This window comes from Eumetopias jubatus, unplaced genomic scaffold (genome assembly GCF_037043125.1).
Source record: "Eumetopias jubatus isolate StellerSeaLion01/CBP00866 unplaced genomic scaffold, mEumJub1_p1.0 scaffold_15, whole genome shotgun sequence".
In the NCBI taxonomy this organism is placed as follows: Eukaryota; Metazoa; Chordata; class Mammalia; order Carnivora; family Otariidae; genus Eumetopias; species Eumetopias jubatus.
The window spans coordinates 82,450,526-82,556,793 of record NW_028274821.1 but is presented as its reverse complement, the minus strand read 5'-3'; the positions used below and the strand labels follow the sequence as shown (position 1 = coordinate 82,556,793).

The following is a 106,268-nucleotide window of genomic DNA, read 5'->3' as shown; positions in this document are numbered from 1 at the left end:
TGAGATTCTCTCTCTCCCTCTCCCCCTCCCCCCCCCCCGCTCTCTCTCCAGTCTTAAAATGTGATTTGATCCCATCGTATTTATCTTTGATGTCTCTCTCTCCTGCTCCTGGCCAGTCCCTCAACAAATCCTGTCAAAATCCATCTCGAATCCAACCACTTCTCACCACCCCCAACACCACTGTTTTTGTTCAAGCCATTGTCATCTCTCGCCTGGACTCTTGCAGTACCTTCTGATGATCTCCCTGCCTCCACTGGTGCCTCCTTCGAGTCAGTTTTCCACGCGGTCAGCCAAAGCGGCCCTTTTTAAAATCTGAGCATGTCATTCCTGTCTCAGTGGCTTTGCATCACACCTCGAATAAAATCCAGAGACCTACAAGGCCCCGAATGGCCTGTCCCTGACTGCCTGTCTGTCCTTAGGGCCTGCTGTTACTGCCTTTGTTCACTGCTCCAGCCACACTGGCCTTGCTGTTTCTTGAATACGAGGGAGCCCCAACCCCAAGGCCTTTACGTCAGCCGTCCCGCAGAGCCCACTCCCTCATCGGTTCGTGTCTCTGTTCAAACATCAGTGATCAAAGAGCCCCGATCTCCCTTTCTAAAGTCACAGCCCTGTCACTTCCCAATCCTCCCCTTCTTCATTTTCTTAATAGCATCTGCCACTACCCAATTTTAAATACCAATTTATTTTATCTTTTTTTTTTTCATTAGCATGTAAGTTCCACGTGAGCAGGAACTTTTATTCACTGCTCTATGTCCAGCATTTAAAACAATGTGTGGTATATATAATAGATGCTCAATAAATTTTTGCCGGTAAAAAATCAAAAGTATGGTACTTGAGAGCTGAAGGGCCTTGAGAGGCTGACCCGCATGGCCCCTCATGGCCCAGATGGAAAAAAAAATAACCCCAGAGAGATAAAGGGACTTGGCTAGGATCACACAATTAATGGGAGAGCACCAGGTAGAACCCAGGCCAGCAAACACCTCAGTTTGGTGTTTGTTACACGGGCAAAGTAGCATGTCCCTTCTTTTTTGTACAGCCCACAAAGCTAAGAATGGCTTGCACAGGGGCGCTTGGGTGGCTCAGTCATTAAGCATCTGCCTTCAGCTCAGGTCATGATCCCAGGGTCCTGGGATCGAGCCCTGCATCGGGCTCCCGGCTCCGCGGGAAGTCTGCTTTCCCTCTCTCACTCACCTTGTGTTCCCTCTCTCGCTGTCTCTCTCTCTCTCTCTCTGTCAAATAAATAAATAAAATCTTAAAAAGAATGGTTTGCACACTTTTAAACATTGAGGAAAAAGAAGAATACTATTTTGTGACCCATAAAAAAAATGCATGAATTTTGAATTTCGGTGTCTGTAAAAATAAATTTTTCTTGGAACATAGCCACGTCCACTCATGTCTGGCTATTTTCCCACCACAGTGATAGAAGCGGGGGCAGTGAGCATCGTCAGATCCTCATCACACCTTTTGGGATAGAGGAACTGGCTGTCCATGCCTAGTACCATTGCTGCACTGAAAAAAATTATATGGGTACAGAATAGACATCCTCCTTGTATACGTGGGGAAACTTCAGACCCAGAGAGCTTTGGCATCAATTATGCCCTGAGCTAGACTGGTAGCTCCAGCTGGGTGAGCAGGCTAGTCAGGACTCAGTTCAAGCGACAAACACTACTCCAACCCGCCTTATGGTAGAAATTTATTTGGCTCATGTAACCAAAAAGTCCAGGTGTTCAAATGGTACGGTCAGGAATCGATCTCTTGATTGTGTTTTCATCTGGGTTGGTTCATTCTCAGGCAGGGTGGTCTCTGGAGAGAGACTTGGATCCCAGGTATAAAAAACAGATCTGTCAGAATTTATCCCAGGAAGTGGGACTGTATCTTCCTTCTGCATTTGGTCTTACTTGGCTAGGATTACTAATCATACAGAATGGCATTTCATTTTTATTATGTCCCGCAACCTTTGTAAGCTAGAAATAGAATTTAAAATGTAGCCTTTAAAAAAATCAAACAAATTAAGTTTTCCTCTTCTAAAAACAGGTCTCTCCCCATCATGAAGCTTTCTGGTGGGTGATCTCATCAAAAGGAAAGTTATTCATTCTTCAGACATGCGCTGAGCATCTGCCATGTGCCAGGCGTGGAGAGTGTAAGATGGTAAGGCACGGTCCCTATGCACTATCACGTGCCATGATAAAGGCAAGATCTGGGAGCTGGGAGAGGGCAGGAGATGGGCACCTGGCCAAGGTGGAGATGGGTGAGGGCATAGACCATTTCCCGGAGAAAGCAACACCTGAGCTGAGTGCTGCAGAATGTTTAAACACAAGCCAGGCAAAAGGTTTAAGAAAAATGTTGGAGGAAGAGAAACGAAGCCCATTGAAGTGAGAGCTAATCGTGAGAGGAGTTAAGACACTTCTGAACAACGGGGCGCCTGGGTGGCTCAGTCAGTTAAGCAGCTGCCTTCGGTTTAGGTCATGATCCTGGGGTCCTGGGATCAAGCCCCACATCTGGCTCCCTGCTCAGAGGAGAATCTACTTCTCCCTCTGACCCTCCCCCCTGTTGTTCTCTCTCTCTCTCTCTCTCTCTCTCAAATAAATAAATAAATTTTTTTAAGATTTTATTTATTTATTTGAGAGATAGCACGAGAGAGAAGAGGATCAGAGGGAGAAGCAGACTCCCTGCCGAGCAGGGAGCCCGATGCAGGACTCGATCCCAGAACTCCAGGATCATGACCTGAGCCGAAGGCAGTTGCTTAACCAACTGAGCCACCCAGGCGCCCTAAATGAGTAAAATCTTTAAAAAAAAAAAAAAAAAGACACTTCTGAACACCTATACCTATAGGATAAACCAGGTGTATGAGGCCTTCCACAGTCTGTTCCCAAACACATTCTCTCCCTAACCAGACCCAGCTGCTTGAACACCCCAAATGAAATGTCATTGTTCAAGATGGTCCTTCTACCTGGGAAGTCCCTTTTGCACATCCACACCCCACTTGTCAAACGGACATTTTCCTGCCTATCCTCACTGCCCCCGAGGCAGTTAATTGTCTTTCTGCTTCTCAAATGCCTGATTCTGTTTTAGCTTATATCACCATATGTTTTACAGGAATATAAATAATAAAATGTATCTGTTTTTTTTAAATAATTTTAAAGATTATTTAAAATTTTTCTAATTCAAAAATCATTCTCATTGAAAATAAGATTAGCCTCAGGGACAGGTTGCTTTACCCTGAAAACAGAGCAAACAAATCAACTCTCTTCTGTATGTGGAGTTAATCCTCGATGCTGTAAAAATCTCAGCTCCCGAGGCTTCAGCTGCCATGTCTCCACTGATGTCTCTGAGGCTCCTTTCTGCAGCCCTAGGCTGTCTTCCGAACCACAGCCCTAATATCCAGTTCATTCCTGGGCACCTCCACCTGCATACTCCCCCAGCATGTTGAACCCAAACTGAGTTCCTTATTCCCCCTTGCCCCTCCCCAATCACTCCTGTGTTCCATGCCTTGGGGGACAACATCATAAGTAAAAAATTAGAAAACTATGAGTTTTCTTTGACATTTCCCACTCCCCCACTCCTCACATCCTGTCTCCTAAATAACCAACTTTACATATTAGTTACATGTGATATTATATAGACTCATATAATACATATAATAAATGTATTATGTATGTGAGTATTATGTATTATATATACTATGGTTCTACATAACATAGAGCTTCAATGTGTAAATATTATTTAGGAGACTGGGTGTGTTATATATAGTTATAAATATATATAATACGTGATCATATATCACATAAAAAGTGACATATGACAATTCTGTCTTCATCATATTCCTTCTTTCCATCCTTCCTGTCCCTGTGAGTGCTGCCTCACCTCTCCCTTAGATTATTGCAATATCTTCAGGACTCCGTGAAGGACTCAAGCCCTTCAAATCTATCTCAAGCCACTGCTTCAGTCATCCTTCCAAACCCCCAATTTGACCATGTCATCCTCATGCTTAAAAGCCTTTGATGGCCCCTTACAGTTTATATGTTAAAGTTGAGGTTCTTTAGCAGGTCGTACAAGGCTCATCTCAGTGTAGCTCATTTTTCAGCCTTATCTTCCCCTCTGCTGGGAAAAAAAGTTAATAGGAGAGATTTACTTCAAATAGTGTGGCCAAGGGCAGAATCCTGCGAGGAGGGGACATCTATCCCTTTGAGGACTCGCCACTTAATAAGCGCTTTCTATGCCTTTGTGACCCTCACTGGGTGACCACGTGCCTGCTGGATGCCAGGCCGGTGCCAAGTTTTTAACTTGGAGATGTATCTTGGTCTTCCAGGCTCATCGCAGCTCATGTGGGTTCTCTGTTAATGCCTAGTTTATGGTTGAGGAGACCGAGCCTCATAGAGTTTGTCACTTGCCTTAGTTCCCACAACCGGTGTGCAACAGAGTCAGGTGGAGCTCAGGCTACCCGACTCCAAACCCAGCATCCCTAGCCTCCGTGCCACACTGCATCTGCAGAGACAGAGACAGGATGCTGCCTTCTGTACAGTTTGGCTGGAAGACACACAGCTTTCAAGATGAACCCGAACTCCTCGCCCAGGACTCAGCCCTCCGTGGTCTGGCTCCTTGGACCTCCTCAGCCTCATCTAGCAAACCATTCACTGGGCACCCCCTCTCCATCCTGATACTTGAGGTCTAAAATGCCCTTTCAGACTGGTTATTTCATTTACTCCTCTGAGACTGATATCACCCCCATAGGTGAGAAAACGGAAGTTCAGTTAAGCAACTTTTCCAAGTTCGCCCAGCCAGAAAGTGGCTGGGCTGAGACTGACCTAGGGTCTATCTGACTCCAAGGCTAGTGCTCTTTCCATCACTTCCCCAGTGATCTGATTCAAATAACACACACATTGTGCTGACGAGGACACCAAGGCCAGGGGAGCAAATTGCTTGCCCAGGTCACGCGGTCCGGACCCCGTTCCGTGGTCTTCCCCCCACTCAAACAGGAAATGCCCGGGAGGGCCACAAGGTGAGGACTGGGTCCTGAGCTGGGAAAGGGTGGGCTGCCCGTACCTCTTCCCATTGCTCATTTCCCATTTGTCAAACCTGAATGTTTAAATCTTGTATTTAGTATTTACTCTGAAATGGCTTTCATCTAACTTCCCCCCCCCTTGCTCACCAATTTAGCTGTCAGAGTAAATAAATGTGAAGCTGGGTCTCTAGCCTCCCCTGGGCTCACATTACCTTCCTAGAATTACACCCCAGTGGGGTGGAACCGCTGCTGGGGGTGGGGGGTGCTTCCATGAATTATCCAGTTACTACTGAAGCCTCTTTTCAAACCCAAACCTTGGACCTAGCCTCAGGTGGAGAAGGATGGCAAAATTCACCTTGGAGGATGAGATGACCATATCCTGTTTAGTGACCGGGAGAAAGAATGAGGTAAGGACTAGATCACATTGTACCTTCAAGATGCTTATGATGTCATACATGCACGATGCTGATGACATTATATATACAGACTCCGTATGACATTATACATCTAAGGTGTTTATACAGTGCCAGAAACCGAGGCGACACTTTTAAAAATATTAGTTTTTAATATGTGGTTCATTGTCATTACACTCCTGAGAGGTAACTGTTGGTATCCCCATTTACAAGTAAGGAAACTAAGGCTCAGAGACCCTAAGTGACTTGCCCACAGTCTCCTGTAGGAAGAAATCAAGTTCCCAATGGAATGCACTGAGTTTGCTGATTCTGATTTTGCCAAGGTCACTCATATATGGACTGTCTTTCCTGCTGGAGTCAGGAGTTGTTAGAAGAGAGATTTTTTTTCCCAAGTAAGTTCACTCCTGTCCCTTTTGAGGTCAGGCAAGCCTTGGGTTGGAATAAGGGCTCTGCAGCTCCCTTAGGTAAGTTATTCAAAAGAATATTAGATATTTGATTGATTGATGCCCTGCCATCCCCCATTAAAAAAAAAAAAACCTGATGTGGCATCTAATAGAATAACACCTGGAAAATGTAGCCAGTCCATCCTGTAATGATGGGAGCCCTTTGACATGGATCATTTGCTCAATTTTCACAAGGATAAGAAGTGGAGTCTGTTGTCACCCCCACTTCACAGATGAAGAAGCTGAGGCTGAGCCAGGGACTGAATACCTTGTCTGGGGGTTACCAGGTCATAACGGGCAATGCTAAGACGCATCACAGCAGTCTGGCTCCAGAGTCTCTCTCACGATTGAGATGAACACCTCTTATTCCAATTTTGATTTCCTGAGCACCTAATCTGAATTCAGGAACAGAACCGCATAGTAGGTAAGAGTTTGGGTTCTGGAGTCTGAGTGTTACCGCCTGAAATGAGGCTCCTATAAGCTTGTTTCCCCAACTATAAAATAAATATAATAACAATGGTACCTGGCTGGCTCAGTCAGATGAGCATGCAATCCTTGATCTCAGGGTGGTGAATTTGAGCCCCACGTTGGGCATGGAACCTACTTAAAAAAAATAAGTATAATAACATAACCTCCTTGTAGGGTTGCTGCAAGGGTTAAGGAGTATAATATAGTAGCTGAGTGTATTCGGTACAAAGAGATAATTGAGGGGGAGGAGGTTGTTCATCTGTGGTTATGTGGATGTTTAAGGGTGCACGTGTATGTGTGTGCACACGTGTGTATATGCACACATCTCACTAGCTTTCTTATTGTAATCGTTCTCTTCGTATAAAAGATTAGGATTCAGAGAGAAACTTTTCACTCTGAATTTCTGTGTCTGAGAGCAGTAAATGTCTAGGAGGGAGTGGGAGATGCCATTGGCTGGGGCTGGGGCTGGGGCTGATTCTGTGTATCTTGGTGTCTGTAAAGGAACAGTATTTGTATCTTTCAGGGATATAGGTGTGAGTCTTTAGTATGACATTGGTGTGCAGATACCCTTGTCTGCCATTTGTGCCCGTGGGCGTGCATGATTGAGGCTGTAACTATCGGGAATCCTGTGTCTGCAGAGGCGGATATGCTGTCTCCGCCTATAAATGGTTATTTTGCCATCTGTAGGGATGTGTGTGCATATCTGTGGGTGTCTGAGTAGAGGACATGAGGTTTTGCTTGGGTTTGGAGCTCTGTAGTTGTCTGTGTTCTCTTGAGTATGGATGCGAGTACAGGTGGAAAAACAGTTGTGGGGGTGCACATCTGTAAATGAGGGCAGTTAGGGGTTGTGATGATATGCATGATGGCAGGGGTCGGGGGTGTTGTGATGTCGATAAGGTTGGATCTAAGTCTGAGTGTGCATAGGTATTTTTCAAAGATGATGTGTATTTACATGTGTCTCTGTAGGCTCAGTTTGTGTGTGGAGAAGGGGGCTGGAGGCTGTGAGTGTCCACTTGTGTGTGGATATTGTGCAGAGTGTTCATGTGTGTAAGCCTCTACGTTTGAGTCTGAGGGTTTTGTGTGTGTGTGTGTGTGTGTGTGTGTGTGTGTGTGTGTTCAGGGGCTGTGTCTCCTAGCCACATGCCTGGGCTCCCCTGCCTTCCCCACCTCTCTATCAATAGAACTCTACAGAAGGTGAGATGTGCATTAGACTGGATGTCTCAGCAAATCCCAAAGGGAATGGGGATAGCCCAGGCAATCCCTCCCAGGAGAACTGAGGGAAACAAGTGTCCCCCCCACACACACACACCAAGTAACTCCCCCTCCCCCACCCAACCCAATCCCATTCAGCCCTAGGAGCGGGTCCACTCTCTGGTTGGTATGGAGCCGAGACCTTTGTGCAGGTGTGTACGTCCGGATGCCTTGTGTTCCTGTAAATGATGTGAACAGGCAAACATGTGCATCAGTATGTACACAGATGTACCAGGAGCGGGACTGCATCAACAGAGTATAACGTGCGACTTTATATGGACTCCATCTCGGCCCGCAGCGTGACCATGGGTCCCTCTTGTACCTGCGAGCGGGGCTGTGCCTGAGGGCCGGGGGTGCCCCCTGAGGGAGGGGCGGTAGTGAGGGCTGAGTGGAGGTGGGGGGGGCGCTGATGCCTTTGGTATGTCAGCTGTCTGAGTCTCTGTCAGCAGCTCTGAGGTTCTGTGTGTCTATATGTCTGTGTGTGTGTGTGTCTGGGTCGCTGCCTCGCTGTGTGCGTCTCGCTCTGCCTTGGCGGGGAGGGGATTGGTCACGCATGACTCATCTTGAACCGAGCGGGGCTCCAGCGGCAGGGCGGCCGCCGCCGCAGCTGGAGGGGGAGGAGGGCGAGGAGGAGGGCGAGGAGGAGGGAGAGGAGGAGGAGGACTACCAGGAGGGGGAGGCGGAGGAGAAGGAGGGGGCGGGGGCCTCTCCAAGTTTGTCGGGACCTTCTTCCGAGGCAGCGGCGGCAGCAGCCAGGGAGGCCGGGGCTGCGCGCGGGCCGGGGGCGGGGGCTGGGGCCGGGCCGGGGGCGGCGGGGCCGGCGCCTCGGCTCTTCTCCAGCTCCTGCTTCAGCCTCTGCTCCCGCTGCGGCCGTGGCCCCTCGCGGCGCGGCTCTCCGCGCTGCGTGCCCGCCGAGCCCGCCGCTCCCCGGCCCATGTACTGGAAGCATGAGAACGCCGCCCCGGCGCTGCCCGAGGGCTGCCGGCTGCCGGCCGAGGGCGGCCCCGCCACCGACCAGGTGAGCGAGGGAGCGAGTGGGTGAGCGGCCCGGGCCACCGTCATCGGGCAGGGGCCGGGACCCCGCCGGGCCGGGCCGGGTGGCGGGCGGCCGCGGGGAGGAGGGGTTCGGGGGTGCGCCTGCGAGTGTGTGTATGTGAGCGTGTGAGCGCGCGCGAGCGCGGAGGGGGGGTCGCGGAAAGCGGGAACACATTATGCAAATGTTGGAGGAATTTCTCAAAAAGCGATTTAGCAAAGACACAGGCGAATCAAGAGGAGGCGAGGCGGGTATTGTCCGTCTGAATAGGCGCTGATAGCGCCGATGCGCCGGGGGTTGTGCTGGCGCAACGCTGAGAATCCCGACGCGGGGCCGGTCCCGGGCGCGCCGAGGGGCTGGAGGGTGCTTTTTCCTCTTCTTGGACGCCTCTGTTTTCTCTTTTTGGTCCCATTTCCCCCGGACCTCGCCCCCTTTTTGCTCGGGGTTTCCCTCGGACTGGCCCTCGAAAGGCGCCTGAATTCGTGTCACTATCGCTGCATCAATTTCGCAGCGCGCGCTGGGCTGGCGGGCTGATGCTCCCAGCGCTCCGGGTTTTATTTTCCTCAAACGCCCCCCCATCTCCTTTTTATTTTCTTTCTTTCTCTCTTTTCTCCTTTTTGCATTTTGTGTCGAGAGGAGGAGAAGGGAGCGAGGAAAGGGGGGTGGGTGGAGGGAGAAAAAATTCGATTTTTAATTACTACCATTAAAAAATCAAATTTGCAATTCTTTGGGCGGCCTGATGGATCTCACTGATTGACAGTTGGAATTGACACTCTGGCTACCTCTTATCTTGGGCATTCACGACAATTTCTAATTGCAGGTAGTTTGTGTGTGTGCGCGTGTTTTTTTTCCCCCTCAGAGGCTTGGATTGCAAGGGAACTAAGCGATTACTTCAAGAGCCACGGGTTAAGTGCAGGGAGAGGGGGAGAGAGAGGGAAAAAATCCAATCCAAATTCAAATTGCTTCATTAGAGAGACACCGCTTTTGTGGGGAAGGGCTTTAAATGCCCACTACAAAGTTAAGACTCATTGTTCCGCGCCGGTTTATATAACAGGCGCGGGGAGGCGCTGGGCTCAGGCTGCGCGGAGCCAGTTGTGCAGCCGCCGCCGCCTGAGTTCCCTCCCCCTCCCCCAGGTGATGGCCCAGCCAGGGTCCGGCTGCAAAGCGACCACCCGCTGTCTTGAAGGGACCGCGCCGCCCGCCATGGTGAGTTCGTTCGGCCCTGCCTTCGCTCCCCGGTCCGCCGGCTGCCCGGCCCTTGGGGACCTTGACCGGCTTTCCGGCCCCGAACCGCTGCCCATGCGCCGGGGGACTGCGGGAAGGCGCCGCCCCTCTCTGAACCTCGGTTTTCCGGCCGGAAATGTAGACTTTAACCGTCCCCAGCACCCAGGACGCGCGGGTTGAAAGTTGGGGCCGTCCCTTCCTCTACAGTAGGCCCTTCCATTCCTATCCTGTAGCCCGTGGAACGGCGTCTCGGGAGAATTTCGTTGTCAATTGATGCGCTGGGGCCCCCAGATCTCTCTCCGAGGCAGCAGCAACGCTGGGCCTCCGGCTGGGCGCTCAGCTCAGCGCGCGCTTCTCCCTCTCTCCCCGACTGCAGGCTCAGTCGGACGCTGAGGCCCTGGCAGGCGCTCTGGACAAGGACGAGGGCCGGGCCTCCCCCTGTACACCCAGCACGCCGTCCGTCTGCTCACCACCTTCTGCCGCTTCCTCCGTGCCGTCCGCCGGCAAGAACATCTGCTCCAGCTGCGGCCTTGAGATCCTGGACCGGTACCTGCTCAAGGTGAGACGGGGGCGGGCTGTTGCGTGTGTGTCGGCGGGGTGTGGGTTGCATCCCTGAAGACCGCAACGCCCGCGCCAGGTCCACTAAATTCCTAATTCTGGCTCAGCCGCTGCCTGACTGTGCGGCTTTGGGCAGATTTTAGAGTCTCTCTGCACCCCCGGGTTTCCGTCTGAAAAATGGGAAGAGTGTAATTCTACCTGCCTAAGCTTCCTTGTTACAGCAGAAAAGTGGGGAAGTCCTACACACCTTCAGACCTCCAGCTCCGTATCTGCAAATGGGGCCGGGGAGGCTGTGGCCCGGCATGAAAAGAGGCGCGCTCTGAGCCGTCCCCCACCTCCGCCCCCTCCCCAGGTCAACAACCTCATCTGGCACGTGCGGTGCCTCGAGTGCTCCGTGTGTCGCACGTCGCTGAGGCAGCAGAACAGCTGCTACATCAAGAACAAGGAAATCTTCTGCAAGATGGACTACTTCAGGTAGGCTGCGGCCGCTGGGCCAGCAGTGTCGCTGCAGGCAGCCCCCCCTTCCCCCCCACCCCCACCCCCGCGGCGCGCGCGGAGGACGCCTTGGCGGCGCGCGGTCTCTGGCGCCCGAGCCCCGACCCCCACTGCACTCCCGGCGCAGCCGCCCGCTCTCAGCGCCCCGAACGAGGAGCTCCAGGCCGCGCGCCGGTGCCGGCCCAGGTCCCGGCCCGCGACCCGCCTCCGGTTCCTGCGGCCCACTCGGTTTCGGTCGCGTCTCTGGCTCCGTCTCGGGCCTTGCAGAGTGTCTGGCTCCAGTTCCGACCTCAAGCACCTGGGTCGAGCTCTGACATCCTGGGCTCTGGCCCCGACCCGCTCCGATCCCAGCCGCGATCTGGCTTCGCCTCCAGAGCGCTCCAGCTCCGGGGTCCAACCCCACTCGGACTCCAGCCCTGCCGGCGTCTCTCCCCGCCGACCCCGAGCTGGCCTCCAGTCGCCTGCTGCCGCTCTGCCCTGGACTCCTCCGTGGGTCTGGGTCTGGTCAGGCCCCAAGCACTAGCCTCGCAGCTCTCAGATCCCGTCCCATATCCAAACGCTTCGTCTTAAGCCCCAAACTCTCCGGCTCCGCCTCAACTCAGCCCCGGCATCGCTCGAGTGTCGCATTGTGAGTCTGGGGTCCTGCCCGGGTCCCGGGGCGCCTGTTTCCATCTCCGTTCCGTCGTCCTTTCGATACCGGGCTTCAGCCTCTTCCAGGTCCAGGCTCTGACGCTGAGCCCGGCTGGGACAGGAAGGGGGAGAGTCGGGCCCAGCCACCAGGGCCCCCCGAGTAGGGTTACCCTGGGCTGGGCTCTCCGCGCTGCGGAGCCACGGCCCTGCAGCTCTCGACAGCAAGCCAGGCTCACCCTCCCGCCGCGCCGCCGCGTCTCCCGCCACCTGCGAGCGCCTGGCTCCTAATGGCGAGCTCAGGCCTGACCTGGTGACGGGGTCGAGGTCACCGCGAGGTCAGGGGCACAGCGGGCCGCTTGGCCTGATGCTGGCGGGAAGCCTGAACCTGACCTGAGGCCGGGCCACCAGGCCTACAGAGTCGGGGAGAGCAGAGAGGGACCAGTTCTTGGGAGGGATGCTTGTTCCCAAGGGCTTTATCAGGAAGTGGAGAAAACTACTCCCCTATAACCACCGGGTAACCCACAGACATCCTTCCCATCCTTGCCTCTGCAGAGGTCATGGCTTCAGTCTTCCTAGAAAGACCCCTGGCCCTGATAGTCAAGGAAAGTGGTGGCAAGATAATACCTGCCCTCTTACTTCTGGCTTGGAGTCTCCTGGCACTTGGAAAGAGAGGATCTTGACTCTAGGGTGAAGCTTGCAATGTTTGGGGCTGGAGTACTCTGGGGAAACCATAGGAAGGATGGTTTCAGAAGTGGACTCTTCCTTCTTTTGTGTATGGATGTGAAAGATTGTGCACCTGGGGTGTGCATGGGAAGGGGGGGGTCTACCAGGTGGCCTGGGACTCAACATGTAAGGAGTGTCTGTGTGTCTGTGCAGCGGCACTGAAGGAATGTGTCACTGAGCAAGGTCGGGGGTATGAAGACAGTGTGTGTATTCCTTTATGACAAGTATTTGTCTTTTAGTTTATGTGTGAGCGTCAAGAGTGTAGGTCTCCGTGTGAATGTTGGGACTTTGTGTGTGTGTGTGTATGCGTGCCTGTGTGCCAGGTAATGGGGACAAGATTATGTCTGGACAGGGACCCGGAGGTGACAGGGTGGGAATTCTGAAATCCTGTCTTTCCGACCCCACTTCTCCTCTGAGGGGGCATTCCTGCTGAAGGCCTTCCCTCTGGCATTGAGGAGCCACGGGTGTGATGTGAATGTGGATTTGTGGATGTGGACTGGCACATGTGTGCGTCAGAGGGGGTTACCATCGCGTAGTGGGTATGTCTTTCTCCACTGCCCCGTCTGACTACTGGCTGTGGCCAGGGCAGGAAATGGGGGTTAGAGTCCTTGTCTTGCCACCTGCCCTGCTCTATGCCTGCCTCCGTTTGGTTAAAAACAAAACAAAACAAACAAACAAGAGAACCCAAAAAGCAAGCAGCCGCTGTTTTAGGGCTCATTGGGCTCATCAGCCAGCCAGGGACAGGGCTCCAGCCTGAGGAACCCGGGAGGATGGTATGTCGGCCTCCTGCAGAGTAAGGCAGGGCTAGGCCCCTCTCCTGGCCCTCCTGATGACGGTGGAGCTGGCAGCTTCCCCCCTGCTTCTCCAGCCTCAGCTCATGCCCAGGCTGGACGGAGCCTTCTTGGATGCTGTGCTTTACTAGACCTTCAAGGATCAGTCAAAATTGAGATCCTGATCCCACTGTTCGGAGCCTCACTGGCTCTGGGGTCCCCCTTCCCCCGCGGTGGGGTGGAAGATGGGGGGTGTAGCTATTGTGGGGGCGGGCAGTAATTGGGCTCTATCAAGCCAACACTGAATCAGTGTGTGACCTTGGGCAAGTGACTACATCTCTCTGCCCTCAGTGTCCTACTTCCAGGGTTGTCTGTCTGAGCTGCCAAGGAGGCCAGTGTAGGGAGGAAGGCTCAGGAGAGTCTCTCTGAATGGCAGGTGCTACGGATGCCTTGATCGTCACCATTATCCTGCTTGGCAGAGTGGATGCTGGGCACAGTACCTGATGGCATTTCCACTGACAGTTTGAGGAGCAGGGCTTGGCCTGGAGGGATGGGACCAGGCCCTTTCCAGGCGGCAGGTTCTGAGCGCTAATCCTTTTCCAGTGACAAAAGCCCCAAAAGCAAAACTAAAACAGATTTTTGGTTAAGAAAATGGACGGGATAAAAGCTTACATTCCCTAGAATGAGGGAAGAATTGTGGCTGTCCTGATCATTTCTACCCCAGCCAGGTCTCCCTGCAGGCATAACCCATCCCTGGCAGCCCCACCTGTAACAAAAATGATAAAACCCACAAAAAGGGAAAGAAAAAGCCGCGGAGTGCCCGGTGGGGACTATTGTCTGCTCTCAGCATCAGCCCAGGCTCTGGGTGGCTGCTCCAAAGGAGCTTTTCCTGGGGAAAACATGAATGCTGGCATGGGTGACAGAGGTCCCCCCTCAAGAGCTGGGGCTCCTGCAGAGGCCATGCACCGAGTTTCTCTAGCCCTCTGTTTCCTGAAGCCCAAGGTCAAGCATCTGGTGGGATATGGACTGGAGCATTCTGCCCTAGGAGAGGAGAAGATCTCCCAGTGGGGGGGGGGGGGGGTAGGAAGTGGCCAAGACCTCATGGAGGAGGCGGGGGTTGAGGTGGGGGGACTGGGGGGGTGTGGGGGGATCTTCCATAGACCTCTGGCCTCTGGCCTTATCCCTCAGGGAAGGGTTTCTCCTCTGCTCCATCCCTCTTCCTGCCTCTCCTTGACACCGTCCTATAGACCCACAGTCTCCCTTGGCAGAGCCTGGTGGTGGCTCCGGAAGTTAGGAGTTAGGAAGGCCTCCAAACTCACCAGGGAGGGAGGCTTCAGAGGAAGGGGGGGGGGATGCCCTTGGCCAGACTGCTCAGCTTCTCTGCTTCAGTTTCTCCAACTCTCCTTCCAAGGAGGGACCTCACCAGCCCCTGTGGGTTCAACCAGATTCCTGGTAACCCTCACTCCCTGAGTCCTAGCAGACCACCAGGGAAAATATGATATTTCACTTCACTTTTTCGGTTAAGGCCATTTTTCTTTCTATTTTCTTCCAAGAAGTGAAGAAAAGTCCTGGGGGGGAAAATAGTGTTCCTTTCTGGGCCATTCATATCTCCACTGCCCTCAGCAACCACAGCCTCAGACAGCTTCCTCCCACCCACTGACCTGCAGCTGCTGCCCCCCCCACCCCGCCCCTGCCAGTGGGGCATGGACTGATCTGCTGTGCTTCCTTGTTCAACCCCCCCAAGCATCATGCCCATTGTATACTTGGGGAGACTGATGCCCTGGGGGAGAGGAGAGTGGAGCCCAGGGTCACTCGGTGACAGAGTGTAAGAGGGGCTGGGCAGGGGTGAGGGTACCGGGCACCAGAATGGATAGAGCTCTTCTCAAGCCGGGAACTGCGTTAGCTTGTGCATGCTCTATCTCATTGAATCCTCAGGTCCACCCTGTGATTACCATACTGTCATAATCCCCACATTATAGGAGGGGAAACTGAGGTCCTCAGAGGTGAGGTCACACAGCTAGTAAGTAGCAGAGCCTGGGTAAGCCCCATGGCCGTTTGACTCCACCATCCCTGTGTCTAAAACCCTCAGTACTGTTCTTTTATAGGTGAGCTATGTCAGCCGCAGCTCTCTACAAGGTGAGGTCCTGGAATGGCAAAGACCCCTCTCTCCCGGCCCTGAGAGCCCCTGCCCGGTTTCATTGACTTCACACAAGGGGCACCAGCTGTGTGCTCTGGTGTGTGACTCTTCCTGGGTGGGCCCCGGGAGCACTAGGAGAGCAGTGACCTCCTCAGAGGCTGTGACTAGATCAACTTTGCCAGGATCAAGTCACCATGGTCCCTGGCCCTCTTGCCTTCTGCCCATTGGAGTGGGGAGTAAAGGGTTAACTACCGCTCCTGGCATTGATACGGGTGGGGTTCAGAGTGTCCTGGGCTGGGCCACTGGGCAGCCAGCTTAAGTTCCTGTCCTCTGCTTGGCCCATGTGACTTAGGGCAAGCCCTCAGCCTTCTCTGGCCTTCCTCCTAGAGCCCAAGCTCCAACCGCGGGCTCCAGCGGGAGAACCCCACCCCTCCCCCAGAGCGAGGGTCCCCAGGGAGGCTCAGAGCTGGGAAGCGGCCCCCCACCGTGGCAGAGAGCGGCCCAGCGGCCTCCAGCTGTTGGGGGACAGATGTTGGGGGAGCGGAGAGAGGAGTTCTGGGGAGGGGCCTCGGGCCGGGACCTCCGAGGCGCGGGGCGTTTTAACCTCATAATTGCTGGTTCTGTTTTTTTCTGGCTTCTTCTCCTAAGAGTTTGCCTAGAAAGGAAGGAACAGAGGGGGTAGGAAGGGCTCCACCTCCAATCCACCTTGTTGGCCTCCTAGAATCTCTCTAAGGCCATCAAGTGAGTGCTCTGGACGCAAAATACATGAATTCTGGTTTGATTTCCTTAGGGACTCTCCAGCTTCCCATTCAGAGCTTCGGGTATCTTAATAAGGGGGAAAGGAGTCGCAGTGAAAGTCCAAAAGGCTCTTTCGTTGAGGCTCATTCATCTAACAAATAATGACTGAACACCAACTCGGTACCCAGAGGAAGTAGGCCAGGAAAGTGAGCTTGACCTGGTCAAGGGCGCATAGCTCCCTCCGCACAACCACGAGTACCCAGATGTCTCTGTTCCCTACTCAGGGGAGAGAGGGTAAGGAGAGGCACATGGCCACCCCACTCCTTTCAGCAGCTGCCAGGATGCACAGCGTCTGTCAGACACCTCTCCACGCCCAAAGCGTGTCTGTCCTTTGCGCCTTTACCCTACGGCGCGCGCCGGGATCCAGGGAGGGGCGCGCACAAAGCTGGGGGTGGAGGGCGGTAGCCGCGCCCCCTAATCCCTTTGGCGCTCCCTTCGCAGCTCCCGAACACCCCATTCTTGAAGTTTCGTTGTCTCGCCGCCGATTTCGCTGCTTCCGGAATCCGGCGGCTCGGGCCTCGCAGCCCGCCTGGGAAGGAGTCTATCGGTTTGTCAGAGAGCCTCGATCCGTAAGCCTCCTCGTGCCCCCTTGTTTGTGCCACTGACCCCTGCCCTGGGTGGAGGATACGTTTCAGAAGCGGCCCGCAAACGCATCCAAAACTGCATAATGACCCACTCACCCCCATCCAAGAATCCATTGCAAAGGTGATTTCGTTGACTGGGAGGAACCACGGCGAGCGCGGGGAGATCCTACGGCTGGGGACAGCTCTTGTCATTTGGGGTGACACGTGGAGGGTGAGAAAGTTGCTGAGAGACCACTCGCGGGGGCCGCTTGGGAGCAAGGAGTGTACGATGTACAGTGTAGGCGCAGAAGGCGCCGGGGCGTCTCGGGGGCGTGTGGAGCGGGAAGATCAGAGGTGCGCGGGGTGTCTTGGACTCAACTCTGGCAAAGGACAAGGAATCTGGCACAGCCGCGCGCGAGGATCCGGGTCGTGTACTCTGGCGCAGCTCACGGGTCGTGGCGCACCGGAGACCACAGGTTGGAGACGCAGTCGCTCTCACCTGGCCTCTGAAGGCCGGGACCTTCCCTTCCCCAGTTCTCCCCCCTCCCTGGGAACGCACTCCCCGCCTTCCCGAGTCCGCTGGGCCTCAGGCCCTACGCCAGGGACTTTCCGGGACCCGGGGCTGGGAGTCGGGACGCGTCGGGGTCAGACCAGCCGGTTTCCAGTTAATACACCTGAGATCCAGCCCTAATCATCTCCCGCCCAGCTGCTTCCGCAGGTTCTAGGTTCCTTTTGCACTTCAGAGCGGACCTCGACCCCAAGCCCCACGCTCTTTGTGGTCTTGGGCAAGTCACTCGTGCGCTCTGAACCTCCGATTCCACGTGTGCAAAACGCGCGCCAGAGTCTCCACCTCACGCGGTTGCGCGAAGCCAAGGGTGTGCAATGAAGACGTTGCGCCCCGGGACCCTGGATCGCTCTATCTGCTCTGCACTCGACTGGCCGCTCCCTCCTCTCCAAGGCCAGAAAGTGCTCCTAATCCGCGCACTAGCAGTGGGGCAGCGGAACCCCGGGTCCGCCCCTCGGCGAGAGTAGGCAGGGGTGGGCTAAGCGGTTTCCTCTCCCCGTTACTGAGAAGATTGGGAAAGAAACCACCGGCTGTGCTAGGCTGTCCCCTGGGGAAGCCGAGTTTCTGAGGTTCGGAACCGCCTGGGTTTGGGGGGCGGTTGACCCAGCAGAGGCGCGCGCAGCGCAGCCCGACTGAGCAAACCGCGCCGCCAGCGACAGGGTCCCCTTGCGCTCGTGGTCAGAGACCGTGGCGTTGGGGTTACTCTGGAGCCGGGGCGGGCCAAGGCCTCCGCGCTCCCGCACTCGGTTTAAACCAAGACCGTTTACTCAGTTGACAGTTGCTTGCCTTTGCCAAGGCAGGCGAGGCTGTAACCAGAGCGAGCGCCTTTGCTCGACTGGTTTCTGCACACATTCACAGGCATTTCCGAGTGCTCCTCCGGGTGGAAGTGTGCCGGCCCTGGGGACACAGAGGCAGATCTTCTTGGTCCTCTCCCAGGAATACAGGGGGTAGGAGGGAGAGCCGAAGAATCTGACCTTTACAAACCCGCCTGACCAATGCTGCCAGACTGGTGCTGGAACTGGGGGACTCGGCAGGGGGGGCGGTGTGCGGTGAGAGCTGTCTGTGCATAGGCCTGGGCTGGGAAGGTGCTTCAGAGGGGGCCATAGAGACCTGGCACTGACCTTCTCTCCTGGCTGCCTGCGACTCCTGCTTGGGTGTGGGGTGGGGGAAGTTAGGGAGGAGATGAGTGTAAGAGGTTGTGGTCCACCAGGCTTTGTAAATGCCAAAGATCTTGGACCAGATCCCGAGGGTTGAGTGGAGTCACCAAAGGATCTTAAGCACGGCAGGACAGGGTTCACTGCGCATGCTGGAAACTTTGCTGTGGCCACTGTGTGGAGGAATGGTTGTTGGCCGGGGTGGCGCTGGCAACAGGCCAAGCAGGGCAGATTCTGGCCTAGGAGGGCAGCTGTGGCCCTGGGGAGGACAGGGATCCCAAAGATACTTAGGAGAAAGAACCAACAATGCCAGGTGATTGGCTAGATGTGGGGTTGAAGAGAGGGAGGAGTGCACGATTTAGGTTTCTAAGCTTGAGGGGCTGGATGAGTGGTGGCATCATTCCCTGAAATAGAGTGGGCACAAGAGGAAACTGAGGGTTGGGACAGGGTCACCGAATGAGTCATCTACTTAAAGAACAAACCTTCCCTGGTGCTCAGGGGTCGGGCCTTGCGCTGACTTCTGGGACTGGGTAAACCAGACTCTACTGCCTCTTGGACGGCCTCCCAGTGGGCTATGGAGGCAGGCACACCCAAATAGCCAGGCTACAAGGCAGGGGCTGGGTGGGTGGGGGGAGATGGGGAAAAGGCCCAACAAGGAAGGCTTGAAGCGGGAGGGGACATTTGATCTGGGCCTTTTGTTTGTTTGTTTGTCTTTTTAACATTTACTGTTAGAATGTCCTGGGGCTCCGGAGTCTGGGACTGGCTGGGTACTTAATAGCTGCAAAGTACTAAGCAGTAGTCTCTGCTGTTGTCACCTAGCTCAGCTCAGGGCAGGGAAAGTGAGAACGCAGAGGGGTTAAACAATTTGCTCAAGGGCACAAAGCCAGTAAGTACACATCCATCGATGCTTCCAAGAAACCCTGAGCATCTCTACCGCTGGGGTACAGTTTATTCATCTTGGGTTTCTGCCCTTGCAAGCTGTGTGACCTTGTGCAAGTTACTTTAACTCTCTGGTCCCCATTTTCCTCATCTGCCAAATGAAGATTAATTGAGATAATCAACGTAAAACACTTAGAATCTTGCTGGGCATGTGGTAAGTGCTCAAAAACTTGCATGTTATTATGTTATATATTTTCCCTAGCACGATATATTTTAATGAACAGATTAGTTACCTATGAATGTAAGGGATCATTGTAGAAAATTTGGAAAACTCAGAAAAGCACCAAGAAGAAAATAAAAACCACCCGCCAGCTCACCTTCAGAGTGAAGGTGAGCTGGTGTCTGCAGGGCTGTGGAGTACTGGGCGGATCCAGGCAAAGGGAGATTTGTGGATGAACAAAGGCCAGGAGGCAGGGTGCTGGCGGGCCACTGGGATTTGGAGGGGGAAAGTGGAGCCTGTCTGAGCCTCGCCACCCCCCTTTCCTGTCCCGGTGTCCCGCAGCCGATTTGGGACCAAGTGTGCACGGTGCGGTCGACAGATCTATGCCAGCGACTGGGTGCGGCGGGCACGCGGCAATGCCTACCATTTGGCCTGCTTCGCTTGCTTTTCGTGCAAGCGCCAGCTGTCCACGGGCGAGGAGTTTGGCCTGGTCGAGGAGAAGGTGCTGTGCCGCATCCACTACGACACCATGATCGAGAACCTCAAGAGGGCCGCCGAGAACGGTACCCAACCCGCCCCACCCAGCACCCTGCCACACCTCTGTGCCCAGCCCCCTCCCCCCGCCCCCCAGCACCACAGGAACTGACCACACTCCTCTAGGAGGAGGCGCTCCCGCGCACCACCTGGAGACTGCGTAGGTGTGGGGCTGCGCACACGGAGCATGCGCTTTTGGCTCCATCCTTTGCTGGGGAGTAGGAAGTCACAGTCTGTCTCGGCAACTGTTTCCTCATCTGTAAAATGGAGCTAATGATAAGACACCTCTTCAAAGACAGATGAGCTGATGTGTTGTAAGGCCAGGAATGAACCCTAGAGATGATTCTCATAATGGGGCAGCCTACTCCACCTTTGGCCAGCTCTGGTTGGCCTGAGGACTCATGCCCTCCCGCTGCCTGCACCTGGCCATGGGCCAGTCCTGGAGAGATGATTCCCACTCTGTTCTCCCAACTCCTCTGCCAGCAACTCCAAGCCAGAGGTTTGGGGGTGGGGGTTTCATCCTGGAGTGTAAGGAAAAAGGCCTTTGAGTCTGGAGACATGAGCTCCAGTTTTGCTTCTGGGAAACATATGAAGTTTCCTTTCTTCTCTGGGCCTCAGTCTCCCCATCTGTGCAAGATAGACGGTCAATTAGAAAGATCCCTAAATCTCTTCTGGCTCCAATACTGTGTCTCCCCAAGACACAGAGACCAGCAGATAGGGTTCACATCTTCTGGGGACTGTGAGGGCTGAGTCACAGGTGGGTTGGTGGTTAGAAAGGGGTAAGAATGGAGGTTGGGCTGAGGGCAGAGTCAGGGACCCTTTTCCCCATAATTTTCCTGCCTGGGTCTTTGGAAGCTGCTAAATTCTCTGTAATGTGGATTATTTTGTGCAATCCTTACAAAAACCCCAAGAAGTAGCTGGTGTGTCCCCATTTTACAGAGGAGGAAACATGCAGAGGTTATCTGCAGTATGTGATTTGCCAAAGGTTACATACTAGCAGGTTGGCTTGACTCCAAAGCCCAGGCTTTTAACCACCATACCATACCAACCCCTTCCCAAGCTCCAGGGACTCTTAATCAGACCTCATTAAACAAGGGAGGCTGCTGGGATGTGGCCGCCCCTCTAAGTTTCATTTTCCCATTGAAAAAAATGGCACACCAATCCTTGTCCTGCCTGCTCTCCTGGGGGATATTAATACCACAAAGTGTTTTTCCCATCCTCAGGGCCTCTCTGGAGGTATATGGACCACCCTACCTCAATTTCTAGCCTGGGAACTAGTCAGGAATTTCTAGAGTGTTCCAGACCATGGCCACACCAAGGTCATCACTTTCTCCTGCCAGGATCAGGACTAAGTGACCTAGGTGGGAAGCGAGTGAGGCTGAGGTTGTATGAAGTTACCGGCAGTGGTGGCCAAGTCAGCAGTGGTACTGGGATGGAATCCCAGGAATCAAGGCTCACTCTATACCATGGCCCATCAGTGACCCCCTTCCATAGTCTGGACCAATCAGGACCACCCCTAGCCACTGCCTTGCCAGTTATAACTCTCTCTCTCTCGCCTCTAGGCCAACCTCAGACTCCTACCATACAGGGGAGCTTGAAGGCTTGGGGCCTCAGATCTCCTTTAGTGAGCAGCCCTCAGTGTAGGTTACTGTTTTACTCTTATTTTATTTTATTATTTTTTTACAGCATTTTATTTATTTTTTTTAAAGATTTTACTTATTTATTTGACAGAGAGAGACAGTGAGAGGGGGAACACAAGCAGGGGGAGTGGGAGAGGGAGAAGCAGGCTTCCCGCTGAGCAGGGAGTCCGATGCAGGGCTCGATCCCAGGACTCTGGGATCATGACCTAAGCCAAAGGCAGATGCTTAACTGACTGAGCCATGCAGGTGCCCCTTTACTCTTATTTTATGTATGTATGTATGTATGTATGTATGTATGTATGTATGTATGTATGATTTTTTAAATTTTAAGTAGGCTCCATGCCTAATGTGGGGCTTTAACTCAAGACCCTGAGATTAAGAGTCACATGCCCTACCAACTGAGGCAGCCAGGCGCCCCTGCTGTTTTACTTTGAAGCTTAAACACACACCCTTCCATCATAGAAAACTTAGGAAAGATGGTTAAGCAAAAAGAAGAAAATAAAGATCACTCTAAACGTTACCACCTCTCATATCTTCCCAGATTTTTTTCTCTGTATATATGGTGCCATGTTAGTTTGGTCCCCCTCCGCCCCGCCAACATAGAGTTTTTCCTAATTTAAAAAAAAAAAATACAACTAATTGTGAACCGTGGTGGAATTACTGGTGATTTTTATTTTCTTCTTTGTGCTTATCTGAATTTTCTGAGTTTTTGATAAGGAGCATGTATTACCTAGAAAAATGAGGTATTAAAAATAAAATGGGAATGTATTTAGTGTGATTGTAAAAGTAACATAAGTGGAAAGAGAATGGCTAATGTATGCTCCAGTTAACAAAATTAAACCTTAGAGAAATAAAGTGACATATTGCTGTAAAAACCTTAAAAGTTACAGAAATATTGAAAGTAGAGTCTCCATAAGTGCACTCCTTAGAAGTAACCACTGCTAGCACCTTGGTGTATATCCTTTCAACCTTTTTGCTTCCATCCATTTTTACAAAATTAGAATCACAGTTCTGTAACCTGCTTCCATCTCACCTCCACCAGCCTTTGGTTTCCCTGGCTTAGCTAAGAGGGAATCCAGTTTGGGGCGCTAGGGTCAGCCAGCTGTAAGCCACTAGATGAAAAAGGTCCTGGGCAGGGACTTTCTTCTCTTTGAGCCTCAGTTTCTTTCCTCTGCTGTAAAATGGGGCTGTGAGCCAGACACAAAGGACACACCGAAAGAGCAGTGTCTGGTACTGAGCAAACGCTCAGAAATGAGAGCCCCTTTTTCTAAAAGACAGAGCTCAGGGACTAGGACTCTGGGATCCCCGCTCCCAGCCAACTCCACTCCTGACCCTTCCAGGGACCAGCTGCCCCCACCCCCGTCCTTTCCAGGATGCCACTAGAAGAGATGGGGACGCGTGGTCAGCCACTTCTGTCACCCCCAGGGAACGGCCTCACGCTGGAGGGGGCAGTGCCCTCGGAACAGGACAGTCAGCCCAAACCGGCCAAGCGCGCGCGGACATCCTTCACCGCCGAGCAGTTGCAGGTACCCCGGCAAGCTGCGAGTGGCCGGGGGTGTGGGCGGGCCCTGGAGGTAGGCGGGGCCGAGAGGGCCTCTGGCTCCGCCCCTTCTGCCCAGGCCCGCGGGTGGCGGGGAGGGGCCGTAGCTGTCTGGGGCGTGGCCTCCGGGCCGGATCCTCTCTGATTGGGCCGGGGTCTGGGAGACCTCCGTGCGTTCCTGCCTCACTGGCCCGTTTACTCCCCGCAGGTTATGCAGGCGCAGTTCGCGCAGGACAACAACCCCGACGCACAGACGCTGCAGAAGCTTGCGGACATGACGGGCCTCAGCCGGAGGGTCATCCAGGTGGGGCCGAGGGAGGGCGGGGCCTTCGGGTCTGGGGCGGGGCCTAGGGGCCGGGGGCGGGCCCTCCACCGCGTGCGGGGCTCTGGAGCCGCAGGCCCGGGCGCACGTGGCCGCCTTTACGCGGGAGGCAACGAAGCAGTCCCGCTCGGGGGCTCCCGGCGGCGCGTCCAGCCCTTTTCCGCAAGGCTGAGGCTGCTGAGGCTGTCGTTCCAGGTGTGGTTTCAAAACTGCCGGGCGCGTCATAAAAAGCACACACCACAGCATCCCGTGCCGCCCTCCGGGGCGCCACCGTCCCGCCTCCCTTCCGCCCTGTCCGACGACATCCACTACTCCCCGTTCAGCAGCCCCGAGCGGGCGCGCATGGTCACCCTGCACGGCTACATTGAGAGTAAGTGACCTCAACTCCTAGGCCTACCGACGTGCGGGCGAGGGGGGCGCGCAGGAGCGCGCGCGGGAGGCGGCGGCATGGGGAGGCCTTTCGGAGCCTGGTGGGTGAAGACGTGGGGTCTGCAGTCCCTCGGACATAGGGGTTGGGGAGAGGGGCTAAGTTCCCCGTCTCGGCCTTAGTGAGACGGGACCCTTCGTAGAGAAAAGCCATACGGCCATTCAAGAATTACTTTCTAAGTACCCACCGTGAGTGCCAGGGCCCAGGGACTAGGGAGGGAACAGGACGAGTAAAGTCTTTGCGTTTTGGTGGGAGAGAAAACGTGGCACGATAACCAGACAGATGAGAACATGGTTTTAATCGTGATGATTGCTATAGGAAAGGAGCTGGATGCAAGCTTGTGGAGATGCCCCCTTGCAGCAAGCTGAGACTGGAAGGATGGCTAGGAATTAGTGAGACACAAGGAGAGGGGAGGTGGGAGTGCAGGGCAGCAGAGGAGCTGAATGCAGGCAGGCCATAGCCCAGAAAGCATTGTGGCATGGGTGCGTTTGGGGTTGTAGGAGAAGGCCAGAGTATCCACAGCTGGGAGGCTGTGGGCAAATTACCTACCCTCCTTGAATCTCAGTATCCTCATCTGTAAACTGGGACATTAATAATGCCTACTTCACAGGGCTGTGAGAATCCACTAATGTGTACAGTAAATACTCTTTGAGCGTCTTCTGTGCTAAGCACTGGAATGCAATGGAAAACACAACAGACCAAAGTCTGTGTGCTCCTGGGGCTCACATTCCAGAGTGGGACGTGGGTGGAGAGACAACTAATAAAGGAGGGAGGGGATGGCATGTCAGTGGGACTGATTGCCATGGGGATGATGGAATGGGTCGTGGTGGAGTGACCTTTGAGCAGGAACCTGGAGGAGAGAGGGAGGTAGCCTTGTAGGTTTCTGGGGGGAATGAACATTCCGTGAATCTGCTATTGAGCAGGTGCTTTTTACGGATTTTCATTCCCTTTGAGCTTGTTTGTTTCCTCAAAGCTGGGCGTGACCACAACATACCCATAAACATGAATCCTCCCTTCTTGGGCTCCAAGTGAAAGGGAAAGAGAAGGGGGAGGGTCAGAGAGAGCCCTGCTGTTCACTGAGCCCCCGCGATGGGCCAGACACTATACTAAGCATGTGTGTAAACATCAGACATCACTATCTCATTGTACAGATGAGGAAACCAAGGGTCCACAGTAATGGGAGCCAGTATTCCTTAATGGTTGGCTGTGGGCTTTGGGGTGAGACTGTCGGGCTTCTGATCTCAGCCCTGCTGCTTACTAGCTGTGTGACATCGGGCAAGCTTCTTAGCTTCCCTGAAAACCAATTTCCTCATCTGTAAAAATGAGGACAATAAGAATACTTTTCTCAGAGCTGTGTGTGAGCATCAGATGAGATCACTGACATCAAGTCTCCAGCATTCAGTTGATGCTGGAGAAGTATTAGCTGCTCTCGTTATGGTGGTGGTTCTGGCTGGTACAGCTGGGTGTGCGGAATCCTGCTGATTGCACCAGGCAGCCAGTTGGAAACCATGTCTCTTTGCACTGTTTCTTTTCTGAACCGTCTGCTCTGGAGGAGGGACTTTTCTTCCTTTCTTTCCTAAACAATGACTTAACGTTCAGGCCGCACAGAGCCCACTGAATGTCTAGGTCATCTGTTAAAGGCACCAAGGACCAGGGACTCTCTAGGTGCCAGGAGTCTGGGCTGCCAGCTCGCACTTGCTGTGGAGTTGGTAATGGGTCTTGGTGACCCCCTTGGGAGTGGGGCCACGGCCTTCAGAGTCATGCCCCAGGACTCTACCCACAGACTTTGTCGATGAAGCCTAGATGTGTCTTGGATGCTCAGAGAAGGGGCTGAGGATGCCCTTTCCACTTCCCCTTGAGGTGGAACCCAGTGTGGGGCAGGAAGTGTCAAGGGTGTTTGGACCTGCTGCCTCTGGCTGCAGGACTGAAGGACACCTCAGCAGTTTGCTTTGCAGTTAACTAAAGTCACATGATTCTGAGTTTCCTGGGGCCTTAGAGCTTGGAATCTGATAAAAAGCTTTGGAACCAGACCCCAGAAAGATGCACATACACACATAATTTTCAGTGTGAATCCCAGGCTGTTCATAAACTCCTAGAACGCCCCAGGTTAAGAATCCCCAGTCTTATGCAATTGGTTTATTCTACCGATGAGGGAACTGTGGCTCAGAAAGCACAGTGACTTGTCCTAAGTTACATATTAATTGTAAGTCTCTGTAGAGGGCTCTCCCCTGGGACCATGTGACCGGAGAGAAAGAAGGGTAGGGACGAGAGAAGCCACAGACTTCCCCCCTGTGGTGATAAAGCCCTGAAACATGAGAGATTTGGGTCAGATATAAGGGGATGGACTTTCCCCCACAGCTTTATTTAGATGTTGGAATAAGGTACAGAGATTCATGCAACAAGTATTCAAAGAGTACCTGCTAGGTGTCCTGCCTCATTCTAGGTACTGGAAATCCATAAAGATCTAGATCTGGAAAACAGACAAAAATTCCGGCCCTCATTACAGCTTGTGTTCTAGTTGGCAAAGACAGACAATGCCAGGTCAACAGTAAAAATATACAGCAAGTCCAATGACGGTAAGTGCGAAGGAGGAAAACTAAGCTAGGAAGGCGGCCAGGGAGGGTAGGGGTGAGTGTTGGTGTTGGGCTGCAGTTATAAATAGGGTGGCCAGGGACAGGATCATTAAGGTGACATACAAGTGCAGGGTCCTCTAGGAGGTATAGGGTAAAGCCTGAGTGATACCTGGGAGATAAGAAGGTAAAGGGCACCAAGGGAGGATCCTCATAATGGGATAGAGCTTTGGCATATTGGTGTTAAATACGTACTTGTTGAGGAGTGTTTATCAGCGAGCTGGCAGTTATCACATAGCACTTTATAGATTATAAAGATTTTTACATTGGGCATTACAACCAACTCTGTTGAAGTTTGGCCCACGGCCACACACAGCCAGTAAGCGGCCAAGGTCAACCTGGTGCCAGGGCTCCAGCCTGCCGAGCACGGCTCAGACGGGCTCCCGTGTGGAGGCTGTAACACGGGCTCCAAGGTGTCCTCTCCTTCACAGGTCAGGTACAGTGCGGGCAGGTGCACTGCCGACTGCCTTACACCGCACCCCCCGTCCACCTCAAAGCCGATCTGGATGGGCCGCTCTCCAACCGGGGTGAGAAGGTAAGTGGAGCCTGGGGGAGAGCCTTCCTGCCAGGGATGGGTTTCTTCTGGCAGGCACCATGGCGCTCTGTGGCAGACCCTCTCCACCCAGAATCCTCCAGCCCCCACCTTGCCCCAAGGCAGTCGCTTGAGCAGCGTGTTCTGTGGGCACGGCCACTCCACAGGCCTCTTGTAGCCCCCCCCCCCCCGCCACCAATACTTGGCCTTTTTTTTTTTTTTTAGATTTGTGATTTTTAGTTAACTTTGCTCACATTTTGTGGTTCCAGGAAAGGTTTATATCACACACCACCTTGCACCCTACCCTGTCACCTGTTCTCCCTTCCTCCTTTTTATCCCTCTCTGTTGAGTGAGTGCCCCTATCTGGTGGGGCCCCAGGGTAGCAGGGCAGCAGGGGACCTTGGTCAACTGGCAGGGCCTCCTTTGTGGAAGTGGGATCTCTGGTTACATCAAGCATCGGGACTGAACATCCAGGAAGGTGCTTAGACAGCGCCCAGGCCAATGGCCTGAAAGCTTTGTTTCTAAGCACTGGCACCCTTTAAAAAATTTTTTTTCCCAGAACCCATAAAACAGATAAAAGTGGATAGAGCTGCTCCAGGTGAAACCACAGAGTGCGTAGGACCCCCACCTCCCTCTCAGGGCTGAGGCACCTCTCAGTTAGCCTTGCAAGCCTCTGTCCTAGGATGGCCCCTCGTTTTAGGAGCGGAGGAATTGAGGCACAGCTTCCTCCAGGTCCCAGAGCCTGATTGGAAACCTGTGTACTTCCTCGTCTGTTCAGCTGACATTTGCTGTGTACTGACTGTGCTTGGCAGCCCCGAGTCAGTGGCCAGGAACACAGAGATGAGGAGAGCAGAGTTCTTGCTCTGTGGGGGCCACAGTCTGGAGGAGAAGACACAAAAGAATCACAACCCAGGGTGATGAAACTGATGGGGGAACCCAGGGAGCTGGAGAGTCGGGGCACAGCTCAGGAGAAACACAAGGAGGACTCTCTGGAGGAGGGCGGTGTCTGCGCACAGGCCTGAAGGTTGACTCAGAGTTCATCAGAGAGAGGACGAGCCACCTGGCTCTTGGGGAACCCTGAGCAGTTCAACATTGCCGGTGCAGTGGGAGCGGAGGGGGACTGGGAGAGGAGCAGTGGAGGAGGTGGGGGACTCAGGGCTGCCAGGTGGAAGAGTCTGGACTTTGTTCTGGGGCAGCGGGGAGGCCCTGGAGGCCTCTTTTTTAATTGAATTTAATTTATTTATTTTTAAGGATTTTATTTTATTTTTTTTTAAAGATTTTATTTATTTATTCATGAGAGACACAGAGAGAGAGAGAGAGGCAGAGGCAGAGGGAGAAGCAGGCCTCCCGCCAAGCAGGGAGCCCGATGCGGGACTCGATCCCAGGACCCTGGGATCAGGACCTGAGCCGAAGGCAGACGCTTAACCGACTGAGCCACCCAGGCATCCCAAGGATTTTATTTTTTTAAGTCATCTCTACACCCAACATGGGGCTGGAACTCGCAACCCCAAGATCAGAGAGTCTCACGCTTTACCAACTGAGCCAGCCTGGGGCCCCTATTTTATTTTATTTTATTTTTCTAGTTTTATTGAATGGAGGCCTCTTTTGGAAACACTGCTGTAGCAGGCCTCAGGGAAGCAGGTAGCCCCAGGAGTCAGCAGGTGTGGAGGGCCAGGAAGACTGGGCCAGTTCCTCCCAGCTGGAAGGGCCCCCAGGGACCTTCCAGGCCAGCAGAACACAGTCTTGGCATGCCTCAGAATCATCTGGGAAGCTAGTGAAGAGGCAGATTCCCCAGCCTCACCCTTAGTTTGCTGGGGAGGCTTGGGGTGGGGATCCACTCCCGCAGGACACCTCTGCTTATCCTGAATGAGCACCTGCTGTGTGCCTGCCTCCGTGCTGGGCACCGAGGGGCAGGGATATGGTGCAGACAGCCTGGTTGCGCAGACGGATTTCTAAGTAAATGGTAGCGTGCGGTACAAAATGCCGCAGATCATTGGGTGGGTGAGCATGCCCCAGGAGCACCCGCCAAGGTTGTCCTGCTCACAGCAAGAGCTGCTGTTCCTCCAGCAACGCCTCCATTCACAGCAGGTGCTTTCTGTACTTTGATTGGTGTCTGTGGGTTTGGGGGTGGCCATCCTCCTGGTAAAGATAAAGAAACTGAGGCTCAGAGAGATGACATGACCTGTGCAAGGATTCCTCGAGTCTGCTGGGCTCTGAAGTCCATACGGGTCAGCCATAACTTCCTTTTGCCCAGCACTTTACAGTTTACACTGTGCTCTCTCCGACCTCACCCTTCACAGCCTCCCTGGGAGGATGATTTCTGATTGACTCCATGTCACACCTTCTGACACCTGGGCTCAGAGCAGTAGCTCACCAGTGTCACACCGTGAGTGTGGGTAGAGCTGGCCTCCGTCCCAGGACTGCCCACCTCAGAGCTGCCATTCTCCTACGAAAGGGCACTTGTCCCGTCAGACCTGGCACAGGGCCTGCAGAGGCGAGCAGGCACCGTCCCTGTCCTCAAGGAGCATGTGGCTTAGAGCAGGAGGTGAGCAGGGTGACAGAGCAGTTGAGGTGAGGGGTGAACATGGCCTTTGAGGACCCAGAAGAGGGGCTGATGAGCTCTTAGGGAGAAGCAGGGAATGGGAAGAAGGGCGTTCCATGCTAAGAGAAGACCGTGTGCAAAGGTCCAGAGGCATAGAGGAGCCTGGGTCTGAGGGACCACAGGGTGATTGGCATGACTGAGGCCCAAGGAGGTGGCAGGGGTCATACAATGAAGGGCCTGGACTGTGGAGCGAGGGGCTTAGGCTCTATCTGCAGGGCAGAGGGGAGCCTTGGAAATGTTTTGGGCTGGGCTCAGCACTTGGAGCCAAGCCTTATCTCCTGGTTACTCAGCTAAGCTTGTGGTTATGTCTGGTTCAGTCTGAAGGATGAGCCAGTCTCGGGTCTGACAGCTTTTGCTGTAGAAGGTTTCTGACCCCTGGGTTTGGCTGCCTAGCCAGAGTTTTCTCTTGCTGGGCCTCGTCCCCAACTTCACATCTAGCAGCTCTGCAAAAAAAAAAAAAAAAAAAAAAAAGTCTCTCCCTCCTTCATGACCTCCCACCCTCTCACTGTCAGCCCTTCCTGCCAGCTCCTGGGACCTTTTCTGTCCACCTCTTGCCAAAACCACGAGGCCCGGTGGGTTGTGTGTGATCAGTGCAAGACTTATGGACTTTCTCCCAAATCCCCCCAGGCCTGACTGGCCGAGCTGTGAGGAGACTCAGTACCCCCTGGGGAAGGCTCCTGAACCCACCCAAGACCAGCACTGGTCTGGCCAGGATTCGCAGGGAGAACCCCCTGACTCCGCCACATCGTCATTTGGCCACACATGCCTGAGTTTCCAGAACCGCCTTTCTCCTCGGTCATGTCCCCTGATTTCACAGTTTCAGAGCTTGGAAAGCTCTTAGAAATCATGGCCGTACTGTCATTGATCAGACAGAGAGACTGAGGCCCACAGAGTTATCTCTCCTGAGAAATCTTCTCTCAGTAAGAGCCCAAAGCCCGGCATCCCCGCGGTCAGAGAGCATTGCCCAAGGTTGGCTGAGACAGTGCGGTGTGAGCTCTGGAGTCCGGCCATCTCTGAAACCCAGCTCTGTCCCTTTCTCACCGTGAGACCTGGGAACACATCCACTTCTCTGAGCCTCCATGCCCACACCCACAAAATGGGGATAATAACGACTGCCAGCCCCAAGGGTTGTTGCCGAGAGCAAATGCAGTAACGCATGGGAAGCGTTTAGCACAGCGCGTGGTTCACAGAGTGGGCTTGTAGATGTGGGTTATTGTGATCATGCTTATGGAGCTCGTCACCATTGCTTTCCTCCAGGTTCTCCTCACAGTAAACACTCTGGGCAAGGAACATTCCTGATCAGAAAATGGAACAGCCATAAGGCCATGCCCACTGGATGTCCCCAGACCACTTGAAAGGGCCTCCTGACATGTTACTGTGACGAGGCACCTCCCACTGACCAGCCAGCCAGTAGTCCTTGACTTAAACATCAGGGAGTTGGCTGGGGTGGGGCGGGGGGGGGGGGTGCGGTGGTGGCGGCGATGAGAAGCCAGTCCGGTGCTTTAGGAGGAAGAGGGCAAGGGAAAGGGGCTGGCGTTCCTGATCACCCACGGCGTGTCAGGCACCTGGCTGCCTTTCGGCTTTGTGAAAATCGAGTGAAGTGCTTGGCCCATTGCCCAGGGTGTAGCGAGTGTCGGTGACGACTGTCTTGGTGGCTTGCGGAGGCAGAGGGCAATGTGTTACAACAAAGAGAGTGTGGTCTGGGGCCAGGCCTGGGTCCACCTCTTCCTAGCTGTGTGATCCCGGGCTTACTGATTTTCACCTCTCTGGGCCTCAGTGCCCTCCCTGTCAAATGGGCATAATGGCGGGACACCCTCACAGGGCTGAGGCTTCTGTCACATAACGTGAGTAAGGCACTTTACATGGTGCTGGGCACGGGGCACAGGGCCCCGCAGACATGCGCTGCTGCTGTCGGATCTCACTGAAGCCTCCGCATTCTGAGAGAGAGGTTTGGTCATCCCCCCCCGCCCCACCGCTTTACAGATGAGGAAACAGGCTCAGAGAGGTGCAGTGAGCTGCCCAGGGTCTCACAGCAAGTAAGTGGCAGAGCTGGGATTTAAAACCAGATCTGGGCCCTGAGCGACCCTCATTCTCCATGCCTTCCAGGACCTCAGGGCGGGGGCGGGGGGTGCCCGGTGGGGTAGGCCCCCAACTCAGCCACCTCCCTCGCCCTCCTCTTGCAGGTCATCCTTTTTCAGTACTAATGCTGCCGGCCCTGGTGCATCTGTCCACGGGCACCCCCCAACTGCCCCGCAGCCGCTGAAAGCCGGTGTCCGAGCCCCACTTCCAGGGATCCACCCGCTCCGCATCCACCCCTCACCCGCCGTCCTGACTGCCACCAGCCGGGCCCCCGGGGCCTGGCCTTCCCTTCTGCTGACAACTAGACCCTGCCGAGAGCACTGCGGGGTCCTCCTCTCAGAAGGCAGAGCTCCCTGAAATTTGGAATCTGGGTGAAAACAACGGCCTGTTTTTCCATTTAGACAGGAGTCATCTTCAACTTAAGCTGATTACAATAGCAAAAGGCCAAATTGAATCGTGCAACGCCAACAGCCTTCTAATTTACAGGTTTTCTTTCTTCCCGTATTGGCCTTTATTTACTACTTCCTTGCAACCATCTCTGAATTCTGAATAGCCGACAACCCCCAATGTTATCCACTCTGTTGCTTTTGTCTGGAAAACTCTACAGTGTTTGTGGGATGTCCCCAAAGGAAAGCTATGTTCTAATTTTATCATTTCCATCTGTCTGGTTATGTCAAGTTAATTCAGAGAGAGAAGAGACGCTGACCAACCCTGAGAGGCCCAACAGGGCAGAGATGGAGGCCTGCCCAGACCAAGAGGCAGGGGGATAGGCAGGGGCTGGTGTGTGGGGGGGGCGGCTAGGGCTCCCACCAGAGAAGGATGTGGCATGCTGGGCTGGGGGAGGCACTAGCTGTTTTAAGGAGAGGAAAGAGAAGACTCGGGGTGTGTACGGGGGGGACTGTTCCTACCTAGTTATCCAGCATATATATGGGAGACGTGACAGAGATGCCATTTGATACGCATGATGGCATTTCTGAACGCTTGCGTGGTTAGAACCGGCGGCCCTCGTTGGCTACTTGCTGACTCCTGATAGGGTCTTCCTGGGAGGGGCCATCATGGGGGCAGCTGGAGAAACAGAGCCCAGGGAAATGGCAGTAGGAATGCTAATTCTGGACCCATCTCTGAGTAGAGAGAGAGGGTGCCTGCTGCCTAGGTGAGTGTGCCAAGCCCAGGATTCCAGGGGGGCACATGGGGGCTTCCCCACCAGCCCTGTGCGGAGCCAGCCCCACCCACTTGGGAGAGTGGAGGCCAGACACAGCTGTGCTCACATCCACCCTATTCTGCTGTAACTCTTCCACCCCAAACAAAAGGGCTTGGGCTACACAAGACCATGATTTATGTTTTCAGGGGACGCCCATTTGTCCCAAGCTCATCCTGTAATTTCAGAATTACTTGGTGTCCTGATGCATTTCCCACTAGAGGCTGCTAGTAAGCATGTTCTAGCCCAAGTCCTCCCTCTTGCTTCGGTTAGCCTGATGCATTGCTTTTGGAAGGAGACTCTAGGACGGGGAAAGCACGTTCACGGCACACATGTATCTGCTGTCCCTCCTTTCGCCCGTGGTAGACATGGTAGACATCGCTGATTGATTGTATCACTCTCGGAGTCTGGATCAGGTTTCGGAATCCAAATGCTTGAAGTTGGCACTTAAAAACGAAAACCTATATGCCTTTCTTGCTCTGGGACCTGGAGGAGGGCGAGGCACGGGTATAGCCCAAGAAGGGAACCTGCTTCCTTTCCCTTCCGAAGACGGTTCCAGGGGACTCAGGGCCAAGAGAAGATAGCACCAGAATGGGCCAGTGCAGCTCGGTTCAGAGCTCATCCAGTGAGTAGCCTGTACCTGGCCCTGTGCAGGGTGCCGATGTTCACAAGAGGAACTCGGGCCTGATCCCTGGGGACTGGGGAGCTCTCGTGTTTCCTTTGATTTTTGCTCCTGATGACCGAAGCCCCGAGCACAACAGCCATGTGGTAAGTGGCCAGCCGAACCCTGCCCCGGGTCACCTAGTACCCACTCTGCCTTGAGCCTCCCCCAGGGTCTGTTCCTCGCGTGGATCACGTGGTTGTAGCATGTTGCCATTCAGACATGTCTCCACTAGCCTGTTAGAGCAGCCTGGGAACGCACAGGCCACCAAGACTATTTATTTATATACAAAACAGAGGGAGAAAACACACACGGAAAAAAATTGTAAGCACTTTTTTTTGTAAAACCAATGTCTGTTTTGTTACATACCTTTCATGTTGTGCTTTGTAAATGTCCTATTTGTGTAATAAATAAAGTTAATGCAAGTAGAAGTGCGGGCACTTAAATCCAGAACGCGATGGGATTCCGTTTCTTTCCTGCCCTCTGGTTAAGGGCCCCAGCCCTCAGCACCCGAGGCTTCTGGGCTGCTGGACAGTGCAGTCCCCCTTCCTGGACAATTGGTACTATTTCCCAGTTAAACCCAACTGTGCGCTGCCAAGGCAGGATGGTGAGTTTCTTCTCCAATCAAAGCTTTGTAGGCAGTCGGTCTGGCTACTGTGCTCCATGTCAGTCCTGAACAAACACTTTCTACTGGGCCCCATGCTGGCTCTGCAGGCTTGGAGAAGGGCCCAGCCCACCCGCCTGAGAGGAGCTCTCAGTCTGGCCAATGCTGTAACCGGAGGATCCCTCCAACGTGCTGTGGGGGCCGGGGTGCGGGACAGAGTAGGTGCAAAAAGGAGATGTTGGGGGCCCAGATAGGGGAAGGGCAGGGGAGCCTGTTTGGAAGATGTGGGAGAACTTGGTCTGCGGAAGTAAAGGGAAGATGGGATGGGAGGCAGGGAGACAAGGAGACAAGGCTCCAGCTTTGACGCAAGTCTGGGTCTCCTCCTGGGCCTTACTGGGTTCCAGAGCCACCGCACAATCTGGGGAGTGAGAGAACATCTTTCTGCTCATTGGCCACTTTTCTTTTAGCAGCAGAACTGTTGGTTCAAGCCAAAGCTCTCGAGGAGGGGAGTGGAGTGGCCCTGCCTGGCCCTGCACAGAGTTGCTCATAAACCTCAGCTCGGGGTGTACGTGGTCCTCACCCCAGCAGGGCCCCTGCCTTTATTTTATTAGTTGTTTCATCCGCCATCCCTGGCCCCGTCTCTGCCATTCTTCCAATCCACTTATCAAATGTTGATTTAGATATATGTGTATCTTTCTTTTTTTTTTTAAGATTTTGTTTATTTATTTGACAGAGAGACACATAGGGAGAGCAGGAACACAAGCAGGGGGAGTGGGAGAGGGAGAAGCAGGCTTCCCGCAGAGCAGAGAGCCCAATGTGGGACTCGATCCCAGGACCCTGGGATCATGACCTGAGCCGAGGGCAGACGCTTAACGACTGAGCCACCCAGGCGCCCTATATGTGTATCTTTCCAAAACTAGTTTAGCTAGGTTTAATTGTGTGTGTGTGCTTCTTTACATGAACGTGACTTCTGTTTTCAAAGCACAGTTTGGAAACCCCTGTGGAGATAAACCCTGTCGTTCTATAGAGGTGACTGTTGCCCTGGAGGGGAGGGGGGAACCCCCCAGGATCCCTCCATGGAGCAGCTGAGTGTGCCCAGGCCACCCTCTGACTCCTAACTCTGCCTAGCCTGCCAACTCTGGGTCACTGGTTTGAGGGCCACTTTCCTACCCCTGCAGACCTTGTCAGAGCCTTCACAGGCCCGCCTTCTCCTGGCAGCTCTTGGTGAACCAGGAACAAAGCATGGGGGGTGGGGGTGGGGGTGGGATGAGCTGCGGGATCCAGCAGCCTCTATGGAGGGACGGTTATGCAGAGGCCAGGATGCCTGTGGCCCAAGTGTGGCCCTAGAACATGTCACCCCTTCCTCTTCTGGTTTTCAGCTGACATTTGGTCTTGGGGGTGATGTTGAGAAATACCTGGGAGATAAGAATGCATCAGGGAATGGCAGCTGGGAATGCACATTGCTAGACCCCATTCCCAGAGATTCTGGTTGGCATGTCTAGGGTAGGGTCCAGATCTATCTAATTCACAGGTGATTTTGATGTCGGTGAAATGAGGATCCCCTAAGAAACCATCTCAGGAAAGTACACTTGGGGCCACTGAGAGCAGGAAGGCTTTATTCCTGAGTTAAAAGCCAGGGTCTGGAACTGCAGGCTGCCCCCAGGGCCGGCCACGGCCACGGCCAGCAGGCTACAGGAAACCTCCGCCAGCCAAGCTCACAGTTTGGGTCGGTGACCCACGATCTCGTCCCAGCCCTTGCGACACGTCCTGATGATCCACTCGTGCTCATCATCATCTGCAGGGGAAGAGGAAGAGCTGATCATGCCTGGTGTATGCTGGGCCTTCTCTGGGCTGGGAGACCCGCAGGCGGGGTCTTGGGACTGGGGTGCATTCCAGCACAGGGGTGTGGCCTTGGTGGCCAGGCTAGCTCTGTGCTGGGAGGGAACAGATCTTTCACTAAAACCCGAATCCTTCAGTTGCCTGCGAATGCCTGGTCTTGGGGGGAATTGAACACAAAGGGGTTTGCAGATGGTGGATATCGCTGATGGAGGCAGGCACAAGGTCATCTGGTGACTCTGAGCTGGGCAGCCCCGACGTGCACCCAGAGAGCAGCTTGCTCGGGCATTTGCCCCGTCTGACACCCACAAAGGGCACCTCCCAGAACAGCCAGTCCAGGCCTTGCTGGTAGTGCCAGGGGCCGGAGCCCTCAGCTCTTCGTTTCCTTTCTGGGTTTCCCATTGTAGACCCTTCTAAGAACCTGTGGCTCCCCAGGGGAACCTGACACCTCTGTTGACTCGGGTCCTTTCAGTGGGGAATAGAGAGAAGGAACTGATGTTCCTGTTGGCGTTATGCTCCTTGATCTCCCCTATTTTAACCCCCATGAGCACCTGCAGGCAGCAATCCTGCCATTCTGCTGATGAACAAGCAGGCTCAGAGAGGTCAAGTCACCGGCGCACGGCCACAGGTTAGTACGCGGGAGAGCCCAGAATGTGAACCCAGGTTGGTCTGACTACAAAGCTTGTGCTGTTTTTTTAAACCTCAGAGAGAGGGAGTGAAACACAGTCTTTGGTCCTCCCCCACACCACAGTCATCTCTCTGGGGACTGACTTATTTTCCCCCATTATCCCCCACACCCACACCCAGCCCCTCCCTGAGCCCTGACAGAGACCCACTTGAATGGTGGGATATATACCCCTAAAACTGCATGCAGCTCTGTAGAATGTGTGCTGCTGCTTTGTGTGCGAATGTGGTTTTAATTTACCACCATAAATGGCATTGTGCTGTGAATTTCATTGTGTCTTACTTTTTTCACTCAACACTACATTTTCAAGATCTATTCTTGTTGCTAAATGTGCATCTAGTCCTTTACCTCTTACTGCTGCCTAATACTCTGTGGTGCCTTCCCTGTGATGTTTTACTATCCGCCCTTCCGGGGCAGGACACCCAAGGGTGCTACCTCCAGTTACCAGAAATACTGCCGGGACAGACGTTGTTGGGCCCACCCCTTCCCAGACTCCTGGGAGAACGTCGAGGGGGAGGGTCTCGGAGTGGCACCCGCACTTCGTGAACCAAGGCTCCCAGCTAAACCTGAATTCTTAGGCTGGCCCTGCCTCATTCCTGCCTCACCTCTGTGTCAGGCCCTGGGGACAAAGAACTAGCCCGAACCCCTGCCCTCAAGCCATTCTCCTCAGGGCTACAACCCTGGAGCGGCTTTAGTGTCCTCTCCTGACCTGCCTCCGCCTAAGGGATGGGAGCAGGGGACTACCCGTCCTCCTCGGGGGACACATGGCGGTAGCCAGAGATCAAGGGCACACACCCCCCCCCCCCCGCCCCGCTGAGAGCTCAAACGTGGAGGGCCAGCCCAAATCCTGCCCTCCCAATCAGATACCCCTGCCCCCTTCCTCTTCTGGGAAAGCACCAGGCCCAGGCTCAGAGAGATGGAGCCTTACTGACAGCCTACTGTGTGCTCCGTGCTTTACAAACACCCGTCTTGTGGAGTCTTTGTGATAGCCCAGGAGTGTAGGGGAGGTTACCCCCATTTGAGAGAGGTGACGAGCCTTGCCTCACCTCCACAGCCAGTGGAATTCAAACCTAGGCCCATCAGACTCCAAAGCCTGACGGCCCCCACCCCAGGGCTGATGTGACAAGGGTGCCAGAAGGCGAGGCTGCCCCCACAGAGCTAGCCTCCTTGGCCTCCTCCCCACTACTCCTTTGTATGTGACCTCAGGAAAGAGGCTTGCCACCTGGCATGCTTTTGCCTTCGAGGACCGCCCTGGGCAGCTGGTGGGCCTCAATTTCTCCCAGGGAGGCTGCTGGGGAATCCACGCGTGGCTGTCAACCCCTGGGGGCGGGAACAGCGGCGGCACACAAGGAGTTAAGCGCTGGTGAAGCCCACTTTTGCCACACCGCAGCGAGCAGCCTGGTTGATAATTACAGTTCTGAAGTCTCTGGGCTATTCGAATCAGTGCAGCTGCAAGCTCTTCAGTGCTAACCCCTGAAACCAGACAAACTGGGTTTATTGTGCTAAACCAGCCCTCAGGCCCCTCCCTGATCGTTACAAATTGACAGCAATGGACTTAACAGCCTCTTCACTACCCCTCTCGCTCTCTACCTGGCGGCACAGCCACCAATTTGAATCACAGATGCCTCCCCTCCCAGCAGCTGCTCACCAACCCTCCCTCCACCTCCTTTGCACTACGCTGAGGCTCCCCTGGCCCCGCCACGCCAGGGTGAGGCTGCCGAAGCACGTTTCATCAATATTTAAAATGGAATTAAACCTGCAGCTTTGATTAATGCCTCCCAGAGCCCGGGAGTTGTGATTACTATTTTGCAAATTGCAATTGTTGGAATATGTTAATATGATTGTCTGAGAACATCTTCACCTTCTCAGATAATTTCCCCCCTTTTTGGCAGGAGGGGAGGGGGGAAAGATGGGGGGAAAAACACCCTGCAAACTCTTTAATCAATTGTAAATTATTACCTTGGGCGCAACTGCCAGGGGTTCCGAGGGGAAGGGGAGGGAGATTTCTGGTTTGGTGCATTTATCTTGAAAAGTTTTGGCCTCATTGGCCCATAATTCCCCTCGGGGACGCTATCCTAAGGGAATAATCTATTTGTCTCAGTATTATTGAGAATCAAGGAAACGGAAATAATCTACGTTTCTTAAAACGAGAGAATGATTACTTTGTTGTGTGTTCATTTAACAACCAATTTGTAAACGGGGACTGTGGGCCAGGTATTGTGCTAAGTTTGGCAGCAGGGTGGGGTGGGGGGGCGCTGTGATTTAGCAGCTCTTGAAAAAGTCGGGTTATGAAGTCTGTATAGCAACATAGAGATGTTTTTGATATGATAAAAGGTGGCAAGAGGCGAGAAACAAAATTACATTGACAGTATAATCGGCAAAAACCGTGCACAGGAGAAAAATTAAAAATAACACATTGAATGTGAATAATAGGCATCTCTGAGCAGTGGGACGTGAGAGGTTCTTCTGTTTTGGGTATCACCCAAATCTTCTTAATGTGTATTGACAGTTGAAAAAATAAGAAACGACTGTCTTTTTTCCTACCCTCCAACTTAATGCCTTGCTAATTTCATGCATTTTGGTCGTTGAAAAAAAATATTTCTAGGTTCCTAGAAACACCAGTGGGGGTTCTTGAATTTCTACAGAGTAAAAGAGCCAGCGTTAAAGTTATTGGTAAAAATGGGAGAATAGACAAATTTCCTGAGCGGAAGAATTACAAATAATTTCGGTGAACACTGCCCTCAAGGAGGTGGGGCATAATTCCCCACTCCTTAGGTGTGGGCTGCAGAGTGACTTCCTCCCCACCAGGACAGTATAGGAAAGGAGCAAAAAACAACAACCAAGAAAGAGTAGCTTTGGCTTGCCTTGATCACCACCAGCAAACTATGCCTGAGCACCTATTTCTTGGTGTCCAGGTCACAGCTCAAATATCACTTCCTCAGCAACCCCAGTCTGCCTGTGACCACCCTTCACTTGCTCTTCATAGCACAGGCTTCGCTCTGTAATTGTCTTGTTTATTTGTACGTTGTCGGCCTCCCGCATCTGAACTGCAAGCTCCGGTGAGCCCAGGAGCCCCACCTGCTTGTTCAGTGGTATCAGTGCGTGCTGAGACAAGGTGCTTAGTCCGTATCTGTTCAGTGAATGAAGGAACGAATGGACAAGCCCCGTGCCCAGTGCTGGGGGTGGGGTTGGGGTGGGGGGACAGAGGGGACTGAGACCCAGCAGGGGGTGTTGTCCAAAGGCTTGACTCAGACACCCTTCAGGTTCAGGTCTGTCTGCCTTTGGGGCAGAAAGATTTCTTTATTCTGGTCTAAAGTTTTAGAAGTGACCTCACTGCCTCGTGCACTCCCTCCCCCCATGTCACCCATGTCACCAGGAAAACTGGGCTTCTTATAGAGAAGAAAAGGAACTTTTGGCGAGAGAGACCCCAAATCTGACCATGGACGTCCCTGCTGAGAAGCCTTGCCTGGAGAGGCTCCCTACTCCTTCACCTGGACTTCAAGGCCCTCCATCCAGGTCTTCCTGCTCTCCAGACTGCCTCCCTACCCCGCCTGCCTCACCCAGTAAAATGCAGCCACCCTGCTGCAGGGCAGTCCCCCCTGTGTGCATGCACACCAGGGCCTCTGTGCCTGTTACACATACTGTTTCAGGGCTGGGGGGCGGGGCCGTTTCGGGGTCTTAGTGTATATAAAAGTGAAGAAAGACCTAGACGAGAGTATACCAATTGCAGTGTCATTTAAACATGTATCATTAACAATTGCTTTTAACAAAAAACAACCAAAGGCAACATAAATGGGTCATTCCAGGATTTCTTTGAAGGCGGTGTTAAGCACACGGTGCACTAAAGGCCGTGGGCTCAGGAAGGGGCTGTGAGGTTGGAGTCGTCTGGTAAACAACTGTCATGGCTGTCACCCTCCAAACTTGAGGCTGCTGGTGAATGTGGGCGACTAGGCCCAGGGCCCTCCTGGCCGTCCTCCACCCCCATGGGCCCTGCTTGGATGGCATCTTCCCGGACTCACACTGAGGTCACCGTCGCCCCCACCAGCCCGGGGCAGTTGGGCCCAATGCACTCCTGGTCCTCAGAGCCTGGGGCAGATCTGGCACTTAAAACACTTTAAAGAATATCTGGTGAATGAATGAATAAAGAGATGTAAAGTTGGGGACATAACAGCAATAGGCTTACCCTGTGGGATTTGGACAAAGAGGGAAGAATTTCTTCCCCCGCCCTCAGCTAATGGAGCTCCTGAGGGGGGCAGAGCAGATACGCCAAGTGCAGGGCCAAGACTGTTGTTTCCTTTTTTGTTTTTTGAGACCACAGACTGAGCAGCTCCACCGCACAGAAGGGATGGGTGGTTTGGGCTCATTCCAGGGCACCAAGCACACTCAGGATGCTCAAAGCCCTGGCTGTCCTGGGGCCTGCCTTGCAGCGGCGGGGGGGAGGGAGGCAGGGGGTGCATGGGGAAGAGCAGGCCTGCACAGACCACCAGCAGGGTCACTGACGGTGTCACTAGTGCAATCCCCAGGTTGGCGCAGTGCAGGGGGAAGCAGAGATCCTGAAAATTTCCCAGCAGATGGAGGGCAATCCAAGCTCCCAGGTGGCTGCCAGGGAGGCCGCGGAAAGGCGGCCAAGAGCACGGGCCCTGGACTTCGGCTGCCACCGACTCGGAGACCTCGGGCAGGTGGGTCTCATTCCCTCATCTACGAAGAGCCCACTGGGTCGAGTGAGGTCATTCCTGAAGAGTGCTTAGCACAGTGCCTGGCACACAGGAAATGCCAAAAACCAAAAGAAAGCCCAAGGTTGTCTTGGCACGGTGAGACTCCAGGGTGCACGTGTGACAGCCCAGCATAGACTGGAAGGAGTTCTGGGTCCAGTGCTGAGCCCTGGCGCCAACTTGCTGGGGGATCTTGAACAAGCCGCTCCCCCTCTCTGAGCTGAGCTCCTTGTCTGCACAGGGGGTTTCACCAGACCCCCCTGCAGAGCCGGGAGGAGCAGCACCAGGTTGGCACCCAGGAAGTAGGAGCTATGATCACCACTTTGATGGGTCCTTTGTTCCCTAACTGGATACCTTCAAGAGAGTGTTCTTAAGGGACTCTCTCAGAGCACCCTGGGACTTCTCCGTTCCTGGGGGCGAGGAGGAAGGGTCAGGGGAGGAGGAGGTCTTTGCACAAGGATAAGGATCATAAGGATCAAGCACCACAGCTCAGCTAATGATTTTTGTTCAAAGCGAGGTGGGCAGGCTTGGGCACGCGAGCCCAGAGAGGGCAAATGGGCGGATTCGGGTTATCAGGCGCCCACAAGCCGGATTCTGCGACCTCTTGGCGTGCCTTTGAGCCGAGCACACCTGCGGTCACCACGGCTATGCAGCTCCCTCCCGCTGGGACAGGGAGGGGACCAAGATGAAGCCGGGCATCTTAGCCTCAGGAGAGGGGAAGAGGCTCCCACTGGCAGAGCACCTGGGAGGTGCCTGGTTCTGTGGAAAGGTAATGTCTGTCCTCTCCGCAGTGACACGGGTCGTCCCCATTTAAGACAAGAAACTGAGGCTTGAAGGGGGAAACAACTTGGCCCACTTCATCTGCCAGGGCAGAGGGGATGGGCTCCTAGTGCTGGTGCAAAAGCCACACTCACGCTGTGTGTGCGCGGCCACAAATGGCCGTGTTTCCATCCAGTTGGGTGAATGTGCATAAGAGTCTCCCTAAGTGTGAGTGTGGGTGTGTGCATGAGCGTGAATAGGTGAGTGTGCGAGTGCTCAGCGTGTGTGTGGCACTCAGTGTGTGACAGTGTATGAGTACCTGAAGTCCGAGTGTGTGTGCTTGAGCATGCGCCGAGGGAGGAGGCCCACCCATCCCTCAGTGAGAGCCTAGCGCTCACCCACAAGGCCAGGCCCGGCCAGGCTGTCATGAGGGCTGCCCTCTTTTCCTGGGATCAAGACAGACTCTCACATGGCTCCCATGTGACCTGGGGTTCCAGGCGGGGATGGGAGGTACCTGGTAAACCCAGCACCCCAGCCCATGGTCGGCAGTGCCACCCTCAAAGCCTGGTGCCACCCTCAAAGCCTGGCCCCACCCTCTGTGCAAATGCAGGGCTGTGTGAGCCTGAGCAGAGCCAGCGCCTGCAGTGAGGGCGGGACACCCTCTGCTCCTCATCACAACTCCTGACAAGCAAGAGGCTTTGAACTTTGCAGGCAGTGCTGGTGGCCAGAGGCCAAGGCCACGGCATGGCCAATATTGACTAAGGGATCGTTGCCCAGGCAGAGCCTGCCACGGAGCAGCAGGGGAAGCCTTGGGGCTGCTCGTGATTTTCTCTGTAAAAGAGCATTTTCTGGGCTGGGTGGGTGGAGGGCTCAGGGGCGGGGGTGGGGCTGGGGAGGTGGACTAAGCCAGGCCGCTTCACCCACTGGGAACCTGAGGTACAGGGCTCAGCACCCACAGCTTTTCAAAGACTGTTCAAGTGTGAGAGGTCTGGGGACACCAAACCAATCTTCGGTTTTTCTAAAATACAGAAAGGGAAACTGCAAAAAACTGAAATTAACAAATGTTATAATTAATGCATTCAGACTTAATTGTTAAATTTAGAAATCAAAACAATGTTATTACACTTGAAATCAGTTTGTAGGCTTGCTTTCCTCATTTTGCAAGAATTCTCCAGTAAGCACATGGCTCTCTAGAAATCACAGCCCGACGGGTAGTCCAACAATTTACCAAGCAAGATGTTAAAAATCCCTTCAAAGTTTTAACAGCAAAAAAAATACATATTTAATGTGGGAGTGCGGACATATTTTGTTCTAATATGTTGAAACGACTGGGGTGAGGCCTCCAGAGTCAGACTTAGGCTTGGATTTGGGCTGTGCCTGGAAGGGGTGAGTCTGAGAGGGAGTAGGGCCACCTGGTGTTAGGGAGCACTTGCACGTGCCAGGCGCCGAGTCCTGCACCTCGCATGCCTGATGTCACGCAATTCTCATCAACATCTGTCGTATGCACATCTGGCATTGTCTCAGGTAGGAGTTTTGGGTGCTCTGGTCAGTCGGTGAAGGGAAAAGTGCCCTGAGTCATAACGCCCCTTGGGAATCTCTTAGGTAGGCCCCGTGCTGGGGAAGGACATCCCAGTAAATGCTAAGCAGTTGGTATTCTGACACTGTTGGAGGAAAGAGTCATTTCTGCTGTCCAAGTCCAAATGCAGAGTCGGCTTGTTAAAGTATATCCCGAAATACTAGAATCATCCTGTGTGTGGCAAGGTGCTCATCCAACAGGAGGCACACAGGGCCGGAGACCTATGGATTCACGTCTCCCCACACCCCACCAGAAGCAAGTGGACGGAAGGGGCCAAACCGCCAATGCAGCTGGTACTCCTATTCTTCTTGCTTCCCCACTTCTGTTTTTCAAGCACCCACAGTTGAATTTGTGTTCACTACACATGTTCATGACGCCTAGCCACTGTACACAGGCAGCTCATGGAAGCAGTATGCCAAGGCCAAGGTCACTCAGTTGGCCTGGGCCCCATAGCCTTTGCTCTGACCACTGCTCCCTTCCGCCCCTGCTCTTTAGCTGTGTGTGGACAATGGGCTGAAGGGGACAGGCCTGGCAGTTGGGACCTCTGTCCTCCAGACAGCAGATGCTGAGGGCTGAATTAAGGCTTTGGCAGTGGGGCCAGCCAGGAGGGGTGTTGGGATGTTAAGAATCTGCAGAACGCACTAGCAGACTAGAACTCAGTCCTCTCAGGAATCTTGCAAAGTCACTGTCAGCATCCCCATTTCAGAGATGAGGGTCCTGAGGATCAGAGAGGTGATGTCGTCTGCCCAAGCTCACCCAGCCGGTGAGTGGGCACAGGAGCAGACCCAAGTCCATCTCCACACCTGCAGCCCTCAGCCACTACATGCTTCCATTAAAAACCTCTCTGTCACTGCCATGCCTCTAGTCCTCACTGTCTGAATGATGGCATTCAAGGCTCTCTCCGCCCCGCATTGGGCCACTGTGCCTTGAATGCCCAGGCAAGATATACTCCTACATACTTGTCAAAGCCCAGTCTGTCCATCCCTGCTGGAGGGAGACCCCCGCCCCCTTGACTCTTCCTCCACCCCCAACACAAGACCCCATCTCAGGTGCTCCCTCTTGGGGACCCTTTGTCCCTGCATCTCTCTGTGCTTTTTTCTTTTCTTCCCATCAGCAAAACCCACCTCTCATCTTTTAAGGCCTAGCCAAACACCACCTTTTCCAGGATGGCATCTCAGCCACACTTGGGCCACACTCAGGTTCTTCTCTCTGTCCCCCTAGCACACTGTGCTTCCGGCTCCTGATGCCAGCAAAGCAGGGGCACTCCTGGTGTTTTGGAGCAAGAATCTTATATGTGGTATTTCAAGTCAAACATGAACATAAACATCATAGGAATAGAGAATTATGCTGGACTTCTTTCCATATACTTATTTTTTGGGTTGACGTTCATTTCGGAACTATATTTTGTGCGGTAGGAGGTTTGCTAGTCTCTTGTACATTTCGACTCCCTATAGGCCCCCACACTTCTGTCCAGAGAGCACCCATTCCAGATCCTGTGACTGTGTATGCGTCTGCTTCCCCTGGCCCCCACGCTGGTTCGGAGGGGCAGATGCAGAGTCTGGCCCCCCAGGAAGACCCTGGTGAAGACCTGTGTCTGGGGGGAGGCTTAGAGGTGCTGGGCTCTAGGTGAAGATGAGGAACAAGGCCAAGGGCTGGACAGAGAGATGGGGGACCTGCCGGCCCCTGGCCCAGTCTTGGAATCCACATCAGAAGCAGGTAGGAGGATGCCTGAGGACAGTTTGCGACTGTGACACCTCCCTTTGGGGCACGGAGTTAAGGAGCCCCCCCCTTTCAAATATTCCTGCAGCATGTAAATAATCACAACTGTGATCCCTGCGGTACTTTAAGCTCCTCGTGGGCCAGGCCCTGCTTTTGCCGTATCCTCTGTGTCATCTCAGTACCGCTCACCACAGCCCCATAAGGAAGGTCCTATTCTCCCCCCGCGCCACCCCCCTGCCCCGACTTCTCAGGGGGAGGAAACCGACGTTCAGAGAAGTGGAGAGACCAGCTCTAGATCACACAGATGGCACCTGGCAGAGCTGGGGGCTGGCGGGTCCGGCTCCAAAGCCCTGCCAGGAAACCTGCCTCTCTCTCTCCAGGAGGTCAAGGACGACGGGGAGCCTGTGGCCGTGAGTTCCAGAGTTTGGGCTGAGGAAGGGACATGAAGCTCCTGCCCCCCTGGGCTCCGGCCTTGCAGTCACTTCTATTCAAGGAGATAAAACAAACAAACCCTGAGGCTGGCCGGCCCGGGGTTGACTCCAGCCCCTGAACGGGAAGCTGTGTCCTTTGGATGCCTCCAGGAGGCTGTGGGGGGTGAGGACTTATTGTTACCAGAATCTGATGGCACACCACTGCAAGGGGAGTTTCCAGGACTCTTGGAATTGGGGTGGGGGCAGAGGGAGCAATGGGCAATTCTGACAGGTCAGGGAGAGGCAGTAAGTAAGCCCGGCAGGTTGGTTTTCCTACAGGACCTTGACCCGGGGCTGATTCCGCCCTCTGTGGGCAAAATCCTGTTGGCGGGTTCAACTGTCCTCCTCTGGGGAGAAGTTCTACAGCTTTGCCCAGGTTCTCAGAGAGGTTCAGGACCCAGAAAAGGCCGCAGCCTGCCTCGGTTCCGAGCATGGCTTCTGGTGTCAGAGAGGCCTGGGTTCAAAACCCGATTTCTCCCTTTCCTAGCTGCACCCGTCAGTGAGCCTCAGTTTCCCCAGCGGCCAAGCAGAGGTGGGGAGTCCCTGGCACAGCAGAGGCTTTCTGGGCTCATCATTTCCCTTGCTACCTTTTCTGCTTAAAGCAGATGCCCAAGTCTGCTGTGATCTGTGCAGGCATTTTCTTTGGCAGTTACAAGTGTGATATTATTCCTCCACAGAGCTTTCATTACAGCGCTGCGAACAATACCACAGATAAGGCAGGGATGGCCCTGCGTGCCAGCCTCCAGGTGATTATCACATTTGGGCAAATTGCCTTTTGTGTCACAAAAAGATGACGGTGGGAGGGCCTGTGCGGGAGACTCGCCGGACCGTTTTTGCCAAAACCACGAGGGAAGCATTGTGGGGAGGCAGCCCCGGGGTTTGCTGGGGAAGGAGGCCTGGCTGGCAGTGGGAGCCGGTCCCGCCTGACGCCACCACACGAGGGCCATGCGGGGCAGGACGCGGGACCTGCCTTGCGCGGGCCTCAGGCTGTTCACCTGTCAGGTGAAGGCCTCAGAATTTGAGGAGTCTTGGTTTGTCGGTGGCATTGCTAGTCTTGTTCTTTGGCCAGTTTTGGAGCAAAAATGTGGGTAGACAACCATCTAGGGAAAGAGAACCACCACTGCAATCTTACAAGGAGGGTCCCCCGGTTCTTTCTTTCTCTCACTAGTAAACTCCAGAACCTGCTCAAAGGCCATCTTTAGCTTCCAGTCAGCTAGACCCTGGGGGCCAAGTTCCAGGTCTGCCGCTTATTACCCTTGTAACTTTGGGCAATGCATTTCACCTCACCTCAGTTTCATCATCTGTGAAGTGGGAATAATGAAGACAGCCATTTCCCAGGGTTACCGTGAGGATGAGATGAAATGAAATAAAGTAAAATAAACCACGTGACATGCTCAGGCCAGGGTCTGGAACATAGTAAGCACTCAGTAAATGCTGGTTGTTTTTATTATCCTGCGTTTTACTCTGAAATAAAATAGCGTCCTTTTGTATGGCAGTCGGTCCATTCCCCCTTGACTGCCATTTTAGTGGCAGCACCAGGTTTATTGTAAGAATACACCCTGTATTATTTACTCAGTTCCCTCCTGTTGGACATTCGGGATGTTTCCAGATTAGTTCCCTAACCTCAGACCAAGTGGTCTTTCATTTCTAGGTGTTCACTATGCAACTTTCCTAAAGTTGGGCGGGAAGCAGATCGGTGATGTTTGGAAGCTCCAGGCCCCTGCCTCTTTGGACGGAATGACCTTGGAGCTGGCCCAGCAAGGTGGAAAAGAAGAGGAAAAACCTCTGGAGGCAGATGAGCCTGAGTGTGAATCCCAGTTCCTGCCATTTCCTGGGGGAGATTCTTTAGTCTTAGTTCTGAGTCTCAATTTCCTTGTTTGTCAACCAGGGATCACAGGAACACTCCCCGCCCTCTTAGTTGGGTGTCCGGTGCCTGGGAAATGCTCAGTCAAGGTCAGTTCTCACCATGGTGAGAGGGGGGAAGCCAGCCATCACTTCCCAAAGCCTCCGAATCACACGGGCCGGGTCTCTTTCTGGACCCCGACTCATATTCCTTCCCCTCGTTGTCCATTTAACTGAGCATACATTCAAATGAGGCTGGTGATCTTGATTTTAAATTCTGTCTGGAACCCACAGGTTCAAACGCAAAGGGGCCCTCTCTGCAAATAATCACTGGTATGTGATATTTTTAAGAAGCCCAAGCCATTGTTTCTGATTGAAGGAAAGTTGGTGCTATTTTGAAGAGCAGCACGATTAAGCGGTGGCGTTATCTCTTTTAACCATTGGGAATTATACGCTGTTTGAAAGATTTGTGAGCTCTAGGACATTTGCCAGATGTGCTTGATTCGACATTTCAGACAACAAAGGGGATAATGTTGGCGGGAATCTTGACGGCATTTCTGATGATCAGGATATTCTTTGAGGATGGTACTGAGACCTTTCGGGGAAGAATTTCAGCTTTTACATAAACTAATTTGGGATGCTCACTCTCTGTCTTCCACAAAGCAAATTTAGTTCATTGTTAGTTGTATATGTTAAAATGGTTACGAGGGTTTTTTCCTTTGAATATTAATAATGTGCCTTTCATCTGAGACACTCGCATGGGGTGTCATTAATTGCAGGGAGGGAGTAAGGATTAGTGGTGCAGTTATTTTGCAAATGATTCCTACCAGTAACGTTGAGGCAAGCAACGGCTACATGAAGAGACACACGTACAAACTGCTAACACGGCTCTGGCTTATCCCTCCTGAGCAGAATGAGAGGGACGGGTAGGAGGCTAAGGGTTAATCTCCCAATTTCCCACCATATTAAAGGTAATTATCCCTAATATCTTCGAAAGCGTCCTTATTGGCCCACAGTACATAAAGGACCCTTTATCAAATAAGGTAGCATCTCATTTTGGGGAGTGTGGTGTTTTTGTCTTAAGACTCTAAAATGGGCCTTTTCATCCATTTGGGAATGTCACTGAGCTCCCACGGGGGTAGGACCTGCGCTCCATGGAGGAACAGCCGGGAATGAGGCATGGCTCTGTGGAGGATGGGAAATGGCTGAGTAAGGAATAAACGAGGACACAAAGCTGAAAAGAACAGAGTTGGGGCAAGAGTTGGGATCATCTCTGACTCTGTCACCAGCTGTGTGACCAGGGGCAAGGTATTAACCTATCTGAGACCAGGTGTCCTCATTGCCAACCAAGGGATGCACTTGGGATGGCAGGGAAGAGCTGAGGAGATAAGCAGGTATGGTGCTTAGCAAGGGCCTGGCAAGGATCCTCCACAATGACCATGCCTTTCCCTGCTTCCCTTTCCTGAGCCGTGGATGCCCCAGGCCATTCTTCCATGGCCTCCTGTTATGGGGCCAAGCACAGAGAGGTGGGGAGGACCGTGACAGGTGGAAGGGAGGGGGATGGGCATCCTGGGCTGGGGAAGCACAAGAGGTGAGAACAGAGCTGTGTTTATCAATGGAAGCAGCTGGTCTGGTTGAGCCAGAACATGGGGTGGTAGATGAACTGGGGGGGCCTCTAAACACCATCATCAAGAGCCCGCAGAGCCCAGCGTTTCAGTAGCATTTAATTTCCCACGCAGAACCCCTGAGGAGGCCAACAGCGTGGCATATCCAGTTTCATTTCTCCCCAGAGCCTCCTTGTCGCTTGAGCACCCAGAGAAATCTCAGCTAATCCCAGGGTCTCCCTCTCTTCAACCTCCCCCAGCCTGAGTGGGTAATCATCATGCTAACAGTCCCGGTTGCCCATCACTGGACACGGACCGGCCTTGGGCCAGGTGTCCTGCATACTTAATCTCATTTTTCCTAACCATAACTCCTCCAGATTAAGTTAACCAGAATGCCCATTTTTCAAATGAGGAAACGGAGACTCCAAAAGGAGACAACAAGTAAGCTAGCCATGGTCACACAGCTGGCCAGTGGTGGATCCAGGGACCAGGGGCTAGCCAGAGGTGTGCATTGCAGATCCTGGGCTTTTAACCACCACACCAGGCTGTCTCTCTGACCTCTCCCAGCCTCCTACGGGAGGCAAGTCCTAACTCCGTCTGTGTTTTGCTTTGTGTCTGCTGTATTGATTGGAATATTGCCTGCATCGACTTGCTGCCTTGGGTGGTTTTATGGTCCCACCAGAGGCAGCCGCAGATTGCAGGAGAATGACCACAGGCCTTGCAGTAAGATGGGAGTGGGTTTGAATCCAGCCTCACCTTCATTAGTCTGTCATTCATTACTCATGCCCTAGTTCCCTAATCTCAGGCCTCACCTGTTCCCAGCTCACTGGATGCGTGGGATTTTCCCAGGGGATGCACTGCTCATGAGTGCAGAAGTGTTAAGGTGGGCATCAGAAATGACTGACACCACTGGGGCTTGGACAGCAGGGAGAGGTGGGGACCTGGGCTGTCCGTGCCCCACGGAGGCGACCACACGCAAGCAATTTCAAGCATGGGGCCAGCCAAACAAAAACGACACGGACCAGATTTGGCCAGAGGGTCACAGGTTTGAGACCCTTAACGCTGAAGTTTTTAAGCTTTTCAAAGCTTAAGCAGCTTTGAAAACTTGGAGGTATGGAGAAGCACAATGGATTGTTTTTATTATTTGAAATAGTAAGTTGTCTATTAGGTGCCAGGGACTGAATTTTGTAAAATTTGTTGACGAAGAGGAGAGGCTTGTAGGTAGGTCCTCTGCCTGCCTGCTTTTCTTCCAGAAACATTTAATTAGCTCCATGCCTGGGGACCTATGTGGGGTACAGGGGATCCAGTGATGAGTCAGACATAGCCAGCCACATGGTCCCTGCCCTCAAGAAGCTGTTATTCTAGTGGGGGAGCAAGGCAAATAAAGATACTTGTACAGTTATGGGCTAAGTGCTGTTAGGGAGGCTCGTGGGGGCACAGAGTGGGGACATCTAACCCAATGGTGTAGGAGAGGGAGGGGTTGGGAAGAGGGTGGTCAGGGAAGGCTGCCTAAGACAATGATCTATCAATGGTAGGATGGTGGGGCCCAATCCTTATGGGGGCGGGGTGTGAAATCCACTTAGTGCATAGTAACCAGAATTTTTTTAAAAAATAGAGAATATCCTCGTACATCTTATGTACAAAGAATACCACAAATGTGTGTGTGTCTGTGTGTGTGCTGGATTGCTTACTTCAGATCAGGGTCCAAAGGTTTGAGAGCCATGGTCTGAGAGGATTCTTGGCGGCACGGATCCCCAAAGCCTGGCACACTGTTGGCACTCAGAAGCTTTCTGATGAGTGGAAGGCTGGATTTAAATTCTCACCACCATCCAGCAAGCAGGTACCATCCTCCCCAGGTAAGAAAGGCATTGTCAAAGCTCAAGTCTAGCAAACCCGGGTTTGTCAAGGGTGCTTGGCACTCAGCCATTTGCAATTCAGCAGACTAAGGTTTTCCAGTCAGACCTAAAGCAAGCTTCTCTGCCTGGGGGCTGAAGCCAGGGTGAGGTGGGGGAGGAGCCGGGGCCCGTCCGGAGAGACCCAAAGGTGAACCAAAGGCGACCCTTCTGCGGGTGCCCCAGCCTGTGACCTCCTATAAAAAGAGTGTCCCCGGCTCTGACCCACCCAGGTGGCATGTACTTGATAATAGCAGTGGCTCAGGCCACTCTGTTTATCCTGGGATGGCCTCAGACACCCCCACGGGACTGCATCACCAGCAGCCTGCACCTTCAGGACGCCAACAGGAAGTACTGTTTATGGGGGCAGACCAGAATGCAGGGGAGAAAGGGCCCCAGAGAAAACAGGAGATGGACAGAAGTCTGAATTGGTCCCTGGCAGGGTGAGGTGAGTCAAAGGTAATGACTAGGTGGCCACAAACAGAGACTCCTTTTAGTGGTTTTCAGGACACTCCAAACTCCAACTGTCCTATAATATCAGGACCAAAATACCCCTTGGCTACCTTTCTCCCCCATTGTAGACTCTTAAGGTTGGAAGGACCCTAGAAATTATCCAGCCTGACTCCCTCATTTTACAGATGAAGAGCAAGGGGCCCAGAGAGGGAAGGCGCTGGCCCAGGGTCAGCCAGCAGGCAGCCCGAGAGCTGGGCCAGGACCCAGAACCTGGGTCTCTGGCACACAACACTGGGGCCTGAGGCCCTTCGGGTGACCTCTCCTGCCATTTCGCCATCTTTCCTATCTAGTCTCACCCCCTTTGGCCCCTTCTCTATATGCAGCCAGAGAAATCCCTAAATGATGACTCAGTTACTACTCTACCTGCCCGAAACCTGCCCTTGTTCCGCTGCTGCCCTCGGGTGGAAACCTATTGCCCTCCCCCTTCCCACCCCTTGGGTTTCCTCTCTTGCTCTTCTTGCCCTGACATATTGTCTCCTGCTCCCAAACTACTTGTAGCCCCATAAATGTGCAGTGTTCTCCCCCATCCTATCCTTACCACATGCTGCTCCCTCTGCCTTTCACTCTTCCTGACCCTGCTGTACTTGTCTGCTCTTCTTTAGGCTTCCCGTTAGATCTTGCTCTTTCCAGAAAACCTCCCTGGCCCGCTGACCCTGACCTCCAGGTTAGGTATCCCTACTATGTTCCCTTGTAGCAACTCGGATCTACCATCAGTTTCTCCTGCTGCCTGAGAGAAGACTCTGTGATGCTGCCTAACCCAAAGTCAGATCCACAGCAACTAGTCAATAAATGTTTGTTGACCAAATGGTCATCAGTGTCCGTCCTTCTCCGAACCTCCTAAGAATGGCCTTCCATTTTCATGATGCATTTTTCAAAGGCTATTTTTTTAGAGCAGTTTTAGGTTCACGACAAAATTGAGAGGAAGGTACAGAGATTTTCGGTATGCCCAATACCCCCACACCTGTGTGGCTTCCCCATTATCAACCCTCTCTACCTGAGTGGTGCATTTGCTGAAGCTACACCTCATAGTCATCCAAAGTTTACAGGCGGGTTCACTCTAGTGTAGTACATTCAACGGATCTGGATGAATGTATAATAACATGGAGCAGGTGACCGTGTATCATACAGAGTATCTTCATTGCTCTAAAAATCCCCAGTGCTCTATCTGTTCATCCCATCATACATTTTCAATTTTTTTTTTTTTAACCAAGCACTGCTTTTGCCCAGAGGATTCTGGGAGCCACAATTTCTGATTCGTCACGTCTTGCCTTTTTTTTTTTTCATGCCTCTGTGTCTTTGCATGTACTGTTTCCTCTACCTGGAATGCCCTTCCCCAGCATGCCTGCTAATGAAATCTCTGCTCATTGTTTAAGACCCGTCACTTCCGGTACCTTTTTCCTGACTGACACCCTGCATCTCAGCCAGATGATGAGTTTCCCTGCTCAATCGCCCTTCATCCCCCAGGAACTGCCCCCTTGGAGGGAGTGAAAGCATCTTTGTCTTCGTATGAAGGATACTTGCAACCAGTTACACAGAAAGGCACACACATGTTATCTTTGTAGGACAGATGCTGACCAACAACAAAAGGGCGGGGGCACCGTGCCAGTGATGAGGTTACGCTCAGCTCCAAACCTGCCCTTCTCTTCTCACTTTGCAGTCGGGACCAGGACCACATGACTGACATTTCTGCTCTGCCGACTGACCCCTAGTTAGATGCTGCAAGGCATGCATGCGGAGGCAGAGGGACACGTTCTCTTCTGGGTGGCTTGGTGCTCGTGTCAGTGTCATGTCAGCAAAAGGCCGATTCACTTCCAGTTTCCAGTTTTCCCCCAGCTCCTAGCATCATCTTTATAGGCTCTCTCTCCAGAAGCCCCACTGGCAGTGGGCCCTGCTCAGAGGTCTGGATCGCCCCTTCTGGGGGTCCCCCTCTCGACCCTCTACGTTCTAATATCCCAGTCTCAGACTTTCCCCTCCAGAAAAGGGGGGCGTCACTGCTCCCAGAGTAACTTTCTCTGCTTCCTCAACGCCCTCCTTTTGCTTTTTCAGTTCTCCAGTATCTCCTGATATTAAATTCTCTCTGTTTTCCTGACTGGACTCTGCCTGATACAGAGACAGGGTTCCTGCTCACATGGATCTTACAGTCTAGGGGGAGAGACAGACAGACGGTCAGCAACTACTCACACAAATGAGGATTTAATTACAATTGACATAAGTGCTGGGAAGGAAAAGCACAAAGTATATTAGCATGTGAATGGCCCTGGGAAGCCCTTCAATAGATGAAACTGTTTAGCATTGTTTAACTCAGCATCTCTTCAGTTTCCTTGATCAAGAAACTTCATAGTGAGCCTATTAACGCCCAGAAGAATTAGTGTTCCACACAGTCTACTCTGTTAATGGAAAATGGGAAGTCATTAAAGAAACTGCCAGGGGACTGGGAGTGTGAGCATTTGCCATGTTCCTCCAGGAGCACCAGTGGGTCAGGGCGCTCTGAGCTCTCAGCTCCAGCGTTCAGCCACATCAGCTGACAATCCCCTTTGCTCTTATTCCGGCCCTACAAAGGCAACTTTCTGATCACCACTGACTCACCAAGGAAATGTCCCTGTAAGGAGAGGAGGCTCTCATCAGCTGGTCCGGGCCTCTGGTCTCCCTGGCAGTTTCTTTCTCATTTTAGAGCAGAGTTTCTTGACCCGGGTCTTTAGAAGAACCCTCTTAAGACTATATGCAAAATGTGCATGCGTGTGTGTGCATGTGTGTGAACATGTATGCTTGTGTGTGTGCACATGTGGCCATTTTTCTAGGAAGAGGGTGCATAGTTCTTGTTATTCCTTGTGGGACTGTGACTCTAGGAAAGAGAAAGGTTAGGAATCACCATGCTAAAGGAAAATGTTCTCATATGTACATTGGCCTCCTGTGAGTTTGGTTACTGTGAGTCTCAGTCTGATCAGCTTGCATTCACTTACCAACAGAAGTTCTGGATCCTCCAAGGTACTCCCCCTGGCTGAGGGGCCAGCCAGCATTCTTGGACCACATGCTATCATGCACCTTCTCGACCTTTTTCCTCTCTGGAAAACCTCTCCCCATGCCCTGTGATCAACTCCCAATTATTCCCTGGGTCTCATTTTAGCTGTCATTTCCTTCTTGAAACCCTCTGACTTTCCAATTCTGGATGAGGTACCCCTTCTTTGTGCTCCCACAGCATCACTCCCTCCTCCCTGGGACTCCCCACCATTACCTCCCCTCCACCCCCATCGTGAGCGATGTTTTCCCCTTTTGTTGTGCTTTTCTGACGACACAATCAACCCTTTCTGGTACTTGTCTGCTACCTGTCGAAGCACAAGCTCCATGAGCAAGGGGGTTTGTGTCTAGCTTTGCCCGGCTTTGCTGCCCACACCAAGCACAGCATCTAGCACACAGTCAGTGTTCATTAAATACCAGTCAAAGGAAAGCATGCGGAAATCTGCAGTTTAATCCTTTTAGTGCTACCCTCCTGTGCTCTCACAGTTAACCACTACTGTCCTTGGCTTCACTGCATGACTACGTGGAGACTCGTCAGCCATGAGAACTCCTGCCTGTGAACCATTCGGATCATAATTTTTGTTTTTTGTCAGCAAAAGTTTCTTTCTCACCAACATATGCGCACGGCTACATGTGGGCGAGAGAAGAGAAAACGCGTGTCCCGGTGTGTCAGGATGGACATACCTGCATTTCTCAGAAAGCAGTTCCTATAGTCCTTGACTATCCTTGTGGCCGGGTTATAGAAGCCGTCTCCACAGTCATAACAGCCCTGAGGGATTTTTCTAGGTGGGTCCATATTGGTGAGTTGAGAGATACCTTGAAAGGGCACAACGGATAATTAACTCACCACCAAGGCCAAACCGAAACCCAGTCCCCCTAAACTCCACGTTTGTCTGGTTGCCCATGTGACGAAACGCTCCCTCTTCAGAGCGTGGAGCAAAAGTAATGGGAGCAGTGCCCTAGAGCAGCTTCCTGAAAATGGCTCTGGGAGCAGGGGCTTGGGGACTAGACCCCCAACTTCTTCCCTTGACCCCATCCTCCATTTCTGGGGACACCATGACGAGGGCGTAGGTTCTGGAGGCAAAGAGACCCTGAGGAAGCATCACAGTCAGCCGTGTGGACAGAAAGGCATGTCTAGAGGACAGGCGGCATGCAAGGGGTGGGCAGAGCCCAGACATGAGCCATCAGGCCTCACTCAGGAAACCTGGTGGGGCAAGGCATGTATAAGGAGAAGAGCAGGAAGAAATGGGTCAGGTGGGCAGGGATCAACCTTGACTCTTACCAGAATTACCACAATGGCTGCCATTTAGTGAGTGCTTATCCAGTGCCTGGAAATTCATTAAACGCTTCACTCCTACTACTTCACTTAATTCTCACAGCAACCCTGGGGCCCCATTTACAGAGGAGAAAACTGAGGTTCAGAGAGATCAAGTAACTGGCCCCAGACTCTCCAGCTAGGAAGCAGCGAGGCACCCAGCTGCGAAGCTTGTGCATTAGGCTGCTGACATTGGCTCCACCAGGAGCTCAAGAGGAGTTGGTGCACCTTGTAGGTCACACTGCCCTGTGTGTTGTATATCTTGGAATGCTGAAGCCTGAGTAATGGGTACAAGGTTGGAATAAATAACTTCTCAGGTTCGTTCTAACTTGCGTTTCCTGTAATTCCCCGTCCTCTGGTCTGAGGGCTGGCTGCACACTGAGCATAGCACCCTGCTCCTGGCACAGGGTCCGTCCTGTACCCAGGCGCTCTTCTGCACGTGTGCACACTGTTGGCTCACAGTTACTGGGCTCTCGCTCCACGCCAAGCACTTCCAGGTCATTCTCTCCCTGGAGCCTCATGCTGCTGGGGGAGGGGCTGCTTGAGCTTCTCCCTACCCCTGAGGCCGAGAGGCAGCTATTGCAGGGCCCTGCCAAGTGCCTGGGGACCTGGGAAGGCAGCAGGTACTTGGGATGAAGTTGCCGTGTTGGGAGTCGCCAGAGGAGAAGGAAGGATGCAGGGAGGGTCACCGCACTGCTTGTGAGCCTGGCTGAGCCCCGCCTTTGACAAGACCAGCCGCTGTGTGACAGCCGAAGGCCTGAGGCCAGGGGCTCTCTCTTCGCCTACACGCTTCCGTTGGGGTGAGGAGCCCATGACAGAGTCCAGGCCCTGTCATAACTAACCCAGGAGGAGCCACAGACAAGGTTCTCAAGTGGGATCTAGATTGGCAGCTCCTTGAAGGCAGAGACTGTCCCCTGGGGACCAGTGAGTGTCTGACACAGAGTAGGTGCTCAGGAAATCTAATGTCATGGCCTTACCCCCCACACCCCATCTCCCCCTGCTGTGATGTCAGTATTATCCTCCCTGGATAACTTTACTGAGCGCCTACTAGGTGCCAAGCAATGTGCCAGGCACTGGGGACACAGCGGTGACGAAGACAGAGCCCCCGCCCTCACGGAGCTCAGGCGGCATGGGAAGAGAGATGCTGTGCGCTCATGACAGAGCTCTGGGGACCAGCCCTGGCTGCTCTGTGGTATGCCACACGGAGACCTCGCCTCGTGTGGGAATTCAGGGAAGGGGCTCCAGACCAAGGGACGTTACTCTGAGATCTGAAGGCTGGGAAGGAGTTATTTGGGTGATGTGAGAGGGTAGAGCCTCCCAGCAGAGGGAAGAGCAGGAAAGAGTGTGGCTTTTTCAAGGAATAAAGATAGAGCCAGCATGGCGAGGGAGGAGAGAAAATCCAAGAGGGGCAGGTGGTGCGGGCTGAGGCTGGGCACTGGGGCAGGGGCCAGAGAATGCAAGTCATTTTAAGAGTTTGGAACCTTCTCATGAGGGTAGCAAGGAGGCACTGAAGAGTATGTGGTGGGGGTGGGGGTGGCAGAGAGTGGCAATCAGAGTCACGTTCTTTAAAGATGAAAGTGACCGCGCCCAGAGTGAGTCAAACCTGTATCTCAGGAGACTAGGTAGTGGAGGGGAGAGTATGGAGGTCTGGGACAGGGCAGCACCAGAGTGGATGAGGAAACCCCGCGTGGTGCATGGGGGTGCTCCGTCAACGGTGATTTAATGAACGCATGAAGGAATATATTTAAGAGATAGAATCCACAGGACCAGGTGGTTGCTTGTGCACGGGGAAAGAAGGCAGGACTCGGGCCATCCAGGTGGATGGGGTGACAGTCTCTGAGGGAGCAATCCCTGGGAGAGAAGGAGCTGGTGGGGAAGGGAATGAGTTCCGTGCAGACAAGGTAAAGGGTCCCAATACAGGTGTTGGGGGAGCTGGCTGCAGGAACCTGGGGCTCAGGAATTTTGATTTTTGTTTGGAAGCTATTGGTATAAATGAAGTCTTAGAGGTGAATCAGCTTGTTTAGGGAGAGGGTACAGAATGTTATGGAAGAGGGCTTAAGGCCAGAGAGCCCTGGAACCCCCAAATTAATAACTGGGGGGGGGGGAGGAAGAGCTGACAAAGGAGACAAAGGGAGAGAAGTTTCACCTGGTTAACTATCTGATTCAAGGTGACACAGCCAGGATTTGAGCTCAGGTCTGCCTGACTCCAACCTGGGTGCTTTCTGGAGCTTTCTGCCCTCATGGAGGCTGACTTGCCCAGGCTCATCCCGCTATTGAGAGGGAATTTAGGACTCAAACCCAGACCTTCCAGCTCCAGGTTGTCAACTCCACCATAACATGTCATAAGTTAGGATTTATTCTGATAGTTTGCATAGTCACTTTCCCATTTGTCATTTTGGATGTATGGTCTCGGCTGGGCGAACGCCTATGCTCTTGAGGTGCACCTGGCCACACACAAGCCCCGGAAACACCTGTGAGCCCCTTCAGTGGCTGCTCTCTGAATCCAGAGTCTAGGCCCACATGTCACCATTGGTGGCGGAACACCATTTCTGATGATACAGGGGACACAGAGAGGAAGACCTGGGCCCCCCAGGGAGCTCTACCACCAGGAAGCCGGTCTGGAGTCCGGAGCCTCGGTTTCCTCCTCTACCACATAGGACCAGAAAGGCAGGCGTGACGGGGTCATCTGGAGATTCTGTGAGACAGGCATCACACAGAACCTCAGCCGGAGCCTGGTACACAGGGCACATGCTCCTTTGGTGCGACTCAGTTTCCACAGCTCAGATGGACCGAGCACCCACTGCACTCCAGACCCTGCTGGAAACGCTTTCCATGCATGATCTTACTTACAACAGACTTGTGAGGTGGATGATGCTATTGTCCCCTTTTGCAGGAGAGAAACCGAGGCACCGAGCGGTGCATGCCCTGCCTGTGGTCCCCCGCTGGTACGGCAGAGATCTGCGGGTGACCTCAAATGGGCCGCGGCCCCTTATGTAAGGCTGCCTTTCGTTTCTCTCTCGGTCTGGGTGTGAAGGAAAGGGAGGGTGCCCGGTACCTGCAGGCTTCAAGCCATGGCAGATCTCCATGTAAAACCTGCGATCGCAGCTGTCACAGTAATGCCAGTGCTGGGCGTCATATTGCAGCCCGTCCGAGAAGGTGTACGTGCCCTGGAAGACAAGGAGCATGCGCGCCGGTGGAAGAAGCCCTTCTGCCCAAGAAGGACGGGTGTCATGGCAAGACGTGGCTTCCTCACCTTCTCATTGCCAGAGGAGAGCAGTGAAAGCTCTCCCAGTTATCGGGGCCGTGACAGTTAGAAGGAACAGCTAGAGGGCTGGGCTCTGTGACTGGTACTCGAAATATGGCAGATGACCCAGCCCTCGGTTTCCTCAATTGTAAAACTGCTTCCTAACGGTATATATTTAACGGGGTTGATTCGATGAGGCAGTACCAGCAAAGCGTTTAGCACAGTGCCTGGCATGGAGTAAGCATTCAATCATAGCTAAAAAGGTCATAGCCACCGGTCACAGCCCTTTGTCCACACATGTACGTTCCGCTTCAGCTGCCCCAGGGCTGAAGGAATCCCCGGGATATACAGGTCGCACTGGCCTGGGCACCAGGAAACGGAGGTGGAAATGCCGATACTATTAATTCACTGTGTGACCCTGGGTAAGTCACATCCCCTTCCTGAGGCTTAGATTCTCCAAGCTGTAAAACAAGGAATGCTCCTCAACTTTTTTAAGGTGGGCATTAGTGAAACCGATGAGAACTGTAGATCTCTCCCCAGAGAGAACTATAGTCCCAGATACACAGAAATTTTTGCATATCAAGTGGGAGGTCCCACTGACCCCCTGAATTGTATGCATGGCCCCTAAGTCCCAGGTGGGATTGGATGGGTTAGATGACTGGTTATGATAGTAGCAGTGGTGGTGGTAGTGCTAAGACCTAACACTGAGTGCCTGCTCTATGCCAGGTACCGAGCACAGCACTTAGAGATATCACCTCATTTACACTCACAACCATCCCAGGAGGTGGCTGGGGCTGTTGTGGCAGGCTGAACAAAGGTCCTCCCCAAGATAGCCACATCTACCTGCTGGAACCTGCAAAAATGTTGACCTCATATGGCAAAAGGTACTTTGCAGATGTGATTGAGTGAAGGACCTTGAAATGGGGAGATTTTCCTGGATTATCTGGGTGGGCCCAATATAACCACAAGGGTCCTTGTAAGAGGGAAGCAAGGGGGTCAGAGGGATAGAGGACAAGACGATGACAAAAGCAGACAGAAGGTGATGTGATGATAGAAGCAGAGGTCAGATTGATGCCTGGCCACCAGCCAAGGAATGCAGGAAACTTCTGGAAGATGGAAAAGGTAAGGAAATGGATCTCCCCCATAGCCTCTGGAAGGAATGCAACACCACTGACTTATTTTAGACTTCTGACTTCCAGAACTGTAAGGTAATAAATTTCTATTGTTTGAAGGCACTGAGTTTATAGTCATTTGTTACAGGAGCAATATGAGGTACAACTATTGTCCCCAGTTTATAGGGGAAGTCATGGGCCCAAGGTCACCCAGTTAGTTAGTGGCACAGTAGGATTCAAACTCATCATGGCCTCTCCAGGGGCCCTTCTGGATCCAGAGGAGCAGATTCCAGAGCCCTGGGAGATCGGTTGGAGGGCAGCAGGGGAGTGGAAGGAGATGGGCACCAGATGGAGAGGTCAGGGTGCTCTGCAGCGGGGGCTCTTCCCGTCCAAGGCTTTGCCCTCTGCAACCTCCCCTCCTCAGGCTGATCACCTTCACGACCAGTCCCTTTTCCCAAATGGCATCATGGCGGCTCCCGCTGGGGAAGTACAGGGTTCCTTGGCCATGAAACATGCCGTCCTTCATTTCCCCGACGTATTTTGTTTTGGTAGGGAGGATGTATTCGGCTTCGCCCTCCATCCTGCAAGCACAAAGGCAAATCCGTAGACTGTGACTAGCAGCCGGGGTATTGGAGCTGGTACAAGAGAGCAAGTAGGACCCTCACCCTCGGGGTCCTCAGCTTACTGTCCCAGTAATAGTCTGTTCAAAAACAACGTTTTTGTTTTGTTTCCCTCAAAAACTCCAAAATGAGAGGGTCTGTTTTGGTGAAGGTGGGGGACGGGGCACAGAGTTTTGTTGGTTTGTCTTCCGCCTCACCTAGAGGCTGTCCTGGAGTTCACACATCCCATAACACAGCCCTTGGTAGGCCCAGAGTTGGGAGGGATGTGCTCAAAGCCACACAGCAAGCCCCGGGAAGCAGGGACCTGGGCCAGATTTCCTGGGGGCTGGTTCTGTGTTCTCCGTGTCCCCCATGACCAGCCCACCCTTGTCCTTTACACCACTTGTAGAGAATTGGGAAAACGATGAAGTTCAGACAGAGGCCATAGGCCTGAATCTTTCTTCACCATTTCCTAGATGTATCATCTTGGAGACCTTCCTAAACCTTTTTGTTTTCCTTCCTTCCTTCCTTTTTTCCCAACAAACATTTACAGAGCATCTACTACATATCAACATCTACCGCACATGCTGAGTTTTTGGTCTGCTGGGTACAACAAGGTCATAGCAGTGATCAAGGCATATGCTGTTGCTGCCATCAAGGGGGCTCATGGTCTAGTGGGGGGCACAGTTAAGCAATTGCAGAATATGTGGGAATTGTCATGCAGGGGGAGGCAGGCCTCTACAGGAGTCCAAGCCAAGGACGACCAGCTTGACCAGTTGACCAGTTACTTCATGTGTGAAATGGCTGAGATTAATGCCCAAGATCAACCCAGATAATGTATACTGATTTTCCTAGTAAAGGGCCTGACGTCCAGTGAGTGCTGAAGAAGGATCCTTTCCTTCATTTCTTCATTCCTGTATTCCTTCTCTATCCTTCCCCGCTGGCTGGAAGTCAGCCTGAACTTCTTTAGGCTTTTGTTTGAACTTCTTTTGGACGCTCAGCACTCTCTGCCTTGCATTGTAATTGTATTCCTCATATTCCCTATTTAATCAAAGTTCTGGAGAGGAAGACCTCAGCATCCTCAGTTCTTAGAATCATGATTCTGTGCAAACAGGTGCCCTGTAAACAGCTATTATGTAAGGAATAAAGGGAACTGACCGAGGGGATGAAGGAAGCTGCCACTGTGGCACAGGCCCCGAGCAGAAGAGCGCTGTCTGTGGTCAAGGCACAATTTCTGAGCCATGCAGACCTGGGGCCACCAAACCTGAGCCAGGCCTGGCTCCACCTCTGTGTCTGTATGACCTTGGGCCAGCTCCTTCGCCTCTCTGAGCCTGAGTTTCTCATCTGTAAAATGGGGATGATGACAACACTCCTCCCCAAAGTTGAGATAATTGGATGAAATAGTAGCTTATGAAACAACAGCAAAATGCCCCAAATAGAGTAAGAGCTCAAACATGATGTTGTGTTTATTCTACTGCAAGACATGGGAGGTGACAGAATGTCTTTTCTCCTTTAAATGTCTTTACTTGAAATCACAGTTACCATTTCTGTCTCCATCAAAACCCTTCTCTGAGGTTAGACTCCGCTCCCCTTTTTTAAACTGCAAACTGGATGTCAGTGTTCAGACCTTCTACAGACATCTCCAGCTCACCCCAAATGAAATTCATCCTCTCTTCCTCCAAAGCAGCGCCTCCTCAGAGTTCTCAATTTCCACAAATGGTACAAAGCCTAGAGCTGGGCACTGTGCTGGGACTGGAGGCAGTCTCTGAGTGGGACCGGGAGCCAAGAAGTTGCCAAGTCCTGGCAATGAAGATTCCCAAACTTCTACATCTTTGTCTTTCCTGCAGCCCCCCTGCCTCTGCTTTGGTCCAGGGTCCTGCTGCCTTTTACTAGGACAACTCTGGGCTCTGACTTGATCTCCCCATCTCTACTCTGCTTCCCTCCCTCCTTTTCCCCCTTCTCTTCCTCTCTCTTTCCTTCCCTCCTATTTTCCTTTTATTCACTTGAGGCAAAAAGCCTTCATTATAAATTAAAAGTAAGTTAAAAAGAACAAAGAGATAAAGACTCCAGTCCATAGTGAGGATACAATTTCATTCATTCATTCATTCAGCCAACATTTACTGAGTGACATATGTGCTATGAAGAGGGATTCAGAAATGAAATAAATTAGATTTCCTAATGTCCAGCCCTACCAAGGAGTTATCTATCAGTGGCTTCCCCCACTCACAGAATTGTGCACAGTACTCAAATCTCTCTATGCCAGAACACAGAGCCACCCTCACAGCACTGGTTCTTACTCTCCTCTAGACACATCCAACATTCCAGTCAAACTGAACAGCCTGCTCCTCCCCTTGTAAGTCCTCTGAACTATTGCTCATGCTGTTCCCTCTGCCTGGAAACATTTTCACCTTGCATCTCTACCCACCTAAAACCCAACCTTCAGGGCCCATCTCAAATATTTTCTCCTCCAGAAAGCCTTCGAGGACTGCCCCAACTGGATGTGTCCTCTGTAGGAGCTCAGCAGCAGGGCTCCATAGTAGAAAACACATGAGCTTTAGAGTGAGACCTGGGTTTTGATCCCTGATCTGCCCGATGCCAAGCAGGTGACTTTGAGCAAGTTACACAGTTACTCTGAGCCTCACTTTTCCCATCTGCAAAATGAGGATATCTATCTATCTCACAGGGTTGCTGGGAGGAGGGGAAGATTGAGGCAAAGCCACTATCTGAAATTATCTTCTCATTTCTTTGCTTATTGGCAATACACCAGCTAGACTGTAAGCTCCATGACAGCAAGGATCTGGACATTTTTTATATTTTTATCCCCGTATCTAAAACTGGCAGATAGCAAACACACACGTATATATGGAATGGATATATCTCAGCTCTGATGCTTATTAGATATGTGTCCTTGAGCAAGGCACTTTACTTCACTGGGTCTCATTTTCCTGAACTGTAAAATGGGAATAAACAATCCTACGTGAAGTGTTGTCCTTAAGGTTAAAAGGAATAAAGTTTGTCAAAGTGTCTGGTACAGAGTCCTTTGCAAAGGCAAAAAGGCAGCCGTCTCTTCCCAGTCACAGATATTCAAGACATAGTGAATCAGATGAGGCCCTTACCTCCCGTCTACATATTCCCCAATGTATTGGCTCCCTGTGTACTCCATGGCGTCAGCCTCTAGCTTCCAGCCCTTGCGATCCTGGAGCCTCAGTGCGTCGCGTCTCACTAGGACAACCAAGTTGGGCGGGGCCGACGCGAAGCCCCGCCCCCAGCGCCTGCGGACCTTCCAGGCACTGCGCACGCTCTGTGGCTCGCCGTTGGGCAGAGCAGTGCGCTTGCGTGGCCCGCTGCGCAGGCGCAGGCGCGAGGTGGCCCTTGGCGGTCGAAAGGGGAATTCAAGGAGACGGGGGCGACGCGGTTGCGGGAGCCTCCTCGGGTTTGGGGCTACCGCCATCATGCCGGGGATAGTGGAGCTGCCTACTCTGGAGGATCTGAAAGTGCAGGAGGTGAGGCTCGTTCGGAAGCCAGGCAAGCGGGGCATAGGGCTGCAGCTTTTCAGGCCTGGGCCCAGCCCTGCTTCGTCTCACTGGACTGTGGGCCCCGGCTCCCCCCACGCAGTGCCTCCCCCACCCCCAACACAGACACAGGTCGCTACCGGACTCCTCCTCCTCACCTCCGGGAGTCGCCTCACCTCCACCCCATCATGCAGTGGCTCTGTAGCATTCTCCTCTCCTCCCCACTCTGACCCCCAGCGATTTGCTTGTCATTTACGTGAATAATAGTGGTACTTTTATTAAGCACCAGCCAGGGCCACTTTTTACTTTAATGTCCTTTAATACTCAGGGACACTAAATTCACTTCCCCGCGAAGTGAGTATACAACCCCAGGTTTTTACAGTCGAGCGAGAAAGACAGTCGCTTCCAGGTGGCCTCATCGGTATGGTGTTGGAGTGGAGCTAGGAAGGGGAAGCAAAAGGAGATGATACTGGAGAGTGGAGTTGCTAACAGCCCTGGGAGGGTGTTTGGTAATAGGACATTCATTTTTCAGGAGATATCATTGAATAATTGCCATATACACAGACGCCGGAGAATAAGAGAGATGGTCCCTGCCCTCAGAGAGCTTGTAATCTAATGGGGAGACAGACATAACAAGGCAGTTACAATATGGTGAAGTTTGTGCTATGAAGTGAAGACGAGAGGGTATATACAGATTATAGCAAATATGACCAAGCCTTGTCTGGATGTCAGGCAGGATGCTGATTAATTACTTCACATCCATTAATTCATCAAATCCTGCCAGCAGCACCATGAAGTAGGATATTACTGGTCTCTTCATGTGAAAGGTGCGAAAACAGGCCTGGGGCGTAGAAGTCATTTGCCCACGGTCATATAGCTAGTAAGTGGTGGAGCTGGACTGTGAATCCAGGTCTGAGTTTAAAACCCATGCTTTTAAACTCTTGTATTATGGGCAAAAGCTGAAAAGAGTGAGAAGGCTTAGCAGAATGTTTTGTGTCTGGGAGACAAGTAAGTGCTGTTTGATGGGACTCTCGGGTTGGTGGGAAGCTCAGCTGTTGCTGAGCCTGGAGAGAGGGGTACCTGAGACTGGTAGGACTGGGAAGCAACTTCTCCAAGGCCAGACTTATTTTATAAGTGAGGTGATGGGGAGAGGTGGAAGGTTTTAAGGCACAAGAGTGTCATGGCAGGACTGGGTAGTAGTAAGACTAGGCTACATAAAAGGAGAAGGAGGGCAACACTAAAAATTATGTGCCAGGAGTTATATCCCAGAAGTTAGGAAGTTAAGTTACTTTCATGACTTCACTTACTCTTAGATGCCTCTGAGAATGGCAACTATTATTTTCCTCAGATGAAGCACTTTTTGCTATGTTCAGGGACTTTATAGTAAGTGACATTTATTAAGTGGGGGCCTCCAGTATTCAGTCTTTGGTTTCTTGTCCCACAGTGAACCTGGGTTAGCCTGAGAGTGCCGTTTTTTTCATGGGAACTTTAATTTGGTTCAGCAAACATCCGAGGTTCAACTTCCTGCAAGTATTCTATATGTGGAATAAATTTGCCTTTAGCGTTCATACAGTTGAATTGAAATACAGATAATTACATAAATAACTACAAGACAAAGTATGTTTAAATGCTATGGAAGAGGGGCAGACATGGTTTAAGAGAAGAGAGCAGGATTTGAAGTTGGATCTAAATTCCAGGCCTAACTGCTCAGTTACCTTGATTAGTCACTTGTAGCATTTGCAGACATAGTTATTTTATTTGTAAGATGAAGTGATTCCAGCTGTATAATTCTCTGAGGCTATAAAGGGAACAGAGAAAGCACTTCTCGGGCATAATGTGAGACTTGGCTAAATGGCATTTGAAGAATAGCGTTTATAGGCCAAGACGGAGTAATGGGCTTTCTAAGCGAGGGTTAGATCTGAGCGAAGGTAAGGAGATGGGAAAATGCAGGGGTCCACAGATGGGTTCTGGGGACAGTGAGTTCAATGTTCTGAGACAGCAGCAAGTCCCTTTTTGGAAATGCCTTGGGTGAGAAGGCTGGATCCAGAGGGCTTTGAATACCCTGTAAAAAGTTTAGGCTTTATTCTGCTGGTAAGCCTGAATCCTTCCAGGGCTTTGTTGCTAATTTGTTTAAATGGAGTACAGTAAGAATTGCCTTTTAGGAAGATCACTCTGGCAGCTCTGTGAAGAGTGGATTGAAGGGAGGAAAAGAAAAGCAGGGAGATTAGTCTTGGTGGCTGTTGAAATAATGAGGAGGATATTAATGACCCCAACATAATTGGTGACTGCTCACAGAGCGAAAGAACAGATTTATCTGGAAGTCAGACTTAGCAGTGACTTAGGTATCAGAGGCAGGGAGGGTTGAAGAGTCTGTCAGATTTGTAACCTGACAGTGGGGCTGGGGAAGCCAGAGGGAGCAGATTTGAGAGACAAATTAAACACGTTTTGCACCTTGTTGACTTTGGAGTTACAACACATAAGCAGTCAAAAGCTTAGGCTGGAAACTCCCTGTACACATTGACAATTTTGAGTAGAAATAATAGTTAATATTTATGATGTGCTAGTCACTGTTCTTAATATTTTTATATGTGTTAACTTATTTAAATTCTCAGTAGTCCTATCAAATAAGTACGATTATCCCCCGTTTTCCATAAATTAAATGAAATGGAAGGCACAGCATAAATTAAAGACTGTAGAAAGAGGTGCAGACATGGTTTAAGGAAGAGAGCAGGACTGGAGGATTGGTTGTAGACTGTAAGACTTTTTCCGCCTCCCTTTTCACACCTGCAGATTGTATAGACCGGCTGTGCGGGGAGGCTGTTATGAGGGTAAATGAGGAAGATGCTGGAACTTTGTGTTCTTTGAGACAAAGGGAAGTGAATGAATTTGAGAGGATATTCACAGTAAGCAGCTGTGAAAGGATGTTGTTTCTGTTGGAACTCATCAGTCTTCGTGAAGAAGCAGGTGAGGGGAGACGGTGACATCCAAATTCCTTTGCCACCTCAGTGAAGGTGATGTAACGCAAAAAGGCCTGATTGAAGGTCACAGTCTGTGAATTCCAATTCTGCAGTTGCCACTGACCTGCTGTGTCATCTTGAGCACATCTCTTTCCCCAGGAAAGAGATTCGGTGAGTGGCTATTGTCTTTTATTTTCCTGTGACAGAGCATATTTCATATGCTCAACAACATGGGTGTGCCTAGATTTTTGATAAGACCTCTACATTGGTAGGAAAGTCAGGCAAGGAATGTCATAACTTTTTTGGACACGATAGCTGTGAAGGCATTTGAGTAATTAAATCAGCCATTTAAAGGCCTTGAAGGCATTTGTCAAGGAAGTAAATATAGCTAACTTAGTTTTTTAAGTATATTAAGCTTTAAAAAGTTTGAATCTTGATTTTTTTTTTTAAAAGAGGGAGCACAAGTGCATGTGTGCAGGGGGGAGGGGCAGAAGGAGAGGGAGAGAGAATGCCAAGCAGGCTCCACGTCCAGTGCAGAGCCTGACACGGGGCTTGATCCCACAACCCTGAGATCATGACCTGAGCCAAACTCAAGAGTCAGACGCCTAACCGACTGAGCCACCCAGATGCCCCTGTCTTGATTTTTATTCTCTCAGCTCTTTACAGGTAGCAAGAGTATACCCCTCAATTAACTTAAATAAACTCTTATTATAAAGAATTTTAAGCAAATTTATGAGACTTGTCATGGCAGATTTCACTTGTATCATAAGTTTGTCTTTGCTTTGATAATTATAGCAGTTGTAATGTTAGTAGACATCATCCTAACTTTATTCTCCTCTTCCTGTAGTGTGTAGATAAATTACTATCTTCATCTTTCCTTGCCATTTATTTTATTAATAATTTAACCTAAGCTATGTGAAATTCATAAAAAATAAAATTATAGGGGCACCTGGGTGTCACATTCGGTTAAGCGTCTGACTCTTAGTTTCAGCTCAGGTCGTGATCTCAGGGTTATGGGATCAAGCCCTGTGTCGGGCTCCGCACTCAGTGGGGAGTCTGCTTGAGACTCTGTCTGCCCTTCCCCTCCATGCACACTCTCTCTCTCTAAACAAATCTTTAAAACATAAAATTATAAAATTTTTAGCATTATAAAAATAATTACATTATTCTTACATAAGAATCCTTAATAAAATATTTATGAATCAAATCCAGTAATATCTTAAAGCATAATACACTGTGGCAGACTAGATTTTATTCTATCTATAATGGGAGAGTTTTGGAAAATCTGTTAGTGCTCTAAACTTACAGATTAATGAAAAAGAAACCCGAAATTTCAGTCTTTCCAAAAAGGACAGTAAAGGAAAGCCAATTCAGATTAGAAGGAAACTTCCTTACTGAGGAATATCCTAAGAACTATATCCCAGATAACATCAGCAAACGTTGTACCAAACTGTGCTTTAAAGTCTAGAAAAAGGCAAGGATGCCTATCAAAGCAATAAGATAGGAAAAAAAGAGGGAAAAAAGATACAAATATCAGAGAGGAAGGGAGGTAGTTTTTACTTGTAAATGGAGGTTTTTTTCTCTTAATCCTCATTAGTTTCATATCAGAGCTCACAGGAGTTCAGTAAGATCTGGCTAGAGAGGAGATACAGTGTACAAACAAGCAGTAACCAATTTGAAAATCTAATAGAAAAAAAATCCTATTAAGCTAGTATCAAAAATGTTAAAATACTGCGGAATTAAACAGAAACACACAAGGTTCCTGTATGATGGAAACTATAATTTTAACCAAAGAGCATAAGAATGACTTGAATAAGAGGAGGGACGTAATTTATTTTGGTGAGAAGGCATAATTCATGTAGTCTTGTTTCTTCTGTGAGTGTTGGATCCCCGGTGCCTGGCACATGACGAGCACTCACTAGCTACTTGTGCTAGACACTATTTTGGGTGCTTGACGCGCCACAGTAAACATGACATTTAATTATAGTTTCATTTAGGGAGAATTGATATCTTTAGTCTCGGATCTCTGTTGAAAAAAATCCCTACCCTCTTGGAGCTTATGTTCTAGTGGTCACACACACAGTGACCATTGATGATAACTTTTGTAAGGTCAGCAGAAGAAGATCCTCTGAGGAGATAAAATTTGAGCAGAGACCCAATATTGTAAACGTGCTCGTTCCCTTCTAATTTAATACATGACTAAGCTTTGTGTAGTTCCAATGCAAATTATTGGATGAGGGGGTTCATCTGAAAGAATAGCCAAAGTGGTTTTGAATGGGAAGAATGAGGAGGAGGGTGGTCCTCCCAGACAACAAACGTCCTGAGTTATAGTAATGAAGATGTTGTGGTGTGGGCACAGGAAAAGGTAGTACACAAAGGAGGCCAGCAGGACCCTTGCTGCAGCAGCAGTTAGAGGGACCCTGGTCTATGTGCAGTCCCCTGTGAGTGAGCTGTAACTACACTGTTTCTCAAGAAAATGTCCAGGGAGGCAAGTGAGAGACTGACATAGTTATGGGGTGGCTACCTTGGATATAGTCCATAATTGTAAAAAATTCAAAGATTCTAGTACTTTATTATTAGTAATAACTTTCTGGACTGGATCCTGTCTTACTGATCCTTTCCAGTCTCATCTTCTGTGATTCTGTAGTCTTCTGGGAAATTTATCTACTCTATCACTTTTATTCCTGGAAAGGAGACTCATCAGAGCTCCCCAGAGTTGGGCCCTCCATCATCCTTCAGAGTTCCACTTTCTCTGTCAGAGAGCTAAGGGTTCTGTTAGGGCTGCCATTTCCTTATGTCTAAAATGGGGAGATTAATGTCAACCTAATGAGATTATTGTGAAGGTGTAGAAAATCACACATGTGAAAGAGCCTTGTGATCTCTAAAGCAGTGGAGATCACAAAGGATTATTATGACAGCCCCCTTTCTTTAATTTTCGTGGTGGAGGCAGACCAGTGCTACCTTTGTGTTCCCTCTGTTTTGAGCAGCAGGAGGTGAAGATGAGGAAGTGATATCCTGGTCACAAATCTGCGGTCTGTTGCCTGCTGTTCTTTCCCCAGGTGAAAGTCAGTTCATCGGTGCTCAAAGCTGCTGCCCATCACTATGGAGTTCAGTGTGATAAGCCCAACAAGGAGTTCATGCTCTGCCGCTGGGAAGAGAAAGACCCCAGGCGGTGTTTAGAGGAAGGCAAGCTCGTAAACAAGTGTGCTCTGGACTTCTTCAGGTACGAATCTTTCACATCAGTGCTGAGGGGCTGAAACATCTAGGTGTATGTATCCCAGTGAACATCCAGCTATTTAAGTGAAAGGAGAGTTTTAGTAGGAAATGCAAGACCTTGAAATCAGATAGACCAGAATAAGCCCACAGTAAATGATGCAGTTATTTGTGTTATTTGTTTTTATTATTTGGTGTGTTCTTTAATATCCATGAACCTTAATTTCCAAATTATAGAATAATACCTACCTTATTCAGGATTGTTATGGAAAATCTGTGAAAGTACATAAAACAACTCAGCACAGTGCTTGCTGACAGGTATTCACTAGATTGCTGTTACTACAGAACACTCAGTTACTATGGAGAGAAAAGTGTGTACAGAGTCAAGGTATTAAGTAGGCGATTATGCTTGATACTACAAGTAAAAAAAAAAAAAATCCAGATTGTAATTGTAGAGAAATGTTTTGACAGACTCTATTAAAAGGGACAGAAGCTCCACTTGAGGGGAATTGGCTCATGTAACAGTAAAGTCCAGAAATAGGACTGGGATTGGGCAGGGCTGGAATCAAAGGGCTTACATAATTTCTTAACTACCTGGTATCTTTTTGCCTCTCTTCTCCTCCCCCGATCTCTTGGTTCTGTTTTTCTCTGTCAGGTTCATTTTCAGAGACTCTTTCCTTGCTGTAGCAGAAGTGGCCACCAGCCACTCCACGCTGCTGTGCTGCTTGCCTAGTAGACGTAGACCAGCCGTGCCAGTTGTCCAGTGGTATGAGCAGGGCTCCCTGGACTGAGTCTCGTTGGCCTGGCTGCTTGATTTCATATGCATATCTTTGAATCAGGTGTGTTTCAGGAGACAAAATGCTGTGCCTGTTCAGGACTAAAGTGGGGAGTAGACTTAGATTCATCTAAACCACTTTGCTGAGAGATAGGGAGGGATTGTTCCCCAGAGGGAAATTAGAAGGACATTACAGAAGAATGAGGACTGACTGCTGGCTAGGCAAAACCCACAGATGTCCACTACAGTGATGGGAGAGGGAAAAATCAGATTTCCTTCACATAATAGCTGCTTTCCTTCTTTCTTGCTTCTGCTGTCTTTGTCCATATGCAAAGACATTTTTGTGCTTAAAGTCATAGTGTGTGGTTTGAAAATCATTTTTCACTGAAACTATTGGGAACATTCTTTCACATTGCTAGATTGTCTTCGTGATCGTCATTTTTAATGGCTATACAATATTCCACCGGAGGGTAAACCAGCCCTAATTTACCTGACCAATTCCTGTTATTAAACATCATTTTTAGGATGCCTGGGTGGCTCAGTCGTTAAGTGTCTGCCGTCAGCTCAGGTCATGACCCCAGGGTCTTGGGATCAAGCCCCACATCAGGCTCCCTGCTCCGCGGGAAGCCTGCTTCTCCCTCTCCCCCTGCTTGTGTTCCCTCTCTCATTGTGTCTCTCTCTCTCTCTCTTTCTGTCAAATAAATAAATAAAATCTTAAAAAAAAAAAAACACCATCATTTTTTATTCCGGTTTTTGATTGTTTAGATAAATCTGCAGTGATTACCTTTGTGTGTAGATCTTTTTCTTTTTGTAATTAATTCCGTGGCATAATTTTCTCAGCAGTGAGATTATTCTGTAAATAGGCTTTGAACATTATTTATGGACCTTGGACTATAGTTGCCCTTTTTAAAAAAGTTGGGTCAGTTTATGCACGATATCTTTTTGTACCTTGCCAGCATGGCTTATTATTTAAGTATTTGATAGGTACAAAATGTTTTATTCTTGCTTGAATTTGCATTGGTTTGATTGCTAACAAGTTTGTGTTTCCTTTTAAAACTTTTCTAAGAACTTTGGAAAAGCATTTCTACTTTGGCCCAGAGGTAGTACATTTAAGTGGGCAATGTTTGGATTTCACAAGCAAGCTCCCGAGGTTCCCAGCTGCCTCCATGAGAGGAATTTCTCACTGCTGAAGTTGCTCTTTATAGGCGTTAGTAGGTTATAGTTGGGTGTGGGTAACAGGGTCCAGAACGGAGACTGAGTACTCCAGCAGTGCTAGCCGCCCTTCCACTGTCCCACGCTGGAGGAATAAAAAACTGGCGATAGAAACAGTAGCCCACTACCAGCGTGCTTCTCCAGGGAGGTGGGTGCAATTTTGTGTAGCATGGACATCCTGGTTAGTGAGACTGGAGGCAATTCTGAAAAGCTCCGTAGGGCTTTGCTGGTCCTCCTTCCTTCCTGTGCACACCCTGCCACCCACAGATTACTCTAGAATCCCCAGAAGGGTACATAAGAAGCTGGGAACATTGGTTGCTTCCTAGGAGGGAAACCCAGCAGGAACGGAAAGCAGATTTTTCACTGTGTAGTTCCTCCATCCCATCTCGGAGGTTCTTCCTGAGCTGTGTGAAGTAAGATTCCCATGTTGAGTGTAGCTAGATTCTTAAGAGTGTGGCAAGTAAGCACTTCCTAATCATGAGTCCATTGGGGGAAGGAGGGTGCTATGCATTTCTTCCAGTGCCTCATGTATGTCTTTTACATTAAGTAATGGTATTTTATTCTTCCTTGAATTGGCATTTATTGGATTTCCAGCAAGGTTGAATGGTTAGAGAAGGGGAATTTTGCAAAATAATTGAGGCTTATCTCTTACACACAAAAGTTACTTTTTCTTTAACCATTTTTGGTGGTCACAAAATGAATTACATGCTACCTTGCTTCTTAACAGAGAACACCAAATATAATTTAACTTTCTTAACGACAGATTAATCTGTTTTTGTTCAGAGCATTAATAGAGTGAGGACTTTGAACTCTGAGGAGCATAGGGTAGTTTGTCTCTGCACTGAATGACCCCAGGATCTTCCGCATGTTAGTTTGTATATTTGCCTTTTATAATTGTCTCTTCCTTTGCCATTGTCTGTCACCTCTGACTTTTGTCAACATGCCCATCTCAGATTATGCTGCCTCTTCCAGGTTGGCTAAACTGATAATCTAGAATTGGATCTAAAGGAAAGAATAGATAGGCCCTAAGTGAGGATCTAAAGGAAAGAATAGATAGGCCCTAAGTGAGGAGTGTTCTATGGAAAATATACGTGCCTTAGACCGCGATCTTTTTGCATTTCAACTCATTTAGTTTTGCTGCATAAAGAAATTAGGTCTTCTTCGTCAGAAATCTTTTGCTACTTACTGGTTCTCAATCTGAAGATCGCCAAGTTGTTTTGTAAGTGAGGTCAGAGCATCGACACTTCTGCCTTCCAGAAAGCAAGGCTACGTATTTGTGGTCTATACTTACTTTTCCGCACTTGTCTGTTTTTCATTATTTTGCAAGGAGCTCCCCTAACACTGCCTTCTCTTGCAGGCAGATAAAGCTTCACTGTGCGGAGCCTTTTACAGACTATTGGACCTGCATTGATTATTCCAGCCTGCAGCTATTTCGTCGCTGTCGCAAACAGCAGGCTAAGTTTGACGAGTGTGTGCTGGACAAACTGGGCTGGGTGCGACCTGACCTGGGGCAGCTGTCCAAGGTAAAAAGTCTCCTCCTGGGGGGTCTCGCCTTCTCACTAAGGGGTGGGTAAGGGCAGGAGGTGGTCAGAAAAGGGTCTTCTGTGAGTACAGTTATGATGGGAGAAACCTGTATTTACCAAACAGGTTAATGAGGGAGTGATTATACACAATCCAGAAGGGAGTTTATTTAATAGAAATACTCCTTTAAATAGATCTTCCAGCCTGTGCAGGTTTGTTTTTGTTTAATTAGCTAATTGGAGAATAAAAGGGAGTAGATGAGGATAAGCACAGTGTTGGGGGGTCACTGGCAGTTGAAAGCATTGAACTTGCCCTGGGATTCAGAGAGGAAATAGGATCGGGGGTATGCCAGCTTCTTCAGGCCAGATTTATCAGTACCTAAGATTTTTAAAAGTATATCCCTGTAGTTTAAAAAGCATGTTTTCCTACTCTTTGTCCTATATTTCCTGTCTCAGTCATGACACCACCATCTCTTGAAACGTCAGAAACCTGAATGTCTTTTTTCCTTCATGTCCCACTCTTTCTCCCTTTATACAATCATCAATTCCTGTAGGTAAGCATTTCCTGGATTAGTTTTTGAGTCCTCTCACTGTCCCCACATCTTGAACAGGAGTTCTTAACTTAGGCTATGTGAATGTCTGGGAGGGGAGGGTGGTTCAGTTCAGATTTTAGAAGACCTTGTATCACCTGAAATTGAAGAATTTAGGATTATAATTACATCTTCACTATAGGCATAATCTATATGGAAAATAAATGTCACTTTCTTTTTAAAACTTTTCAGGGGCTTGCTCTTGTTGGCAGTATTCTGACTTACAAGGTCCTTTGTGAGCTGACCTACCCTGCTGCTGCCTTTTTTTTTTTTTTTTTCTTTAGAGAGGGGCGGGGTGTGGAGCAGAGGGAGAAGAGAATCTCACGATTCTCACTCAGGGTTCAATCTCACGACTCTGAGATCATGACCTGAGCCGAAATCAAGAGTCAGACACTTAACTGACTGCACCACCCAGGCGCCCCTGACCTACCCCTGCTTCTTGAGCCTCATTGTCATCCATTGCCTCTGGGACAGATAGGTGTCAAGGTGTGGAGGGAAAACTCAGGTTTGAATGGAAGAAGATAGTATTACTGAATCACTATGGGATCCTGAGCAAATTGCTATTTCCTCTCCTACCACATGTACAAAACAGGACCAGAATTCATCCCTAGTTTTCTGTGAGGATTAAGCTAGAGAGCCTCTGTGAACCTGCAGCCTAATGTCTAGTGCATAGGTCCGTAGTTAACCTTTGTTCCCTTCCCTTTATATAGTATCTATGGAGAGTTGGATCTTAAGCTGGATGTCAGTAGTAGATGAATGACTTAGCAATTTTGTTGGTTTTTTTTTTTTTTTGTCCAGCTTGATTATCTTCAGATGTCTTCTTTTGCTGCCCTGAACAAATAAATCACTTTAAATTGTTGATAACTCTGTGTTGGAAAGTGGTGGGACCCACACATTCACTAATGAAAACAACCTTTTCTCATTTCTGTCTCTGATCAAAGGAGAATTAACAAATCATGCTGTTAAGAAAGTATATAGATTCCTGAATTTTTGTGTTTACGTTTTTAAAAACCTACAAAATATTGTCCTCTTTTCAGAAGCTTATTTCTTTAAGAGGATTATCAGTTTTAGTCATACTTAAAATCAGAATCCAATCTTTTTTTAGAAAGGTGACGACCAGCTGGATAAGGCCTAAATTTTAGCTGCATTCTGCTTCTACCAGGTTTCCCTTCCCCCCCCTGTGCCCCTGGCCAGTTTCTACTCACTCTCCTGCCCTCAGCTTCAGTGTCAATGTCCTTTGACGTTTCCAACCTTCCTAGGCTGTTGCTCTCTCTCACCCATAATTCCACCATCCTGGCAAGGTTAACATTGAAAATAACTTATGGAGCCCCTGCTGTATATCGGGCACCTGACCGTGTAGTATCCTAATTGCACTGTGAGCTTATAGCTCTATTGGAGAGATGGGGAATTGAGGGTTGAGTAGGTTGCCCAAGGTTGTGTACCTAGCAATTAGTTTGACCACATGCTTCTCCTCCTTTTCTCTTTTGGTATGGTACAGAAGAGGAAGTTGTTTTCTTGTTCTTCCCACAATAATTTGTCCTTTTAAGGGGTCTGTTCATTGCTTTAAGTTTGAGAAACATTTTTCTAGATTTATATCATACATACCTTGAATTCCTGAAAGGAGCCACCATGCCAGCTGGAGGCATTTGGAGTAACTCTTTTAAGCAATAAGGAACCATTAATGATCTCTGTGGCGGAGAGATGAGAATACTATTCTAAGAACAAACGACGACTCTGGACCTTTAGACAGAAGACTTGGGTCCCAGCTCCAGCTCTGACATGTAGTGTGTATCTTTATCATGGACAGGTTAGCCTCGCTGGTCCTCACCTGTGAACTACAGATAATAATGCCTCATGGCGTGGCTATAGTAATAATTGTGCTATTGTGTTCCTGAAAGCTCCATTCACAGTAAATCTTTTTTGGATTTATGCATATGGGAAGACTAATCAGTCATATCACATGGAGTGGCTTGAAGATCAGACCACTACATAACAACACTGTTAATAACTGTGGCCTTGTCTTTCCATTTGTCTGCATGTTTCCTCATCTTTAAAGTGAGAACAATTTCTGCTGGGTTTCTGGTGGAGATTTTGTGACCATCAGAGCTGATGTGGATGTGACCACCTTCCATCTCTCTCCCTGTTACCATCGTGTAGTGCTACACCATCTTGCCAGGCCTCTTGGCTTGGCTCTCCCAGTTCTGGTCCTGCCCTTCTCTAATCTAGCTTCTGTACCTTCCACCCTGCAGACATGCTTGAATTGCTTCCCTGCTTCAGTGGCACCTATTACCATTGGATTAAAAATCAAACACTTCACACGTCATTCAGTACCCTTCATCATCTGGCCCTGACTACCAGTGTAGTGTGTTATTTAAAATCACAGACTTTGGAGTAGTAGGCAGATCCAGCTTTGAGTACTAGTTTTCCCACTATTAGGCAGGTGGCCACGGGGAACCTCTGCAAAATGATCTCATGGGAGTGTGAAAATGAAATGGAATAAGGTGCTCAGTATCGTTTCTAACAAGTGCTTGTTTAGTGCTTCATTTCCCACCACTATTCAAGCAATCTTTGCTTTGGCCATTCTAAAGATACGCCTCTGTGTTCACATGTACTGTTTACTTGGAATGTCTTTCTCCTGCTAATCTTCCTGCCTGGCTCATGGGCATCCTTTAAGATGAAGCTAAAGGTTACCCCCTCTGAAATCGTCCAGCCCCTGGCCTTCAGGATGGGTTACATGTGCAGAGTCCTTGCTCTGAATCCTAAGTCCCAGCACTTCGTTCATGCCTCAGTTGTGATAATTTGGTTGGGAAGTCTTGGTTGATTTTCGTGTGTGGCTCCCTCAGTAGACTGTGAACCCCTTGAGGACAGTGTGTATCTTGTTCCCTACTGTATCCCTAACTTACACCACGTGGAATGCCCCCAAAGAAAGCTTTCTTGAATATTTGTTCAAAGGTCAAATGAGTCTAAATGTGGTTTACTGGGGCTTGAAAAAAGAGGGGTAGTTGGGGCAGCAGGAGCAGAGAGGAAACGCTGGGCGGTGTGTTCTTGGTCTCAGACTGTTCCACCTGACCTCAGCCTTGCTTCTGTCCTCCCCGCCCCCCCCACAGGTCACCAAAGTGAAAACAGATCGACCTTTACCGGAGAATCCCTATCACTCAAGAGCAAGACCAGAGCCCAACCCTGAGATAGAAGGAGAGCTGAAGCCTGCCAAACATGGCAGTCGCCTTTTTTTCTGGACCATGTAAAGATGGGTCCATGGCCCACACTCAGTCACATGCCCAGACACCCACTGATGAAATTCCCATGCAGTTTGCATCGACTGATAGAGTGTTCTTTCCGGGATCACAAACTTAACAAAAAAGTTAATTTATGTGACTTGGCAGTTATTCTATACCATTTCCTGGCCATTAAAAATTTTAAAGGAAACAGTTGTATTTTATTATGTTTTATATAACCTTTTGGCCTTTAAAGATGACTTCCCTTTGCTTGTTCTTCTTGTGGTCCTGCCTGTTCCTCTCTCTTCGCTTTAAGTAGGCGTTCACCTACTAACAGGGAGCCACGTTTGATCAGGCAGAAATGTCTGTGTAAAGGGAAGGCCCTCTTACCTGTCTGTGTTCACGCATTTGGAAGTCTTACCTCTCTCCCCATCCAATATCTCAGACAAATAGCTTTCCCTAAAGATCGTACAAGGGAAGCGTCCAAGATAGGAGAAGGGAAGAAATGTTTGAGCCTTGTGACTCAGGCCATGGGAGGGGCCTCCTGGCTGGGTGTTCGGCAGTCTTGCTCAAAGTTTCTTAAAGAACCAAACTTCCACCACTTCCCCTTGATATCCCATCCTCAAGCATTATAACCCAGATGTTTTTCCTGATAGACAAGGGAGGTGGAGGCTGAGCTTCCAGCTCCAAAGCCAGGAAGTCGGGAGGTCTGAGTGTCAATTCCAACCTTGGGTGTGTTCCTTAACCTCTTGTGAGAGGTTGAATTTGAGGACAAACTAAAGGCAACATGCTTATCTACCTCCTGGGCAGGTTAAAGCCACAAGTATTTATAAAGCTCTGGTTCAAAGCACTATTATGTGGTTATTTTCCCTTTCATTCAGTTCCTTTTTCACTACCAGGCTATTTCCTCTACATCTGACTGGGTCGCTCTACACCCTTCTGCTGGTGGCCTTCAATTGCACATGGCCCTGCATAAGTCCTTAGCAGCTCCCTGGGCCTTGGTTTCCCTTTGTGCCGCTCTAAAAAGCAGAGTTGTCCTGTAAGCCTTTCCAGAGGCCTTTCTAACTCCCACTCTAGAGATTTCCAGGCAGGGAGAGTGCTGGGAGGCATTAGAGGAGGTATAGGGCCTGTCGCCCAAAGTGTCAGCACAGTTCAAAGACAAAGCTCTGTGTGTTCGGCCTGGCCCCTTCCCCACCCTAGTCCTGCCCCAAGGTTGGGAACACTTTGGGTGAACCTCACTCTCACCTGTTCTGCAAAAGTTCGGCTGCCTTTGCCTCATTCTTGAATTTAATGTAGAAAAAGAATAGAATCTTGAAATTTAAAAACAGCTAAGGCGACATCTATTAACCTGTTGGTGGCCCGGTAGTTGGGAGTCCCCCCTGGTGGGGAAAGTATGAGCATGTTCACAGACTGGCATTTTTGTGACACCTCAAGCTATGTGTTGCTTCCTAGATTCTGCAAAAGAAGCTGGGACCTGCATGAGTAATAAATATTCACTGAGCATGATGCATCGTGCCAAGTGCTTCACATGTGTCAACTCTCAGTGCTCAGCTTTTGAAAGAGTTTCTATTTGTCATGTCCATTTCACAAAGGAACTCTAGCTTAGCGAGAGGTGGAGGAGCCCCAGTCCTCATGAGAAATAGCTGATAATGGGGTGCAGACGAAGACTGGCTCCAGTTGCCACGCTTGCTCTTCGAAGTCAGTGGTTCTCAGCCTTGGATGCACGTTCAAGTCACCCGGAGACCTTCAAACACCCATGTCTGGTTCCTGCCCCCGGAGATTCTGATTTAATTAGTCTGCAGTTTGACCAGGGCCTGGAGTTTTGGAAAGCTCTCAAGGTTATTCTAAGGTCCAACCAGGGGATAGGGTCATTGGCTGTACACATGAAGCAGATCCAGGTTAAGCGCTACTAAGTAGGAAGTGGCTAAGCTGAGATTTAAACCCAGCTGCATCTGGTTCCAAAGTCCATACTCTTAGTATATACCACTGCATATAAGTCAGTCACATGAGGTCTTCTTAAAATGGAGATTCTGGTTCATCTGGTCTGGAGTAGGTCCTGAGATTGCTAGTAAGCTTCTTGTTGGTGCTGATGCTGCTGGTCCGTGGACCACACTTTGGTTAACAAGGGATGAAAGCACACCCTCTTTCTGAGTGGAGGATCTATAGCTAATGAATCTATCTTGCTGCATTGTCTAGCACCAGGTCCTCCCTGATTGTTAATTCACCTTTTTAGAATCAGAGCAACAAGTCCTGAGCTGTTAATGGCTGCAAATTCAATTGTAGGATGTTTTAACTTTTGCCCAAGTTGGACAGAAGTTCTTGCCTTTCTCCCTCCCCACGTTGCTTTGAATTCCTTGAACAAAGAAACTAACGTTTGGCTTTCCTGTATTCTTGATGGAATAACACCACATCATAGCCTTCTAGGACCAAAGAGTCTTAAGTAAAGATAGAATCCCCCAGTCTCTCAGAACAAACGTGTCTCTCAATTTCAGTAGGTAAAAGGTCCCAGAACAACTTGAAAGCAGTTAGTGTGAAGGATCTCTGAGCAGGGCTTCAAATAATAAGAAAATTTTACTGCTGGTTCAGCTTGAGAATAATGAGACTAATTCCTCCCATTTCCAAAGGAAGTTTATCTGCCCCTTTTCCTCTGCCCAGCCTGTTCCTGTCATCCCTATCTGAGTGAATGGTGTCTCCATCCTTCCAGAGTCAAACATGAGATGCACCTTTTGACTCCTGCTCACTCCTCTCCATGTTCCAGTCCAACACGCAGCCCTTTTGAGTTCCCTCCATAATCTCTCACATTTGTTACTTTCACTTCCATCTCCCTGTCACTGTCCTAGCTTGTTTTTGTTCCCCTTGCCTGGATGGTCGACATTACTTCCGAATGGGTCTCCTACCGCCCCCTCGCCCTCCAGTCCATCATCTGACTTGCTGCATGTACCTCTGCTGCTCCAAAACCTTCAGTGGCTCCCGAGTGGCTGTTGACTAGAACCCGAATCCTTACTGGCATTCTGACACTCCATGATCTGGCCTTAGCCTAGCCCATCTCCCCACCATTATCTTCTCCTTATCATGTGCCCTACAGTCTCCCAAATGCCATTCCTCAGTAGTGTTCTCTGGTTTCCAAATCATCACTGATGCTGCCATCCACTTGCTGGGAAACAACCCTCCCCCATCTCTGCCTCTTGAAAGTCTACCCATCTCTCAAGGCAAACACGGATGCTATTTTCCCCAGGAAGTGTCCCCTTCCTACAGCCCGAAGTGGTCTTTCCTGCCCCTTTGTTCCCATGACACAGTATAACATGCAGGTTGAGCACAAGGGATCTAGAGTTGGGCTGTCTGGATCTGAATCCAGGCTCTCTCCAGAGTCTGACCGAGATACCTGCAGCTTCCTCCCCCACCGCTGTTCCCCCCAACTCGATCCGTACTGGACCCTGCTCTCCGCCATTTCGGACACCTGCGCCCTTCCTCATGTGCGCCCTCTGCCCCAAAGTTCTCCCTCACCTCTTCTTGGTGAGCCCTTCCCTCAAGATGCAACTCGAATTTGTCTCCGTTGTGAAACATCCCTCAACTACCCCCAGAGTGAACCACACCTTCCCTTCCTCCACGTTCAAGAGCATCTTGACCATTACAGCTGTTGTACTCCTTGTGAGCAAGAATTGCATCCTATTTTCCACAGCATCTACTTCGTGTCATGGTGGCTGGTGGATATTCAATGCTTGATAACTTTGCTGGATGAATGTTATTCAGCCATTGGCCTCTCCAATGGGAGTAGCTTAGTAACCCATAAATGTGTATCCCTTTGTGTAGAATAAACATGAGAGTGTTTTCTTTTCAAAGAGAGGCTCTGGTTTCTACTGTAACGATTTAGCACCATTGGAGAAAGAAGGAAACCCTCAGGTTTTTTGCCCCCCACCCCCCCTTTTCTTTCAAAAAGAGCACAGAAATCTCTGTCACAGTCTCAGTAAAAATGCTGTCTGTGAACTGAAGGGAGAATGCATAAAAGGTCAGATTAGGCTATGGTAATAAGAAATATAATTGCATGCTGGTATTCCTTTAATTTGAGGGTTGAATGCAAATTAAGCAGGCATGCCCTTTCTGGAAGCCTTGTTTTAATCAATTCTGCTGCTCTGGTGGAAGAGTTGAAGCTAAAATGGATGATAATGTTTCTTCCATTTGCCATCTGAAACTACGGTATTAGGTGATGTGACAGTAGTTTGATGTACAGGCTTTATTCATTCATCCATCCATCCATTCATTCATTCATTCTGATTGTCTGTTGACCATGCAGCACCATTGTGTTGCTGGGTTCCAAGGATCTGAGGTTCCCAGTGGTGAAGTCAGCCCCATGAACTTTCAAGTAAAACCTTTGGCAGCTTTTCTTCTCTATCAGTGTGATGGGCAGAGGGCACAGTTGAGGGTGGTGAGGGGGTCCTGTTCCCAGTTCCATCTCTTACCTTGTTGTGTGGCTTTGGCAAAACACTTTTCCCTCTGAGTCAATTTCTTTAGCTGTAAAGTGAAGTATTGGACTAAGATGGTATCCAGGCTCTTTTCCTTGCCAAGAGTTATGTGAAACGTTTCTCTGCTAGTCAACTTGTTGGGGGAGATGGTGGAGTTTTATTGATTAGATCTAATCGCCTGAGCAATTCATTCTGGAAATTTCACTAAAATTAGAAGGGCATTTCAGGCTTTGTTTTAAAAAAATCACCCACAGTGGCATTTAAATGACATGATGTGGAAGAGGTTAAGGGAGTTTTATCATCTATTTAGAAATTGTTTTCTTTAACTTTCTTGTTATTTTGGCTGAGTTTGTTCAGAGGATTATTATGAAGGCTTTGCACTTAAGAGTTAAGGGAGGAACCTTTGGAGACCATCCCCTATTTGGACTGCCTTCTGATTGCCAAGTCCAATCTGAAGCACTCTGCCCTTGTGGATTCGGACTGGCTGACACTGGAGGCTGGGGCAGTGTGGAGGGCTGGAGTGGGGAGGGTCACCTGGGGGAGCAGGCAGCAGCACCCGGAATATGAGAGGGGACTGGACATTGGAAGCCAAAAGGCCAGCAGTGGGATAACCTGAGACAGAACCAAGGCAGTGTGGTTGGGAGGCAGACATCCTAATAGAGTCACCTACAAAAGCTATGAGCAGGCAGTATGCAGAAGAGAACATCAGAATGGCCAATAAACTTAGGAAAAGATGATTAACCTCAGGAGTAGTCAGAACAATGCAGTTTAAAGCCATAGTGAGATGCCATTTTATTAGTTCAGCCAAACCCTGAAAAGTATTGACCCAGATGCGTGTGTGTGGGGGGGTGGCTGTTCTCCTAGCCTGGGGGCGGGAGCATAAATGGATTCATTAATACGTTATGTTGGGAGGACAATTTGCTCCATCTGCCAAAACACAAAGTATGTGTAGCATTCCACATTTGTAAAAATGTATACGACAGAAGTGCTGATTCAAGCGTCTTAAGATACGTACATGAATGTTCATCACAGCATTATTTGTAAAAAATGGACAGAGAGAGAGAGAAACAACCTAAATGTTGGGCAGTGGGGGCAAAGCAATTGCATGACTTGCAACAGAACCATACCGTGCGATCATGGGCAGCTGGGCAAAGGCCTCAGATGGTTCTCTGCGTTGCCTTGGGGAGATTTCTAGGAGATCCGACTCCCTTATGTGTCATTACATGGTAATGCTCTGCCTACTGGTCTACATCCCTTTCTTGACTTGAGCTTCCCCAAACCAGAAGCCATGTGTATTTTCTCTCTGGCAGAAGCAAAATTGAAACCCTGATTGGCTCCAAAACCTGGGGTCATTGCTCCGCATGGAGCTTTGAGTTAGGAGTTGGGGAGTGACTAGAGATGGAGGTAGGACGAGGAAGAGGGGAGGAGAGGGGAAGGGAGGTGACTTGCCCAAGACCACAGAGCCCTAGGCTTCCTTGGCAAACAGGGTCCGGGAGGCTGCTCTGGCTGGTGCCTAATGAAGTGCTTCACGCCTCTGCGGGATGGAGAAACACACCTTATGTCTTTGAGGTTTAGTGTCCTCCCCTGAGAACTGAGGACAGCCACAGTGCTTCCCTTCCAGGCTGGTTTTGCTGATTCAGTAACAAGATGAGTGTACATCGTCTGGTACCACGTAGGTGTACAATGAACGTGACCCTTTTAAGGTGACAGGTGCACCCACAGTGGGGTTGTGAGGCAAGCTGGACCGGCAGTGGAGCCTAGGTTTTCTAGAGAAGCAGGACACGATACCCGCCTGAATGGCAGCCCCCGGCACTGTGTTCCCTGTGAGTCAGCTTTGGGCTAATTGGTGGACAATGGCGCTAATGAAAAGGCCATGTTCCTCGACAAAAGTACCCACCCAGCTCCCAAGCCTGGAGACAGCTTGAACCAGTTGAGTGGCTCTCAGCTTTTGGGGAGGGTTCCAGCCTGCTGGTGGACTGGGGATGCAGACACCGTCTCGTGCCAGATCTGGCCTCCCTCTCCTTGCCAAGTCCAGTGCCAGGAATCGAGTTGGGTACTGGTCTGTCTCATGGAGCATGAGAACTGGCAGGACCTTAAGCACCAGTAAATTCCCTTTACTTTACAAATAGGGAAACTGAGGCCCACAGATGGGAAGGGCTCTGATAATCGCAAAATTAGAACTGAGTCTGGACTTCTGACTTGCCCACCCTGAGCTACCTGTGGGGCTGCAGCCAGATGGGAGAAGGTTGTGCAGAGCTGGATGTGTGGGCAGTGGTGGGGGAGGGGTTTGCAGATAGGGGACCATGTGAGCAAAGGTATGGGGGGGCGCTGTGGAGGCCTATTGAGGAAACAGTTGTAACAACAGCTAACATTTATTGGGTGCCTGCTCTTTGTCAGGCACTGCACCAAATATTTTACATTTATTGGCCCATTCATTCTTCATAAGGATGCCATCAAATAGGCATTCTTGTTTTTCCTGTTTTGCTTTATTTTATTTAATTTTTTTTAAAGATTTATTTATTTGAGAGAGCGAGAATGAGAGAGAGAGAGCACATGAGAGGGGGGAGGGTCAGAGGGAGAAGCAGACTCCCCACTGAGCAGGGAGCCTGATGCGGGACTCCATCCCGGGACTCCAGGATCAGGACCTGAGCCGAAGGCAGTCGCTTAACCAACCGAGCCACCCAGGCGCCCCCTGTTTTGCTTTATTTTAGAAGAAACTGAAGCTCAGAGAGACCATGTCATTGTCCCAGGTCACACAGCTCCTAAATGACAGCACTAGGATTCAAACCCGATTTTGTCTGACTCTCAAACTGTCAGTCTTTACCAGTCTTAACCCACGATACACATCCCACGTGCATGTGGAAATGCTCGGCACGTAGTAGGCTTGAAAAATGTGAGTTGACAATTTCCATGATTCAGAGTCCAAGTCACATTTTTCAAGCGCCTCCTACGTGCTGAGCATCTCCTCCCGTGCCCTCCGTGTGTGGTAGTGCTGGTTACTACTACTGTTGTTACTACATCCTCTGACTGATGTGTGGGTTCTGCTGGGTAAGGATATGCTCCCCAAGTTTCTGATGGGAGCTGAGGCCCAGGGAAGTCAGGTGGCCTGCCCACAGAAACCCGGCCGGCTGGGGACAGAGTGAGACAGCAGACTCAAAGAGATAAGCGTAAGGGACAGCCTGGCCAGGTCTCAGGAGGTGGGGAGGGATGGGGCAGGCCTAGGCCCAGGGCAGCAGCCCCTTCCTGGCTTCCTGACAGCACTATTGTTTGAAGCCGGTTCTTGGACATCCAGGAAATGGGCGACATCACTCCCAACCAAGGAGAGGAAGCTGCTTGAATGTTTCAGCTCCGCCTCACACGCTGGCCCTGCGGCTGGAGACGGGAGCCGGGCCAAGGCTGCCTGACCCCCCTCCCCTGCTCAGCCGGGCCACCCAACCCCCACCCTGGTGTCTGGTCTGCTCCTGCACCTCTCTGCCAGTCCACACCAAGCCCTGGCAGCCCGGACCAGCAGACCTGCCTGCCCTTGGAGGCATCTCCAGAGCGCTCCTGAAGCCCCTCTTTCTGAGGTCCACAGCCCCTTGCATCCTATGGGTTGGGACTCGCCTCCCACCATGCCCCATGCAGGATGGGAAGCTGCACCTTTAATTCTCCAGCACCGGCTCTGCCGTATAGGGCCTCAGTTTCCTTATCTGTATGGAGGCAGAATTGGTGAGCTAGGGCCGGTCTGGGTCAATTCAAAGGGCACTTTCACCTCTGATGCTCTGGAATTCTGAGTCTAAGCATCTTTCTGCCTGGATGAGGGGAAGGAGTGCCGTGGGTGGCACCTGGGGCCTCAGAAAGAGGAGGGAGAGGAGTTCAGGGGACAGAGCTCTCACTGAGGGTGGAACAAGGTGACCAGGCAAAGCAGAAATCAAGGATGATTCTTTCCCTTGGGCTCTGGAATCAGCCTGGGTTCCAATACCACTTCTGTCCCATCTTGGCTGTGTGATCTTGAGCAAGTCACTCCACCTCTCTGAGCCTTTGTTTTCACACTGTGAGATGCACACAGGAAGACATCATTTGCAGAGTGGTTGTGGCAGTTAAACAGGGTCACAGGCACAACAGGGGCATCAGGCACATGGCAAGCATGTGGCGCCTCTCCCCTCACTTGGGGGATGTTTCTGGCAGCAGTTGGAGTGAGGTGGAGAAACAGACACTGCAGTGTCCGAGTTCAGCAATCAAAGCTCTGGGGGAGCTGGGAGAACAAAGGTGCTGTTCTGTTTCCTGACTCCCCAAGAGAGTGGGGAGCCAGGCCCAGCCATTGGTGGCAGAGGTCTGTACCTGGCATTTGGCAAACTCGCAGGTCCCTGTTGCCCAGGGTTGTATGTACCATGAGATGGTCTGGACACAGAATGGAAACACAGCCTGTATGAGTGGCATGTGCCCTTGGGGTCACCTGCTGCACCTGCTAGTTCAGTGAAGCCACGAGATGGATGGCACAGGATTCCCCCTCCTGAGGTCACAGCACCAGTCAGGACTGGAACCCGGGCCTCCTGCCTCCCAATCCGAGGCTCTTTGTACTTGAGGAGGGCCCTGGGATCAGAGAAGCCCCGCTTTACTCCGCAGCTCCAGCCCAGGAGATGAGAGTCAGACTCTTGTCAGGGAATAGAAGGGAGGCAGAGTTGCCTGTTTTTATGCTAGCAGAGAAAAGATGGACCCAAGCCCTATCCCTCCCAGAGAGCTTTTCTCCTGGGCTCCCCAGCATTCCTGACCTGCCCCAGCCAGCAGGGGCCAGAGACTTTGAGCCTTCTCTCCACCTCTTGGACCTCAGGCTCCTCTTCTGTTAAACTGACGTTAAATATTCTTCTCAAGGGCTTCTGTGAAGCAACAGATAGGAAGCCCTCTGAAGCCCTGTAAGGGTGAGGGGTTGTTGTAGACCTTTCATTTTGATAATAGCATTAGTTGAGCACCTAATTTGTGCCACATCATTGCCCCAGACCCCACAGCAACCTGTGAGGAAGGCATCTCACAGGTAAGGAAACAGGTGCAGAGAAAGGAAGGATCTCTCCAAGGCCACATAAGGTACCAGGGGCTTATAAGAGACCAGAACTCCAGTCCCTGGTTCCAGTCCGAGAGAGCCCTCTCCCAAATACTCTGCTGTCCCGGCCTGGCAGCTCTGCCATGCTATGCTGGGGGCAGGGAGGGGAGGACGAAGAGAGGAGGGGGTGGGTTAGGAGCCCCCCCAGCCCCCCACCATGGGGAACAAATCTCCAGGAAGCCCAGCGGGTGGCTGGGTCCCAGCGCTGATTGCAGGAGATGGCACCAGGGCCAGGCGGTTGCCATGGCGACTTCCTGAATGCAGCGCTGTTCCCGCTGAGGCTTTGGGAAGGGAAGACATACCTGGGCAGCCCCTGCACTGGTTCAGCCTCTCTGAGGGGGAGGACGCACGGGTCTGTGGCAGCACAGAATCCACACACACACGTGAGTGAGCTATGGCAGCAGCAAGCATGTAGCTGGAGCGAGCATACACATGGGCCTATGATGCAGAGATCCACTTGGGACTGGGTGCAAACCTTCCTGACAGTGAGCAGATCTTCTAGGGATGGGAACCAGTGAGAGAACAGGAGTCTTGGCAGAGGGAACAACAGGGAGGCGCTTGAGAGCAGTCAGGGTGCAGCTGGGCAGAACGAAGTGGGGTGGGGTCAGATTACCTGGGGCTCTGCATGCCAGGCTGAGGAGCATGGACCTTCAGCTGGAGGCACTGGGGAGCCAGAGTGGGCTTGGAGGCAGGGAGGTAGCATGGTAGGACCTGAGATCCCACCAGCAGCCCATGCAGGATTAGTCAAAGGCAGGAGAATGAAGGCAGGGGGACCAGGGTGGAGACCGAGCTTCCTTACTTAATGGCTCTATTTTTTAAAATTAGCATTTATACTTTCTAACACATATTTATAATATCTATTGCTTGTTATCTGTCTTCCCCACTAGGAGCAGAGGGATTTGTCTGCTTTGTTCACTGATGTATATCAAGCACCAAAATGAGTGTCTGGTACATGGTTTTCAGTAAATACTTGCCGGATGGATGGATGGATGGATGGATGGATGAATGGATGGATGGATGAATGAATCCTGGGTAAGTGTGGCAGAAGGGATGGAGAGAGGTGTAGGGCCTGAGAGACACGTACAAGGTAAAGTGGTTGGTTGGATGAAGGTTGAGTTGGTCAGTTGGTGGACATGTGCGTGAGGCCCCCTCTGAGTTGGCGGGTATGGCCCCATACAGGTGCTTTCTAGTCCATGAATGAGGCCGTGGGGTGATTCCAGGTGGGCTACAGGATGCTGGGACTATGAAGGACTGGAGGGTCAGATGGGGAAACTGAGGTAGACCCCACGAGCCGTGCAGTGGGCCTGAGTGCCCTGGGGCGGGTGGGGGGGAGCCTTAGGGTCACCATAGCTGAATGTCCAGGGTCTTCCCCTGACTCCTCTGGGGCTGGGGTCTGTGGCATCTTCTAGACCACTGCTTGGCGATAGAAACATAACATAGGCCACAGATGCAAGCCACCTACATCATTTTAAACATTCTAGTAACACAAAAGTAAAAAGTAAAAAGAGGCAGGTGAAGCTAGTTTAAGAGCACAGTTTACGGGCATCTGGGTGGCTCAGTCGTTAAGTGTCTGCCTTCCGGGGTCTTGGGATCGAGCCCCACATTGGGCTCCCTGCTCAGCGGGAAGCCCGCTTCTCCCTCTCCCACTCCCCCTGCTTCTGTTCCCTCTCTCACTGTGTCTCTGTCAATAAATAAAATCTTAAAAAAAAAGCAGTTTACTTCTCCCATTGTGGTGACAATTCCATCCCTTCAACAGGTTATCAGTTTAAAAATGATGCCTGAGATATTTGACATTCTTTTTCTGGTGCAGAGTCTGAAAGCGAGTGTGTATTCCACGCTTACAGCAGACCTCAACGTGGACTAGCCACGTGTCAGTGCCCAGGAGCCATATGTGGCCCGTGGCTACTGCGCTGGACGGCACAGCTATCTGGGCTGTGGAGCTCACCCCCTGCTAATGAGGTCCTGGGTGGGGCTGGGTCCGGAGAGGCACCTCAGGGACACCAGCGGGTTGGGGCGGGGATTGGGGAAGGGAACGCCTGGGTCAGCCCCAGCCCTTTTCTGCTGCTTTCTTTGGGTTCAGCCCTGTCACTTGCTAAGTCATGTGACAGCCTTTGGTTGGGCACTTACTATGTGTAAGGCACTGTGGTAGGTTCTAGGGCCAGAATAAGGCAATTAGACGAATATTTCCCCGTCTCCTAGATGGGGAAGCTGATGCTCGGAGAAGCAGAGGGCCTTTCTGGAGGTCACTCAGCTGCTAACCCTCTGAGCCCTTCCCCTGCCCCATGTTGCCTAGAAGTAAGTAAAGCCTAGAAGTAAGTAAAGCCCGCAGGAGGGAGGAGTGGGGTACAGAAGGCATCTGCAGAGGCCTTTCCTCAAGGAAACCCCTGCCTCTGGACTTTACACCTCCCTGGGGACAAGCTTCCTCCCCTCCTCCTCAACCTCCTTTCTCCCAGCTGCCTGAGCGGTGACCCCAGGGCCTTGAAACCAGCAGTTCCTGATGCTCCTGCATTTAGGCCACCTTCTTCCTGAATCATATTCAGTCCAGGGACCCTGCAGAAGGGACAGTGATTGGTCACCAGTGCTGACCTGGCAGCTCCAGAGACTGGACTGGGGCCAGCCTGGGTGTCCCAACTGGAAGGCAGCAGAGGGCTGGGAGCAGAGATGGCACAAGCACTGTTCTTGGTGCTCGAAGACATGGGATCAAGTCCTGACAACTCTTTTTTTTTTTTTTTTTTACCAGCTGGTGACCGTGGGGAAGAGACTTTGACCCTCCAGGCTTTGGGTTCTGCTTCCATAAATGAGTAGGTAGCTGACCACCCAGGCTGAGGCCACCCGTTGGCCCCAAAACACATTGTTCATAAGAAGGGTCAGTCAGGGCTTGGAAAGGGACCATTTTTCACGAAAGACAAACTCCTGTGACTTTGGCTTTGAAACCCTGATCCAGTTGAGCTGGGAGCCTGGCAGGGCTTCCTCATGAGTGCGAGCTCAATGGTGTCTGGGTTCTGGGCTCCAGGACTAACTCTGGCCCAAGGGGTCTCTTCCTTTGAGCTTTCTGTCCTCCTAGATTTTACTAAGCACCAAGTGCCAAGTGGGTGCTGAGGAAGTTAAACAGCCCTTCTTTACAGATGAGGAAACTGAGGCACAGGAAGGTCTGGCCAGTTGCCTGAGGTTGCCTGGCCAGGAGGTAGCAGAGCTGGGCTTTACACCTTGGCCTCCTCGTCCAAAGTCATTGCCTCTGGCCTCCGCCCAGCGTGCTGAGGTGCTACGGCTGTCCTCCAGGAGTCGCTCAGGGCAGCTGCTTCATGGGCGGCCTGGGTCCCTTGTGGGCCGGGGCCAGCCAGCCAGCCATGCAGCAAGACACGCAGGAGCAGGGAGGCCTCCGGGCCAGGCACGGCCGGATTCACAGGTTGAAGACTGTTCCTCTGGCCTTCCGGACTCCGTGCCTTCCCCTGCAGCCCCTTCCCTGGCCACCTCCCTTCCTGGCCTGGTGCTGGGGGTGACCAGCGGGTGGGGTGGCATCCGGGCTGGGTCTAGAGCTGTGAAGAGGGTGTCTGGGCAGAGACTGATGGCCTGTCAGTTGGCTGCCGGCACATCCTCAAATTCTTTGTCTCTGTGCGGAGCAGGGATTGTATAGGGGGTGGGGGTGGGGCACTGCAGAAGAGGAGGAGGAGGGGGTGGGGGTGCTAAGTGGGAGGGAGTGGGACGGCTCCCACTCTGGGCCAGCCCTGAGGCTTGGTCTGGGAGGTGTGGGTGTGCGTGTGTGTGGGCACATGTGTGTGTATTTGTGTTTGTGTCTGAAGAAGTCAGGACCCTGTCCCCTGCTTTGGGGTCAGACACTTCAAATCCTGGCTCTGCTCCCAACTTGCTGGGGGGCCCGAGGGAAGTCTCTTTCCTGTTTAGTGTCCCGGACCTCTGTTTCCCCATCAATACAATGGGCCTGTCCAGCCCTAACGTGCTATTTACGTAAAGCGGAGCTGATTAGAACATTTGGATCTGAAATTCTGGAGGCCTTGGGGTTCTCCTGATGGAGCAGGCAGCAGGGGCTGAGTCTCAGAACTGTCTGAGGGAAGCATTGGAGGGGGCTGGGTAGGTGACCTGCCCTGCTCCCCCCCCCCCCCCAACTGCACAGAGCCTGCCAGTAGAGCAAAAGCTATTCTCCTCAGCCTGGGCATCCTGGCTGACTCTGCAGGGAGTGGGGCTGATGGAGGGGTGGCCAGGAAGGAAGTGGGGAGAACAGAAGCTGTCATCTGTCCTGAAAGAAACAGCTCCCCAGTGCTTGGGCCACCCAAATACATGGTCTAGCCCCACATCCAGAGACAGACAGAATCACCCCCCCCACACACGCACACAGTCACATAGTCCTGCTCACACAGCCTTCCCTCACTCAGTACCTGTCATCCAGCCATCACCCGGCAGCCACACTCTGCATCGTGGTCTCGTGGGGAGCCAAGAAACCGAACACACAATCACAGCCCACCCCACTCACACAGGTGTATCTACAGATGGACTCGTACACGCGTACACACACAGCGTCACAGGACATACACAAACACAACCACACAGGCACAAAGCCCTTCGAGAGTCACACGCTGATGCAGAATCCTAGGTGCCCGGGGCAAACCCTGCTGCCAGCAAGCACGCAAGTTCACGCATGCATGCATGTCCCTTTATGGGTGAGCCCAGGGCTGTGCCTGGCTCTTTGGAGAACCTCATAGACACACCTGGTGGTGTCACAGAGCCCATTCTGTTTGGGGTCGGGGCAATGAGGAGACTTCTGTGGGGGGCCCATGCCCCCTTTAATAAAAGAAACTAGATGGGCCCCTCCCCAAGCACCCCCCTCCATGCTCCAGCACCCCCAGCTCCCCCCAGCCCCAGCATCCTAAGCACTAGGCATCCTTTCTGCCGATGCCCCTCTCGTGCTGCAGGGTGAGTGCACTTAGCGCATCTCCCAGAGGGCAAACAGAGGGTGGGGAGGAGGAGGGGGGGGTTGCCCAAGGACGGAGCCAGAAGACGTCAGAGGCGAGATTTGAACCCGGAGGGCTGGGCTCCCCAAACTCACACTCTCTCCCGCCGCGCACTCCCCATCTTCCCCGGCCCAGGGACCCCCGCAGCGTGCTCCCGCGCCCCTCCATCCCAGCACCCCACGGCCTCCGGGCATAAAGCCACTTGGCGGCGCTCAAGGGGGCGCGCGTGGGAGCGCGCGCGGGGGCCCGCGCCTCCGGCCAAGATGTTCCCTCTCGGCGTGATTGACAGGCTCGAGTGCCGAGAAACAAAATTGTTTATGCGCTAATGAATAAGGCCCTGATTGCAAGATCCTGTTTGGAAAATTATAGTGCGGCGGCGGCGGCGGCGGCCGCGGCGGCCCAATTACAGCCCGCGCTGCATATTCATTTCGTCTCTCCTTTGCATCGAGATGAACGGGCGGCCCCGCGCCCTGCAAAGGCAACACCAAATTTAGTCCCAGGTTCCGCACTCCTCCGCGCCATTGTCTGCCCCGGGCCACCTGCCTCCTGCCGGCCTGATTGCCGGCCACGGGGTCCGCCCTACCCCCTCCTCGCGCCGGTATCCTGCGTCCTCTACCTCCTTGCTCAGGCTCCCGGGGTCGGTCTCCCCCCCTCACCCCCCCCCCCCCCGTGTCTCTCTCCCTCTTCTCTCTCCTCTTTCTCCGAGTGTCGCACACACTTTCTGACTCTCTCTAGATCTCTTACTCCGGGTGTGAGGCTCTCTGTCCAGAGCATGAAACACACCGGACGCCCTTCCCCTCTCCCCGCTCCTGCTGTAGAAATTCTCTGGGTTCCCGAGTACTTGGGGTCAGTAGGGACCGTAGTGGGGACCTGCCTGTCCTGTGGAGGCCATGGAGATATGAGGGGGAGCCCACTCAGGTGTTGGCTTTGAAGATGGGGCGGCTTGACCAATCCCCCAAACCAGCCTGCTTTGGGAGGAAGGTTCCTTGGTGTCAGTGCATCTCCTGCCTCTGGGAGGCATCACCCGCCCATATCCTAGAGTCCTGGCACCTAGCCTGGTGGAGCTGTGCTCCCTCACACGCGAGTGCCTTTGCACGTGCTGCTCTTTGGCTGGCACCCCCTCCTGTGCTCCCAGACCCTTCCCAAGCCTGTCCTAAGATGCCTTCTGTTCTCACCACCCCCGGGAACAGGACAGCTCCCCTCCCCTGAGCACCCTCATTCCCAGGCATGTCCTTCTGTTGTAGCAGTGAGCAGGGGTACACGCACACCCTTCTCCAGAGCCCCGAACCATGAAGCCTGGGGACTGGGGCTGAGTTACCTGGTTGCCCTGCAGTCCAGTTCATGGCTGGCCAAATTAACACACCTCCTCTGTGATACGGGGTTTTATTCACCCCATCCTGTTGTAGAGTGTTGGTGGGCAGGAACGGATGTGAGGCTGGGGAGGAGGGCCTGGGGGGCTCCCAGCCCACACGGGCCCCAAAGGTCAGGATGGCCTGTGTCTCTAAACCCTAGTTATCCAGCCAGCAGCAAGCACGGCTGCCCCTTCTCACTGGGGTCATTGCCCTCCCTACTCGACAGGTGCCTGAGGCCCACGTGTGGCCACTGAGGTTTGTGGTGATGGTGATGGTGGCAGGAGCTTTTTAGAGGGTGAGGATCATGCAGAGTGAGGCTGTGCTCTTGTCCTTCCCTGGGACCCTCGGAGTGATGAAGACACTCCCTCCTGGGGTAGGAATTGGGGGACCCGATGTGCACAAAAATGGGCAACCACATATACCGACTGGCCTAGCCAAACACCTCCACCCAAAGACACACAAAGTAATATACTCACACAGTCGTTATATACAACAACGCACACACACACATTCAAATCTGAAAGATCCACGCAGTCTGAGACACAAAGACAGTGCCGTCCCAAGGGCCGTGCATGGGGCAGCACTGCCCTCTGGTGGCTATTCTGGCAATCTCCATCTGGCCCAGACTGGCTTCCCAGAGCCCCAGCTGAGCCATAATGGGGGGCACCAGACCCAGGGAACTGAGACTCCCAGGGAGGAAAGGGCAGTTAAGTGTCCCTGAGGATGAAGGTCTCTCGAGTTCCAGCTCCCTGCCCCCATCCCCATGTACTCCAGGAGCCCAGTATGCTAACAGTAGGGCCTGACCAGGGATGGTGAGAGGGAGGGAACTCCCCGTCATGGGAGGTGGACAAGTTGATCAGGAACCATCTTCAGGCTGGTGGCCTTAAGTGTCAGGTTGGACAAACTTGGAAGTCATCGCCAGCTTGGGATGATATATCTAGCCTTATCCCACCCCCATCCAGCCAGCACACCCTCCTGTCCAGTTTATTCATCAGCCATCAAACTTTGAGACCCTCTCCGTACTGGGAGCATCAGTGTGAGATCATGGATGGTGGAAAATGAGGTCGCAGAGGGTGGGAACTTTCAAGGCCAGTCTTCGGAGTAAGGACTGTATTTGAGGCTAACAAGGATCTGGGGACAGGCTCAATCAGGGAAGCAACATGGTCAGATGGGCATGTGAGAGCCAGCAATGAGAAGAGGCTGGGGGCAGGAGGGCCAGCCAGGAGACACAGTGGTGGCCAGGACCAGGGTAAGGCAGGAGTGGGGTGGTGAGAAGGAGGTGGATTCCAGAGCTACTAAGGAGATCGGCTCAGCCGGTTTGGTGAAGGGCTGGCTGTGGTGGGAGGGAGCCGGAGGAGGTGAGCATAATGATGAAGTTACCCAGGGGAACATCAGTGCTGGATGAGAGGGCCAGACAAGAGATGACAAGTGTGATTTTGATCTGTTGAGCCTGAGAGCCAGGGGGACACTGGTGGGAAGTTTCCAGGGGGCAGTTGAAATCAGGTCTGGTGACATGCACATGGGAGTCGGGAGGTTTTGAACTGGTAGTTAAAAGCAATGAGCAGATAAGATCACCCAGGCAAGGCCCTTAGAAACCCTGAGCACTGAAAAGATGGCAGTGCCCGCCCTACATCTGTCGGTGTAAAGGAAGGATCTAAATTGTCAAACATAACACTTAGGTGTCTTACAAAAATTTTATCATCACCAAATGGATGGGTTCATAAAAACTAACATTTTCCTACCGGTCTCCCTTTTTTGGCACCCTTGGTCTGCTGGTGCCCTGAGGCTGCCTGTCTGCCTGCTTGCTTGCTAGGTGATCCAGCCCCACATCCAGCCAAGAGCAGCGATGTCAGGGGCCCAGGGAACATCACCATTCAGGGGCAGAAGGGAGCAAGATGCCCACAAAGTCTGGGAGGGAATAGTCAGGGAGGTAGGAGGAAAACCAGGAGTGTGTCTCTTCAGCGGGGCCAAGGAAGTCGAGAACTTCAAGAAAATTATGTAGAAAACCAGAGCTGGTAAGGAGGTGAGGACTGGAGATGTTACTCCAGGTGTGTCCGTGGGGCTGCCGGGGGCGGGGGGGGTTGTGCAAACCACTCACTCAGCAACACGGAGCTGGTTGCCCCTCCAGGTGTCCTGCTCTGGGGTGGGGAAACTCGGGTGCCCCTTGACCTTAAGGCTTCCCCAGACTGAGCAACAGGAAGGGGATGGGACCCCTGGGCAGGGGTGGAGGGGAGCCGGCCTGAGAAGGAGAAAAGTAGACAATGGATCTGCGGATCTGCGGCAGGGGATCTGCTGGGCAGTGGGAGGCAGTCCTTCCTCCAGCCACAAGGGGGCAGCATAAGAACAGGTCATGCCTGTACCTCCGGATCCTTCGATGTGTCCTTGAACGACCTGGGTCTCAGTTTCTTTTCCTGCGAAGTGGGTCAGCTGGACACCATAATTTCTTGGGATCCTGAGGAGATTCGCTTCATGTCATATTGTCCCATCCATCACCCACCTGGACCTCCGGCTTGGTCTCAGGGGACAAATGTGGACGGCCTCCCAGCTGATGGCACACGCATGTATCAAGTGGTCGGGTACAGACACGGAATGTGGGCAGGGACACAGAATGCTGGCCTGAATGAAGCCCATGGGCATATGCGAGGTGGGCAGAATGGAGACTACATGATCCCGCAGACGTGGGTTAAACCTGTCTTAGCAGCAGTCCCTGAAGGTTGCGCCACTTCCTCTTCTCTGCCTCTTCTGTCTGCGCTGTAGCCAGAGTCCAGCCGGGAGGCCAGAGCCTGGCTTCCTTGTCATGCCCACCGCTGACCCCCTGCGTGACCTTGTCCACATGCTGCCCGTTCCAGGCCTTGGGGCCTTGTGGACGGTGGTGGGAAGGAGGCACGAGAGCGTCCTCCGCATCTCAGCAGCCTCACCATGCCTCTGAGGCAGGCCTGCCCTATCCTTGGACACCCCCTGGTGCCTCCCCAGGGGCCGGGGCAATCTTGAGGGTCAGGACAGCTGGTTCCTGGCCCTGGTGCTGCGGTCTGATCTTCAGAGAGGCCGGCATGAGGGGTCGGGCCTGAGGCCTCCCTGCCGTATCTGAGTGTGGCCTTAGTTGACCGCTTCTGGAGGGATGGCAGGCTGACCAGAACTGACCACGAGCAGGCGTGTCTGCCCAGGGAGATAGGGCCTGTCCGGAGGGGCCCCTTCCCCACAGGGTGTGAGGTGACCCAGGGCAGCCTGTGGAGAGTGGCACGGGAGAGCACACAGGGGCCAGCTGGACAGCACCACCTCTCCTGCTGTGTGACCTTGGGCAAGCGGCTAATCCTCTCTAGGCTTTGGCAGGGGGACTTATGCAGGATTCTAGACAGTATCTTGTAGGCCCAGAGTAGCCCTAGGATCTGGGCCAGCCACCTAATCCCTGGGAAGGTGGCCTCATGGAGCCCACTGGGGCTTTAAAAAAATTGGGGATCTGACTTGCTTAGACCCTGGTACCTAATTTGGGTTTGGGGGATGGGAAAGGGTAATCAAGAGACCCTGCAGTCACGTGGGCTTGGCCACTGCCTGGACAGGCGACCCTGTGCAAGTCCCCTCCCATCTTGGACCTGCCATTTCCTTGTCTTTCTGAGTTCTGCTCAGAGCAGGACCTTCAGAGTTCCCAACTCCCACTGGGCGCACGGCCTCCCAGGTGGTGGGCCGAGTTGGTTCTTGAGGCCCTCTCTTCCCCAGGTGGGCCCCATGACTGTCCAGGACTGGAAGTGTCAGACGCTTGGGGGGCACACAGGGGCTGGTGGCGGGGGCCTGGGCCTCCCTCTGGACCCCCTGGCAGCACTTAGCCGGGCCCCGAGGACCTGTCCCGAGGCAGCTAGTCAGGCCTGGGCCAGTGGGGTGGGAAGGGGTGGTCTGGCCCCCACCCACCCAGCTCACCTGCCCATTAGCCACTCTCACCTGTGCCTCAGCCTCCCACATCTGCAGGAGCTGAGGATCTGGGGCCACGGCCTGGGGGCCCCCAAGGAGGGGAGAGAGGGAGGTGCTGACAGAGGCTCCAGCAGGTGTGGTGGGGGGAGGGGAAGGTGAGCTAGAGACTGCAGACAGGAAATACGTCCTCATTCCTATTCTGATGGCTAGTGCAACTGTGCGCAGCCTCACACCTGTATCTGCACACCTGTAGGGTCCGTCTTGGGGACCTTGAGGGAGCTGGAGCCAATCGCTTGTCTGGGCCCTCTGGGATCTGGGGTCCCTGAAGCTCAGGGGTGGTGCTAGTGCTGCTCTTGTTGGTGATGGTGAAGCTGGAGTTGGCCGGCCATGGCGGGTCACTGGTCAAGTCTGCACGTGCTGCGGGTGCTGGAGGCTGAGCTCACGGTAAACCTCAAGGCCAGGCCCCGGTCCTCACTGCTGCGCTATGGGTTCTGCACACACAGAGCAGCCATGTGTGTACAGATGTGGGGGTGGGGACACATAAGCACAGCCCCTCGGGATCAGGCAGGTGTGAACAGCATGGCCACAGAAGGGCAGACACAGCCCCAGGAGAGTCATCTGCTCAGCCACGCATGTAGACACATGTACGGGCCCGGATAGGTGACCACGAATGCGTGGACACCCACCAGGAGGCCTGTGAAGGCCTGGGTGTGCACGGTCATGCACGCAGGCGCGGGACAAGCATGGGCCTGCAGATGTGCACAGACCTTATGTCAACAGCATGCATATGCATGTACGTGCATGTACACACACACTGGGTGCCCCTGAATGCATGCTTGCGGGTGTGCTCGCAGGAACATGCCAGTCCTCGGGGGGATGTGCCTTACTCTGAGCACACATCCCCCCTCCAGGCCTCCCAGGTGTCCAGAGCAGGCCCTGGCTTGGAGCAGATGAGACATATGCCCCACTCCTCAGCAGGTGGAGAAGGGCTTGGGGAGAGAACTTCACCTTTTTCTTGGACTGGAAGACATGGCAATGGAAGGTGTCTTGGGTATCATTTTGGGTGATAAAGCCAAACACCTTCAGGCGTAGGGAATCACGGCACACATAGAAGATTCTGGAGGAGAAGGAGGTACAGGGCATGACCGACACCCTGAAGCCACCAGGCCCCGAGGGAGCTGGGCCTTAGCAGGTTGGGTACCCAGGAGCTGAGGCTGAGCCGAGGAGCCTCCAGACTTGCGGACAGGGTCATGCGTACTAGGACTGAGCTCTCATCCCTTGACAGCTCTAGCCCCTGAGGAGAGACAGTGATGAGAGAGGCCAGGCCCTGCCTGGGGTAAGGGTTATGGGCGTCTCAGCCTCGTAGGCAGGAAACCAATAGACACAGGCCAGGCACAGCAGGGGTGGGAGCAATTAGGGGATTCCTGAGTTTTATGGGGCTGGGGTCTCCTCAGGATACCAGGGCAGCGGTAACCAGTAAGGAAGCCGCCCCTACCCCTGCAGATAATCCTTGACCAGAGCCAGACTGGCGGTGGCCTTGGCCTCTGGCTATAAGGGCTCGCTCCAGATCCTGGCCACAGAAGGCGCTGGGAGGGAAGGAACCCAGGCTGAAGGTCAGGAAGCCCCTCCAGTTCCAAGCAAGGGGCCAAGCCAGCTATGGCCAGGGTGCTGGGCACGCACCTTCTCTGGGCGCCCAGTGGACCTGGTGCTTTGTAGCCCATTTCTCAGTTGATCCTCATCAAACGCCAGGCCAGGTGGGCCCTGACACTTCCATTTCAGAATTTTAAAAATTGACATATAATTCACTTACCGTAAAATTCGCGATTTTAAAGTGCACAACTCAGCGGCTTTTAGTATACTCACCAGGTTGTGCAACCCTCACGACTACCTAGTTCCAGACCATTTTCATCACTCTAAAAGCAATCTTCTTAGTAGCAGTCACTTCCCATCCCCCAGCCCTTGGCAATCGCTGATCTACCTGTCTCTACGGATTTGTCTCCTTGCGACGCTTCACGCAAATGGAACCCTAGAGTATGTGGCCTCCTGTGTCTGGCTCCTTTCAGGTTTTAAAGTACTGTGCTTCCATCTTATAAATGGCAACCCTGGGCAAAACGCATGGAGTGATGGTCCAAAGTCATATGGCAACCAGGACTTGGGCCCCCAATGCTGCCCTTTTAAGGACCTCCGCTTGGGGTCTGTGCTTGGGGGCGGGCTAGGGACAACAGAAGAGCTCACAGCCCATCAGACTGGCGGCCATTCTCAGCTCTGACTGGGGTTTGCTATGGGGGGAGGGAGAACGGAGGGTCAGTGTTGCCTGATACTAACACTAGTAAATAATGATAAAAATGATAGTTGACATTTTGACTGCTTCTTTTGTGTTTAGTGCTGTGCTAAAGAAGTGCTTTGTGGGCACTTCCTCATTCAATCTTCATGACAAACCTGAAGCAAGTACTATTAGTATCATCCCCATTATACAGATGAAGACACCAGAGCACAGAGAGGTTGAGTAGTTCAGCTAAGGACACACAGCAAGTTAGTGGCAGAGCTGGAATGGGAACCCACATGGTCTGACTTCTGACTTCCTGCTCTTATCCACCTATACAAGTGTTCTACCTCTTCCAAAATTGCAGGGGGAAGCAGCAATACAGAAGCTCATAATTTTAAATGTTCCTAATGTTGGCAACTAATCACAATTGTGTGCAACACTTTACAGGCTGCAGGCCCCAATCCTGGAAAGTGTGGTCTAAACAAAGGGAGGGGACACCCACCCTGGGTTTCTTCCTCAGCATCAGTGCCAGTTGGTCCACTTCCTTCTTCACAGTTCTGGCAGAGGTAGGGGGAACCTGTCACCACCTGGGTACCCACGTGAGTCCCACCAAGGGCCATGCAACAGCAGGTCACTGCCTGGCCCAGCGGGTGGAGTGATGGTGGACCAGGCCCTTCCCCTGTCTGAGTCTCCATCTCCCCTCTGCAACCAGGGGAGAGAACTTTCTTTTTTTTAAAGATTTTTATTTATTTCTTTATTTAACAGAGATAGCACAAGTAGGCAGAGTGGCAGGCAGAGGGAGAGGGAGAAGCAGGCTCTCCACTGAGCAGGGAGCCCGATGGGGGGCTCGATCCCAGGACCCTGGGATCATGGCCTGAGCTGAAGGCAGCCGCTTAACCGACTGAGCCACCCAGGCACCACGGGAGAGAACTTTCTTGTGGGATTAAGTGCAATAACCCTGGCACAGAGTAGTGGCGCAATCACTGTCCGCTGATTCAGAATCAATAGGAGAGACAACAGACCAGCATTTGGGTTGGAGAGGCTCATTGAGGCCAATCACAGCATTTAGTGCGCACTGGGACGATTCCAGACACACTATCCACACATTGCCGCAGTCAGTTCTGACATCACCTTGTTGGTTACGGGTCTGGGGTTTCAGGCCAGGCAGCCTTGTTTGAATCTGCCACTTCTTAGCTGTGGGTTACTCCTTGGGGAGTTACTCAACTTCTGAATGTCTCTGTTTCCTTCCCTGTAGGATAGGGACAGTAACACCTACCCTTAGGTCTGTGGTGAGGTGTCAGTGAATTAACGCCTAAAATGTGTAAAGCACTTAGAATATTGCCTCACATTCACTAAGCATTTACTACAAGTGAGCTTTCCCCCTTATCACTATTAATTGTCATTTTACTGGTGGGAAAACTGAGGGCAAAGAAAACTGAATGACTTGTCTAAGGCAGTGGTTCTCAATCAGGGTGGGCGGGGGGAATCTTACTTCCAGGGGACATTTGTCAATTTTTGGAGACATTTGTGGTTGTCACATCTCAGGGGCTGCTGCAGGGCTGCTCACAAACACCCTGTGATATGCAGGACAGCCACCACAACACAGAATTCTCCAGCCCGGGATGCCAGTGTGCTAAGGTCCAGAAGCCCCTAGTCCAGGGTAACTCCACTGGAAAGAGACAGAATCGGGGTCTGAGCCCAAGCCGGGGACCCCAAGTGGCCATAACTACTGTGCTGTCTGCCCCTTGGGGTGTCCTCAAGGTGAGTGTCCAGTGAGAACCTCACTGCCCAGACTGCCCACTATCTTCTGGAAAGCCAAAGGGGGAGGGAGTAAAGTCACGTATCTGCAAAAGCCCCTCACCCACACCTTGCTCCTCCACCTCACAGGGACTTTGGTGAAGCAGAACATGGGTATTGAGGGTTGATGTTAACCACAGCACAGATTTGGCGGGGGTTCCTTATTTCACAGCCCAGCACGTCTGAGCTGTGAGGGTCAGAGAGAACATTGGTCCTAGCCCTCATGGGACAATGGAGAAACAGGGCTCTGAAAGGAGGTCACACAGTCCAAGGCTGGGAGCAGAGCCAGGACTGGATGCCAGCTTTGGGGCCTCCCAACGCCAGCCTTTCCCCTGTGCGATGGCCAGCAGCCAGGCAGCCCGCCAAGGAGCAGAGGCTCACGTGATGCACGCGCGTACCCGCCCCCCTCAGTAAACCCAGTCATTTAGAGGGATATGCTTTGCACAAGAGTTGCGCTCTTCCTCCAGGCTCATTGATCCCGGGGCCTCTGCAGGGCCCCTGGGGTGGCTCTGAAGAGGCTGGGATTGCTGCTGGCCAAGTAGCCGCCCTGGGGCCCTGGCTGGGTGGCTGGCTGCCAGGAAGGCGATGTCTTTGTCCCTCTGGGAACCGGCACGAAGCCTCCATCCGGGGCTGGCTGGCAGGAGGGGCTGCAGACAGCCCCCCGCAGGTCTGGGCCTCATCTGCCCAGGCAGCCCCAGAAACCAGTTGCTCAAGGGACATAGACCAGGAAACAAGCCAGAGGGATGAGGATTAGGTGGAGGGAGGGCCAGGTTTGGGGAGCTGAGAGGGACCCACGTTTTGCTGAGGGAAAGCCACTGGAGCTGGGCTTGGAGGGGCTAGAAGTGCCGGGAAGGCGGGACTGTCAGTTGGAAGGAACAGAAGATGCCCACAAGAGCCGGGAGAGGGGAGAGCATGTGGGGGCACGGCGGACGCCCACGTGGCCGCAGAGAGGGTGGGCAGCTGGGGAGGCAGGCCCTGCACCAGGGGGCCGGTGCTGGTGAGCTGGGCTGGGCTTTTCCTGAAGGAGATGGGGCTGCAGCAGGTCCTGGAGCAGGGACAGGCGGGTTGGAAGGCCACTGTGCCATGGAGGGAGGGAGGGGAGGTTGGGCAGGTGGGAGGCACTGAGGCCTGCAGCACAGTGAGGAGGTTAGCGGGAGGATGAGGCCTGACCCGGGGCAAGGGCAGGAAGAGGGGACCTGAATTCAAGTTCATAGGACGTCCTAGGCCAGTGCCACTGTGAGGGAGGATGCCTCTGTCAGGCCCATGGCAGCAGGCAGGGAATGAGCCCTTCCAGAAGGGCAGGCCCTCTGTTCTTACCGAAGCCAGGTCTGCACAGCAGACTGTTAGTCAGAGGCACCGCGGGGCCAGGACAGGTGTGTGTGTGGGGGGGTGGGGCTGGGCATTATGGGGAAAGGCCTGGTTTCCCCATTCTTATACTCAGGCAGCCTCTGTTCTCAGGAAGAGAAGGTAACAGAAAAGGGGAAGAATGACAGAGAAACGGAGTCTGAGGCAGAAAGCACAGCAGAGAGACGCACAGACGCACGGTGTGAGTAAAAAGAAGCGCTGCAAAGCCCAGGGAGACAGACATACAGACACAGAGAGACGTGTGGGGGACACACAGCAGCAGGGAGGGACCGAGATGGAAGAGAGAAGTGAAGTGCAGCCACCACGCCCGGGGAGCTCCCCGTGCAGGGACAAAGGACAAGTTCAAGAGCCTTCCTGGGGTCTGGCTGGCCCTCAAGAGGGCTGCTCACTCCTCCCTGCGTGGTGCTGAGCCAACCCCTCCCTCTCTAGCCCTCTTCCCCTTCAGGTCCCGGCTCCAGGACGACGAGTTCTCCAAGCCTCCTGCGTCCACACTCACTGAGCACCTACTGTGTGCCACCACGGTGCATGCCTGCCTCCTAAAACCCTCCCGACAACCTTACCAGGAGGCTCAGAGAGGCTAGGCTGCTGGCCCGAGGTCACACAGTAAGTATGCCCTGAGATAAAATTCAAGCTCAGGTCTGTCTGATGAGCGAAGAATTTTTTTCTTCTGTTGCCCCGCTCACCCTCCCACTCCACGGATTTAAATGCCTCTGTCTCAGAAGGTGCTTCAGTTCGTCTCAGTATTTTTAGGAATGTCCCCCCTCCCCCATCTCCCAGGTTTGGTTGGAAAAGGAGGGACCATGGAGGGGGCAGAGGTGGGTGTCAGAGGGGACTCCAAATCGCGTCTGGATCCTTCCACGGAAGCCTGGCAGCTTCTCTGGGCACACCTCCCTCCCTCCCTCCCTGCAATCCCCTGGTCTCTTAAGAAGCTGGAGGAACAATTGCTAATCAGCTTCCGAGAGAGTCTGGGGAATGAATGGAGAAGCCAACAAGGCGCCTCAATTGCTAGCAGCTGGTCCCCTCCCCAAGCCGCAGCCCCAGCGCTGGCTCCTCTCTCCCTTCTCCATTCCAGCTTTTCCTCCTTCTGCCTTATTTTTCTCGGGCCTCTTCAGGTTTCTCCCTTGACCTGATGCAGCCACAGGCTCTGAGGGACCCCCTTCCCAAACACATCCCCTTCACTCACCTCCCACGTGCAGCTCCCGGAATGCTAAGCATGCTTTCATCTCTGAGCCTTTACACACCCTAGTCCTGCATGGCCAGCCCTACTCTAGCCAGCAGACTCCTATGCATCCTCTGACGGCCAACTTCCACGCTGCCCCCTCGGTGAAGCCCGCCTAGACCTCTCCCACTCCTCCAGGGCAACGCCCCGCCGGGCTCCCATAGCTGTACCCACACTGGGATATTTGTGGCACAGCCCCTCTTTCTCATGCCTAGGACAGGGCCTGGCCATACAGGCAGTCAGTATGGCAGCGCGGTGTGGTGGGAAGGTCACTGGACCTGGAGTCCCGTGGGTCCAGTCATGGCTTTGACTTGTGGTTGGGCTGACCTGCCTTTACCTGGCTGCCTCCCACCCTCCTTGTCCAGGTCTCAGCTTCTCTGTCCTTCCTTGGGTAGCCTTCTCTGACCCCCCCCCCCCCGCTTCTCCCTCCAAGGGGGCTCCATTTCTTCCCCCGGTCCCACTAGGAATGACTCACTCAGCATCCCTGGGCTCCTCCAGAGCAGCAGTCCTGACTGCATGGCCACCACTGCAACCCCAGCACTTGGGGAATGATGAATGAATGAATGAATGAATGAATGAAGAGAATCTTGAGTTTCTCTTCTGTAATGGGGATAATAGTAATTCTGCTGAGGGGCCACTGTGAGCCTTGGCGAAGGTCCATGTTTGCTTTTTTGCCAACTCTCACTATGATTGTAAATGTTTACTGAAGGGAACCCAATTCTCCCGGGGCTGTTCTAAGGGATTCCTGCAAGCAGAGCACCTGGAGGTCTCCTCGGAGGAGTAGCCTGCCTGCTAACGGGGGCGGGGAAGGATGTGGAGCGGCTAAAGGGTTTGTAGAGTCAGGCTGGAGGCACAGCCCCTGAGAGCCAGACTGGCCGGCCTGGGGCATGTGTCACCCCTACACCCCAAAACTCCAGACGCAGCCCCAAGTTACAGCTGCTGAGGAAACAAGGGGCCAGGAGCGCCTGGCCAGTGTGGGCTCTGGCCCCCTGGGCCAGGAGGGGAGGCTGGATTGGGGCCCATCCACACTGCAAGGGCACCCAGTGCTTCCACGGTCATAGCCCGGCCCCCTGCCAGTGTTCTCTGGCTCCTCCACTAGCCTGGGAGCCCCACGAGCACGTGGCTGGAGGCTCTCTGCGTGTGTCCTAGTCTTGAGGTGAGAGAGCGTGCCCGGGGCTGGGGGGTGGGGAGCTGGGGCCTGCAGCAAGGGCTGGAGCAGAGAGTTAGGATGGCGGCGTGGGGGCGTGCAGACCTCCCCAAGGTGTTCCTGGGGGCCGGAGATGTGGTCAGTTGAGCTGGGGGGCCTCAAAGCCCCATCCTTGCTCAGAAGACTCAAATCGGGTGGCAGCTCCAGGGCAGGGGTGCTGGGCATGGACATGGGTGGGGCTGCAGGCTGGTCCAGCCGCCTGGGCCACCAATGGGTCCTGGATGCGAACCCCAGACCCACCTGTTGAGGGCCCCAGCTCAGAGGAAGGCCAGTTCATGCCCTGCCCCGGAGAGGGAGGCCCACAGCTGGCCAGGGCCCTTCTGAAAATGGAGCCCGAAGCTTGGAATAGCAGGTGGGGCTGAGCTGGCGTCAGCACCGAGGGCCGCAGGCAGATGGCCCTGGGCTGAGCTGGAACAGCCGGCCTCCTTATTTTTGGATGGGGAGGCGGGCAAGGTCCCTGCTCTGGTGTCACACGGGCCTGTATTCAGGTCTCAGCTGCGCCTGTGACTGACCATGAGTCTTTGTCAAGTACACAGCTTAGCTTCCCTCCGGGAGGCTCAGTGCCACCCACCTCACAGGGCCCGAGTGAAGATTCAGGGAGGGAGAGAGCACGTCCTGCTCTAAGCACAGCACCTGGCATGTGCAAGGTGCTCACAGCTCGTCATCTGTTGCTATG

General features: G+C 52.2%; 3 protein-coding genes across 9 annotated transcripts; 2 read left to right on the top strand and 1 right to left on the bottom strand.

Annotated features, from left to right (window-relative positions):
• Nucleotides 1-8,511: 8,511 nt before the first annotated feature.
• On the top strand, nucleotides 8,512-31,816 carry LHX6 (LIM homeobox 6). Of its 4 annotated transcripts, none has more exons than XM_028107868.2 (10): nucleotides 8,512-8,595; nucleotides 9,745-9,816; nucleotides 10,211-10,393; nucleotides 10,745-10,866; nucleotides 19,669-19,889; nucleotides 22,926-23,026; nucleotides 23,249-23,344; nucleotides 23,558-23,732; nucleotides 26,851-26,954; nucleotides 31,737-31,757. In XM_028107868.2, exons 1-10 carry the CDS (start codon nucleotides 8,512-8,514, stop codon nucleotides 31,755-31,757), a joined length of 1,179 nt encoding a protein of 392 aa, XP_027963669.1. The 4 variants fall into 4 exon arrangements, with proteins under 4 accessions (XP_027963669.1, XP_087874885.1, XP_027963670.1 ...); XM_088018759.1 differs by having other exon boundaries at nucleotides 9,665-9,816; XM_028107869.1 differs by lacking the exon at nucleotides 26,851-26,954 and having other exon boundaries at nucleotides 31,737-31,816.
• A 3,994-nt stretch (nucleotides 31,817-35,810) lies between these two features.
• MORN5 (MORN repeat containing 5) lies at nucleotides 35,811-64,208 on the bottom strand. Of its 2 annotated transcripts, XM_088019050.1 has the most exons (5): nucleotides 64,105-64,208; nucleotides 60,823-60,970; nucleotides 59,089-59,200; nucleotides 55,403-55,534; nucleotides 35,811-35,890 (listed from the first exon to the last, which is right to left on the bottom strand). In XM_088019050.1, the coding sequence occupies exons 1-5, from the start codon at nucleotides 64,149-64,151 to the stop codon at nucleotides 35,811-35,813; spliced, it is 519 nt and encodes a 172-aa protein (XP_087875176.1). In that variant the 5' UTR covers nucleotides 64,152-64,208. The 2 variants fall into 2 exon arrangements, with proteins under 2 accessions (XP_087875176.1, XP_027963420.1); XM_028107619.1 differs by lacking the exons at nucleotides 35,811-35,890; nucleotides 59,089-59,200 and having other exon boundaries at nucleotides 55,439-55,534; nucleotides 64,105-64,151.
• Nucleotides 64,209-64,336: 128 nt separating this feature from the next.
• On the top strand, nucleotides 64,337-103,706 carry NDUFA8 (NADH:ubiquinone oxidoreductase subunit A8). 3 transcript variants are annotated; one of them, XM_088019261.1, is made up of 4 exons: nucleotides 64,337-64,491; nucleotides 70,517-70,680; nucleotides 74,015-74,180; nucleotides 103,596-103,706. In XM_088019261.1, the coding sequence occupies exons 1-4, from the start codon at nucleotides 64,441-64,443 to the stop codon at nucleotides 103,704-103,706; spliced, it is 492 nt and encodes a 163-aa protein (XP_087875387.1). In that variant the 5' UTR covers nucleotides 64,337-64,440. The 3 variants fall into 3 exon arrangements, with proteins under 3 accessions (XP_087875387.1, XP_087875388.1, XP_027963657.1); XM_088019262.1 differs by lacking the exon at nucleotides 103,596-103,706 and adding an exon at nucleotides 88,407-88,810; XM_028107856.2 differs by lacking the exon at nucleotides 103,596-103,706 and adding an exon at nucleotides 77,875-78,187.
• The last annotated feature ends 2,562 nt before the right edge of the window (nucleotides 103,707-106,268 follow it).

What these genes read in the sequence shown, in the direction of transcription:
- LHX6 (XM_028107868.2), top strand. Translation starts at nt 8,512, where the DNA reads ATGTACTGGAAGCATGAGAACGCCGCCCCGGCGCTGCCCGAGGGCTGC. An exon ending in TCAGCCGGAGGGTCATCCAG is followed by an intron (nt 23,345 to 23,557) that starts GTGGGGCCGAGG and finishes CTGTCGTTCCAG; the next exon opens with GTGTGGTTTCAAAACTGCCG. An exon ending in CCTGCACGGCTACATTGAGA is followed by an intron (nt 23,733 to 26,850) that starts GTAAGTGACCTC and finishes TCTCCTTCACAG; the next exon opens with GTCAGGTACAGTGCGGGCAG.
- MORN5 (XM_088019050.1), bottom strand. Translation starts at nt 64,151, where the DNA reads ATGGAGTACACAGGGAGCCAATACATTGGGGAATATGTAGACGGGAG. An exon ending in CCATGGCTTGAAGCCTGCAG is followed by an intron (nt 55,535 to 59,088) that starts GTACCGGGCACC and finishes TGCCCTTTCAAG; the next exon opens with GTATCTCTCAACTCACCAAT. An exon ending in CTGCTTTCTGAGAAATGCAG is followed by an intron (nt 35,891 to 55,402) that starts GTATGTCCATCC and finishes CTTCCCCTGCAG; the next exon opens with ATGATGATGAGCACGAGTGG.
- NDUFA8 (XM_028107856.2), top strand. Translation starts at nt 64,441, where the DNA reads ATGCCGGGGATAGTGGAGCTGCCTACTCTGGAGGATCTGAAAGTGCAG. An exon ending in AGGATCTGAAAGTGCAGGAG is followed by an intron (nt 64,492 to 70,516) that starts GTGAGGCTCGTT and finishes TTCTTTCCCCAG; the next exon opens with GTGAAAGTCAGTTCATCGGT. An exon ending in ACCTGGGGCAGCTGTCCAAG is followed by an intron (nt 74,181 to 77,874) that starts GTAAAAAGTCTC and finishes CCCCCCCCACAG; the next exon opens with GTCACCAAAGTGAAAACAGA.